The sequence below is a fragment of the Amblyomma maculatum genome, chromosome 1 (assembly GCF_055883805.1).
Source record: "Amblyomma maculatum isolate TAMU_Amacu chromosome 1, ASM5588380v1, whole genome shotgun sequence".
Taxonomy (NCBI): Eukaryota; Metazoa; Arthropoda; class Arachnida; order Ixodida; family Ixodidae; genus Amblyomma; species Amblyomma maculatum.
The window spans coordinates 177744971-177889149 of NC_139344.1; the positions used below are offsets into that span (position 1 = coordinate 177744971).

At 46.7% G+C, this 144179-nt stretch overlaps 2 protein-coding genes across 4 annotated transcripts; both read left to right on the forward strand.

The window, feature by feature from the left end:
• Nucleotides 1–1106: 1106 nt before the first annotated feature.
• Nucleotides 1107–93988, forward strand: Abl (tyrosine-protein kinase Abl). Of its 3 annotated transcripts, none has more exons than XM_084589652.1 (11): nt 1107–1475; nt 22933–23175; nt 26126–26424; nt 29560–29917; nt 50975–51201; nt 66081–66216; nt 69730–69882; nt 70916–71005; nt 81371–81490; nt 86832–87271; nt 91483–93988. In XM_084589652.1, the coding sequence occupies exons 1-11, from the start codon at nt 1322–1324 to the stop codon at nt 93406–93408; spliced, it is 4146 nt and encodes a 1381-aa protein (XP_084445778.1). In that variant the 5' UTR covers nt 1107–1321; the 3' UTR covers nt 93409–93988. The 3 variants fall into 3 exon arrangements, with proteins under 3 accessions (XP_084445778.1, XP_084445780.1, XP_084445779.1); XM_084589654.1 differs by having other exon boundaries at nt 22956–23175; nt 91483–93987; XM_084589653.1 differs by having other exon boundaries at nt 22975–23175; nt 91483–93983.
• A 29489-nt stretch (nt 93989–123477) lies between these two features.
• Nucleotides 123478–124185, forward strand: LOC146204981 (uncharacterized). The gene has a single exon (XM_084605756.1). The coding sequence runs from the start codon at nt 123478–123480 to the stop codon at nt 124183–124185; it is 708 nt and encodes a 235-aa protein (XP_084461882.1).
• The last annotated feature ends 19994 nt before the right edge of the window (nt 124186–144179 follow it).

Below are 144179 nucleotides of genomic sequence, written 5' to 3' on the forward strand. Positions count from 1 at the left end.
GAGTGAGTGACTCTCTTGGGATATAGGTCGTTCACACCTACGAGATTTACTCTTGAGGCTCATACGGCACGCCGATAGTGCATACATGAGACGTCCTGGCTCTGTCTTGAGCAGCGGTATTGGTAATAGCACCGCCGCGCCAGTTCTTTTTGTCCTTTCGATCGAGCGGTCATTCTCAGACTTTCGCTGGCAGTGCGTGCGAACGGGTTAAAATGCCTGAACGGGTTAAAATGCCTGAAGGATGAGCAGGGGATGAACAACGCAAGAAAGTGCCTCGTGACGTGGACAAACGGCAATGCAAACGAACCAACTCCGCGGTATCAATCAATCAATCAATCAATCAATCAATCAATCAATCAATCAATCAATCAATCAATCAATCAATCTTCTTTGTAATATATTGCGTGCTTCACTCGATTCAAATAACAACAGACCACAAGTGCCAACGCTCCATGAAAAAAAAGCACATTACTTTATATTCATTGTTTGACCATCATTGCAGTGTCGTTGAAATCTCGTTTTCTAGCACTTATATGCGTTACTTGGGTTCCTTCTTGAGGTAAATTCGTAGATATGACTTGCGCAGGCAAATTTATTTCACACGCACGCACGCACGCACGCACGCACGCACGCACGCACGCACGCACACACACACACACACACACACACACACACACACACACACACACACACACACACACACACACACACACACACACACACACACACACGCACGCACGCACGCACGCACGCACGCACAAAATGTGTGTGTATTGGCATTACGTTTTCGAAACTGCTACACAAGAATGCGGTACCGATATTTTGTGTCATAATAACGTCATTAAGCTCATTATCTCATCATGATAAATTCAAGAACTGTCCCTCACGCACGCGCGAACACGCGAGTCAAGATCGCCGCTCTGAGGAAGAAAGTGACGACCACGCGGACAACAAAATAATGTGGAAATTGTGTGGCCTCAGCTTCGACGCGGGGCGCAGGCCCGGCGTCGAGGCCACGTACCGTGGTCGAGGCCATGCTAGCCATGCGGCGCCCGCACGCGCATGGCCCCATCCCATGCTGCATCTCTCCCAACGAGAGCGGTGCCCTTCTCCTCCGGCGATCGGGTCGAGGGTATGCATTCCTGCAGCGGAGCAGCCATCGTAGACATGGCGGCCGACGACTCCGTCGGCGATTGAATGACTGCGGGTCTGCTCGTTGGGTCGCGTTGACTGTTCCGGCCGCCCCGCACGATGAAGATGTAGCTGGCCAGGATCCGCCAGGACTGGGCGGAGTCGTCACCCCCGCAACCGACGTCGGGCTATGGGGGCGCAGCATGGCAAGGAAAACCGTGGAAGCGCGTCATCCGTTGGAAGTAGTAGTCACGGGAACAAGCTGACAAAACATGGCCAGAAACAAAAGGCGAAGGACATCAGGCTTTCCTCTGTGTCGGCGAACATATTCACCGAGCACAGCGGTATGTGTTTTCCTCCCAGACCGCGTAGAAGCGTTTGTGCATGAACGAGTTCGGGTGTTTTCGTGGATGAAGCTTAGGCCTAGCCGTTTGACGGATAGATGTTTTTCCGTCATCTCGGGCCGTAGACACATTCAGAGGCGTCTTGGTCCTTGCTACTCGCATGAGTGGTTGGAAAACATATATCAAGGCTGTTGTGTTCGCCTATGGCTGTGAATATTGGCCATATGCGGATATGCCGAATTTTGCGATCGACAACAAATGTTCTTGACTATCCGGCACGCTCCGGCATGTCAGTGATGTCGCCGGCAGCATGTATTGGAGTGGGTTTGATGTTTTGACCGCATTATTTCAACTGAAAACGATTCTGTGGTGTTGAGGTATTCTAAGTTAAGACGTCTTGGGCTTCGATGTTTTTTTCCTTCGTGTGAAATCTGATCCGTATTGACCTTTTCTCTGTTATCTCATTGCGAGGAACATTTGTGAAAGTTGGGAGCGACCTTCCGTTAACAACAACTGTAAGCCGCAAAAAAACACCATTAACCAAATAACATCACTTGCTTCCTTGTCTGCCCCGGACTGTCGCGGATGCCGACGTGAGCAAAGTGATATGACCTCCACATAATGGTGTTTCTTTGGTATGTCGCTGTCGCCTCCTCCAAGGTCCGGTTACAAAAAACGACGGCACGAAATCATGTCACTGGAAACACGCGTTGAGTGATGCCGACGTTTGATTGCGCTATCCCCAGCTCTGCAGTCCACTGCACGCAAATTTTATTTAGGTGTGTGTATTCAAATTTTCGCGACGCAGTGGGTTGGTAATAAATGGGTTGCAGTACATAAGGTGGTGTAGTTGTCGTCTTGTCCAAGGATATTGTAATATGACCTGCAGTTCTGTTGCATGACATTGCAAAGGGTGTAGATGAAAAAAACATTGAATCTCTAAGCTTATAAACAAGTGGAATGGTTTTTGTGTTCATGCAAGGTGCTGCAGGCGTACTAAGTTGCTGATGGTGATGTGGTTTATCACACTAGTCTTAGTTGAGTGCAACAGTAAGGTTTTATAATATCTTGGCCTGTGTAAACCTTACTGAAATGCACTCAGTCAGTAAAATATGATTGCTAATTGGACAGACTTTCAGACATTGATATAATGGTTGAAGGCACCTTCAATAAAGCTGTGCAAAACTTCAGGTGCACTAACCTATTTGTGGGCCACACGTGCACTGGGTATGTGCTGATCAGTTTGTCTGGCCTCGTGTGTACTTACATGCAGTGCCCACGTGCATGTTTGACTTCACTTCTAAATGGTGTTGACACATTGTTAAAGCCTTTGGAAATCAGTCTTACTGCAGGAAAGAAGGTCCAAAGAATAAATGGCCAGCATGTGTTGTTTTCTTAAAGCTTGTTACTGGGCTGTGTAGTCCATTTCATTGCAAAATAGAAATAAAGGGTAAGTTTTCTTGACATAGCTACTCAACTATAACGTCAAGTAATGTTTTCAGTCTGGTATATGAGCAGCATGCAGTCACCTCGCAGCATTTTTTTTTTTTTTTAAGACGCTTGCTTTTTAATTTTTGCTCTAAATATAATGGATGTATGTGGTTTGTTTCGTGTCATTTTTCAGTAATTTCCAAGCTGCCCCATACCACTTTCCAGTGCTTAATTGCTTGCTGCAGAGTGCACTCAAATAATATAATGGGGTTAGCCTCTATTTATGCTTTCTTTGCACATTGGAATCCTGTTAATTTTAGCTCACTTAATTTGAACTTCTTTCTTATTTGATATTACAACTTAGACCAAATTTTAGAAGGCTCCTTACCTCAGTGAGGATGCCTTAAGAGCAGTGCACCCTTCTTTAGTCAATTTTAAATACACCCTAAATAAGGAGCGTTTGAAAATTCACCAAAGGAGGGTGCGGCACTCTTAAGGCATCCTCACTTAGGTAAGTAGCCTTCTGAAATTGGCGCTCAGTCCCTTTAATGTCTAGAATATTAGAAAGGTGTTTTTTTTTTTTGCAGTTTAATCAAATTTTTGCTGCTCTTCGAGTTCAGATTAGTAATAGTCATCAGGAAAAGCAATGTTTCTAGTTTTGGCATAGTTATATTTAACATGTAGTGCTTTTATTAAATTATCCTTTGTCATATATAAATGTGAATAGTCCCATTATTTTAAACTGAAAGAGGTAAATATGGCTTTTAGTGAAATATATTTTTAATGCAGATGAGCGCTTGTGTGTGTGTGTGTGTGTGTGTGTGTGTGTGTGTGTGTGTGTGTGTGTGTGTGTGTGTGTGTGTGTGTGTGTGTGTGTGTGTGTGTGTGCGCGTGTGCGTGCGTGCGTGTGTGCGAGCGTGTGTGTGTGTGTGTGTGTGTGTGTGTGTGTGTGTGCATTTTTTTTTAGCAAGTATTGAATGGTTGAAGAAACATGTACCTTCATTATTTCATGAGGATTGGTACACGTGGTTTGTTGTGGGGAAACATTCCTTTTCCTCTGGCAGGTACTTCATACAACTTAGATTTGTAGAATGACTTGGAACTGGTGTATTATGTTAATTACCTACGGCAAATCAGAAACCTTGCAGGTAGTGCTAAAGATATTGCATTTAACTTGTTTCATCGGGAAGTGATGTAATTCGCATATTTTAGTTTTTACCGTGCTTAAAAGTCCAAATTTAACATCCATGGCTGAGTCATTGGTTGTGAGGTTGCAAGAACAATCTCTTGTCACACGGTAAATATAATGTAATTTCTAGTGATTCACAAATTGTAAATAATGTTTATGGTTGAACGAGTTTAGGGAGCTTTGCACCTATTTTGGCACCAAACATCATCTCAGCAGTATTTATAGTGAACTAAATGTGTTAAGTAAAGTAGTGCAAACAAATTTAATGCCTTCAGCGATTTATTTGCAGAACATAGTTTTTTTTGTGCCAAAAGTACATGCCATGAAATATGCCAGCAGTTAACCTTGTTCCCATGCTTGACCCTGAAGCCGTGTTGCCATTACTTCTCTATGTACTGCAGACTACGCTACTGTTTGCTGTGAATCGATGCACTTCTTGTCTAGTATTGGTGTGGTTTTTGATAAATATTGGCTGTTTTCTTTTCATGCAGTTTTCTTAGCTCTTGCTTCCGTTGCTCGGCTGATGACTAGTAACATTTTGTTTACATTGCGGACCTCTACAGGGCCTGTTCATTTTCATCTTGAATTCCTTTCAAAAACATTTAGAGGTGCAGCTTTTAGGCGTCCATTCCTGGATGGCGCATCATAGTTGGCATAACGTGCCAACTGCCAGCCGTGGCAGGTAGCAGCAGAGTGAAATGCCACCTGCCATGGCTAGAAGGTGGCACAGTGGAGAGGTAGGAAACCCCTCCCCACATTCAAGGGGAGGAAAGAGAGTGAGAGGCTCTAGCTGGCTTAGTGGTTTGGGCACTGTGACAAGATAGAAGGAATGTACACCCAAAATGGGGCTGCTACGGGTGGCTACCATGAAAGGTGGTTATGATAAGGAATGAAGAATGCGCGATCTGAGGGTGGTGCTACAGGAGACCAAAGGGAGGCTACCTTGAACGTTATGATGAGAGTGCAGTAGTTCACTTCACAGAAGGGCAAGGGTGAAAGGCAGATGAAGGGGATGTTCCTGAAGAGAGGAGGGCAGCGGTAGTTGTGGGAAAGGTTGAGGTGGAGCAGGATTTGGAGGTGGCAGTGGGCTTGAAAAATCATGTTAGTTGGCTAATCATACGGATGGCAAGCATGGGGGTAGTGCAGATTGTTACCTGAGTTGGCAGCTGCCAAATGGGAATATGAGATTGGAATCGAACCTGGTACTTTTGGGCCTTGAGTGAGACATGCAGCACTAGGCCACGTAGGGATGTTCAGACAGTTGGTTAAAGCAGTGCTTTATATCTGTCAGGTGGTCTTTCACGTAATGTGGTAGCTTATGACTATGCTACTTATGTTTTAAATGATGTGTGAGATAATGGAGACATAAGTGAATGGTGATTGAGCAAATAGTAGCAGAGCGCATGAACACATGTATTGACATAAAAGGGAAGCCAGAGATGCGAGCCATGGATGCAGTCGTTATATCCTTTGTAGTAGAGCTTATGGAGTGTGCAATTGTCTGTGGTGAAATATATGTGCACAGATGAGAAACATGCCCACATGCTGCTTGAGTCGACGAAATATGACAGCGGGGCCTGTTTGTAACAATTAAGAACTGGGAAAGGATTGAGTGCCAGTTGAAAGATGGTTATGTGGGAAAATGACTAGGCTTTAATTGCACTGATATATGAACACCTCTCAAATTTTCTACCTCAACATATCACAGAACTAAAATAACAAAAATGGTTATCGTCAGCAAATGTTTGTCCCCAGTACTTGGCTTTTTCACAATTGTAACCTCTTAATGTGGCATTCAAAATGCTCTGTAACCGTGACATTTACAATAAGAACTTTATTATCATGCACACTTTTTTCCTCTTGTGGTACTCCTCTCATTGTCACTGCTACTATTTACAAAATGCTTTTTTAATGCGACAAATATTAAAGGCCCTGTTCTTCGTAAAACCTGGCACTGTTGTTGTGAGCAAGAAATCATGAGCATTCTTCTGGCAAATAGTAGTTTGCAGGTGGCTGGGTGCTGGTTGGTCTGTTGTGCAACGTCAAGAGGCCACATGACATGACCGAGTTGACAGGCGCTGCCAAATTGGATCCCGAATCGGGCATGCTATTCCTAAGCCATGCTTTTCTTCGTACTGCTTGGTTCAAGCAGGGCTTTATATATCTTTGTTGGGTGGTCTTTTATATAATATGGTATCTCATGTGTGAGATGAAAAGTGCATAAATTAAGGGAGTAGCAAAGTGCATGTATGCAAGCAAGGATCTGTTATGGGATCTGGCAGATGGGAGCCATCAATGCTGTCGTGTCATACCTTAAATGCTTCAAGCTTTAGTCCTCCCCCCCCCCCCCCCCCCTCGCTGACGTCAATTTTTTTTTTATATATATATATTATAGCACCCAGCAAATCGCATTGAGTTAATTCTGTTGTGCAGTGTAGCCTCAGGCTTTGTTCCACACCACCACCAAGTTAGGGCAGTACTGTGCAAAAGGCGTGATCCTCTTTTATAGATGGCTATAGCTCGAACACTCAAATAAGATTCTTTAAAGGAAGTAGTGAGTTAAGGGCTGCATGTGCAACAATTTCGTTTTCCAATTGAGCTAGCAGGTATAAATTCTCAGTCAGCGAGGTGGAAAACATATGGATTAACCTCTGCATGTTTATGTCAAATTTAAATGCACTGAGCCATATTCCAGCGGTAAATTTTAATGCGAATTCTTCACAGGGCAAATCAGAAAACCAGGTGGTGTGTGGGAAGCCTTGACCGTTGACCTCCTAGAAAAGAAACAAAAATTCGTTGGAGCAGGATTTCACCAAGGAATTTCTCGTGGGACGCCAGTATGGTGCTGCACGACTATCACCGCAGCCGATCACCATGTGTTCAACTGGTGCTCTCTCGTGCAATACATTGCACGTTGTCGTCTTCCATCTGTGTGCACTGGATCCAGACATACTGCTGCGTTAAGCAGTCCCAAAATTCCATAGTACACTACCACTAAAGTCTCAATCACCGATTTCACCAATCTTTGCCTGAAGCCTGACCTCGAAACCTTAGCCTTGAACCAAAAGCGAAATAAAATGACAAGCTTTCACCCATACTTTGCATTTGGCCAACATAGTTAAATTGGCTTCAAGCTTCTTTTAGTTTGTGCTTGGCGAGGTTACGCTGCCTATTTCACTGGTTTCTGGCTGCACCTGAAAATGAAGGAAATGCTGACATTATTATTGCTTGTGCTCATCCTATTCATGTCATACCAACTTCCTAAGTGGACTGAACTCACTTTTCCAAAAGCAAGTTCGCTAAAGTTAGCATGATACTGCTGTCCCAATGTCTGACACAGAAGTGCATAATAAAACTGAAGTGCTTGATGCTCATTCTTCACAAGAGCATAATTCTGGTGAGGCTGAACAGACTAAGATGTCACTGCTGTTTATAAAGGAAGGTTGCCTACCCATTCATTTTCCATTCGATGCATTTTAAGGTTTCCTCTTTTGAAAATTTAGTTTTCTTTTTTACGTTGCTGCTGACCACTTTTGTCAGTACTCAAGTGGGATGCGTTATACATGCATCAACTAATTGTACAATATTTCAAATTCTCATTTACACCTCAAGGAGTATTGTAGTTTGCATTAGCGAAATTGGCAAATTGTTTAGGATTCATATGCAGCTTTTGAACTCATGATACCCGTGATATTTCAAGAGGTACAACACACTTCGCGTGTTGTGGGTTTTTAAAGTAAAAAAAAAAAAAGGATGACCCCTGCAATAAAATGATGTTCACGTGACCTCCATTGGAGTGTAGAGTACAAATGATGCCGTGAGTCAGTTTAGGGACTAACTTTATATAAACAGTAATCAAGTTAAATAGTGGCAGGAGAGAAAGCTTTATTGTGAAGAAGGGTAGAGAGGTAGGTAATCATTGGTGTCATTTTGACAGCATAAATTGCTTTCTTTTTTTTGTGGTTGCTTGTTGCCTGTAGGAAATCATGTGAGAGCTTTTGAAATGCGTTCTGACAGTAGTTGAGGTGGACCAGCAAGCAGTGGGTATTGCTAGGGATCCTGTGTGGTAAAAGTTCAGCTTTCACGTGTAGTTTGGAAGCCTTTCACGAAACCGTCAACAGTGAATCCCTTAATCTTCAGTAATGCTTAAGTTAATTTGCTATAAAACAATGAGTTATAAAGAAATTTATGTTCGCAGAATAGCATGTGTAGGTAGAGGATAGTCTATAAATGCAATAAAACTACCGCTTTGAGCCTTTTTTATCATTTTATTGCATGATTCCAAATAGAATAATTGGGATTTGGCGGTCCTGAAACCTTTAGGCTCAACAATAATGAGATGGCAGCGTCATGTTTGTTGTCTGTGTTTCTTTGGGGTGGTCGTTTTCTTTGCTGCTTTTTATAAGGAGGTTAGGCACAACAATTTTGTGACAATTCTATTTTTGTTGAAATGCTTTGAGGCAGAGATGAGTGCCACACTTAGCAAATATGCTAGCATGAGATAATGCAGAGCTTACACTTCTGCATTTTTTTTTTTTTTGGACAGTGAGCTAGTGTGTGTGCCATTCTTGAGATGTGGTGTGTCATTGTCATGACGGCCACACTTTCTGGTTTCAGATGTGCCTGCTTTAAGGAGAGTGTGAACAATTTACATCCTGTATTCCAAAAGGGGCTGATCTCTTCTTGCTTCAGACTGAGAACAGTGCTGTTTATACAGCAGCCATGCATTTACAATGCAAACCTTAATGACTTGAAAAACAATAAAACTGTGTATGTAACAGCACTTGCCACGAATATTGCAGTGACAGAGCTCTACCAATATGTCACTCCGATCCACACCACCCATGAATTGGCTATGTTGCTCGAGCACCCTCATTTCCCCTTAATCGATCTGCTTGTAGCTTACGGGGGTCTCGGTTCTGGCAGTCTTGAAGCCATAGGTAGCGTAAGAGGGTTCTAGCACAGCTTTCGCCCTCGCTCTTGATCACGTTCTATGTGACACTGGCGGTAACAAAGAACGTTCCACGTCCGCCGCTATGGTTGAGGGTGGCGCTAGTGAACACTCTCAAGGTTCATATACAGACAACTTAAATACCCAAGCAAGTAGCAGGGGGGACAACGGCCGATGTAGCTCAGTTGGAAGAGCACCGGACGCGATATTCGGAGGTCGTGGGTTTGGTTCCTACCATCGGCGCGTTGTTTTTTCTTCTACTTTGTGTTTAATTATCTTTCCCCTAAAACAGATTACATTACTAATTTCTGTGATTATCCAATTAAACATTACAAAAAAAAAAAGACATAAAGTACCATCCCCAACGCTTTCCTTGGCCTCGCCGACTGTTGGCTTCTTGCCTTCATGTATTATAACGAGCACCCTCATTTCCCCTTAATCGATCTGCTTGTTGCTGTCCAGACACGCAAGTGCAACCAGTAGAACTGTCATGAGCTTTGCCAGTTGGCTGCATTCCTACATATGGGGAAACTCGGTGGACAGGCTTGTCATGTCATATTACTGCATAAACATTGTTCTCAGGCTCAGTCTTCATGTTGAACCAGCCTCCGCCTTCCCTTTTAGTTATTGTTCCCTTTGAAGAAGCAACAAGGTGGCCGATTGGTGCGCATTTCTTTCTACAGGATTAATTACGGCGCTTTTTAGTGCACATATAAGGCCAAGACCAGTTGTTGAATGCTACTTCGAATCCTCTGTTATTTGCCAGCAAGTTGGCCATTTTCACTACAATGTCACCACTGATGCCAAGCTCGGATGGTTCCGATAGCTCTCTTCTCTGCGTAAATTTTGTATATCTAAATGGTGGCACTCGGTCTCGCAAAAACTTTGATACCCCATTTATGAGTCTTCTTCCCAGCCTATTGCTTCCGTTCACACATACCTTTGAAAAGAATTATCGTTTCATCCACCACACGAAGTTGTTTTTGTTCTACTTTAGGCATTTTTTCAAACACCCTTGTGAGCAGCATTTTTAGCTTGGGTAGGATCGGTGCATGGATGCTGTTCTCATTTACGTGGAACAGAAATCGCCTGCTAAGGCAATTTCTTGGTATGGATGGATGGAAACAACTTTATCTAAAAAAAAAAAAAAAAAAAAAAAAAAAAAAAAAAAAAAAAGTCTTACAGGGTGGACTACAGGATGTCTGGAGCTACTAGTCCAGGAGTCCACGGGCTTTTGCTTCACATAGAGCACGATCTACCAGCCATTTCTGACCGGCGGGTTGAGCTGTCCGCAAAGCAGCCTCTCAGGAAGAAAAGGTGGGATGGGGGGCACTGCCTGGGGGGAAGGACATTCCCACAGGTAGTGGAAAAGTGAGGATTTGGGCTCGCCACAGGTGTCGCAGTGAGGGGGCAAGCCAGGGTGAAGGCATGAGAGACGGTAGGGGGAAATGAAACAATTCGTCTGCAATTGTCGCCATGTAGCACTGGATAAGGGTGGCAAGGTGCTGTGGGGTGGTGGCAGTGTCATGCGCTTGTGTTTGTAGAATGTGGTGATTTGGTGGTATGTAGAAAGGACCGATGCGGCCTCTTGCGCGGAGTTGGGTGCCTGATTATCCGGGGCTCGGGTAGAAAGTTCTCGAGCCAGCGCATGAACGCGCTCATTACCGGGGATCGAGGCATGCCCTGGGATCCACGTTAGATTAACCGTTCGGTCGAGAGAGGTGGCGGTGGTAAGAATATGATGCGCGGCCGGTGTCGCCACGCCTTTTAGGTAGTGGCGGTATGCCGCCTGAGAATCTGTACAAATTTCGGTAATGTCTTTGTCAATGGCTGAATGGGCAAGCGCGAGTGCGATGGCGGCTTCTTCCGCTTCTGCAGGCGAATTAGTTCGGATAGTGGCGGCGGCCCTCACTCTGCCATCTTCATAGGCAGCGAGTGCAGTGAAAAATCCTACTTTAGAATTCCCTGCCGCGTCGACATAGAGGATATCAGAGCGGTTGCGGTATCTTTTTGGTGTAATTAGCTGGCTCTAACTTTCCGCCTTCCCTGATAAAGGCAAGCACCCATGTTGCATGGTAGGGGCTTCTGGTATATGTGATCCTGCATGCCCGGAGAGATCATGAAAGGTGTAGCACTTGCTGGTGTGGCGATGGGTGGATTGAGACGGAGTTGTCGCAGTAGGCATTGTCCTCCGTTCGACTCAGGCGGACTAATTGGTTGGTGCGTTGAGCTTCTATTAATTTGTTCACAGTATTGTGAGTACCAGTGGCCAACAGACGTTCTGTGCTAACCGTCCGTGGAAGACATAGGGCGGAGGTTACAGCCATGCGTATTAGGATGTCCGCCTGCTCTGTTTGGCGCTGAGTGAGTATATGATATGGGAGGAGGTATGTGATTCGGCTAATGATTAATGCATTGGTCATATTGAGGGTTTCGCGTTCCGACAGCCCATGGTTGCGCGCAGCCACACGCCTGATTAGTCCAGCAACCTGCTTGGTCTGTCTTTGCAAGAGTTGAAGGGTGGCGGTTGCATCAAGTGCGTTGTTAATGAGAAGGCCGAGAAGCTTCATCTGAGACACAATGGGCAATGGGTTTCCGTACATGTGAAGTTCAATGGGGGGATCTCCGGGTATGGGTTTAAGCTGCATTAGTTCCGATTTAGTTGGGGAGCATCGGAGGCCTGTGTTTTCTAGATAGGTGGTGGTGATGTCTATGGCAGACTGCAAGATATCCTGGGCTGTTCCAAGGGATCCGCCTGTTGTCCAGAGGGTTATATCATCTGCATATAAGGCTGTGTGGAGCTCTGGGATAGCAGCAAGGACCTTTGCTAATGGCGCTAGGGCCACATTAAAAAGTAGCGGTGATAGGACAGCCCCTTGAGGTGTTCCGCGGTTAGGCAGGGGGAAAGGCTGGGAGGCAGTATCCCCAAGGTAAAGTTGTGCCGTGCGTCCCTGAAGAAAGGCCCGAACATACTGCCATATGCGCGTGCCGCAGCCCGTGGTGGCTAATGTCGTCAGGATATGGTCATGGCTTATCGTGTCGAATGCCTTGTGAATATCCAGGGCCAGTATGGCGCGCGTAAGGCTGTACGGCGCTTAGTGTGTAAGAGAGACTCTTTAAGGGCGAGAAGTACGTCTTGTGCCGAGAGGTTTGGGCGGAATCCAAATTGAACATGGGAGAGAAAGCCTGTTGCTTCTAGGAACGGTTGCAGACGATTGAGAATGACATGCTCGAAGAGCTTGCCGACACAACTCGTTAAGGATATAGGGCGCAGGTTTTGAAGAGTGAGGGATTTGCCCGGTTTGGGTATAAATCGCATGCTTGCGTGGGTCCAGGTTGATGGGAGCGTCCCAGCGTGCCAGTGGTTAATAAAGAGTTCTGTGAGTTCCTGGAGAGAGACTTCGTCCAGATTGAGTAATGCCTTGTACGTTATGCCGTCCGGTCCTGGCGCCTTGGAGCGGCGAATCTTAGAGTGCTCGGCGAACTTCACTTAACTTGATGTCAGCATCAAGTTCGAAGTTAGGCAGAGGTGGATTTAGTGGATCTGCTGACTGAAGGGATATGGGTATATAGGTGTCCCATAGTTGACCAATTACGTCGGTGCCTTTTTGGAGTTCTAGCTGTATCAGACGTTGTGTGTTTACTTGTGTCTGTGCTTTAGTGGTTGTTGGATCTAAAAGAGCGCGTAGGAGGGCCCACGTGCGTTTAGTTCTTAATGTACCCTTGAGGTCGTTACAAAAGGTTGCCCAGTTTGCACGGGCTAAGGCGTTGGCGCATTCTTCTGCCTCACGAGTGATAGCGGCTATGCGGAGTCTCAATTTACGATTGTGTCGCTGGTGACGCCAGCGTTTGAGAAGTCCCTGTCGGGCCTCCCATAAATGAGCCAGGTGCGGATCAACCTGCGGTGCAGTAGGAGTATTTTTAATGCGTTTGCTGTTCACCCGGATGGCCTCCACCAGGCGGTCTGTCCATTCGGTGACAGTAGGTACTTCGATAGAGTCGGCTGCCAAGTATGAGCGCAATTTATCCCAATCAGTGAGAAGGTGTGTGCGAGGGCTGAAAATCTTGGAATCGTAAGCAATAGTAGTGGACACTGGGAAGTGGTCATTCCCAAGGCTGTCTTGTAGCACCATATGAGATTTAACAATTAAATTTGGTGAGGCCCATGTGAGGTCCGGCGTGGTATCACGAGTGACACTTGTGCCGATGCGAGTGGGTACAGTGGGGTTTGTGATCAGGCCGAGGTTATGATCAGCCATTGCGGTAGATATTAGGTTACCTTTGGGTGCGTCTGAGGTGTATCCCCATTGCGTGTGGCGTGCATTAAAGTCCCCCACCACAAGGAGTTGTGAGGTGTGAAAGGAGCCCAGGATTCCCCGAATAGATCTGCCTTTATCTTTAGGGTTGCTGTATATGTTAATAATTGTGAGGCTGCTTGTTTGCCCGCTTGAGCTGAGCTCTATCGCGATATATTGAGTGTCTTTACTGTCGGGCGGGCTTGTCGGTGTGCGGTCTAGCACCGGCATGGATGCGAGTGTGAGGATTGCCGTACGTGACGTAAGGGCTGCCGTCCGATAACCACGGATATGAATGCGATTTGTTTCCGTCTCTTGCAGAGCGATGACATGCGGGGGATTAGGGGACTTTGCGATATATGCTGCTAGTTGCGCTTGTTTTCTGCGTATGCTGCGGCAGTTCCATTGCCAAATTATTGTTTCTGTTTGCGTAGTGGATTGGCGTCGCTGCCGACGTTTTCGCGTGCTATTGTTCTGTGCCATGTTGCTGAGCTGCAGACGCTGAATGAGAGCAGGCTTCGGGTTGAACTACGCGCTGCTTGCGAGGCAATTCCTGATGGGGTACAAGTTCGAAAAGCTTGTTGATGCCGGCTTCATGTTTGTCCAAGCGTGTGTTGATCGTGGTTTCTATCCTCTCGGTCATGGATTGTATGAGCTGTGCCTGGGCTTGTATGAGCTGTTTCTGCATCGCTCCGATCTGTTCGGCAGCTATGGTGTTGATTATACTAGTAACTTCTGACCGAAATTCGGCGGAACGTATATATTGTTTAACTGCCTCTTGAGGTGTAATGGGAAGAATGGGAGGGTTAGGGGTTGGATGGGGTGAAGTAGCACAGGCTGCTTGGACGGACAACTCACCTTTTTTAGCAGGGCCGGCTCCTTTCTCGGGTGTGGCTTGCCGCGCCGACAGCGCCTCCTGGGTCTCCGTGATGCGAGCTGAGGACTCACTGGCTTTTGACGTAGATGCCTCAGACTCGGGGTCTCGAACGCCAGATACTATGTCACGAACGCCGGATGAGAGACCATGGACGCTAGCTTCTTTACTGCGAACGCTGGACGCGGGGTCATTGTCTGGCCTGGCAGACACGGGGCGCATCTTGAAACGGCGCTTGCATTGCGGAGCGCCAGTTTGATGGTTTTCTTTACAAATAACGCAGGAGGGCTTACAGTCGTGGTCCATGGCTGAATTATTTGCTCCACATCGCGGGCACAGCGAAAGGCCTGTACCGGGGCAGACGTCCGGACGATGGCCGAGCTTGCGACAAAGGTTGCAGGCTTCAACCTTGCGTCTGAAGGGAACACAGCGGGTTACACATCCTTGATAAAGTATGTAATAGGGGACTCTGATGCCACGGAATGTGATCAGAACAGACTCGGTAGAGCCCATACGCCGACCCATAATGATGGTATCGTGCCGGTCAAAGTCAAGAAGACTAGAAGTGATTTCCTCTGCGGAATGGTCCAAGGGAATTCCGTGGATGATGCCTCTGCACGAATTCAGGGGATCAGCGACGTGCGTGGCAATGTCGTAGGTAGTATTGGTAAACTGGAGGGCTTTAATCTTGTGATAAGCTTCAGTATGATGCATGTTAGGCGTGCTGATAAGGAGGGTGTTATTCACGGGATTAGGTCGAAATATATCAGTACTTGCTTCAGCACTTAAGATTTTCGAGGCTTGCAGAACGGCTTGGCGAAGAGCGTGAGCAGGAATCTTGGAGCAGTCAAGGCCCCCGCAAAGACTAATAATAACCTTGTAGTCGCTGGCTGGTAATGGCGGTGGGCGAGGCGTGCGCCTGCGAGGCACTTGCGAGGTAGTTTCCTTCATCTCCGACTGGAGGGTGATGGATCTCTTGAGTGAAGGATTTCTTGAGTTTCGGGTGCATCTGTCGTGCGCTACATGCCAGCTGCTGTCGGTGGCTTCTTCCGGGGAGATGTCCTCTCCATCGACCGTGTATGCGTTGAGCATAGTGGGAGGGTAGGCCTAGGACACTAGGCCTAGCAAGGGTGTCGGGGCCGAAGTCCCAATATCGGCCTGATTCCAGGGGAACGGCGCACAGTAACCAGATGATGGTGGTCCAGGGTAGTCTTGAGACACTCACGATGATCTCAAAAAATCTGGAAGTGCTTTAGAGAACTACTCATTTCTTGGTATCATGTCCACTACAATTCTAAGGCGTATAATGCAGCTCTAGTAATTTTTACAGGAGGGCATTTTGAGGATTCCTGAAATAGCGCGAATACCAATAAACTGTTCCACCTTTCTTTAGCTGCAATTTTCATGCAGTTTCCAGTTGTCTGCACAGAATAGACGTTTGTCAGAAATTTGAAGCTCTTAAAAGCAAGGGTAAACTGCTTCCTTTGGTGGAGGCTCAAATGCTATAAGTACAGTCTCAACGGCAGCATGTCATAGTGTCTCCACACTTGTTTTGTTTTTTTATGACCTCTTTGGCTGACTGTCTGCTTACACTGAAGTACTGTTCAGACCTTTGCCATCCTCGCTCTTTTTGATTTTTTATCGATATTGCATGCAGCTTCAGGGCTATAATATTCTGCTTATTCTTTTCGTGTTCGAGCTATTAGTGCTTATTCATTACTTGAATCAGTATCGACATCCAAGGCATCACCTTGTGGAATGTGAGCATAACCCTAGGCTATGTCTTTTCCCATAAAAGCTGCATGATGTGCTGGTTGTAGCAGGGGTGCAACAGCTGCGTCACTTGCACCATTTTGATGCAGCTGCATATTTCTGCGCCAAGCTGTGCCATAGGCGCAAAATTTTTAAATTGTCACACCGCTCCGAAATGCCCCGACTAGCTGTGAAAGTTTGCCATACTCAAGGACAACTTTCTGTGGCTGTGATATGGCCATCGCGACGTTTTAGACACTTGAGCGCGCGTCACTGGCCTTTTATTTTTATTTTGAGATTCATCTTTTAATTTATTTTGAGATGCATCCACATGCTTCTTCCGCTATTGGAGTACGCTGAACCATTGCAGTTTGAGGATGCCTCACCGCACGGGTAACGATCTGTGCAGTGAAGCATCTCCATAAAACAAGGGGGACCGTTTGTAACGGGGCACCACTGCTACTGCGTTGCACTGCGACAAGGGCCATGGTGGTACTTGTGATTTTGGAGCAATGCTTCTACACTGTGTTTTAAGAGCTGCATGCTTTTAATGAATGCATCTAGTTTTTTTATGCGGCCCTTGGAAGTTTCATGTACAGCAAGGTTAGTTTTATGCTGTCTCGTCGATGGGCTCACCTTCCCGTTGTCAGGTAGTGTACAAGGTGCATCGGTTATGGCTTCTGTGTTCGGATAATATAACGAGGTGGTAGTACATGTGAAATTCTTTTTGGCCATCAGCAGGTCAGAAGATGCACAGCATTAAATTTTGAATTCCATAAAGCCACACTGTATAGAGCCCAAACTTCCAAAATTAACATTTATGGATACTGGAACATGCAAATACTACAGTCTGCTCTGTGCACGAAATATATAACTTAGTATCCTGAGTCATCACCCACCTCCCCTTGATCAAAATATCAGTCAAAACTACCGATTCATTGCCAGCCCCTAGAAAGAGTACATCACGGGCTGAAGACATGCTCTGTTGTCAGTTTTCTTTGCTTACGACTTGCTTTCTTATCTGCTTTCAGCATTTTGCCTTTTGGTCACAGTTTTTTTTTTGTCTTTTTTTTTTTCGTGTTTGGTTTTGAATTAACTTTTTTTTTTTAATTACTGCTCTCCTTTTTGGGCACAGGCTGGTCGCAGTCACAGCTTTGAATCTGGCGCTTCTGGAACTGCCCTCGCACGGCACAAGCTGTGGATTTCACAGGCAGTAAAACAGTGTTTTAAGAGTTGCGAACTTCCGCGATTGTGAAACCACGCTAGATGCAAAATAAATATGAAATGCATATTCTCTAGCTTGTCCCTTTTTTTTTTTTTTTGGCCCCCGAAGTTGGGAAAATTAACCTCGGTTTTATGGCTCACATTCTTCTTTGGTGTAATACCATGCCTTTTGGTCATCATCACCCGGATTATACCCACTGCAGGGCGGAGGCCTCTCCCATTTTCTTCCAATTAACCCTGTCCTGTGCTAGCTGCATCCACTTGACCCCTGTGAATTTCTTAACCTCATTCACCCACCTAATTTTTTGCCGGCACGTGCTACACTTACCTTCTTTTGGAATCAAATTAGTAACTCTTAGAGACCATCGATTGTCCTCTTTTCACGCTACATGCCCTGCCCATGCCCATTTCTTCTTAATTTCAACTAGAATGTCAATAACTTGAGTTCTTTCTCTGACCTACTCTGCACGCTTCCTATCTCTTAACGTTAAACCTACCATTTTTCATTCCATAGCCCTCTGCATTGCCCTCAACTTAAGTAGACCCCTTTTCGTTAACCTTCATGTTTCAACCCCTAGGTGAGTACCAGTAGGATGCAACTGTAGTATGCAACTGTTATACACTTTTCTCTTGAGGGATACCAGTAAGCTGCTAGTTATAATGGTTGAGTACCTTCCAAGTGTGCATTGCGGTACAGAGTGCCTATTTACAAAAATAGATACACGCCAGATTCTTAAAAAAAAATATGCCAAGCGCTCGTATTGGTGGCGCTTGCTATATTTCCTTTGGATCACATTCACACAGTCCAATATTCACATCTCCATATTGTGGCTCCAAAATTTGAATTCATGCTGCAAAGTGTTTTCTTTCTTTTTTTCCTGTGAGCTGCTCTAAATATAGATTTTGCTGCTCCAAAAATTGCTACAAATTCTATTTCAGCTGTTGCACCCCTATTGTAGCCATCTGTTGGTAAGAAGCAGCGTTTCTTAATCAACACAGCAGAAAAACTGCAGTATTCATGCACCACAAGTAACCATGGCATGCCCACCTTCAACTGGGTGCGGTGAGCACACCAGAATGACCTAAGTGGCTGTGGGGAACTGTGTGCAGTGAGAAGATAGTTTTGTTTTTGAAGAAATTTTTTGTTTTTTTTTGGTATGGCTCCACCACGCCGCAAGGCGGTGCGGCCCAATAAAAATGGGACAGCCATCATCACCAATCATCAGTCTACGACAGTCTCCTGCGCGCTCCAACTAGAAAGTTCGATTTGAACTAACAGCATGGAGCTTACCAATGCACTTTCACGTGCTTCAAGCATAATATAATAGTTTGTCTTATCTTACCTGTACAGGGCAAAGACATGACTGGTGTCACACAGTGACAATTGCGATGTGCACACACTTTCTAAACACCCCACTTTAAACAGCAACACTAGTCGGTTGGACAGGTGGTTGCTAGAATATGTACAAAAATGGTTAGACATATTTACAGCAAGAAAGAATATTTTTTCCCCTCCAGAATGGTGTTCGCTAGTGTCCAAGGTTCATGATTCCAGTTGAAATCACTGGGTCTGAGTGGGTTAATATCACCACCCACAGAGAGCTTTTTTATTTACTCTACGAAATTGCACTGCACCACTGTGCACTTATTTGCATGCGCTGAACTCTCTCGGGAGGGTTGAATAGGGCTTGGCCGGGCTCCCAATCATAGAGTGTGCACAACTTTTTGTGAAAGCACAGATGATATCATGCACTAGGCATCTCGAGTGCGCTGCAGTAAGGGTTTTCCTGCATCCTTTTCGCACAAAAGTGTCAAGTGTCCTCTCTGGACATCGATCCCCCTCTCAACCATGTGCTCTCACCGTGAATGGAGCTCTGCTAAGCATTAACGACGGAACTGAGTGGCCGCCTGTGGGCTGTTGAGTTTCGACATTTACGTCTCCTAGTTTGACAGCACTGGCGCAAATGTTTAGGTATCTGCTTCAAGATTTTCACCATGCTATCGCCTCTTGTGCATTAGGTCTTGCTGCTGTCCTTGACACAGTCTCAGTGGAAGTGGGGCTTAACTCCTGGTCAAACATTTGTAGTGTTTGAGTTGCCTGCTGTTTCTTGGTGCAGACAATGCAAACATGGTGCTAGCAAGGCAGTGATAAAACGAGATGAGATCACTGAGTACAGCAAGCTCTCGTATTTAGCCTTCAAGGGACCGGAAAAATGTTCAAATTAAGTGAAAGCTTAAATTATTGAATGGGCCTGTAAAACTGTTTGCATCCCAGTAATTTTATTTAATGAACACCTATATGATGCTTTTTTGCATTTGAGGTGAAACCCATATGAGAACGACGGTTATTCTCAGTGTCTTCTAGTACTTTGCTCACACTGTTAAGAGTGCTGAAGGAGTGCTCCAAAGTCGTAAAGGCCTCCACTACCCGTTTCGCAATGCAACGAAATAGCAGTGCTGCCTCCACAGAACAGCCTCATCATGTTTTAAGGATGCTTCATCACACAGTTCATGCGGTGAAGCGTGCAATGCAATGAAATTGCTTGTGTCCAATGCCCAGTTTCATTGATTTCACTGTACTGGAAATAGCATGTGGATTCATGCAAGGAATATATACGTAGGCGTTTCAATAGTGTTACGCCATTCTAAATGTAAAATAAAACAGTGACTCGCCAAGCAGCGGCCAAACGCCACGACTGGCCGACGTGTGCATTTCATAGCTGCAGGATGGTGTGCAGTAAAGCGACACCGAAACTATGCGACTGAGCTATGCTTTAGTAGTGGAGGGAAATTTTTCATTGTAATTATGCCTGCCATAGTGTGCACAAAGTTCTTGTGCACCACTTTTTTCATGCACCTGAGGTTCAGGGGGGTCTATTTTGGTGATCGTTCGCTGTACGGTTTGTACCTCAACGCGATCCGAATTAACCAGAGCAAGCCTGCCCATTGTTGAATTAACGAGTGTCTGCCATCATAGACCTACATGGGCGTTGGCCAGGCCTGTCCCTAGTTCAAATTTCCAAATTAATGGGGGGGTCAAGTTAACGAGATTTTACTGTATTAGGTCACTAGATCAACTCCTTGCTCAGTTTGAGCTAGCACAATTTTTGGAGACGCAAAGAAGGTACACGCCCAAAACTTACTTTTGCTATGAAAGTATTAGCCATTCAAGTCACCAGTTCGAGCAGCAGAAGAAACTTCAGCATTTCCGGATTCATAATGCAGGAGTGCTGCACATGCCTTAGGCCTACATCAGTTGATAACTTAGTTTTGAAGTGTAACCTAAAGCGGTAATTGTATGTACTGATGCACCTCTATACATTCAACAAATTTTTTCATCTTGAACTTCAGAGCTCAATATTTAAAGGTCCTAAATAAACTCACCATGAAATTATTTTTTTTGTGTCATCGCTTGAACTGCCATTATAGCAGGTCAGGCTGAGCCAGGTTGAAGCTCTTTCAGTGTCAGGTTGGGCCAGATCTCCTGTGAATAGTATAGGGCTGAGGCTAGGTACGGGCTTAGAACTTCAGCCCGTGCGCACCTTTAGGGCTGAATGGCTTGCAGAAATACCACTCATTTGCATCTTCTGACTTCTGTGAACGGGATCTGGTCCACATTTCTCTTGAAGGCATGCTGCTCGTTAGAAAATTGCCATTTTATATTCATACAAAGCGCTGCTGATGTTTCATTTTGATCATCTAGGCCTTGAACAAAGAAGCTCTCTGCTCTATTTTCATTGTTTGCTCATGCTGGCATGAAAACTCTAGTATGAGATATGTTTATTTTTCTGCCAGTTCAGATATGCATATACGCTGCCTGCGGTCAATTTGGTTAATGTACTGCAAATTCGGATTAAGGAAGGCGAGTTTGTTTCCATCTTAGTTCCCTTCTGAGTCACATACAGTGTGTTCTTTTGCTGGAGGTTATTTCAATGAATAAAACTACAGAAGCCAATGAGATACTCCACAAGTGTCACTTTACAGGCGAAGTGCAGGTATTGCAAGCATTCTCGCATATTTTTATATTCTCTGCAACCATATATGCGTTCAAAATATACTGCAGAGTATATGTTTTTAGTGCAGCAGCAATATTACCAGCATTCCGAGCAAACTCTTGATACTTGTCTGAAGCCTATTTTGCCTTGAGAAATAAAAAAAAAAGTACAAACTTTGCTGTTGGTGGACTCCGAACCAAGGCCGAGCCAAACAGATAATCTTTGCTGGCTACTGCGTTGTACCACTCAGTAGCCGGTTTCTTCACATGCTGTATTCAGATGTTGTCGTCTTCATCTTCTCTGACAAAATTGCACTGAAGACTGCAATGTATGGTATTCATTTTGAATGCGCAGCAGCATATATATATATTGTCAACATACCCTGTTCTCTTCATATATCATATGTAATTTTCCCATATTTTGGGACCAATCTCTGCTAAGGTACAACTGTGATGCTTCTTGTGCTTAATGTATGTGCCGAGCGGCAGATTCGAGCCACCGTTGTTTGTCACACGCTTGGGATTCGCAACAGAGCAAGGCTTGTTTTGTAGTTCCTCTGAATGAAATGGTCCTTATAATGAAATTAAACCGGCCAGCTTTGTCTTTAGGGCTGCGGGCACATTTGGATCCATATTCTTCGGTGCTTAGCATATTTCTGAAATGTATATAATATTGGCCCTTACCCTGCACTGCACTAATGTTACAACCTTAAGGAAAATGGTACCTTTGCACCCCCTCCCCTTCACTAGCTGGCCTGTGTGGCTTTGAGCACAGGCGACTGCAGAGAGCGACAGCATTGTCAGCACATCCTCCATGTAACGTGTAGCACCCACACAACTGCGGCAGGTGCGCCCGAGTAGGCAGAAGGCTGGGTTAAGTTTGTGGGTTTGAAGATGAACTGCAAGAATAAAAAGTATCAGTGGCTCAAAGGTGATGGAAACTAGTATTGTGCAAGAAAATGTTCACCATATGCAGCATAGTATGAGACACACATTTTTAGTCCGACACTGAGCTGCTGGCGATATTTTTGCCTACCCTTATTTATGCTACCTTTTATGCATAGCCATATTACTTGTTACAGAATAGCTTCGAGTTATAATGCTTGCTGGTGTAGAGCAATTGAGGGTGTTTAATGTCATAATTAGTGTCTGTTAAAAAAACAAAAAACACCGATATTGGTATGTGGTTTTAGATGCTGCATAAAAGCCCAGTACTGCGTATAGTTTGACAGTAAGGATTAATAGTAGTATATTTTGGTTTGGTTTCTTCTCAGGAAATCTTCACTTTTTGATGGTTTTATGTTTTGCTACTGAAAGTGGTTGGAAGTAAAAACAGTGTTGACGAAATCCTGTCTAGAATATGGTACTTGTATCAGTCCTCTGTTAATCAGTGTATAATAAAATCTGTGCTATGTTTTATATTGTGGTCTCCGGAGAATAAAGATAAAGTTAGCATGGTGTGTAAGAAATGTGGTTTGTCAACAAGCAGAAACTGTGGCATGTATTTCCAGGTTCTGCTAACACTGGAAAGTAGAATAGAAATGCAGTAGTGGTAGTTTTTATTTTTTTTTTCTTGCATTTAGTATCTCTGGTAATTATTAAGGACCGTTGAAGCCATGGGTAAAGAGGGGTACAAAAACTGTGTCTATGCATTTGTATTGCTATGTATTTTGAAGCACTTGAATCCACTGTCTTTCTGCTATAACATCTTTCATGGCCTGTTGTTGCTTGTGGCTGTGGTCTTAAGGCCCGAGTTTGCAATGCACACAGGTGTACGTTGTGTCTGCAGAGGCCCTGTTGCAGAGCCGTCCCTTGCCGGAAATTCCGGATGGAGATGACCCTGGGTCATTTCGGGGGTTTCTGGCTGAGGGAGCCTCACGCTGGATGTCCAAAGAAAACTTGCTGGCCCAAGAGGATGCTGACCCACACCTCTTTGTGGCTTTGTACGACTTTCAGTCAGGTGGTGAAAACCAGCTTTCCCTCAAAAAAGGTGTGTCTTTCATGCTGCGTTTATTTTGAAGTTTCACTTCTGCAGTTGCCCTGCAATAATTTTCTCTTGCATTTTAAGAACAAGTGATTAATGCATTGGTAATGTGGTGTTGTCGGGTCCTTTTCTCTTGCAAGGTTTAATATTTCTTGGCATCTTCAGAGGTGAATATAGTACGTAATTGTCAGCCAGGTCAGTTTCATTGTTTCATCTAACAGGTGCAGCAGATAATCAGTCGGAAGGTTAGTCCAAACTTCCAATTAATTCCAACTGCAACTTTGCCTGACTCTGAGTGTTAAAACGGCTGCAATTAGTTTAGTGTCATACAATTCAAGCTGACTTTTTGTCTCCTTTGAATATTGACAGCTTACTGTAGTTATTTGAAAGAAAGCAATAGAAACATCATTGGGTGTCATGATGAAGAAACAGTTACGGAACTTAAAGTGGTGAACTTGTTTTAAAGGTCGGAGGTCATGCAGCAGGACGTAAACTGCAGAGCACACAGTGCTTCCATATGATGGAAGTATTGCAGGTAAAACTAAATAACCATGCCAGTTGTTTTACTTTTTATGTTCTTTCTATGACGTAGATAGGTAAGAGTGATATTGTGAAGTTAGCATTGCCAACTTTTCAAGTTGTCACCTGAAGGTCTTGGTGCGTGCGTGTACACGTATGCATGCATACGTGCATTTTGCACATTGCTTAGCAAATTTTCAGATCCTGAAAAATGGCCCAAATAGTCGAACAGCACAAAAAATTCTTAAACTTTAAAAAAAAGAAACTACTTTTCTCTGAAAAATGGGCTTCAAAAATTCCGAATGCTACCTTTTCCCCACATTCCATTTGCATGCTATTAATTAAATTGTATTTGAGGTAGGGTCATGTAATTAGCTGACTGTGTTGTGGCCACAGGTCATGCTGCGACATGCTGTATGTGCACCATGCACTGTGAGAACAGAGCCCGTTTCCCTGGGCAGTGACGGTCCTGAGGACCAAATGGGAATCCACAGGAAGAAGCGAGCGGAAGCCAGCACAGCCAACTGTACCGTGAGGGGCGTGGGGGCATCATCTATACATATTTTTTAGTGTGATTGTGTGCTTTGGGCGGCACAGGCTTCCACGCTCTTCTTTCTGTGTAGGACGTCTCAGTGGCTACGAAGATCTTGCTGTTTACTTGAGTAGCAATGGTGAGGAACAAATAACCAAGGCTATCCAAGCCTGTCTGTCCGATTTTATTTCTTTTAAATCCTGTATGGTGCCTATCATGGTGGCAAAGGGCAAGGTGGTTTTGACAGCGATGCCAACTCGTGTCTATGTTATCGAAAAAGTGAACTTTCAGGGGAAAAAAAACGATGCCCAAAGTATGGCTGGTTTAGTATTTTAGGACTTCACAGAGTCTGAAATATCGAAAACATTGGGCGTCAGAATTATTGGAGTCTGAGAAATCAACCGTATATGGCTCATATTTCTTTGTGTTGAAACTGCACATCTAAGAGAAGTACTGGCCAATGCCAGATTCACTTCTATTTTTTTCTCTTTTGTGAAATACAGTCGAACCCGAATATTTCAAATTTTGGTTATATAAAACTGACGGAATATCCCCTTGAAAATACCATGTAAAAGTATAGGAAAGCTGCGTCATATATCGAACTCAAATTTCACCGGTGTTCCGACATATCGAACACCGCACTACACACTGGAAGGTGCGCCTCCCTAAAGACAATCACATACCTTCGGCCGTATGCCGCGTGGCATTTTCAAGCCATGTGCAGAAGGAATGGGAGAGAACAGTGCGGCGACGGTCTAGAGCAATGCCGCGTCCTTTCCCCAAAGGCGCACATATCTGAAGTGATCGTTTGCCGTGCTCCAGCACATGGCGTTTGCAAGCCATGTGCGTGATGGAACCAGAGGGAACCGATTTGGTAATGGCTGGTATGGAGCAGACGCAGCCAATGTAGCCGTGGTGTTCGGGAAAAAGGAAACAACGCGATAGAGCAAAGTGCAAGGGTGTGTTCATTCTTCTGCCGAGCTTTCTCTCCCCTTCCTCTCTCTTTCCTGGTCTTCGTCCACAGCAGCACACACTACGCATCCATCGATAAGCCAGCTCAGTACATAGTAGACAGAACGTCGGATACTTTCTCCAGTGTGTGTTGTGAACCCTTTGTGCACGGTGGGTGACGTGTGACGCATGTATTGTGTCGTGCTGAATGTGCGGCGCATCTTAAGCTATGGCGGTTGCGGACATTAAGAAGCGGCAGATTTATTTTTTTTTTTTGCAAGTCTTATTCTTGTCGTTATGCTGAACGTGCCGCGTAGCGTAAGCTATGGCGGCTGTGAACGTTAAGAAGCGGCAGATTTCTTTTTTTCTTTTTCTTCCTTTTTTTTTTTCTTTTTTTTTTTTGTGAGAGTCATTCATCCTTGTCATCGTGCTGAACAAGCGGAGTAGCGTAAGCTATGGCGGCTATGAACGTAAGAAGCGGCAGATTAGTTCTTTTTTTTTTTTTGCGAGTCTTCCATGCTTGTCATCGTGCTGAACGTGTGGCGTAGCGCTGCGAACATTAAGAAGCGGCCGATTTTTTTTTACAAGAGTTGTCCATCCTTGCATCTGTGAATCAACGAAAGCACATGGCCAGCTGCGATCATGAAACAGGCTTTTTGCATTGTTCACTTCAAACGGCATTTGCAGCTATCACGCTTTCCAATGTTTTTGTGGCCGTGGACTCTGCCCGCCCCAAGCGCGGCGTGATAAATCGAACCAGGCTTGTTTAATCAATTTTCACAATCGCAAATGACTTCTCAAGCAGATTTCTGTATATCGAATTATCACCACATCGAACTATTTCGCGATCCCCTCAGAGTTTGATATATCCGGGTTCGACTCTATGTGCGTTATCATAGTTTTTGTGAAGTTACTGTTCATGTCACGACAATCAAGTCTTTGCTGGCGTTGCAGGAGAGCAGGTGAAAGTGGTGTCATACAACAGGACTGGCGAGTGGTGTGAGGCGCAGGGTCGTTCAGGGCAGGTGGGCTGGGTGCCTTCCAACTATGTGACACCCGTCAACAGCCTAGAGAAGCATTCCTGGTACCATGGACCCATTGCACGTAATGCAGCTGAGTATCTGCTGAGCAGTGGCATCAATGGAAGTTTTTTGGTACGTGAGTCTGAGTCCAGCCCTGGCCAGCGCTCCATTTCCTTGCGGTGTGAGGGGCGTGTCTACCACTACCGCATCAACGAAGACTCTGAAGGCAAGGTGTGTTGAGGAGCTTTTACTATACCGTGTATTGTGAATGTGGTAATAGCAGGGCATTACGAGCTCTACATCCAAATGATAACTGCCTGGATGAGGCCGAGGAGGCCTGGATAAGTAGGCACGCAGGTGAGCAGTCCAGATCCTACTACACGAGTGAGACCATTCTTTTCACTCCGCCTAATGTGCCTGAATTTTCAGAGCACTGGCTGTGATGCCGCTCCAAACACAGTGCTCACAGTGGCTCATAGCCTGCTTAGCTGCACGTTTAGTTTTTCACGACTGCAGCCCTCGTGGTTGGCACTGTTTCGTTTCCCTGTGCCCTGGTCGTGGATGCGTGGGCTAGTTTCGATGCTCATAGTTCTCCCATGGTGTTCCTTCTCGTCTTCTTTGGCCGAAGATATATGATCTTTAGATTTAAGTTGTAAAAGGAGAAGTGGTCACTGGGAAACAACTGCAACAGTGCACGCGAGACACGGCATTGCTGTGCTCTGCTGCATAAGCCTACGGCAGTGTGAGCCAAAGTGGCTGCGCTGTATCTTGGTGGCCATCAATGCATTTGCTTTGACTTAACATTGTGGCATGCATGCTTTTTCCATGCACTCGATATTGGTTGTTTTAAGGAAACGGTGAGGTAACTAATGTGGCAGGTCCGAGTAAGTTTAATGAGTGAGTGCTGTTGCATATGCTGCAGTGTTTTTGGCCGCAAATTCAGATGAATAGGAGTTTCTCAATTTCAGAGTGTTTGGGAGTTTTAATGCAAGTAGTGAAACTGCAGTAAAAATCAAATTGAATAGTTAATATTATTTGCAAGCTTCTCAAACTTTTGAATATTTGCAGAGCCCTAAAGATTGCCCTTTACAGTGGAAGTTTTGTTTTTGTTTGATTAATTAGAATTGAGATGTTAGTTAAGGAGCACTAGTATTAATAGCCTGGGTAATTTTAGTTGTATGCTCACTGCACAAAACAAGGCAGGAAAACTTGTGGCTATGTAGTATGTAGTTGGGGCTATGTGGCTGCCAATTGATTGCCAGCAGCTCTAAGAAATTTTGATGCATGAAGCCCCGTGTGATATGCAGTGCATATATTACTTACTGTATTTACGCATATATAATGCGAGATGGGTGGAGGCCAACCTGCAAAAATAAAAAAAATGAAACATTTTATACCGTAATCTTTTCCTGTTAAAATAAAGTTCAGCTGAGCGCTCGGAAAAAAATATAAGGAAGGCATGCAAAAAAAGTATGGAAGTAGCTCCCACCGATATTAATTGTACCAGAGGCAGCACTCTTTTTTTACATGATTATAAGTCTACTTGAATTTATGTCGACCCCCCCCCCCCCCCTTCCATCGCATACCCAGAAAATAAAAAAAGCATGCCAGTGGATGATTTTCACAAGGGAAATTTAACCCATTTAGCAGCTTTCAACTTGTGGCCCACTGTGCAGTTGTTTCTTTGGCATAAATTATGGCCGCCCTCTTGAATGCTGCAGTTAACGAGTGCTGAATGCATATGGCTGGCCGTGAAGTCGAATGTGCGAACGCCGGGCAGCACTAAAGAATTAATAATTAGTGTCGGCTCTTCCATCAACACCTCTTGGAAATGCCACCATATCACGTGACCCGAAGTGACTAACGTGCAAAAAAAAAGAGCGTCTCTGTGATTGGAATAGTGGCCCTTCCAGGAAATATTAACACTTCCGTAGGTATGGTGTGTGCTGCACAGTAAAGGGGGAAAAAAAGGAAAATTATTCCTGGGAAGTGCACACAATAACTGAATATTGCGCTTAGAGCCGTATGCAAACAAACTCACCTTCTTGTCCCAGGTACATTGTTTATCTTGCTCTTTTTGGCAGTGCCATGCTTCGGTTTCAATTGTAAGTCGACCCCCCCACTTCGGATCTTGAAACCTTAAAAGGGACTTCCACTTAAAATTGCATAAATACTGTAACATGCATAACATCTTTGATTGCAGCAAGCCCTCAGACATGTTAACGCACGCAGTCGCCCGCATAGCAGTGGTTTCTGTGCTGCCACCACTGCTGTATTTTTTGTGCTGTGCTCATTTTCCTTTTTTTCCGTTCTCTACTTAACATGCCCTCTCTTCCTTTTTCCCACGGACTGCACTCTTTCATTGCCACCCTCTTCTTGATGCGTGCACACTATGCACCTCGAATGCCATCATAAAGCTGGCTTCTTTCCTAGCAGCTTACAAGCCTGGTGGTGAAGCATGCTGTAAATATCTTGAGCACTGAGAAAGTAAAAGAAGAAAAGCGGTATTCATGCCTTGGTTCTGGATATAATTTTAGTTGCTTCTGAAATAGATCATTTAAGGAAGAAAACCTGTTTTGTATTCTTTGCCATAGAGCCAAATGCTGTGCACCATTACCATCACCACGTGTTTAGTTTTTGACGAGAGCCCCTGTGAACTTGGCAGAGCGCCACAACACTTTGCCCTTCCCAGGAGAGCTGCGGCTTTTGTGGTGCACGTCCGGCTTCATCGCGTATGCTTAAAAAGGTGGCTGACACTCAAGCATCAGAGAGGAGCGGTGTAGTTTAAACCAGAGCACCATGAAGCATCCTTTACACTAAAATGCTATAGAGAAAGCATGACCCAAGTGATTTGGTGAGCTCTAGGCCGAGAGCGAAAATACCTGACCCCTTCACACCACAGTTAATGTTTAAATATTAGCAATGCACACTTAAAAATTTTTCCTACGAGTTTTTTTAACCTTTCCTAAAAAATGCACGTCAAACCTTCAGAGCTGGTGTTCAGAATGTTTGCTTTATCTTGTGGCAATTGGCCTGCACCGTATACTATCACAGACTCATCAGATCATGATAACATTAAAAAGCTTTTCGAAGTGAACAATGCCAAACACTGTTAACACAATTGGGGTTGACCTTTTGTTGACAACGGATGGACGGACGTTTGGACGGGTCGATAGGCAGATGTTCGTAAAATTCACTCTCATAAAACTTTGTCAATTTGTTTTTTGCTCGCATTATGAAACCTTCCCAAAATTGCTGTCAACATTTTTTTTTTTTTAATATTTGTTCATAATGAAATTTAATTTGGTTATCACCAATGTGTTTTGCTGAATTCTTGCCAAAGACTACGCTTTCCTTGTGATGCAGGTGTATGTCACTTCGGACTGGCGATTCAACACCTTGGCTGAGTTGGTGCACCATCATTCACTCCATGCTGATGGCCTTATCACTCAGCTGCTCTACCCGGCACCAAAGCGCAACAAGCCAGCTGTGTTTGCGCTCAGTCCAGAGCCAGATGAGTGGGAGATTGACAGAACAGATATAGTCATGAAGCACAGGCTAGGTGGTGGCCAGTACGGGGATGTGTACGAAGCTCTCTGGAAGCGCTACAACCTCACAGTGGCGGTTAAGACACTCAAGGAGGACACCATGGCTCTCAAGGACTTTCTGGAAGAAGCGGCCATCATGAAAGAAATGAAGCATCCCAATCTTGTCCAGTTGATTGGTAAGAACAGTAGCCACTTGCGGGACATGTGCGGCTTTGTGTGCTGGGCTGTAAAAACTGTACCATTTCTTTGTATCGCTATGTCTGTCCCTGTAAGAGAGTACATAGTAAAGTCAATCTGACAAACAAAAATTTTACTACAGTCAAACACATTTTTAACGGCCGCATTTTTAATGAACGTTCGGTTATTACAAATGAGGGTGGAGCTACCGTCTCAATATGTATTACGGCAATGGCGCTTCATCTCAGATAAAACGAACAACCGCGGCCGCACAACTCTGTTAGAGTGAACGCGAAGGCGCAGTAAAATCGACCTTGCTGTCAAAAAATTTGCCCTTACCGCTGGCGCAACAGGCGCGGCGACCCCCCTCCCCTTCCCCCTCGTTCCTTCACTCTCCAGCCCACCTCACCATTTCGAGGAAAAAAGAAAAAAAGAACAGGCGCTCCAAAAAGCAATAAAAATGGAGCACTCGAATTAGAACGCAGGCATACCAGGCGCCGATGCGCGCTTCGGCGTTGTCACGTGGTATGGCGAGATTTTAATAATAATAATAGTAATGCCTTTATCTTCCATTACAAGGATGAGGGAGGCAGACAGAAAAAGCTAGGATTCTAGCTTGACAGGCTCTCACCTCCCCAACAAAAAATACATAATTTACAGAAAAAGAAAGGGAGACAGTATAACAGCATACCAGAACAGCTTTAAAGAAATAAAAGAAAAAAAAGACAAAATGAAGCCAGCAGTACCACAAAAGGAATATAGCAAGCATGGACAAAAATTCAGTTTTAACGCAACTGCAACACTGTAACGCATAAAAATTAAACATAAAGACAAAAGTTGCACCCAGCGACATATATTTGAAACAAAGTTTCGCGGCTCTTTTTGTTTAACGCGCTCAACAATCATGTTGTGGCTTTGGCAGAGGTTAAGGGGGATGTGGGTCTTAAAATAATTTTTATTATTTATCCAATCTGAATGAAACTTTTCAGTCTTGATCAGTTTTTCATGCTCATTTCAAATCTGTGCTTGGATTTTTGATAGCTACATTGGTTCAGGGACTGCAGTAGATTTTAAAAATAATCAAATGGTACTTCTTTCGGGGCATTTTGGCAATTTTGCCTTGCCAAACACAAAAAATAGTTGCATAGACTCAATGCCAGACATGCTCTAGGGGGTGATGCTATCTTTATTAATTTGAAAGCAAGTTATAGGTAATGGAAACAAACCAACTCTTACTACATACACTTTTCTCTAATTAGCTCTCATTACCATGCTAATTTGCAATTAGCACAATTGCATCAGTGCAATATGAATAGCATCACCCCCTAGGTCTTTTTAGTATGATTACAATGATAACCTAATTTGTCAGTGTCACTTAAAAACAACATAGGAAAAAGCCCCGTAAGGCTGAGTGCAGTGCCCAAAAATACCAAAATGAGAAAAATGCATTTGAAGTTTCAGACAGCTTTAACTTTTTCTAGAATACAGCTACAGTAATGTGAATGACATCAGTGTGTAGCTCTGCTCTTCAAGAGAAAGTCTGTACTAAATGTGTGACAGTACCTTACCCTCAAAATGGCAAAAGCTTGTCATAAAGCTATGCACTACTCCTATAATCAGCGTGAGAAACTAATTTATCCCTTCACATGCTTGTTCCAGTGCCCTATAAGTTAAAGAAATACTTAAATTTGTGCAATAACATGGTATCACCACATTAATAAACTTTGACAAGGTTTAAGGCGAAAACACAGTGGCATATATTTCTCAAATTGACCTAATAAACTAGTCACTGTCCCATAATGAAACTTTGCTGTGCAGCAGATGCACAGCCGCACGCAGAGTCCTTTGCTGGAGCAATAACTTCTATTCGCACTCCATTGCATACTGCTGCGCGAAATTTCTTGTCCACCGCACTTATCACGCACTCTGCGAAAAAAAAAGAAAAAAAAAAAAGACCGAGATCGTTCACGGAAGTGTCGTGGCTGAGGAACGCGGACAACGGCGCGGTCAGGAATCCTTGTCAGAAGTGATGCGATGAAAAAGCTGCGAACGGCGGCGTCAATGGAGTTGATCAGTATCAACTGAACAGTTCAGTACAACATATTCATGCTGTCTTGAAGGTGTCTGGAAGCGCTCGGTGACGATTCTATGCCGCCGCACACCCCGCATCGGACGCAACATGCGACCCTGGCAGCGCGCAGTCGTCGTCATTCTTCAGCAACGCGTTCCCCGGACGCTCTTTTTTTTTTTTAATTTTTTTTTTATTATTCTCCTGACTCGCGTAGGTCCAAAAGATCAGTGCCAACTGCGAGCGCAATTGATATGATAGTAAGTGCACGAAAGGAACGTGCTCAGCGGCTGCCGCGGTGGCGAACTAAAGAAAAAAAGAAAATGGCGCCAGTCGTGGTGACCAATGGGAAGCGCGAGCGCGCGCTAGCCAATCAGCGGCTAAGAACGGCTTTCGGAAAGCCTGCGATGGCAGTTGTTCGGCTTGGGTGATGCCATTTTGACATGCCGCGAAATTCGCACAAAGAAACAAGCTTCAAAACAAGCCCAAGATGGCGGCGATCGGCCGGCTGCTTCGCCCGCGGCCCGCGCGGGAATTGAACAAATTTTTGCTTTTTCTGGGCCATTTCGCGGCTTTCATGGCGCTTTAAAAGTCAGTTTTATTGTATATTTTTTAGGACAGGTGCTTGAAGGTACAAACATTTCGAAAATGCGTTTTTCTCAAAAATGATTTTTTGTCCATTTTTTACTATTCTAACGCCCGTATTCACAAACGCGTCTCGACTCGACGCTCCACCTCCATTCCTTGGAGCGGAGAATACAGCCGCTACTCCACTCCAAGTCCGATTCCGATTCATGAACGCCCCTCAGCGTTTACTCCGACAAGTTCTTCTCGAGAATTCCTCCTCCACTAGGAGCAGCGCAAGTGGCATATGGGGACGAGATTAAGATGAATTTTTGGCCCGAAAACTGCTTGCTGAACTGTGCAATATGCTCAGTTTTTCATATCAAGTCTTCTAAACAACTTTCACAAACGACATCGACGTTAACAGCATAGTGTAACTTGTTTTGTGGGCTGAATGCAAAGGGCAGCTGTGAAAAATGGCCAAAAATGTTTTTGCATCTGGCAACAGTCGCTGCTGGTGGGCTTCGAGAAATGGTGTGAATACTTAGATTTGTTTTTTGGTACGAGATCTACGCTCGGCCTTTGCCGCTTTGCCTTTTTGTTATTGTCAGGCTTTGACAGACCTTCTTGTTTTTATTGCCAGGCTGTGACAGACTTTTTTTATTGCCGGGCTTTGACAGGCGTTAAAATACCATTGCAGGAAAAAAAAATACAAGCCGCAAACTCCTACGAGCATGACTCTGGCCTGCACGGAGGCAAGTTAAACATGCGTGCTGCTTTGCAGCACATTGAAGCTCATGCACACTGAATTCGACTCTCCAGAAGAAAATGCCGCGTGTGGTTTCTAAACAAGTAGGGAGCCCTTCTTTCCATAGGACGAGCACACCAACGCGCTCCCTCGACAGCGCCACGCCTGCCGCGCGTCCGAAGATGTACTACGTACCCTTGGGCGACGGGCAAGCCATTGATGCGCGGGGTGCAGCACAGATGTCCGCACAGTCCCACCGCGCCTCCGGTGCTTGCCAGCTTACTGCATACAACACGCTGTTCCCCCACAAGTTCGGCGCCATCTGCGGAAGCGCGTGGGGTGAGCCACGGAGAGTGTGCCACTGCCGCTTGACTCCTGCCGCGGGTGAGCTCACCATTTACGGTCAAATTGCGCCTCAACTCTGCACTCGGTGGGCTCCGAAAAGGTGTGTCCATTTATCCAGTGATGACTTGAAATGTGCCCGCACCACTCAAGCGCAATGCAATGATGCGACAATCAAACAGCACAGACGTCGGTGGCTGATCACGGTTATCCATGTTCGGCGTGAGCGGCAGGGACGGATGGAGGCTAGCAATGGCTGCATTCGTAAAACGATAGCTGGCCAGAAGTCCCGGGTCACTGTCACTCTCAGCTGATGCTTTAGAGAAAGGTTCGGTGCATCCTTGTCGTATCTTCTTTCATGAAAAGTTTAGTTATACCGGTAGAAAGAATTCCATACAGCGAGCGGGCGATGCGATGTCGGCCATGTTTACAAGCGGAGTGGCGGTCGAGGAGCGGCCAAGGTAGTGTCGTCGCAGACTCGAGATTCTCGAGAAAACTCAAGTTTTCTTTGCCGCTGAAGGAGCGATTCGAGTGAAGATTGCTTTCTGAAACGAAAAACAAGCCTCGAGGGCCGTTTGGAGTAGAAGTTCGAGTGAAGGTGTGTTTGTGAATACGGCGGTAAGACCCGTGCCCCCCCCTTAAGAAAGTGGGGTAGACTATGCCTAATCATCTGTTTACCATAACGTGTTTTGTATGAATGAATGTGCCATATATCATTGCTCCTCGTTTTGTACGATGGAGATTGCCCAGGTGATCACGTGGCATGCGGCGATTCACCACTCAGTGCTCCGCCTTATGTGCTGCTACCGTGAGCGGGCAGCGCACAGTTCATGCATTACTCCTTTGTATAGTTGTTACCCTCTTGGTGCACATGGTTCACGCTGCTCTCGTCGCTGCATCTTAAGAGTTTTGTGGACAATCGGATGCTTTCGTCAACAGATTTCGAGGGCTGAAAATTCGCCGAGTGTGATGGCAGACTGTGGTTTGGGTTCAACATTGGCTGCGAAAACAAAAGCTGTTGACGTCTCAACTAAGAAAGCTATTCATATTGAACTTGGTCAAGGAGTGAAGAACTGCAACTTGGTAAAAAAATAGTCTGTCAAAGTCTACCATTTCGACAATTGCCAAAGACGAGGACAAGATTTTAAGTGCACGCATAAATGCTCACCCAATGACGAGAAAGCGCCTTCGAAAAGCGACATACGCGAATGTTGAAGATGCATTGCTTAAATGGTTTGTTGATGCGTGGTCCCGCAACATTCCCGTCAGTGGTCCGCTGATACTTTCCAAGGCAAGAGACTTTGCTTCCTTATTGAACTTGCCCGATTTCAGCGCGGGCAATGGCTGGCTGCACCGGTTTAGAGCTTGCCATGGAATAGTTGACCATCGCCGGCAAAACAGCCTCAACGAACATCGAAGATATCTATGCGTGGCTGTCTGAGAACATTCCAACGATAGCAAGCTACACTCAGCGAAATGCGTACATTGAAGATGAAACTGCACTGTTTTATCAGATGCTGCCGTCAAAAATCTATGCTTTTAAAGGAAACACTTGTGCTGGCGGAAAGCACAGTAAGCTTTGCGTGATTGTCCTGTTGTGCATGAACATGGATGGCAATGACAGGCGGCTGCCATTTGTCATAGAGAAGTCTCGCAAGGCGCGTTGCTTAGGAACTTATGTTCCTGTCCGCTACAGACACAACAGAAAGGCTTGGATGACGCGCAAATTTTTGCCGAGTGGCTGGTTGAATTTGACCTTGACAAGACGAAGGGAAACAGGAGGGTCCTAATTGTGCTCGCGAACTGCTCGGTGCACTACGTGCAGCCTTCCCTGACTGTGGTGACCACACTTTTTCTGCCACCGAATGTGACATGCAAGATTCAGCCACTGGACATGGGCATCATTCACACGCTACAGAAAGTGACAGGCTGCCATTGGCTGCAGTCGTGACAGCCACTACTTCACAGACACACTTCTGGTAGCTGCAAAAGTCATCTGCTTGAGTACTGCATGCGTTAACCCCTGAGCTTGGCGCTTCTGTTCATGACGTTAACCGAGAAGGTGGTGGCGTCTGACTAAAAATGCACGTCTGTGCCCGAGTGTGAAAAGCGCACGAGCTGGTCCGATTCAACACCATACCGATTGCACATTTCTGCTGCAGCTCATATTTTAGGAGCAGCACATAAAATAGGCGCCGTCAACCTTCGTATACCAACCAACTGTGCAGCAACAGCGTACTGTAATCCCGTCTCGTCTTTGCAGCATCAATCATTTGTGCGGCGTGTTGCTAATTAAATGGAACGTGTGTCAAAAAAGGTGCTCTCAGCTGCATCGTGAAAGTACACAAATTTGCACTGGTTAAGTGCAACACCGGATGCCGCCAGGTTACCGCAAAGATGCCGTCCGCGAGCGCTGTGGCCGACGGCACTCCGGCTGTGCGCTGCTCCCTGGTTGTCGCTAGGTCTTGTTTGTTTGGCATCGAAGCCATGGCAGACGGTGTTTTGGAATTGGCCGCTTCGCTGCCTCTCTAGCGTAGCTGCTCGTGTGATACTGTGTGTAATTCTTGCGTGTAGCTGCGGAAATTGATGACAACCTACGCTGCCAAACTGCATGTGCCAAGCTGCTTTGCTGATGTTTTGCGCCATCGATTCTGGCTCGGACGATGCATACACAAGATAAAATACGCGTGCACGTTACGCAGTGGCACTTCCTAAACGATGTGCGAAAGGACTTTAAAAAAAAAAAAAAATCTACACTACCCTTTTGTTAATCTCAATTCTTAAGATTTGCTGGCGAGTAATTTGTGCTCACCTGTAATCCGATATCCAAACTTCTGTAGCGTTCTCTTGAATTTTACGCCAATGATATGTGTATATTTCATTAGTTGTGCACCACAAGAGATGCCTCTCGCCGACCATCATGAAAGCGGTCGTTGTGGCTAAAAAAGACGGCGGCGTGTTTGCACGCGTGCAACTCGCACGCTCGTCTGCCATCATCTATGCAGAGTTGTTGCTATCGCATCAACTTCGCGAAGAGACTGGTCGCTGTCGATCAAACCGCAGAAGACTGTACCATAGCTACAGACACGGGAGACTGACCGGCAGTGCGAGAGAAGAAAAAGGGGTCTTGTAGAAAGCCATACTTGGCAGGAGTGCATGCTAATTTACGCCTAATGGGACAGGGATATGAAAGGATATGCTTCCCTGCTGCGGCTACCGGTGTGGACAGCAGCCTGCCCACCTGCAGGCATGCGCTTGCGAATGACCCGGTCACGAACGACCTGGGTCGTTCGGGCTGCTGTCGCACACAATTGCGAGAGGTCAAGAAACTGCAGAAGCAGGCGGCCAAGGAAGACACGAGACAAGGTTGAAAGCTCTGCAAGCGCAGGCGGGAAGGAAAAGGCAAATACCGATTAATCCGTGAGCGACGTTTGGGAAAACAGGCACTACAATCGAAGTCTGCGAACCGAGCGTCACCCGATGGCGTTTCATGGACGGGGTGGAGTTCCCGAGTGTTGAGTTGAGGGGGGAATGGAGGAGCGCCATTTTTAATCGTCAATATCTCCAGTGTCAATGAAACTAGCTGAAAAATTCCTATTGAAAGGGGGTTTTTACTGTGCTTTAACAGGGATAATAGCCCTGTCGAAGTTTCACGGCGAACCACACAAGAACACAGCCAGTCTCAGTCTCCACAAGCGAGCACGAGCAGCGCAGCGGCACTTCGTCGTCCTTATCCTCGTCTTCGTGATATTCTCACCTACTTAGTCCTCGTCTTCGTATATCCTCGTGTAGTTCACTACAATTTCCCCCGGAGCGAGGAGGAGCCATCCTGGCGACCTATGGTGAGGGTAAGAGGAGCGGATCGTAGTAGGTTTTGAGGCGGCTCACGTGCACAGTTTCGCGGCCGCGATGACGCATGTCCGAAGAGGTAGTGAGTGGCTCCACGATGTAATTCACAGGGGAGGTTTGACGGACAATGCGGTAGGGGCCGTGATACTCGGTTCGAAATTTTGATGACAATCCCGGTGGGGTGCCGGGAACCCAAAGCCAAACAAGGGATCCTGCAGGAAAAACGTGTGGCGTCTGATCTTTGTCGCGGTGATGCTTTTGGCGGCCTTGAGATTCCGATGTAAAACACCGGGCCAACTGGCGACATTCCTCCGCATGTTTGGCAACGTCTGAAAGGAGAGTACACTCGGAGGAGTCGGGACGATATGGTAAAATAGTGTCCATCGTGGACGACGCCTCACGCCCATAAAGGAGGAAGAAAGGGCTAAATCCAGTAGTTGACTGCGTGGCGGTGTTATAAGCGTATGTCACGAAAGGAAGGACAGCGTCCCAGTTAGTCTGATCGGCGGCAACGTACATCGTCAGCATATTTCCGAGAGTGCGATTGAAGCGCTCAGTCAACCCGTTTGTTTGAGGGTGGTAGGCTGTTGTGGTCCGGTGTATGATGCGACATTCGGCTAGTAGAGATTCAACGACGTTGGAAAGGAAGACGCGTCCTCGGTCACTCAGCAGCTCTCGCGGCGCGCCGTGGCGAAGAACAAAATAATGTAGCAAGAACAGGGCAACTTCATGGGCAGTAGCGGCGGGTAAAGCGGCGGTCTCGGCATACCGGGTGAGGTGGTCGATGCCGACGATAATCCACCGGTTCCCAGAAACCGTGTAGGGAAGTGGCCCGTAAAGGCCAACGCCAATGCGGTCAAAAGGGCGGGCCGGGCATGGAAGTGGTTGTAAGGGGCCAGAAGCACGAGGTGTGGATGACTTTCGGCGCTGACAGGCGATGCAGGAGCGGACGTATTTGCGAATATACCCGTACATGCCGCGCCAATAGTAGCGTTGAGAGATCCTTTGAAACGTCTTCACTACACCAGGATGGGCACACTGAGGGTCAGCATGGAAAGAGGTGCAAATTTCATGTCGTAAATGGCGGGGAATGACGAGAAGCCACCGTCGACCATCAGTCATATAATTGCGGCGGTAGAGAAGACCGTCTCGTAGGGCAAAGTGTGGTGCTTGACGGCGTAAAGCCCGAGAAGGCGCAGCAGCGTTAGGAGAAGCGGACACGATCTCGATAAGAGATGCGAGCCACGGGTCTTTTCGCTGCTCCACAGGCATGTCAGCGATGGTTAGAGAGGAGAGGACGGGATCAGCCGCCGTAGAGCAAGCAGGTTCGTTGGAGACGGGAGAACGAGATAGTGCGTCGGCGTCCATGTGTTTACGGCCAGAGCGATATATAACGCGGATGTCAAATTCCTGTAGGCGGAGAGCCCATCGTGCGAGGCGGCCGGACGGGTCTTTAAGAGAGGACAGCCAACATAACGCGTGGTGGTCCGTGACGACGTCAAACTGGCGACCGTAAAGGTAGGGTCGGAATTTTGTTAATGCCCACACAATTGCCAAACACTCCTTTTCTGTAACTGAGTAGTTGCGTTCAGCTTTAGAGAGGATACGACTCGCGTACGCGACGACGTATTCGTGAAAACCGTTTTTGCGTTGTGCCAAGACAGCTCCGAGGCCAACGCCACTCGCATCAGTATGGACCTCGGTGGGTGCTGTCGGGTCGTAGTGGCGAAGGATTGGTGGCGAAGTCAAAAGACGGCGCAATGCGTTGAACGCTTCGTCGCACTCGACCGACCACGCAGTTAAGTCACTGTTTCCTCCGAGTAGTTTCGTCAGGGGTGCAATTATCGAAGCAAAATTCTGCACGAAGCGCCGAAAATAGGAGCATAGACCTATGAAGCTTCGAAGTTGCTTGAGAGAAACCGGCTTAGGAAACTCCGCCACTGCGCGCAGCTTGGCCGGATCAGGGCGAACACCTTCCTTAGAGACGATGTGCCCCAAAATAGTCAACTCCCTGGCACCGAAGTGACACTTCTTGAGATTCAGCTGCAGGCCGGCGTCAGTAAGGCAAACCAAAACTTCCCGCAAGTGCTCTAGGTGCGTAGCGAAGTCGGTGGAAAAGACAACAATGTCGTCCAAGTAGCAGAGGCAGATGTGCCACTTGAACTTCCGCAAGATGTTATCCATCATCCTCTCGAATGTGGCGGGCGCATTGCACAGACCGAAGGGCATCACATTAAATTCATAGAGGCCATCCGGCGTCACAAATGCGGTCTTCTCTCTGTCACAGGCGGCCATTGGTACTTGCCAGTAACCTGAACGTAAATCAAGAGATGAAAAGTACTCGGCACCTTGGAGGCAATCAAGAGCGTCGTCTATACGCGGAAGGGGGTAATTGTCCTTGTGGGTAATTTTGTTGAGGCGCCGGTAATCAATACAAAAGCGAAACGAGCCATCTTTCTTTTTCACTAGCACCACTGGTGAGGACCAGGGGCTTTGTGATGGACGAATTACACCACGTTGTAGCATGTCCTCAACTTGTTCATTGATCACGCGACGCTCTGCCGCTGACACACGATAGGGGCGCTGTCGAAAAGGCAAGTTAGAGCCGGTCTGAATGTAATGCGCGACTGTTGAAGTGCGGCCGAGAGGTGTGTGGGCGGCGTCGAAAGCAAAGCGAAATGTCTGTAAAAGGGCCACGAGCTGAGTCCGGTAGGTGGAAGGAAGAGCGTCATCGATGGCGGTTCGGAAGAAGTCGTCTGGCAACGAATCAGGCGTCGGATCGGACTGCAGAGCATCAATGTAGTTACTGCGGTAGGTCTCGGAGGCATCCAGGTCAGAGAGAAGGTGGACTGGTTGAATGGAACCGGGAGATTCCCCACGTAGCAGAGTAATCAGGCGTGGGGACGGATTGTAGATGAGTAGCTTCGTGAAGCCACCGTGAACATCGAGAACAGCAGATGGCAGCGGCAGGTGCTTGCGGTGGATGAAGGATGCAGACGATGTAAATAAAACACTAACGTCTGACGCGGCAGGACACGAAAGAGGCACAAGGGCACAAGCCTCTGGTGCTACGTCGACATCTTCAGCGATGGTCAGCTTTTGAGGACACACTGAACGGTTGTCGTCGGGCAGTGCGTCGCACAGTGCAGAAAATTCTACTTCAGCTCGGGCGCAATCGATCACGGCGTTATTTTTAGACAAGAAGTCCCATCCGAGGATCACGTCATGAGAACAAGATGACAAAACTACGAACTCGACACTGTACAAAATACCTTCAATGACGACACGCGCTGTACATGCTGCTAAAGGTGCAATCATCTCTTCACTGGCAGTGCGGAGCGACAAACCGTTAAATGACGTCGTAACTTTTCGTAATCGTCGGCAGAGTTGCTCATGAATCACTGACACTGCAGCACCCGTATTGACCAGCGCATATACGGACAGACCATCGATAGAAATCATTATAATGTTCGTGGGTGGAATATGAGGCCTTGAGCTTTTCGCAGAGTACGCAGTTCTTGCCTCAGGAACCGCGGAGCTTAGTTTCCCTCGTCAGCAGGTGGTGGTCGCCGGCGCATTGGTGACAGTGACCGGCGACGCGGAGAAGGAGAACGACGCGTTGTATATGAACGCTGTTCTGGGGCATACGCAGGCGGAGAGTGGGCAGAACGAAGCAGCGGTGGCGAGTAATCAGAAGACGCAGGCTCGGCCATGCGACGACGACATCGGCGGGCCACATGTCCAGCGAAACCACAGTAGTAGCAAATAGGACGATTGTCCGAAGTACGCCAAGGGTTGTAATAGCGCGCAGTGGGCGGATGAAGCGGGGCCGTTTGAGAAAACGGTGCAGGGCGTAGAACAGGCTGCATGGGTTGTGACGGCTCAGGCGGTGGCCGCGCAGCCACAGCCGCGTAGGTCAAAGGGGCTGGAACAGCAGGTTGACTATACTGGACTGGTGCTTCGACGTATGTCGAAGGAGCAACAGAAGGAGCTTCAGGAAGCGTGGGGAGTGCTTCCGCAACTTGTTGGCGGATGACTTGCTGCAGCTTTGGCACTAAAGGAGTGGGAGCGTCAGGACGTTGGCGAACGAGGGATAGTTGACGGGCAACTTCTTCTTGAACGAACTGCTGTATTTGTGGCAGCAAGGTGGACTGGTCTGCTTCAGGTGTTAAAGCTGCAAGCGGCGCGGGGTTTGAGAGCGAAGAGCGAGTGATGTTACGGCGCTTGCGTAATTCATCAAAGTTGTGGCATGCGTTGATAACGTCGACGACGGTGGCTGGATTTTTAGCCAGAAGCATCTGGAACGCGTCATCATCAATGCCTTGCATAATGTGATCTATCTTGGTGCTCTCTGACATTGAAGCGTCCACGCGCTTGCAGAGGTCTACGACATCTTCAATATAGCTGGTAAAATTCTCACCAGGAAGCTGTGCACGGCCGCGCAGGCGTTGCTCAGCGCGCAATTTGCGCACTGCAGGCCGGCCGAAAATATCGGCAAAACTAGCTTTGAAAGTAGACCACGATGTGATATCGGCCTCGTGGTTGCGGAACCATAGGTTTGCAACGTCCGTTAGGTAGAAAATGGCGTTATTGAGTTTTTGGTTGTCGTCCCAGTGGTTGTGAATACTGACCCGCTCATATGAGGCCAGCCAGTCTTCCACGTCATGGTCGCCGGTTCCGCTGAAGATTGGAGGATCACGCTGGCGCAAAGCTCCAGCGCAGAACACCGCGGATGAGGGGCCGGTTGGACTGGGGGTAGTAGCGTCGGTCATTGCTTGTGTCGGGAGTGTGCGGCTGCGGAGCTCCAGGGCAGCAGGAGCTTTACTTGTGAATGAATTTACTTGTGAGGGAGTATCTATCTCTCGACTGTTTTGCATTACCTCATTTTAGGCATTATGCCCGTCTGTGTCGTCTGCTAGCCAGCAGTGTTTACGTGCATACGTAAGACGTCTTGATGGCTTTTGCTTGTCTCGTGGTTTGGTGCACTCTGTATTTACTCGTGTGGTGTGCCTCTTACGAAGGAATTTTTAAATTAAAGTAATAATTGTCATATCGATTATGTCATGTTGGATCATGGCATCTTCCGTCACTCTTCGGAATTTAAGGTTCTTTGTCCCGTAAAGTCTCACAAAGTCATGATGGTGTTAGGGGTTACGTCAAAGGCAAATGAGAATGCAACTGCCCAGTGATTGTGTATTCTAGTCAGTTATGTTTGGGATTTGACAAGACACTAACACATGAGGCTTGAAGGCTGCTGCCAAACAAGGTGCAGCTAGAACAGGCCATTTCGTGCATGGTCAAATTGTTTCAAGCCTCTTCTCACTATGTCAATCGGATTTGAAACGAGCGGTTTTTGTTTGTTTTTTTTCAGATGTGTAGAGCCCAGGGGGTTTGCTCCTGAGCCACATCATATGGCTCGTAATGAATTCCCAGTGTTCCATGTTTACTGAAGGTGAAAAGATTTCTTGTTTTACCTTCTGAAATGGGAACTACTTCCACGAATGCTAAAGTAGTGCCACTACACAGCTTAGAAGCAGATTCCCTGGGCTCTATAGTTTTGACAATGACTGTGCATGTAATGTGTATCCTTTTTTTTTGCTGTTAAACTTGAAGGCTGCTGCCATCACATTGTAGCAGTGAGTAAATTGGGGCTTGGAGAGCTGGGAAATGTTTGGTTTTCGCATACATGACCAGCACTTAAATGTTACTGCAAAAATTTCCTCATCAACCTAGATACTACATCATTGTGAACATAGTAACATTGCTATTTTGCTAACTATTGATCCGCTGTTTCTGACCAGTAGAAATTAGGAACATGAGCGGCATTTGCCAGGTGTTAAGCCACGTTCAGACTACATGCGCAACGCACGTATCGTTCTTAAGGATCGTAAGCGTAAGCGCAAAAAACGTAACGTGTCTGTTCAGACTGCTGTCGTATTGAGCGTAAAATGCACAACGTACGCACCCAGCATGGGCGTAAATGTCGGAGGACCCGCGACTTTAACGACTAGCACAGATACGTCTTTTACGCGCGACCAATGCACACAGCCGTTTCGGTTTTCCCTTTCCGGTCACGGGGCTTCCGGTCCTTCCAGATTCCGCGCTCAAACCACTAGTAGGCGACATCATCCAACGCTCCTACTCTGCTGCAGTGTCTCGGCTCGCCAGTGTTATTGGTGTTGTGTCGGTGATTGTGTCTGTCTGCTGCTTGATCATATGCAGTGCGGAATCTTCGCTGTGGAATTATCAGCTTGCCATAAAAAAAGTTCGGCAGAGGCCGGCTCTCTACTACGAGTAGCTGATATCGCACAGAGAGAAGTGCAAAACGATGCCTGGCTGCAAATTGCCAGTGCGCTGAGTCACAGTAGTAAGTGGTTTATCAATCCGTTTTTTTCATGTGCGAACAAGCTCGCAACAAGCAAATGTTTCCTCTAGTTTAGAAAAGTGAGGTTATGGAGACGGGGGATGCCCGCTTCATCCCCGTGCATTCTCGCAGCCCATCGGCTCCGTTGACAAGTGAGGAAACAGTCGGCCTGCAGTGAAAGGCCGATGCGGAGCGACGTTGCGGTTAGGCCACAGAACGGAGCTGGTGCGGACTCGTCGAAGTTTGAAAGAAGCTCACCCTAAAAGAGATAAAACAAACAGCATTTTCTGAGGGGGGACGAGGTTCCGCGGACGTTTCCGTGTCTGCCGCTCGCCCCGGCTTATTGTTTGGAGTCAGTAGTACGGCCTTCGAGTCACCGCCCCAGCCCGTCTCCAAGATCGCTCCGGGGCACTGGTAAAATCTCAAGCAGGGATGCAGGCGGACCGTACACCTGTTTTGGTGCGAGAGAGTGCGATCACGGGGCACCGAGCAGGAGTGCGCGGTACGTCGACAATGAGAGCGGGCGCGTGAAGAAATGTGCAAAGAAGCTTGAGAACTGTGTGCAAACGTGCATGTGCGAAACGAAGTGTATTTGTAATCGAGTGGTTAATTGTTAATATACCCATTGTTCTTTTTCGTATTTTATTTGTGTGTCCAGTCTTTCCTTTCACATCTCATTTTGAGCTTGAAGAGCCCAGACCTCCACTATCAGCTGCTCACTAACCAGCGCCATGTTGAGAGCGGTGATTGGCCAGTCGTAAAGAACATATTTTACCAAACGGCCCAGTGTGAACATGCGCGGTTGCAAGCTACGTAAACGGGAGTTCCAGCCGCTGTGCGCACTGCGATAAATATGATACTTATGACGGATGCGCATGTAGTCTGAACGCGGCTTTAGTCTGTGGAGTGGAATATAATAGCATAGGATATCATATGTGCGAAGTTATCTGGCTTCCCTCTTTGCATGGTGGTGATTACTAAGCGATGAGTTACAAATCTTGACGGTTGCTTGAATACAAAGTCAATCCATTTCTTTCAAAACAGTGTAATAACTTCAAAGGTCTTATTTCCAGTACCGGCTTTGCAAATATAATCTTAAGATTATGTTGGCATTATGACAGAAGTCACTCTCCAACAACTAAAGTGCTAAAGAAATCACCATTATCATCATCATCAGCCTGACTATGCCCACTGCTCGGCGAAGGCCTCTCCCATATTTCTCCAATTAGCCTTGTTCTGTGCTAGCTGCATCCACTTGATCCCTGCGAACTTCTTGACCTCATCTGCCCACCTAACTTTCTGCCTCCCCCTGCTACGCTTTCCTTCCCTTGAAATCCAGTTTGTTACCCTAAGCGACTATCGGTTATCCTCTCTATGCACTACATGTCCTGCCCATGCCCATTTCTTCTTCTTAATTTCCACTAGAATGTCAGTAACTTGAGTTATTTCTCTGACCCACTCTGCACGCTTCCTATCTCCTAATGTTACCCCTATCATTTTTCGTCATAGCCCTCTGGGTTGTCCTCAACTTAAGTAGAACCCTCTTGGTTAGCCTCCACATTTCAGCCCCATAGGGGGCTGAAACGTGCAGGGGCTGGAGGCTAAGGGCTGAAACGTGGAGGCTATGGGGCTGAAAGAAATTATTTCCTTACAACTTCATGCCCAAGCCTAACCGCACTCGTGCATTGTAATTTGCAATGTCTTTGCAATGACTTATTCAGACGTTGTACTTCAGCATAACTTTTTTTATTGCAGAAGCTCCCTAATTTTTGTCAATGTGTAATACTCCTGTCACATGGACAAATGTGGCATCATTTTGAAAAAGTGGTGCTCTCTTTTAGAGCGTAGTGTCGTGCGGTAAACTTCATTGACATTGGCTGTAAAATTTGGCGGACTCACGCTGCTTAACTGAAAATTCTTTTCACACTATACTAAACGATAACAGTCTGCTTTCTTTCATGGTAAAAATGTCTGTACAATGCCGCAAGGGCCTTACTTTTCAGAGTAGGGCTGGCCGCATGTAGCCAGAGCAGATGCACATTAGTTTGTGACATACGTGTCAAACAGTATACATGCTAGTGCTGCATATACTCCACCTAATCCTAGACCTATGGTTGCTACCGAACCAGACCATGTCTCCTCTCCCGAAGCAGGTGAGCGCTTAAAGTACACCCTTTGTCGAGAGTTAGGAGCCCAATGGGATTGCTTCTGGCCCACACTGTATGGATTGTAATGGAACCTGAGTGTTGTAATTTCTTAAGGTGAGATTATTGGCCCTGTCTCACCTCCCCTCCTATGGATGGGTATTTCACCAACGCTGCAAAATTCCCACTACATGTGGCTTAGGAGCAAGCCACCTGGGCTCTAAACTTTTTATCAGAGGGTGTGCATGCGTGTCTGCGTGGGCCTAGAAAATGCTACCACTGTGCCGACTATATTGTCCCTTAGGTCCTCGAGGCTTTGCCTTATGAACTTGGAGGAGGAGGGGGAAACACGTGCATTATACTTTGCTAAAAAAAAGTGCATTCTGAATGGAACTTTCATTTCCAGTGTAGCACTGTGTCTTCATGATAAAAGTTAATGAGGCAAAATACACTTCTTGGAAATGGCACTAAATTTGCCGGTCTGACATTTGTGTAACTGCAGCATTTCTGTGGAGGCAGGCAGCAGGGCTTATACGAGTGAAATGGGAAACAAAAAACAAAACTGCCGCAATGCAAGTGCAATGCAATAAAAATATTGGTTCCATGAGTGTGGCGCAAGGTAAATGCATGCAAAACCATGTGAGCAGGTCACAAAACAGGTTATGTGGCTGCATGCCATTCCCCTGCTTTCCTTTCATGTAGCGCATACCTGCCAACTCTTCCGAATTTTCCGTAAAATGTACGAATTTTGACCAGTCTTCCGATTTTACGAATCTTGCGGGAAATTTTACGCGAAATGTTTTATTTTCGGAAAAAAAAAAAGTGCGGACATCTATTAACATCATGGCCTCCGAGATAACACCACATGCGCGGAAGGGTAATCTCGGAGGCCATGTTAACACTATTATAGTACCTTTGGTGGCCACGAGAGGGCAACACATATTTGTGATATCATCATCAGCCGCTGCAAAGTGACTTCTATCGTCTACTCGGGGTAACACGAATCCATATCCAAAACTCGATACCGCCTCCGCCAGGCTAGTGGCTGTTCCTTTGTTCACGTGTTTGGACAACTTTGGTGTTGGCCTCTTTTTTTGCGTGATCTGCGGCTGCGTCCGACTCAGTGTGACTCTGAAGTTTTAGTAGTAGCGGTTTCGCAGTGCAATGGCGGGCTCAAAGCCGCGACAGTACTTCCAAGTATTTTTGAAGTCGTACGCGGCAGAATTTCCGTGCTTCGTGCCGTCTAAGAAAGGAGAGAAGTTCGGATTTTGCACCACGTGGTGCCTGTGATGTTAACATTTCACATGGTGGCAAGTCCGACATAAAGATCCACATAAAGATTCGAAAAAGCACCAAGGATACGTGCGAGCCGCAGACAGCCAGCCGAGCCTGACAAGTTTTGTTCGCAGTGACAGCGACCTCAGTGTGATTCGTGCAGAATGCCATTTCACCGCGTTTTTAGTTGAACACAACATTCCGCTCAGTGTCAGTGATCACGCTGGACCACTTTTCCGGAAAATGTTCCCCAAGTGCGAGGAAGCCAAAATCTATGCCTGTGGACGGACGAAGACGACGGCAATTGTTCGTGAAATGGCCACGAAAGCAGAGACTCCTTTGCTGGATGCCCTAAAAAAGCAGGTATTTTCGATTGCTGTGGACGGAAGTAACAATAGGGATACGCAGCTTTACCCTATTGTTGCGACATACTTCGTTAAAGATACCAGTAGAGTTGAAAGCCGCCTCCTTTGCCTCGGTACAATCCTAGGGGAAGCGACGGGTCAGAAAATTGGAAATCTGATTCTGAACGAAATGAAGTCCCAAAGTTTGCCTCTTGAAAACCTGTTGGCATTATCTTCAGACAATGCCCATGTCATGATTGGCAAAAAAAAACGGCGTTTCGACTGTATTGAGGGAGGCCCAACCAGCTTTGATCGGGGTTGGTTGCCCATGCCACCTCATCAACTTGGCCGCCCAAAAAGGAGCTGCATGTCTTCCTGTAAAGGTTGATGAGGCCTTGGTTGTCATTTTTTTTTTTTTACTTGGAGAAAAGCTCAAAGCGGAAAGATCGACTGAAAGACTTTCAAAGATTGCACAACGTCGACGTCAGGAAGATGCTGAAGCATTCATCGACACGTTGGCTGTCTTTGGGGAAGTGTTTGAAGAGGCTGCTGGACCAGTGGAAACCACTACTTAGCTTTTTCTTGAATGAAACAAAACAGTGCAATAAGCAGAGCTTGTTTTTGGAGTCTTACCAGATTCCCAAGACTTCTCTACAAATCGCCAAGAACCCTGCGCCGGCCTCAAGTACTGCTGCACACCTTCCCAAGGCTGCTGCAGGTGTTGGAAAAAAACACCGACTGTGATGGCACCTGTAGGCAGCGAACGCGATGGTTAGATGGCATCCTCGAGGCACTGCAGATGAAGTTATGTGATGTTGGAAAGATTGTGAGAGACCGGAGAGCGTGGCGTGACATGGTCCATAGGGTCACGAAGAGTCGGACATGACTGAACTGAACTGTGACGGGCCTTCACTAAAAAGAAAAGGAGTTCATTCTGCACCACAAGCAAAGAAACTGAAACTTCAATGCGAGGCATCTGCACAAGCTAGCCACGTGACCCGTGAAGAGCGCCTATTTCTTTTTTGTCGTCGGAGCTAAGCAGGGCATGCTGTATTTTTCTCCAAAATGTTATACCCCTTTTTGAGAAGACAAACTGCCTACTTCAGTCACAGGCTCCTCAGATTCATGTGCTCAGGGCCTCTTGAACCGCCTTCTCGAGGATCTCTTGACTTGATTTGTGCGGCCAGGTGTTCTCAAGGGATGCCATTCATTGCCTGAAGATGCCTATGGAGCTGTAGAGAATCAAAAAGATGATAAAGACATCGTCATTGGCATGACAACCTCCTCTGTAGTTGAGACGCTGACCTCAAATGAGAAAGAGCAGTTCTTCTCGGCTGTACGTCTCTACTTCACTGCAGCATGTGATTATATTCGCCACAAGTTCCCGCTGGAAGACGTCAGCCTGAAGATGGCTGAAGTTGCCCAAGTGCAGGCTCTAGAAACTGCTTCATTCAGCAGTTTACTTCATTTCATTATGGCGTTTCCTGCTATTCTGCCCCAGCAGAGTGCGGAAACAAGAGAAGAAACAATTGATGCACTCGAAGTGGAGTTTGCCAACATATAAGCTTACCAGATTCCAGCAGACATACTGAATGAGCCAAGGTGCGACATGCAGTGGTCGCAATTGGGAAGCATTCGAGATGTCAACGGATCGCCCAGATTCCGCAGAATCTCAATGGCTATGCTGTACATACTCTCCATTCCCCACAGTAACGCTGAAGTGAGAGAATATTCAGCTCTGTCAACAAAACTCAGAGTTTCGCTCATCTGTTTCCGAGAAAACTCTAGAAAGCCTGCTGATGGTGAAAGGACACCAGAGTGGCACCTGCTTTGAGCAAGCCTACACAGAGAAGTTTTTGAAGCAGGCGAAGTCAGCAACTGCAAAAGCGTTGCAAAAATAAATCGTGAAACAATGGAATTTTCGCTCATTACTCTACGGGACACGGATTTTGCTTGTGGGTGAGTGAGCAAGGGTGTCGCTAAAGATAAATTCTTCTTCAGGTTGACGGGTATGATGTTGCGTTTGTGAGTGCTATGCTGTTGTGTGCAAAAACCAGAGCATTTTAAGATTTATATCACTCAACCATTGCAAAATGCTTTTTCTTTTTTTTGTCAGAAAATTTCATGTAAACTTAGAAATGAATGGCCAGTGTGCATGTTTTGCTGCTGATCTACACTAGCTGAGCAATAGTGCCGCCACTTGTAGATGAAACTCACGGGGAATAGCAAAGCTCTACTGTACACGGTTCTTAACCCTAGGTAGAAAGTCATGACATCTATAGGCTCTTTATTGAGTCGTTACTTATTGCAGCGTGTGGACTGCAAAGTTTGGTACACCTTGCTACATTTACCAGAGTGTGATAATGTGTGCCTAGCCTGTGCTGAAAAGTAGTTTTCATTTCTCATTTGCTTTATTCTGATAGTCCAGATTTTAGATATATACAATAATGACACAGAGAATAATGACAAAGAGATCCAGTGGGATGTGATCTTGTGGAAGAATATGGTTTAACATGTTCTTTCACTTATACATCAAATTTTTGTATTGACTTGGAATTTAGAAGCCTGAGTAGGGACTTTTTTTTTTTTTTTCATGCAGACCAAAAGTTTGAAAAGTTCGTTGAAATGTGCACTTCATATGTCAACTGTTTATTGTGCAGACTTCTACGAGTGAAAGTTGCATTGGTAGTGATGATTTGTTGATTCTGAATGCTACAGCCAAATACTGCACTGTTTTAGAGGCAAGGTGGGGATTGGAAATGAACTTTTTCTGGCATAAAGCAGTGAGATTGGCCCTACTCTTTGAGAGGTGAACTGAATGATTAAATAAAAAAATTTCACCTAAATACTGTATTTATGATATCAATAATTCTTTATGCTTCATTACTATACTAAACTTGCAGGAAGCCTAGAGTAGCAAAACAACATAGTAAGAAGTTTCAGCTGAAGGAATTGTTCATGCTGTGGCATTCTCCAAATATGTTTAGCAGCCTGATTTCCTTCTACACTGGATGCTTGCATAATGCACTCTTTGTCGCCATGTTAAGTAAAGAAGGATATTGCAATTCATAAATGTAGGGCAGTCATTGCATTAAGAATTTATCATTAAACGGAATGCAAAAACCCTCGTAAAAATCCGTCAAATCATTCTCATTCTAAGCTCTCTGCAAGCTTGGTAGTTTGTTCAAGAAACACTTCTGAGAAAACAAGCACTAATGTTGAACAAGCAATGGATGCCCATCAAAATGCCCCAGAACTGTAATGCTTGATGTCATTTTACTAAGGGGTCTTCTTGTATCCTTGTTCCTTAGTTTTTTCGGCCGTCCATGCCCATGAAATTTGCCTGTTTCTTCTGCAGGTGTGTGTACACGAGAGCCGCCCTTCTATATCATAACTGAGTTCATGGCCCATGGAAATCTCTTGGAGTACCTACGCAACTGCTCACGAGAGGAGATCACAGCTGTAGTGCTCATGTACATGGCTACTCAGATTGCTTCCGCCATGTCTTACCTGGAAGCACGCAGCTTCATTCACCGGGATTTGGCAGCTCGAAACTGCCTTGTAGGAGACTGTCACCTTGTCAAAGTAAGTGTCCCATACAGTAGAATGCCACTATAGTAAACTCTGATATAGTAAAGTGAAACTTAGTCCCAGTTGGTCTTCCATAGGTGACTTCACATGTTTCTTTTTTTTTTATAGTAAAGACATTTCTAATAAAACCTGGTTATAGTAAAGTGCATCTGGCCACGGCGACATACTTCCCATGAAACCACTTCAGGAGGCGTGCACTAAAATCGCGAAGCACATATTTTTTTATTTTTCATAGAGAAATAACAATATAACTGCCTTTTCAAAATGGCTTAACTACCAGTCTCGCAAACTTTGAGGAGAAGCCAGCATTGCAGTGGCCTTGGAGCCTTGAGGCAAAGCTTGTAGTGTGAAGAGGAAAAAAGAAAGCAAAAGCTGGCTGTGAATGGGGAAAGAAGGCGGCATGGTCTGTTGAGAAAGTAAAAAGTAAAAGTGCAGTGAGAAGTAGGGAAGTGAATTTCGCAGCAGTAGGCAGCTTGAAGCACGAAGAAGAGGCAGCAGTGTGTCGGCACGTCATATGCAAAATTTCTGTGCGTAACTGTTGTACATTTCTGAACTATTCGCTCCTAAATGACGAAGCTAGCGAAATATAACGCCATGCTCATGCAAAGCTTTGGTTTTTGCATGAAACCTAACTCTCATTGTATTCGTAGCCATGTATTCATGCCAAAGCGGTACTTTAACAAGGTGTAAACAAAATCAAAAGCGTGATAGCATAAAATTTAATTACTGCAAAAAAAAAAAAAAGTTGCAGAAAAAGGGGATAAGAGAAGGATAGAAGGTATATCATAGTGCCTTCCCTTATTAAAGGGGTGATGGCATGGTCGTTCGATGCATTGCCGTCTTATACTTCCGTGAATAATATACAAGTCTATGATTCGACTCGTAAAGTTTTAGTGCCTAGCTTGCGGCGCATATTACAAAAAAAAAAAAAAAAAGCAATTGAAATTGGAATAGGGAAACTCCTTCGAGCATTTAGAAATGCTCGTGTGATGTCGCAAGAGAATAAGCGGCCGAGCGTCGTCTGCAATACAGGCTGCTATATCAAAGGACACGTCTCTTTTTCTTTTGCGGACAATTGACACAGTGGTCATCAATCATGCAGAAGTGCTTGATGAAGATGTTACTGCACAAAAGCGGTATAAAGTAAGTTATATTTTCTTCAGCACAGGGCATGATCACTGTCAACGGGCTGCATGGTTAGGTTCCTTAGCTTTACACCGGCAATGATGCCAGTACGACGAAGGGTTGCCTATCGCCGTAGTGTGAGGTTTTCGGCCTTGTGACGACGATGGAACTGATCAGCAGATGGTTGCCTGATCTGTTTTTGTCAGATCGGAGGCTGAGCGAGAACTTCACACCCGATGAGTTTACAGCCTGAACATCTGCACTCGGTAGCTTAATCATGTTAGAAAAAGGAAAACAAGCAGCTACACTTTATATGTTCCCCCTTCTCATCAGCAATGACCTTCGGCGCTGAACTGCCGGCCCGTTCCACGACGAGTAAGCCTAGCATGAGTACGCGGGATTCCGGTCTACAGTTTCGGCTATTACGGAGCGCGCATTTACAAGCTTTAGCGGTTGCATGTGACCATCAAGTGTAGTTCTGGCAGTAGTGACCCCAAATCGACGACTGCTTACATCATAAAACGCTGCACATTGAGTGGGAAGCGTCGATGTGACCCTGTCTGGCGAGCAATACTGAGGGCAGCCAGAAGCAGTCGGCGCCGATTGTGAATACTCAACGTAGGCAGGGGATGTAGTATCTACGGCACTTCTTACAGCGCTGTTGTAGTTTGTAAACAAATAAAGGGGCAACTGATGTAGAGAGAAGTGGATGATTTTGGCATTGCTAGCTCAGCTTGCATTTTATGCTGCGCGAATAATAAGCGGCATACATACAGTCATATACAACAGCTATATAAACAAACATGCTGGGAGCGCAGTCGCGAATCGGCGCATTCCTGCGAGAGTTTAATGCTCACACATTAAATACCGTATTTACTTGCATAATTTGCGCCCTTATTACCCTGATTTATAAAAAAAAACTATAAAAAAAAAGCCATAGGATCCATTCTTGATCTATTTTTTGTAAGTGGGGCTCTTTGCAATATCATAACCTGTGATGTCACAAATGGGATATCTGATCACAAGGCTGTACTTCTTAGCTTGTCAAATGTGTACCCAGATAGCCAGACTAATGTGCATTTCTTTCCCAATTTTTCGCGTGCTGATGATGAGTCTATTCTGGATGTACTTGATTTATGTTTTGATAGTTTTAGAAACAGCACTGCTAGCGTGAATGACCTATGGCTGTCGTTTAAAAATATTGTCTCCGACTGTATTGACCGTTTTGTTTCCAAAATTGCAAAAAAATTTGTTTACCGTAACCCATGGATCTCTCGGGAGACGTTACGCTTACAGCGAAGACTTAAAAGGTTAAAAAAGAAATCAAATAGAAACTTATCATTAAAACCAATCGTCGAAGAAATTTCCGAACAACTTAAGCAGAAAATAATTTGCGACAAAGAAAAATATTACGGAACGTTCCTGCCTTCGTTCATTAGAACGTCTCCTGAGAGGTTCTGGCGCCAAATCACGTCAAAGTCTTCCTCCACGAATGAATTTATTGTAGACAGCAAATGTGTACGTGATGAGATGGTGATTTGTTCTGCGTTCAACAAATTCTTCCAATCGGTATTCACACAAGAAAATGGTTGTGTCCCCAATTTTTCGGTATCGCTACCTGCCATGACTGCTGTTGTCATTTCAGAGACCGGTGTTTTTAATTTGCTCCTGGATCTTGACGTGAAAAAATCTTCAGGCCCTGATAAGATACCAAATACATTTTTGAAATGCTATGCAGAGTGGTGCGCGAAATACTTGTCCATTGTATACACTAGATCTTTATGTGATGGTTCTTTACCGGATGACTGGCGGACAGCCGAGATTAAACCTTTGCACAAAACCGGCAAAAAAAGCACACATTGAGAATTATCGGCCTATATCCATGACGTCCACATCATGTAAAATTTTAGAACACATAATTCGTAAACATATATTAGGTTTCTTGGAAGAGCACAAAGTACCTACAAATGTTCAACATGGTTTCAGGTGTGGGTTTTCTACAATTACACAATTAGTTGAGACAGTACACGATTTCGCTCAATCGATTAATCAGGGAAAACAAACCGATGTGATATTCATGGATTTTCGCAAAGCATTTGACAAGGTGTCGCATAACAAACTAATTCATAAACTAAGCTATTACAGTCGACGACCGGTTTTTCGGACTTTCAACGGACCACGAAAATGTCAGAAAAATCGGGCAGTTCGAAAAAACAAATGCGCACTAAAAAAGCTCCATTTATTGCCTATTATTCACTTTGAGGCCGGAAAAAGTCATGAATGCTTTTCTGCACCAGGCTCAGATTCCATGCTAACAGGTCCACCTGAATTTCGCTTGAATCAGCTCAGCTTGCGTCCTCTGCGCTGCTGCAGGTGAGTCATCATCGTCCTCGCTCTCAGACTCCACAAGCACTTGGCGAATAATTCCTGTATCTATGAGCCCAGAGCACAGTTCCAACTGGTGGTCCACGTCTATGAACTTTGAAAACGAGACGGCCGATGGGATTTCGACACCAGCAGGGCGAAGGTTGTGAATGAACTGCTCACTGCCTGACAACTGCTCGACGATGCTCTCCTCGTCCAAGGCAGCCGACTCGTCATTCAGCACAAATCCCGCGTCGCGGAAGCAATTGCGCAGCGTTGTTGGTGCTACAGACTTCCACGCATCGGCGAGGATACAGTGAAATCTCGATACAACGAACTTCGCGGGACCCCGCAAAAAAGATCGTTATATTGAAATATCGTAATAACGAAATAATCGGAAATCAAAGGTAATAAATGCGCCACAGAAAACTTTCATACCTTTAAAAAGGGTTCTCGCGTGACGGCCCAGACAATCATCAAACAGTAACACAATGAGCAGTTTTCTTGGTTGTTTATTTAAAGAAATCGGTAATTTTCTTCTGGCGACTGTGGCACATGCTTCCCAGGACAAACGCTTCGATGTCGTCGACTTTCTTGTGGACAGCTTCGGGCACTTCGTTGCAGCGTGCGATGAAAGCGCGAAGCTTGCCGATTGAGGCCAATACATCTGAAGTGGATACAGGTTCGTCCGCATCGTCCGTACGCGACGATTCTGTGTCGTCGTCGTCCAGGTCTTCTTCTTCATCATTTTCGCGCACGCTGGTGATGATGTCGTCTACGGTGAGCTCGGCTGACGTCAAAGCTTCGCTGTCACACTCCACGTAGTCTTCGAACGTCACCGATCGGTCGACGGACAGCTTCTCGGTGACCTCGTTCCACAAGGCACTGCTATCGTCTAGCAGGTCATCACTTTCTTCGCAGTCTTCTGCGCGTGCCGATTTGACTAGTCCTGCTTTCCGCCAGCAGTTTTGAACAGTGGACGCCTTAAGATTCCACCACGCTCCAGTGAGCATTTCTGCGGCTTGGCGAACGTTAACTGTAGTCGGGAGCCCGAGCCGGATATTAATAAGCAGCCGCTGCACCAAGCGCTTGCGAAATTCTCCCTTCACACTTTTAATAATCCCTTGGTCTAAGGGTTGGAGCAATGCAGTGTTGTTGGGAGGCAAGAACTCCAAGCGCACATTTGTCAGGCGCACGTTGACGATGTGTGTGGAACAATTGTCCACGATCAAAAGTATTTTCTTGCCATCCCTCCTCATCTGGTCGTCCAGTTTGGTAAGCCAATCCGAAAACAACTCTCGCGTCATCCATGCTCGCTTATTCGCCCTGTACTCACATGGCAAGGATGTGACATTCTTCAGGCAGCGAGGACTGGCGTACTTCCCTATGACAAGGGGCTTCAGTTTTTTTGTGCCCAGTGCGTTGCAGCAAAACAGGACGGACGCCCGGACACGGGATTTCTTCCCGCCCCTGCACTTTTCGCCTTTGAAATTCATTGTTTTATCGGGCAGAAGCTGGTAGAAACAGGCCGTTTCGTCGGCGTTAAAAATGTCCTCCTCGGAGTAAGACTCCGCGATCTCCTGAAAGCGGTCGTCGCGCCAGGAGATTGCGCAGTCTTTGTCTGCAGCTGCTTCCTCGCCGGAAATCACTTGCCATGTAATTCCAGATCGTTGGCGAAAACGAAACAGCCAGCCGGAACTCGCTTCAAATCCGGTGATTTCGAAGGCAAAGGCGAATGAACGAGCTTTTTCCTGAAGCATCGGGCCAGTCACCGGAATGTTCTGAAGCCTAGCCTCCTTGAACCAAGCGAGGACAGCTTCGTCCACTTTTTCATAATTCCCCAGTCGCAAACGTTTCCTTGCGGGATCAAGATGGGACTGACGATGAAGCTTGGTGATCTTCTCCCGATCCTTCAAAATGGTCGCGACGGTTGAAGGCGCAATGCCGCGCTCCTTGCACACGTTGACCTGCTTTTTGCCGGCGTCCAGTTCGTGAAGAATTTCGACCTTTTCCTTTAACGAAAACTGTCGTCGCTTGTTTTTAACGCCGGCGCCAGCAGAACTCATAGTCAAGCACTTTGACTTAACACCACGTAAAACTAACTCCGCGTCTTCGAGAAGCTCGGACAAAAACGTGGCAGCTGGCGAGGCTTCGTCCGCGTCACCACTCAAACACAACAAAACACAAAATGGCCGAAGCCGAAGTCTCGTTTGCAGTCCCGAAGAAAGTTTTTGAGAAATTTAATTTTGAGAAAGTTCGTAATAACGAGGTGCGTTTCTACGAGAGAGCAAATAAATTACGTACGTAATTTTGAAATATTCGGAATACTGAAATTCGTAGTAGTGAAATATATTTACATAGGAAATGCAGGTGTTTTGGCGGGAATTTTTGAAATATTCGTAAATTTGAAAAAATCGTTAATGTGACGTTCGTAGTAACAAGAGTTTACTGTACTAAGTGCTCCAAGGAAATCGACAGAGTAGGTTTTTCCACTGTCGAGGCACACCACAACCACCAAACACTGAATCACAACACCGACTCCGTTGAGTGCCTTCTCGCTGTCGCGTTGCACGAAAAGAAAAAAAAAAAAATCTTATAAAATCCGGAAACAGAACTGAAGCCGATTCAATAAAATGCGAGCCACAGTAGCGACAGAACGTAGTTCTCGCATCAGCATGACCACGGCTAGGCCTACACGGCAAACACACAGGGGAACAGGCAGTAGAAGCGATCACGCTTAAAAAGAAAAAGAAAAGAAAAGAAAAAAAAAAGCACTCCGGCAGTGACATTGTCCCAGAAACGGAAGCTGCTAGGCAAATATTATAGCCTCTATCCAGCGTGTTTAGCTAAGGAGCGGCACACAAGGCCGGCACCGGTTTCGAGGCTATCGAAGGAAAAAGTAAACAAACAAGATGGCGGCGACACCGCTCAAAATGTGTGGTAGTTGGCCCGGCTGACGCTTGGAATGTCCAAAAAATCGAATAGCCCTCATTTGAATGTCCGAAATTTTGAGCAGCGTAATACATTGACTTTATAAGGCATGTCCTGGGGCCGGGAAAAAGTCAGAATAATCAAGCATGTCCGAAAAATTAGGTGTCCGAAAAATCGGTTGTCGACTGTATATAAAAAACGACCAGATACTTACATGGATCACAGCCTACCTTTCAAACAGATGTCAATTTGTCACCCTAAACCATACTTCTTCCAACAGTGCCCAGGTTGTGTCCGGCGTCCCCCAGGGATCTGTTTTGGGACCACTTTTATTTTTGTTATTTATTAATGATACTGTGTCTCGCCTTTCAATCCGCGTGAAGCTTTACGCAGATGATTGTATATTGTACAAAGATGTTTCTTCAGTTGATGACCAGGTGTGTTTGAATAATGATCTAGAAAAGGTGATTGCATGGTGCAACGATTGGCAGATGTGTATTAATTGTGAGAAAACCGTTTTCATGAGAATTACACACAAGAAAAGTCCTCTTCATTTTGTGTATGGTACTAACAACGCATCATTACTGGAGGTAACAGAATATAAATATTTGGGCTTATGAATTACTAACAACCTTTCATGGACAAAACACATAGATACGGTTGTAGCTAATTCTCTGCGCAAACTTTTTTTCTTGAGGCGCTCACTGAAGTCATCTCCGCCCAGTGTCCGCCTATTAGCTTACAACTCCCTCATCCGTCCACTGTTAGAATATGCCGTAAATATATGGGACCCTTTCACCTTAACTAACATTCATAAACTTGAGCGCATACAGCACAAGGTCGTTAGGTTTGTATTTAATTCATATGGTGTGCGTCTGTCAGCGAGCTTGTGAAGCGTAGTGGATTACCTTCTGTGACTGAGCGCAATCGTATCTGCCGATTAAAGTTTCTTTTCCAGCTCGTAAAAGGTCATAATACAGTCGAACCCGGTTATATCGAATTTTGGTTATATCGAACTCACGGAATATCCCCTTGAAAATCCCATGTAAAAGTACAGGAAAGCCGCGTCATATATCGAACTTAATTTCACCTGTCGTTCGATATATCGAACCCCACACCACGCACTTGAAAGTGTGCCTTCCCCAAAGACGATCGCATCACCCTTGGCCGTTCGCCGCGTTACGTTTTCAAGCCATGCTCAGAAGGAATGAGAAGGAGCAGTTTGGCAACGGTTGGTCTGGGCAGCGCCGCGCCCATTCCCCAAAGGCGCGCGCATCTGCAGTTACCGTTTCCCGCGCGCCAACACATGACGTTTACAAGCCATGTGCGTGGGTATGCCCATTCTTTTGCCGAGCTATCTCTCTCCTTCAGCACACGCTACACATGCGTCAAGCCAGCTCAGTCCGTTTTCAGACAGACGTCGGACACTTTCTCCAGTGTGTGTTGTGAACACTGCGCGCGGCGGCTGACGTCGCTATGGCGCCTGCGGACGTTAAAAAGCGGCAGCTTTCTTCTTCTTCTTCTTTTTATTTTATTTTATTTATTTATTTATTTTTTTAAGAGTCATCCTTTCTTATCGTTGTGCTATTCGGACGTTAAGCGGCGGCAGTTTTTTTTTTTTTTTTTTTTTTTTTTTTTTTGCGGGAGTCGTTTATTCTGCATGTATGAACCAACGAAAGCACGCTGTCAGCTGCTGCGATCATGATGCCACCCCAAGCGCGTGGCTTGTGCAATCAAGCCATCACCGACACTCTGCCAAGTTCGCTCCCTGCCACCGCAGGAGCTATCAAAAGATAAACGCCCCCCATGTTATCGCTGGCAGCATCTTGGCACGCTGCCAAGAAATGAGCTGTGGATGAGACCACCGAAACGGAGTGACGTGTGCCATTGACATGCAAGCGAAAACGCGCGAATTTCTGCCGCGGTGACACAGAACCCTTGTTTTGAGCTGCCGCGGTGGCTGGAGCGGCGAGAGGGACGCAGTTCCAACAAGTTTGAAATTTTTCGCCCTGTCGCTGCCGCTCGTTGCTGAGATAGCTCAATCGCTTGCATTTGAGCGAGCTGGCCTTTATGCATTTTTTTTTTTTTTAATTCTCGGGTGCAAAAGTGGAGGGTAAGTTCATTATGCGAGTGGGTTGATTACGCGACAAATACAGTATCATTTTTTCGCATCGTAAGTGCCGTCACAAGCTGATTTCTGTATATCGAATTATCGATATATCGAACTATTTCGCGATCCCCTTCGAGTTCGATATATCCAGGTTCTATTAACACTTCCAATTATATTACTTACTCTTCAGGTTATAATACGAGACAAAGGCATGCACTAACAATAACCCCTGTGAACGCGCAAAATAACTGTTTTAAATATTCTTTTTTTCCGAGGACAATTACAGAATGGAATAAACTTAATAGCGAGACTGTAACTCAGAGTTCTTTACTAATGTTTGAAAAGTGCCTGCAAATTTTATCAATTTGAGTGCGTTTATATGCTTGTATTTCTTTTTGGTTTTCCCACCCTGCTATGATCTGTACCAGATCGCAGTATCTATAAATAAATAAATAAACCGCATATTTTGCTCACCTCATTGCGCTAAAACGCCAGCATGCGCGCGGGAACACACAAGCAGACCACATCGATGCTGTCGATGCGGCGCACTGCCAAGGCCAAGCCAAAGCAATCCCAGCCAAAGCGAAGCCATGGCGCAATAGTGCTCGTTGTGTGTCTGGCGCTTTCATTTTTTTGTTGTTGGTGGCTCGGCCTTGTGCGTAGTGGTTTGACGTATGGTTGTTCGGTTGCAATGGGCTACCACAACTATCCGGTGAAATTTAAACTCCAATTGATTGAATTTGCCGAAGAAAATAGAAATCGTGCCGCTGCCAGGCAGTACAAGTTTAATGAAAGCCACGTGCGGTACTGGGGAAAGCAGAAGGCAGAGCTAATAAATGCAAGCTCGGGAAGGAGAGCATTTCAAGGACCTAAGAAAGGTAAATTCCCCACCGTTGAAGAACTCGTGCATTATGTTCGCGAGCATCGGGCCTCCGGGATCACAATGTCGTGCGAGATGCTGCAGTTCCAGGCGAGGAAAATTGCACGTGAGGAAGGGATCCCAGCTGAGACATTCAAAGCAAGCAGGGGTGGGTGACCTGTTTTATGAGACGCCACCACCTGTCTCTGAGACTGAGGACAACTCTCTGCCAGCGTTTGCCCATAGACTACCAAGAGAAAGTGGTGGCATTTCACCGTTCCGTGATAGTGCTGCGCATGACGGAAGGTTTCATTATTTCCCAGATCGGGAACGCTAACGAGACGCCGCTGACATTCGACATGCCACCCAACATCACTGTGAGCGAAAGGGAAGTTCCGTCTGTTGCCATAAAAACAACCGGCAGCGAAAAGCAACGGCGCATTGTAATGCTAGCAGTGACCGCCGACGGTCGCAAACTACCACCCTTCGTCATATTTAAATGGAAGACGATGCTGAAATTGAAAGTTAAAGGGCGTATCCATGTTCGTGTCCATGAAAAAGGGTGGATAAATGAGGCACGAATGTTCGACTGGCTGAACACTGGGGGGGAAGCAACCAGGCGCTCTTTTGCGGCTGCCATCGATGTTGGTCCTTGATAGCTTCAAGGGCCATCTCATCGACAGTGTCAAACAGAAGTTGAAGGAGATGAAGACCAACCTGGCTGTCATCCCAGGCAGCCTAACATCAGTCCTGCAGCCGTTTGGTGTCTCCATTAACAAGCCGTTTAAAGACAACGTGCGGAAGTTGTACGTCGGGGAGATGGCCAGCAGAGAACACGGTCTCACTCCAAAAGAGTGAAGAGGCCTCCTTTGGAGCTGGTCTGTGAATGGATACTGGCAGCGTGGTCTCTCCCAACATTGTGGAGCACAGCTTCAAAAAAACGACTGTCAAACGCGCTCGACGGAACCGAGGATGACGCTATTTGGGACACCAGCGACGATGGTGACAACGGCCGCGATGATGTCGGCCATGTCTCGGAATCCAGTTTTTCCAGCAGCAGCTCCGACTAGACAAAGTATGTGCACTTAATAAAGGAAAGTATTTTGCTTTTATATGATGCCTCATTTTTTTATATATATTGCGCGTTATATCCTTTTTGCGGGTGAGTTTTTAAGGCATGGTCGTGAAATTTTCGCATAATTTGCACACCCCCTTTTTGAAGCCTTAATTTATAGAAAAAAAAGTGCGCAAATTATGAGAGTAAATGCGGTACTAAATGGTGTATACCGTATTCATGCGAATCTAAGATGGCCGCAAATATAGGGGGACCCCTTCAAATAACAATGACATTGAGGGAAAAAATGTTTAAACTCCTTTATTGCAACAAACGAGTGCAATGACCATTACCTACTGTCACTGCTGCTGCTGGCCTCATTGTCGCTATCTTCCCACAACATATGATCCTCCGTGTCGTTGAGGTTGTTGGAAATCCTGCATTTCTTGAATGCGTGGACGATCATTTCATCCGGAATGTCGCGCAAGTGTTCAGGATCCACCGCGCGAGCTCAGACAACGAATGCTCGCTTCAACCTTCCTGTAGGCGTCAGTGCGGGTCCCCCTTGCTCCGTCCACCCACAGTAATATTTACAAATATTGTCCTTCAGAGGCTCGTTCAGACAGACATCTAAAGGTTGCAGCTGAGAGGCCATCCCAGGATCATCCCTCCTGGGATGACGATAAGGTTGCACCGGTTGTCAGCTATTAAAGCCTTGCTAGCGTCGGGCCAGCATCGAATGTGGCCTCGCCAGCGCTCCTGGACAATGGAACCAAATGGTGCGGTGCCAGTCGTTGAACATGTCTGCAGTCATCCACCCCTTTTCATTACAGTGGATGATGACACCATCAGGAAAGTCTTCTTTTTTCGGCAATGTCTTCCGGTTGAAGATTATGTATGGGGGGAAGCCTTCTACCATCCACAGTACAAGCTAATATTATGGTCACCCGTTGCTTCTTATTTTGGCTGTCCAAACTTTCACGTCTTTAGAGCCAACTTTTTGGACAATGTAGTTGACCAGCATGTTAAAATGTATCAGTGTTTGATCAGCGTTGCCTGTTTGTCCCAGGCTGTAGCAGTGTTGGCAGCGCAGCCCGATGACGTAACGCTGAAATGAAACTAGTACCCCTGTCAAGCGCGCAAGTTAAGTGCACTTACGGAGAGTGTCACTCGCTATAAGTACACTTTGCCCAATCTAAACGCCGCAAATGGAGTGCACTCTGAAAAAAGTACACTTTGATTGAAGTATGTTGTGGGGAACATGCCTTCTTGCCGAGTGCGTAGCCTTGTCGCCAGCGATTTCATTGGTACAAAATGTAATGCATAAAAAAGGACACAGAGGTTCATTTTAGCTATTTAACAGCGCTTAATAAAATTATTCGGTTCTAGTGGCGTCGGACCATGGTCGGGCGCTGCGTCGTCGCACGTCGCCACATTGGTCTGTGTAGGCTAGGGAGCCATCTCGGCCGATTTTGACTTGAAATATTCTTGAAATACACTTATAATGCTGTTATAATTTTCATTTACGTTGGCAAAAAATAGGCTGTGTTTGTTTTTATTTAAATTCAGTGCACAACAATCAGTTTTGGAATATTTTTTTCTTTTTAATGTACTCTCGATGACTGATTTTTCGGACATGCTTGATTATTCGGACTTTTTCCCGGCCCCAGGACATACCTTATAAAGTCAATGTATTACGCGGCTCAAAATTTCGGACACTCTAGGGAGGGCCATTATTTTCGGACATTCCAATTGTCAGCCGGGCCAACTGCCACACATTTTAAACGGTGTCGCCGCCATCTTGTTTATTTACTTTTTCTTAACTGCCAGGTCTCCCGAATTATCCGGGAGACTCCCGAATCTTGATGCTTTTGTACGATTGTACGACCAAAACAGAAATCTCCCGGAAACGCTCCCACGTTTGGCCAAATCCTTTTTTTAGTCTGGCCACATTGCTCCAAGGCTATCTTCCACTTGACACCGATTGACATCGTGATCAGTGAAAGGTTTTAAAAGCATAGTGGGCCAAGCGCAGTAGTTAAAACTGCCAGAACTACTTTCACTTTGCTGTTTGAGACGGTAGCGCCGCCACCGCTTGGGGCGGTTCAGGTGTGGCACTAAGGTCGGGTTTTGTCTAAAGTTCCGGTGGCTTAATTTCTTCCTATAATGTTTCTACACTAACACCGGCTTTTGCTTAGGCAACTTTCGTGTTTACTTGTATTCTTTGTTGCCTTCGGCAGCTCAGTTGCATGGTCTAGTGCAGTTTCCAAGAGGCGTGCGTTGTGTGTTGTTTAGTGCCGCTAACGTAGTCTTCGGCCATGGCGCTAAGCGCAAGAAATATCTTCAGGTCTTCCTAAGGCAATATACTGCTGAGTTTGGATGTATTGTGCAGTCTCGGAAAAGCGAACATCATGCGTTTTGCACAGTTTAATTGTGACACCAGCATCTCGCATGGTGGCAGAACGGACTTGGCTACGCACATTTCGCCGAAGAAGCACTCAAGCAACCTTCAGTGCCAAGACAAGCAACAGCATCTCCAAGATTTCTTCGGTGCACAAGACAGCGATGTCATACATGCGGAGTGCTTGTTTACCGATTTCTTGTTGGAGCATAACGTCCTGCTGAGCGCCTCTGAGCACGTGGGACCTCTGTTGCGCAAAATGTTCCCAAAGTCTGACGTTGCGAAGCGCTACGCATGTTCTAGAACCAAGACGACAGCTATTGTCGGTGAAATGGCGCGTCATACACAAGAGAGCACGGTGAGTGCCCTGAAAAAGAGTGTGTTTTCAGTTGCCGTGGATGGCAGTAACGACAGCCAAGCACAGCTGTACCTGATTGTGGTTACGTATTTTGTTGAAGAATTTCTTGCGATAGCAAACTTCTCGGTAGTACTCAAAAGAATTTCTGAAAAGGGCAGCATCTGCCACATCGAAGATTCCCCAACAGTGAGCAGTGATGTGGCACGTCAGTGGTTTTCAAACAAAAACCACCCAATTCCCACTCTTTTGAATTAAATAAAAACAACTCATTCAATATAACCGCCTAGTAACTCCGTGGTCATGCTGATGCGAGAACTACGTTTTTTCACTACTGTGGCTCGCATTTGATTGAATCAGCTCCAGTTGTTCAAGAAGTTGTTTCCGGACTTTATAAGGCGTTTTCTTTTTGTTTTGTTTTGTTTTTTCTTCGCGTGCAACGCGGCAGCGAGAAGGCACTCAACGGAGTCGGTGTTGTGATCCAGTAATTGGTGGTGGTGGTGTGCCTCGACAGTGGGAAAACCTACTCTGTCGATTTGCTTGGAGCACTTAGCATGCTCGCCAATGCGTGGAAGTCGATGGCACCCATAACGCTGCGCAAATGCTTCCGCCACACGGGATTAGTGCTGAATGACGAGTTGGCTGCCTTAGACGAGGAGAGCGTCGTCGAGCAGCTGTCAGGCAGTGAGCAGCTCACTGACGACCTTCTCACTGCAGGTGTCGAAATTCCATCGACCGTCTCATTTTCAGAGTTCACAGACGTAGACCACGAGTTGGAACTGTGCGCTGGGCTCACAGATGCAGAAATTATTCGCCAAGTGCTTGCAGAGTCTGAGCGACGAGGACGATGACTCACCTGCAGCAGCGCAGCCGACGCAAGCTGGGCGTAACGAACTTTCATGTAGCGAATTCCTCGATAATACGACGTTTTTCAATTCCCCAATGCCGCCCCCATTGAAGTGCATGTATTTGAAAACTCCATGTAACGAACATATGACGGTGGTTGACCTTGATATAACGAACTCGTGGTGCCGACTGTCTCTTAGCTAGTGCGAGTCACTAGAAATTTGGCACAACCCCGCAAGTTTCAGGACAATAAAACACGAACTGAAGTGAAAGGAACATCTACTATAGCAAAGAGCGACCGCGGTTGATATAGCGCTTCGTGTTTCAGCACCAACGCCGCATCTCCTTGGCAGACGCAACAGTCTCCGCTGCTTTTGCTTTCGGAACATGACACTACAATAGTTGATAATTAAAAGCGGCCATAAATAACAAAAAAAAAAAAATACTCTGAGCGAGCAGCGCGCATTCATTGCCGCCACGCTGTTGCTCGTGGGCCAGCGCGCGTCTGTTGCGGGGACAGCAGAGCGCGCCGGCAACGCGAGGCAGAGTCAGTTTCCTGGAGCAACAGTGGTGGGCTAGCGCGCCCGCGGCGGAGCCAACGCGTGGTCTCAAGGTTGTTTCCCTTACATCAATTCTTAATCTGGTTTTCGTTCTATGCTGTCCTTTTGGGTCTTCATGCAAAAACTGTATGTAACAGTAACCTGGATGTACCGAAAAATCGCGGACATTTTACAATTTCGATATAACCAGGTTTAACTGTAATCGCAGTTTCACTATAGTGCTGGAAAAAAACAAATTTCATTCCTTCATTGCCTTTTGCATTTTCAGGTTGCAGATTTTGGCCTTGCTCGACTGATGAGGGATGACACATACACAGCTCATGCTGGAGCCAAATTTCCTATCAAGTGGACTGCCCCTGAAGGCCTTGCCTACAACAAATTTTCCACGAAGTCAGATGTATGGGGTAAGCTGATGCTGCTGAGCGGCTTTGTAGGGAGCTTATTCCTATTTGCTGGGACAGAAATGTGCTTTCTCAAGTGTGTGACACCTTCAGAATCAGTTGTCTGCTTGTGGCTACATTTGGATGGTGTCAATGTAGGCATCGTGAAGTGATGGTGATATCTCGAGAGCTCTCAGCCAAGCCGCCAGCCCAGTGTCCAGCATGAAACATCAAAACATTGAATGTGCAATCCCCCAATTGGCACAAATGAATAAAAACATTTTGCTCTCACCAGGTTCATAGGTATGGCATACAGTAAAACCTCGTTTATCCGGATCTCATTAACTCAGAAATTCGGTTAACTCTGGACTCACTGCGCGGTCCTGGCACGACTGTGTATAATTCAGAGGCGGCAAACGCTCATTATCTTGGAGGCATTTACCTGCATGGCGGTTAACTTGGAGAACTCCAATGAGGGCTACCGACCTTCCTGCGTTAACGTGCAATATTGCACAGATGTGCATCCACAGCAGGCGGGCCACGGGAAACCAACATGAAGCGAGCCAGTCTGCGCGCTGCTCAGCAAAAACGCAAAACAGCAACAAAAAAAACCCCAAAAACTTAAAGGGACACTAAAGAGAAAACTGAAGTGGGCTTGCATCGATAGAATGCCAATTCCTGATTACAAAAAATCCACTCTTACTGAAAACAGAGCTGTTATAAGGTAGTAAAGAGGAAGAACAGAAATACAGGTATCGTTGCCACAGCCGAAACTCGCAACTACAAATCACGTGACGCGCTAGGGATCACGGAGGCTGACAAATGCGAATTACGTTGCCCGTTTGAATGCGGTCGTAGCTTTTGTCTCGAATATAATAACACGCTTTTATCATACGTAAACGACGGCGAAAAGACAACGTAAATGTTGCAAGGCAAATACAAAAATGTACTTGGAGGCGCCACAGGTGCCCACTTCAGTTTTGGTTATGTTTCGGCTCGGGCATTTCGTGCGCACTCGGATAGTTTGTTTGGACCTGCAGAGCCTGAATTACGAGCTTGGAGCAGCAGATACGCCTGGCTCGTTCCCATTTGAGCATTCGGAGGTGCGAGCGAGCGAAATTCGTTGCCGCTGACACGCTCCTTCGTTCACACTTATGCGCCAACATATCGCCGCTTCGACTGCGAGCTCCCGTTAACCCTGACCGGACCACTCGACTGCAGCTACGTACGCCACGAAAAGCATACATATGCTAAGTACCGAAGGAAAAACGCATTATCATTCAATTGTTCACTAAATCATGGCACATCTGACCAACATACTGCGTCAACAAGACCTTCAACGTGCTATTTGCAGGCATCGTAAACCAAAGGAGCATACTTGCCGCTCATTGCAAGGAGAGCGTCGATATATTGCGTCCGTCAGCCGGCGAAAAAAAGGGCCTCGGGTAAAAACTAAAAATAACGAAGCACCCGAAATACATTACAAAAGGTAAAAAAAAAAAATCGATTTGCAAAAAAAAAAAAAAAAAACCCAGTAGCGGTGAGATTCGAACTCGCCACTGCCTGCTCCGTAACGTTCGGCACTAACCGCTCGGCTACGCCGCGCCCCAGGAACTCCGGAAATATTTCAGCATTTTACGTCATGGCCCCATTTACAATAAAATGTTTCTGCTGCCGGTCGTCTAAAGATTACAACTTCTTGACCATCGGAGCATGCTGCCTGCTCTCACGACTTGCAACTGATGTTCTGGATGCCTATGCGCACTATATTGTGCACTAGATCCATTTTAACATGTGGTATTTCACAGCGCTGGCAAATTTAGTGGCGCCGGCTCTTCGGTCATGCTCTGCTACCGTGGACGTAATTTTCGCTGAACACGGAGCTGTAGCACAAACCTTGAAGGAAAGAAGTGCGACGAAGCTTCATAACTGACAAGCGCAGCAGTGAGGACACTATTTTGCTGGTAACTAAATCTTATTTGTATGTAAACATGTCTGGAAGCGTTGCGATGACCGAGGGCTCAGTTTGTTTATACACAGTGCAAGAAGGAGCGCAAAAGCTGGACAAACATGTAAAGTATTGTGCATTACAAGCGCTCTGTTTTTTTTTTTCTTCCTTTATGTGCCCATCGCTCGGTAAATTACTCTCTTCATCGTTTTATTTATTTCGGCTGTGGCCGTCGTTGCGAGTACGCTGTTCTCCCAACGCCGCGGGCCGCGCCGACTCGCTAGCTATCACGGAGTCTCCGCTTACGTCATAGTGTGCGTCACTCAACTCCGACTATGTAGTCAGAGGGAACAGTTTGAATTCGACCGGCAGGAACAAGAAAAAACCTCAACTTCTTATCGCAATATCTCAGCAATTATTCGATTTTTTGCAGCCGGATATGCGGCGACAGTGTCACCAAATGTAGTTTATTAGATTTTTATAGCATCTTCAGATGTCTTTAGTGTCCCTTTAAGGGCAAGAAATATGATGATGATGATAGCGGATCATGTGAGCAGTGGCAAGATGGCACCGATGACCGCGCGCTTGAAAGGGAGCAGCCACATCATCGTTGTCAGGGCGGCGAGCATGGACGTCGAGACTGACTGTCATGGCTGTCACTGCTGTCCGCGTGGCTGCACTGGCTGCATGCCTGATTTCTTTGTCGCGATTGTTTGTGGTGCGATGGTGCTAGCGCGCGAATCATACAAATAAGTGCCCGTTGCTCTGTTCAACTGTGTTTGGGGCGTGTTGCCGCTGCCGTTGCGCTCCACAACGATGGCGACCGCCACTCCATTGAACCGACGACGATGTCGCAGTCGCTGGCATGCTCACCGATGACTACATATTATCAGAAGTTCTTGATGAAGACAGAAATTGTTCCTACGATGAAAGTTATGAGCAGCCGCTGACACGATGTCCCACTCTGCAAGAGACCGCCGAGGCTCTCACTGGAGGAATTTTGTGTTGGATGACGCAACAGTGAGCGTGCGCACCACCACTGCGCAAATTTCAATGAAGAAACAAACAAAAATAACACAGCTTTTCATGAAATAAAGCTATGTGTATGCCCAGTAACTTTTTTTGTTGTTGTTTTCATGGTAAATTCGATAATCCAGAATTTGGTTACCTCGGACATTTTTGCTGGTCCCTTGCAATCTGGATTAACAAGGTTGCTGTATATGGTGCAGGTTTGGGCTCCATTTTCTTTAACAGTCCTCAAAATAAAATAATGCATGCTGCAGTGCGCCTTATCTGACTCTTGTTCGAATTGTTCTAAGTGTTCAAAAAGTTCCGTGCATATTTTATTCTGTTCGAATGGATAGTTATGAAGATACCCTGTTTGTTTCATTCAAGCGATTGAATAGGAAGATATTCGAATCACTGTTCAAAATTGTTGAATATTGGTCTTTTGTCTTCACTTGAACTTCTAAATTGTTCATTATTGATTTGACAGGTGTGCATAAATCTACTTTCAAGTATCTTAAGGACCTGAGGTTAATTATAATGCTCTAATAGTTAATGCTGTGTGTCCTGTTGTGATGTTGCAGCATTTGGCATCCTGCTGTGGGAAATTGCTACTTACGGGATGTCCCCTTACCCTGGTGTGGACCTAACTGATGTCTACCACATGCTGGAGTCTGGTTATAGAATGGAGTGCCCGCCTGGTTGCCCTGCTAGAGTGTACGAGCTCATGCGTCAGTGTAAGTCATGTTTAATGGTAACTGTACGAAGTGGTTTTGCCTGGAGTAGAATAAGAGAGATTTAGCTTACCGCGATCCGCCACCGTGACTCTCTACCGCGCGTGGGCGGGGCGCTCAAGCTGATTGGTCCCAACGCGGCAGGTCTGTGTGCCGACATCCAGTATGTGGTGCCATCTATCGGCGTCAAGGGGGGTCTGGGCATGCACAGTGGAACGCTCGGTGGCGGATCACGGTAAGCTAAAACTCTCTAATGTTGCTATTGTCGTCTGGGTGTCACGTCATGATGGGAAGCTCCCGTGCTTTTTTCGCTGGCCATAGAATGTGTTACTCATGTAAGGTTAAGCTGTAAGGACCCTAAATAGGTGATTTTCAAAACGTGCTGCGTGACAGTGCTTTAGTGTGCATGAGAAGGAAGCTTGAGGCGTGAATATAATCTGAACAAACCAGAAAAGCAGCATTTACTTTTTTCAGTTCACTGTGAAATGTGCTGGGCAAAGTTTGATGTTCCACAGCAGTCAGGTATGCAAAAATGCCTCTGTACTGAACTGAAACTAGTTCACATTAATGGACTCCATGTTGTTGAAAGCTGTTCCAACCCACTCAGCTACAACGTGCCCAAGAGTTTATAGTACTGCTTTGGCACGCAAGAATTCATTTATCATTGGTGGCAGGTTTTTTTGTTTTTTTTATGAAGAACTGCCATGTTGTGACCACCGTTTCTTGAGCTGGAAAGGTACTAATTTTGCTCTTTTGTTGGTAATGTGTTACTTATGTGATTTTGTGTTAATTTCCTGACTGATATGAAAAAGAGGTGTTAATTTCAGTTGGTATGGTATTCAGCAGGCTTAGTGCCCCTGAGCATTCTGCTGTCTTTTCGTGTGACCGTCCTTCGGGGCTTTTCCTAGTTAGTTCATTTCATCTGTATAACTTTTAAAAAAAATGCAGTGCTCCTGTTTGCATAATTTGTGGCATTCCTTTGGATTGCTGGTGTGCATATTAGTTTGCAGTGAATATTTTGGTTTGCTTTTTGCAGGCTGGCAGTGGGAGACCACAGACCGTCCAACATTCCAGGAAATACACAACACATTAGAGAACATGTTCCAGAATTCGAGCATTACTGAAGGTGGGTGTAGCATCTTGGTTCTAACAGTGAGGGATGGCACATTGATATTAGCACGGTACTGGAATGCATCCCATACATTTGCTGTTCATCTGCAACTGAAGCCTTGGGCGGCCACTACTAATGGCTCAATTTTTCAGACAGTTGCTCTCACAGGGACACTGCTGCTAGTAGCTATGTGCTTCCATTTCATTCACCTCAATTTGAGCAATCACTTACTCTAAAAGCGTAGAGACACCCTGCCATGGTGGCGCTGTGGTTACGGGCGCTTGACTACTAAGACCCTTGTCAAGCGTGCAAGTTAAGTGCACTTGTGGGACTTCCGAGTGCTTCGAGTCACACTTTTGAGATAAGCGCTGCTAAACGGGAAAACAGAGCACTCGCAGTAAAAAAAATGGTGACGGACAAACAGCTAATTTGTTAAAGTTGTACATTAAAAAGAAAAAAAAATATTCTAAAAATTTATTGTTGTGCATTTAATCTAAATAAAAAGAAACATGGCCTATTTTTGCCAACGTAAACAAAAATTATAAAAGTGTATTTTAAAAACATTTCTAGTCAAGACTGGCTAAGACGGCTTCCTAGCCTACACAGACCAACATGGCGATGTGTGACGACGCAGGGTCTGACGATGGCCTGATGCCACTAGAACCCGAATAATTTTATTAAGCACTGTTAAATAGCTAAAGTGAACCTCTGTGTCCTTTTTTTTAGGCTCTACATTTTGTACCAATGAAATAGCTGGCTATAAAGCTACGCACTCGGCCATAAAGTGCGTTCCCCATAACATACTTCAATCAAAGTGTACTTTTCTGCGAGTGCACTCCACTTGCGGCATTTAGATTGGGCAAAGTGTACTTACAGCAAGTGACACTCGTAAATGCACTTGACAGGGGTATAAGTCAAGGTACCGGGATTTGATCCTGAGCACAGTGGCTACGTTTTTATCGAGGTGAAATGCAAGACGCCCATGTGCTGTGCAATATGAGTGCATATTAAAGAACCTCGGATAGTCGAAAATTTTCTGGAGCCCTTTATTACGGCATTTCTCATAGCTTGATGTGCATTGGTAATGTCCATAGACCACAATCTGCACCTAAAAACGTAGAGACATCACGGTGATGTTGTGGAGATAGATAAACAAGAGTGCATGTGTATTGAAAAATGTCATTCTGACACTACTCTCTATCCCACCTAGCTATTTATCATTTACTTTTTTAAAGCAGTGATTGCTCAAAGGAATATACTGAATTGAGCAGCACTCGGCCAGTATCTTTTCAGTCAGGTTAAAGAGTTGAGGCACCAAATTATGGGGAGATCACTTGTTTAATGGCTAGTATTACAGTCAAATCTCATTACTACAAACACCACAATAGCGAATTTTTAAAAATCCCCAACAGATTTTCTATGTTTTCAATGTAAAAATATTTCAGAATTACGAATTTCAATATAACGTATATTTCAGAATAACGTGCATATTTTATTTTTTCTTCTATAATCTAGGAACATCAGTATTATGAATGTGGCTAAAATTAACAGCACCGCAGCTCGCAACTCTTGCGTGAAACAGAAACCGCTGTTTCTGTGTGTGGCCCGTGGCTGTAGCTATCATTATCAGCATATCTAGTGCCAATTCCTAGCGCCACCACAAAGCTGTGGTTTAATACGCAGTAGACAGCATGCCTAGCCATGTTGTGTATCGTTTGCTGATCGGTCGTTTGTGCCATTTGCGCGTGTGGGGAGGTATATATTTTTGTCGCAGGTTATCCTATTGTGAAATTTGTGCGAGCTCTGACGACTGCGGCCAGCGAAGGTGCCAAGAAGATAGGAAAGCAGCTTTTGCTGCAAGAAATCAACAGGGGAAAAGCAGATCAGCCTCTGCAGGCAGCTAGCATTGCCCCATCAACCACCGCGATCGTTTTGAAAGACCGAGACAAGATTTTCAAACTATTTCAGGGAACACTGGTGATGAGATCATATCGAACTCTGATGTTTTTTTGCGCATGGACAAAGTCCATACTTTCACAGTCAGTGCAGTCACGCACCAGATGGGGGGAGGGGGGGGGGGGGGAGGTGTTGCACAAAGTGGAAGGTGTATGTACTGTAGTGTAGTGTGTGGTTCTGTGTGCTGCACGTGGCAGAAGAAAATAGCTGACTTCTTCACATAAATCAGCTTTGAAGTTAGTGTAACATTTTTATTTGAGATTTTCCTTGTCTACACACGCACCTACTGCCAAGGCACCTCATTTTCGTGCCTAGGTTTGACCAATGGCTTATAATCGTATATTTTTAATTACAATGATATTTCAAAATAACGACCATTTTTTTGCAGTCCTGATTGATTTGTTATATCAAAATTTGACTGTACCAGTAACTGCGGCTTCTCTGTGACTTCCTCACAATTGCAGAATCTCGTAAGGTCGAACTACTGTGGATGTCATGTTTAGAAATGTGGCCTCATCCTTAGGAAGCGTATTTTCTATAAATCAGGAATGAAGGGGCCATGTTTTTTTAACAGTAGTGATTAACCTCATTTAAAACTGGCACAAGTGTTTTCAGTTAGGCACGTCCTGCTGTGCTGTAACTGCAATGAATTTACAGTCCAGTTATAAATATTATTGCGAGAGCAATACTAAGTTTGGTAGAACTGTCCTTCACAGTAGCCCGTCGCGCCGCTGGACCTTGAGCCACTGCCGCGCTTTACATATGGCGCACCTTCGCCATGGCAACGCCGTTGCCATAGCAACGCGATGATGTCCGCAGTTATTCCGCGGGGAGTGGGGGGGGGGGGGGGGGGGGGGAATGTGTGCTTTACGGGGAGGGGAGAGGAGGTGATGCTTTTGGATATAAGCGCGCTTCACCTCAGTGGAATTAGCCTTCGATGCCATGACATTTGAATTTACGTTACCTTTATGTCACGGGCAAGAGCTACCTACTCTGGTCGCTCCTTTGATATGGAAGGTTGATATCAGATTTGCCTGCCAGAACCATTTGCATTCTCATTACCCCTACGACATGCAGGCACGTCCATACGGCTTGGTTGAACCGTGACTTTATATGTGGGCTGGTAGCTTATGCTCTTGCGTCATACGCTTAAAGGATGAGCTTAAGTGTCCCCAGCAATGTAGTATCTTACACTGATAGGGCGTGGTAGGGGAATAATGTAGCAAGCAAATGAAGCTTCTACCGTTGCTTTCGCAATTCAACTAGGGTTTAGCCAGAGCTAAACCACAACTAATTTTTTTATTTGGGAAACTGTATGCATATCTTTTGGGAAAGTGAAATGGCAAAAATAAATACAGTTGAACCAGGATATATCAAACGTGAAGGGGATCACGAAATAGTTCGATATATTGAAAATTTCGATATACAGAGATAGGCTTGAGACGCCGCTTGTGATCGTGAAAAATGATACCTTAATATTCACATAATCAACCCACTCGCATAATGTACCCACCCTCCGCTTTTGCTTCCGAGAATTTGAAAAAGAAAAGCGTTATCTGTTGGCATGTCCCTCCGTTTCGGCTGTCGCATCCACAGCTCATTTATTGGCAGCGCACCAAGATGCTTGCGCAGCGATAATGTCATGGCGTGATTATCTTTTGACTGTACCAGCTTGTGTGTTAACTGTATGGAGTATACCGTATATTGCCGATTATAAGTCGACCCCCCAACTCGCGACCCCCTTTGGGCAAAAAAAAAGTTAGACTCCGAATTTAGGTCGACGCTGCCGCACCCTGCATTCCTAGCTCGCCCAAAAAGTATTTCAGAAGGCCGAGTCATAAAGAAAATTTATTCGTTCATGAGAAATCTGTTGTCGCTTGTGAGGACACAGTCGCGATCATCATCTTATGAGCCACTGCTGCCGCTGGTCGTCGGAAGCAGTGCCGAAATGCCGCACGTGGAGAACGCCGCAGAGACCATGTCTGTTTTTAGTCCATACCAGGCATCGTTGACCCATTGAGCCACTTCGCCCAAAGAAGCTCACTTCAGCCTTCCTGTTGGTGTCTTTGGGTTTTCTTGCTGGAGCCACTCGTTGTAGAATGCACCGATGCGGTCTTTGAATGGCTTGTTCAGCGCCACATTCAGTGGCTGAAGAATAGGTGTCAATCCGCCCGGAATGATGACCAGGTCGCATCCCGCGTCCGCTACCGCTTTTTTCACACGGTCGGTTATGTGGCCGTGGAATGAGTCCAGGATGAGCATGCTCCGGAGTTTCAGCAGTGCCCCCGGACGCCTGCACCACACGAGACGAAACCATTCGAAGACCATTTCATCATTAAAAAATTCCTTCTCATTCACCCGCACGGTGACTTTTGGCGGGAACTTTTCCTTCGTCGGGATTGTTTTCCTCTCGAACAGAAGAGAAGGAATGGCGGCAACTTGTGCCCGTCTGCCATACAGCATAACATGACCGTGAAACGGTTGTGCATGTTGCCCGTTGTCAGCAGGCGGACCTGGTGCTCCCCTTTTGCGGACACGGTCCTATTGCTAGGCATACCAAACCAGACTGGAGTCTAATCACCGTTGCCTATTTGACCAAGCAGGAATGAATGTGTGACCCACAGGTCATTCACGTAGGGCAGAAAGGCGCTCCGTTTTTCTTCATAGGCTTCGGGCAACTGTTGGCATACGGTCGTTCGGCGCCTCAGGCTTAGGCCATTCCTTTTCATGAAATTCGTCACCCACTTCTTAGACACTTTAAGGGGGGACACTGGTTTTAAAACTATTTTCCTTATTTACCAATCAAAATTGATGCAACTTGGTGCGTTTGTGTAGTTTTTTGTGCAGATTCCAAAACTGCAATTATTTCTTTTGTGATCCAATTACAGTCGAAACCGGATATATCGAACTCGAAGGGGATCGCGAAATAGTTCGATATATCGATAATTCGATATACAGAAATTGGCTTGTGACGGCACTTACGATGCGAAAAAACGATACCGTATTTGTCGCATAATCAACCCATTCGCGTAATGAACGCACCCTCCACTTTTGCACCCGAGAATTTGAAAAAAAAAAAAAATGCATAAAGGCCAGCTCGCTCACATGCAAGCGATTGAGCGATCTCAGCGAGGAGCATCAGCGAGAGCAAAAAATTTCTAACTTGTTGGAACTGCGTCCCTCTCGCCGCTCGAGCCACCGCGGTAGCTCAAAACAAGGTTTCTGTGCCGCCGCGGCAGAAATCGCTAGCGTTTTCGCTTGCATGTCGATGGCGCGCGTCACTCCGTTTCGGTAGTCTCATCCACAGCTCATTTCTTGGCAGCGTGCCAAGATGCTGCCCAGCGTTTCTTTTTATTGCTCCTGCGCTGGCGGGGAGCGAACTTGGCAGAGTGCCGTGATGGCTTGATTGCACAAGCCACGCCGCGCTTGGGGTGGGCGTCATGATCGCAGCAGCTGACCGCGTGCTTTCGTTGATTCATACATGCAGGATAAACGACTCCCGCAAAAAAAAATATATATATATAAACTGCCGCCGCTTAACGTCCGAACAGCACAACGATAAGAAAGGATGACTCTCAAAAAAAAAAAAAGAGAGAGAGAGCTGCCGCTTCTTAACGTCCGCAGGCGCCATAGCCACGTCAGCCAGCCGCCGCCGCGCGCAGAGGGTTCGCAACACACGCTGGAGAAAGCGTCCGACGTCTCTCTGAAAACAGGCTGAGCTAGCTGGGCGCATGTGTAGCGCGTGCTGAAGGAGAGAGATAGCTCGGCAAAAGAATGGGCACACCCACGCACATGGCTTGCAATGGCGCACGGGAAACGATAACTGCAGATGCGCGCGCCTTTGGGGAATGGGCGCTGCGCTGCCCAGACCAGCCGACGCCTCTGTTGCTTCTCATTCTTTCCGCGCATGGCTTGAAAACGTCACGCGGCAAACGGCCAAGGATGATGCAATCGTCTTTGGGGAAGGCACAGTTTCCAGTGCGTGGTGCGGAGTTCGATATATCGAACGACCGGTGAAATTAAGTTCGATATATGACGCGGCTTTTCTATACTTTTACATGGGATTTTCAAGGGGATATTTCAAGAGTTCGATATAACCAAAATTCAATATATCCGGGTTCGATATAACCGGGTTCGACTGTATTCCACGAGATAATTACATCAATTAGTCTAATTCTTACAAGAACAAATACAAAATGACCACTGAAGAAAAACCTCAAATGAACACATTGCTGGACACTTAAAAGAATGATGAACACAATGTTGCAAGCAGTTTTTTGATTAAGCAATTATTTCTTGTTTTATTGCATAACAAAGTTCAAAGGTCAAAATATAGCATATGATGGTCACAAAAAAAAGCCATTTTAAAAATTTTGAACAAGAAATTAAAAAATCTACTTGCAACATTGTGTGCTCCACATATTTGGCTTTATGCTGAAAAAAAATTATTACTCTATCTGCAATAGGTGCCGAGATATTAAGGCCGCAAAACTGCAAGTGGTCGACAATGCATGTTTTGTGAAAAGAGCAGAAAAGAAACAGGGGATTATTTAACAGACATTCACTGGTGTAATGCACACATTTACAATTTGAAATGGCTAGAAACCTCCAGGAATGTAGTCTCTTTGCTTTCCAATGTCCAAGTGTCGCCTCTTTCATTTTGATTTGCAGTTGCAGCACATTCATTTGTCACTTTTTCGGCTGCGCGAGTCACATGCAGGCAGCGGCTTTTTTTTTTTTTTTTTCTTTTACGTACGTGGTTTTGCTATGTACTTGCATCAAGACCGCGGTGAGGAACGTTTATTGCGGAAAAGAAATGTAATTTGGAGCTGTTTGCTGCTTCCCAGTGCTCTGCATTGCACTGGCAAGTGCATTCACTAAGGACTATGAACGAGGTCCGATCGGCGCAAACGCGCGGCGAGCTCTACGAAGACGACGTGTCCCGCAGTTTACGCATTGGAGAATAAGTTTGACGGCGATTTCTTATCCTCGTTCACTTTTTTAAATGCCAATATCGCCGCCGTATGTTTTACGCTTCGTCAATCTCGGTAAACTGTGTAGATCTGACGATCGCGATATCGCCTCGCCAAGCGGACAGCCCGCCGCGCTGCCGACATCGTCACGAAAGCAATCCGTGTACCACTTCGTTGCCGGAGTTGGCGCGAGTTAAAGCTTTTTCCGTTTTGAGCTTATCTTTCTCCTCATCTGCGTCCTGCGATATCACTGTCGCGGCGGGTGCGACCGCTGGCAGCAGCAGTCTCCCGTGCCGGGGAACACGCTAGGCCTACTTCAGGCTCGTGCACACGATCGTTCAGCGCACGACTTTCGTCGGCCTGAGCGCGCACAGCCGGGGGAGGGCATCACTTGAGATTATTATTCAACTATTTTTTTTTCACTTTTTTCACAAATTCTGGCCATGAACGCACCTCGCGGTTCGGAACCAAGCGCAGCCGGCGTCACGTCTCCGCCGTCTCTCCGCGGCTCGGGCGCGCCAAGCAGACGCCGTCAGCCAGCTCCACCAATGCGGTGACGCCTTATCGTCACGTGCACCCCAAAAGCCAATGGGATTGCAAATGCCGCGTTTTCTTTCTTGCTATTTTTTATGCGACCAATGGGCGAATTTAAACGGCAGAGGCGGCAATTTGAAGACTAAAGACGGCTCTTTCGAATGAGACCAAGATGGCTACGGTGCCGCGCACAAAATGGGAGCTATGCCTCGCGGAAAATGGTTGTTTCTGGGGTCGTTTTCGGCCCAAATTTGGGCGACATCGATTATATAAATTGGCATTGTGACTAAAATACCGACCCTAGAGATGAAAAACTTAGCAGATAGGTAGATAAAGAGCTACTGATTTCGCAAATCACATTTTCTAAAAAGTGATTTTTTCGCGATTTTTTGGTCCGAAAGGCCCGTGTCCCCCCCTTAAACTCGGTACGCGGGATGCACATCTCCTCCGCAACAGCACGTGCCTTTGTTTCAATGTCACTGTAGCAAACACTCAGGCTCTTGCTTTTCTGGTCGTGAACCCAATCTCGAACCGCCTCCTCAACGGCAGGGTATTGTCCGGACTTCGGCCCACGAAAGGAACGGCTTGTAGCAGCACACGCAAAAAGCTTACTTCTTCATTTTCTCCAGCCTCTCACGCACTTTTCTGAGACGTCGAACTTCTGCCCTGCATCGACATTGTTTTCCGACTCGGCGCAAAGGATGACTTGCCGCTTGAAAGCAGCGCTGTACTGTTGCTGAGGTTGTGGGGGCATCTTGCAAGGCGTCCGTCAAGTGACAAACCACATACACCGCTGTTAGCTGTCACGTCGGCTGGAGTCCAGGCAGTCGACGAGAAGAAATGGCGGAAGACGCACAACGTTGCACAGCACGCGAGAATGTGCCTTGGAAAATGCTTCTCGGCTCATGTGAATGGTCACGTGTGGCCGTTTTGAATTGGATTGGATTTATAGCTGTACCATTTGTATCAAACATTGCCAGCCCGCCCGGCTTTGGCCGTTTTTTCGTGGAACGCCCACGGTTTGTCGATAACAAGTTGCTATCGTATTAAAGCAAGTCTTTGGTGCATATCTCAATTAAATTCATGTTTTGTTTTTTTTTAAAGCAGATCTACTTTCGCATTGCGTGTGGCAACTTTTATGAAATTACGAGCGCACGTGGCGTGATATTATCCGTGACTCGGTCGAAATTACTTTTGACCCCGCATATAAGCAGACTTTAAGACTCCGCATATACGTCGACCCCCCAACTTTTGGAAGGACATTTAAAAAAAATAAGGTCGACTTATACGCGGCAATATACGGTACTTTTGATGTTAGCTCCTGTGGTGGCGGGGAGCGAACTTGACAGAGTGCTCGTAATGGCTTGATTGCACAAGTCTGGTTCGATTTATTACGCCGCGATTGGGACAGGCGGAGTTCGCTGCCACAGAATCATTGGAAAGTGTGATAGCTGCGAATGCCGTTTGAAGTGAACAGTGCTAAAAGCCGGTGTCATGGTCGCAGCTGACCGCGTGCTTTCATTGATTCATAGATGCAAGAATGGGCGACTTTGGAAAAAAAAAAAAATATCTGCAGCTTCTTATAGTCCGCAGCCACCAGCTTACGCTACTCCATATGTTCAGCATGATGACAAAAGTGGACGACTCTCAAAAAAAAAAAGAAACTGCCGTTTCATAATGTCCACAGCCACCATAGCTTACGCTGTGCCGCACGTTCAGCACGATAAGGACGGACGACGCTCTTAAAAAAAAAAAGACCTACCACTTAACGTCTGCAGCCGCCACCAGCTTACACTGCACCACACTAAAGTGATTCTAGCCCACTTTAGCTGCACATTCAGCACGACGACACAAGACATGCATTGCATGTCACCCGCTGCGCACAAAGGGTTCACAGCACACACTGGAGAACGCGTCCGACGTTCTATTATCTACCACGGGCTGAGCTGGCTTGTCGGCGCATGCGGAGTGCATGCTGCTGCAAGCGAAGACCGTGAAAGAGAGAGGAAGGAGAGAGAAAGCTCGTCAGAAGAGTGGGCACACCCTTGCGCTTCACTCTATCACATTATTTCCCCTCTCAAACACCACAGCTGCATTGGCTGCATCTGCTCCGTATCGGCCGTTGCCAAACCTTCCTTCGCGCACATGGCTTGCAAACATCACGTGCTCACTGCGCACTTTTGCAGCGCTCCCGCCATTTTCGTTGCTGTTTGGAAGCCATTTCTTATGCCAGCATTTGCAAATAGTGTAGCCTCATTAGTGTTTTGCATGTTGCAGTCCCATTCCATGTTAGTTTCAGCCTTAATATCATGTGAGTGTCATGCCTTGTCTCCCTCCTGGTGTTGCAGTTCGCGAGCTGTCACATTGCATCTGTGGAGTAGGAAAAAAAAAAACTTGGCAGGTGAAATTAAAATGTCATTTATAAGCGAGGGTGATGATCAAAATTTGAAGATAACTTGTTTTTTGTTAATAAATGTCTTCTACACATGATGCCCATTAAGAAAGAGGTCAGCTTGATAGGAAAGATAAGGATGTCAACCAGCTCAGTGAAAAATGTTCCTTATTCCCGATTGTCTTATGCAGCGCTACAGCAAGAAAGAAATATACAATTAAAGATAACTGTCTGTAGTCTCTTCTGGTAAAAGGGTGGCCTCAGGTTAATTGAAGGGCCAACCACTGCCCACTTGGTGGAGATAAGTCAGCTTCATTTGGATGAAATAGCATTTCTGTATGCTGTATTGTTGATTTTTATTTTGTGGTAGGTTTTTGAAGCTTGGCGCCGATTTTTCCTTCAAGATTTCTTGCTCAAGCATGAGGCTTTTGTGATGATTGTCCTGTGATCATCCGTTCTCGTATCCAAGCCTGCTATCAAATTCTTGTGGGTGACTTCTGTTTTGCATTGTTTTTGTCTTTGTAGAAGTGGAGAGACAACTTGAAAAGCAGTCACCAGCCATGGCTTACAAAAAACATCCCGGGAGCTCGCCGACCATTGGCACCATGACTGATGATGATCAAGAGAACAGAGCACCTGACACAAGTAAGTTTGCTGTATATGTGACTATCTACCTGAAGGCAATAAGCATCATGAAGCACTTGCCACTGGCTTATTTATTGTATTAGCACTTCGCTTTGAGGCCATGGTACACAGTGTGACGGTATTGAATCCCAGCTGTGATTTTTGCAGTTCAACAGAAGTGAAGTGCAAAAATGCTCGCATACTGTGTGATGTCTGTGAATGTTAACAGGGAATGCTAAGTGCTTGTGCTATTTTGTATTCTCTTTTTGCAAAAGCTGTACAGTTTTTAATAGCCATATGGCTGTGCTTGGGCAGAAGCAATTCGTAGTACTTTTCTTTTATTAGTGTGTAAGGAACTGCCTATATCTCGAACGTTTTTTAGTCACCTGATTTGCGATGCAAATAGATGATTTCTTGTTGAGTATTGTTTCTGAAAATATGGCTGTTATTTTGACTGACAGAAGTTTAAGGTTTCATTGACTATTTTAGTAATTACTTTCACACATGCCTTGTAAGCAAGGGATAGTAAGCCAATCGGTCAATAATTTTGTAAATTGTATTCCCCCTTTCAAATGAACTATCTCTGGGTGCATTATCATTTGTCTTGCAGCAAAAAAGGTAAAACAGGTTTATGGCTAGGGAAATTAAAAACTTTCTTGCCTCTTCATTCGAACTCATAAGGTCCACATTATGGAGGTCTGGTTGTGGCTAATTTGGAGTAGCAGTAGCAGTGTAACATAGCCTGTGGGTTCTGCACCAATCATTTGGTGTCTACACATGCAGTTTACTTGCGAAATCGGCCAATAATGGCAATGCCAGTAGATTGTTTTTCGATCTTTACTAGCTCATAAAAACTCTTGTCTTTATAAAAGTGATCTCCTCTTTGCTGTTAGAATTCCATAGTCTACCGATGCAGGCCAACATCCTCATTTTGTCCTCAGCGTCCCTTTAAGGGGGGACACCCCTCTTAAAACTTTTTTCCTTATTTATGGGTGGATCTGACTGAAACTTGCACCATTAATGTACTTTTGCATGCTGATTTCAAATATCTGATTAGTTTTCTTGTAGATGAAATAGCTTTCAAAATATTACCTAATTCATGTTCTTCGTTTGGAGGTGAGTTAATTACTAAACACTTTATGGCATGAGGAGAATAGCCCTGCCAGAGTGATCTAGAAGGATCATAGAGTGCCGCTAGTCATGAATTAACGTGGTAGAAGAATTTGAACCAAAGTTACAATAAGTCAAACTTTTATAAATAAAAGCCCAGGTTGGCACCTAAGATTGATAATTAATTCTGTAAATGTTGCCGCATAATAACTGTACATATTTTTGTCCTACGGCACTGTCGAAGGTTTTCTCTTTCTAACAAGACAAGAATGAGAGCTATAGCACAAATAGACTAAGAGATATCTCTCCTCCAAAATTGCAGCACCCTCAAAATTGCAGTTTTGAGAAAACGAGGAAAAACACTTCACAGCATGTAGGTGTAAATTATGTCAATGATTGATATGTCAACAAGATCAGAAACAGGTGGAAAGTGATCTGAAGCGAAAATTAATGGCCTATGCCAATTTGAGCCAAAGTTACGCAATAGGAAACGCTTGAAAGGAAAATTCCATTTGGGTACCGAAGACAACATAACCTTCTCAGCAAATTTTCTTTTGTCGTCACTGCATTTACCTTGGTTTCATGAGACTCGCAGGATTTCCTTTCTAGAAAAAAATTTTTTAAAGCAATAGCAAGAACAGGACCAGAGATATTGATCTTTAAAAAATGCAACACTACCAAAATTGGGGGATTGTCGGAAGCACTCAAGCCTCACGGCATTTAATCAGGAAGGGCAACCTCAAAGACCTCATGCTATTAAAATGCACCAGGAGCATAGTCGGGGTGCATGCTGTCGCGGTGTTTTCTTTTTTCTGTTTTAGCAACGCCAAGCGAAGCCGCCCGCTTCTTTGCAGAACGTACGCTACGGTGCAAGTCCTTTTCTTCAGCTCTCCTGGACCCAGTTGCTGTCACATTTGTACTGCATTCTTGCAGAATTGCTGCTGCTGTATGCTTGCAGCCGGCATTGAAGCGCAGCACAGCTTCTGCTGTGGCTGCTTCCACAGCAAACAGTGATGAGTGCCGCTCTTTGTGGATCAAGGTCCAGATGACCGAGTGGAAGCTTTCGTTCGAGTTCTGGGTCTTCCCCCGAATGCACCTCTGCAGCAGGCTCTTCTCTGATAAACGACTATAAACAGGCAAAAGAGCATCAGCCACATCTCTTGGCAGACTGTAATTGTGCTTTGGTGCAGGCTCCTCTTTTGCCTTTGCAGCGTTGTGGCGGCACCATGACTTCTCACCGGTAGGACACAAACTGTGTTTGGGGCAGTCATCAGTAGATGTGATGTGGTAATATGTCGCCATCACAGCTCGCTGCATGGCATCCACATCACCTACATTTGATCGAAGCGCTCGGCCATAATATATTGCCAGCTTGTCAACTAGATCAGCTGTCAGCCTTCCTCTGCCGCCAAGACTTTGCTTCCCTGCACCCTTGTGTCTCTGCAAGAGGTTGCGCAAAGCTGCTCCCATACGCTTGTGCACGTGATTTATGCAGTCCTCTTTGACTATTTCAATGTAGCCATAGATTGCAGCATCTTTAAGAGCACTGAACGTGCGACTGTCCCCATCGCATAGCATGGTTGTGTAGCGCATGTTGTGGCGCTGCAGAGATCTTTCAAACAGAATTTTGCCAGCCTCTACTTCCATTTGACCAGCCTTGGAGTTGGTGTTTTTTTGGCACTGGTGGCGTGATTTCCAAAGTTCGTAGCCGTCAGTGTTTGGCTTGGGACCAATTTCGCAGCCCAGACAAAAGTTTGACAACACCACATAATCAAGCACGTAACCAGTGAAGAGTTCCACCACGGCACCGACGCCTATATGTGATGAGTGTCCGCGCGTCATCCATGTGCCGTCGTAGCACACGGCAATGTTCCCCCTATGCCCAAAACACAAGTCATCGTAGACCTTCGCCACTGCCTGCGCGGCTTGTGTCATAGCGGTCGTGGCGGCTCGGGTAGCAGCGGGTTGCAGTGTGTTCTTCAGATGCCGTTGAAACGTCTTGTTGTGCATCCCGCGCCGCGACAACCCCATCGCCGAAAAGATATCGTTCATTGCTGTCTGGCCGTTACCGGTCGACAGCATTGCTCGACTAGCCAGAATATTCAGCTCAAAAGGATTGCACCTTTTCTCGCCGTCAACCCTCCGCGAGTTCCACTCGGCCGCAATCTCACCGCAGTTGTCGCACAGCACGATCAGTTTTACGGCGAGGCCATAGCTCCGGTCGCTGGTAATTAAACGCACGCATCCACGACACGTTTTGCACCGCACGGCATCCAGAAGGATATTCACAATGCTGAGGTCAATTACCGCATAGGAGGCTGTTCCGTCCGCATCTGACTCTGCGGACGCACCACTTGCATCGGCGAACAGCGCGGTCTTTCGTGCCGTCGCCGGCGTCGATACCAGTCTATCAAGCGTAGCCTGCTCACGGGCACTCACTTGAGTTATGTCACTGTTAGTGACAGGCGCGGTATCAATACGTACACGACTGCAGTCGGCACGAAGAACGGCGCCGTTGTCCAGCGGAATCGGAGAAGCGTCGCCGCCCGCAACGTGATCGTCACACAATCCCGCAGCACTGGCACTTGCTTCTTGCACAGTATGCAACGAAGTCGCATTCTTAACGCGTTTCTTTGGTTGCTTTCGCCCGAACTTGTGCAAAGAGCGGTACTTCTTCGCGCCTGGCATGACTCTCGCGTTGCACTAGCGTGGTCGGCAGAAAGACAAAATGGCGTCACTGGGAGTCCGCATTTCAGGGCTAGCTTGCCGGAACCAACCAAACGACGCCATTTTGATCACGTGCCTTAACCGGCCAATAGTAGCGCGCGCTGCATGCTATCTTTTTGTTTGTTTTTTATGGGGAAGGCGGAGCGCACAGGGTTGCTTTCCGAAAGAAAAAATAAGCCGAAAGCGCGCGCTTTCGAACGAGACCAAAATCGCCGCGGTGGAGCGCGTAGTTCTCATGCGCCGGGCGATCGAAATTGGGTGTCGTTTGTCCACAATTTAAAGGGCAGTGGGTGTGGTACTGCATTTTTTAATCGCTATAACTTCATAAATACGCGGGGTATAAGGATGAAAATTTGCGTGCAGATGCGGAATGGTGCGAGGAATACGAAAATGAAAAAATTGAAAATCCGATTTTCAGGCCGATTTTCGGTGCCAAAGAGCCGTGTCCCCCCTTAATCCATGGAGGGGCAGCAAGAAATGGACGAGGAACAAAAAGCCTCGGAGCCAACCTGTGCCAGTGCGTCTTGTACAGCATTACCTGCATGCTGTCTCACGGCATACTTTCATTTTTATATCTTCTGTTTGCCATGCTTGCTTCACTGCTGTGATGGAACTCCATCGACAGTAGGAACGAAATTGGCGCTGCCTGAGCACAGAGTGCCGCCACAGTTGGAATGCACCAAAAGCTATGGAACACAGCAGTGGAGAGACTATGGGACTGTATAGGACCTTCTTTGGTTGGCGTGCCATCACCAAGCCATGCGCATACTGAACATATTGCAAGTTGCATGCAGCCTATGCAGTATGTAGTTGAACCCAGTCTAGCCAAGCTAGGACAAGCTGGTGTCACATATCAGAATGGTGCCAAAAGTCAAAACTGGCGGTAGTGGTACAGAGGGGCAGCATTGGTGCAAGTGACCCCACAATGTGGACGGGCTTGGATGCTTTTCTGCATGCACCACAGCCTGTACAGCAGTGATGAAATCTCAGCAATTTGTACCAGCATTAAGCTAATGAACTTAGCAGGACAATTCTGAATTGTGCATTGCGCATTGGCAAATTTAGTGTTTGTTGGCCCTTCTATGGCCTAATTGAGCAATGAGTGGGTGACCGTAAACAATCTCAGTCAGCTGGATCGGAGTGGCTAAACCCCTGCTGGGGCCATATTGCGCAACAATCTCATTACAAAAACTATCACAAGTCTGCCACACACATCAATTAATTAGCCCCACTTCTGTTGGTCGATTCTGACCGGTGAACATGTCAACCAATTGGAGTGAGGGCTAATTGACAAGTTTGTGACAGCTTTTGTGATGTAACCATTGCATAATTTGGCCCCTGCCCACTGTAAAGAGGCCCTTGTTTCCGCTACAGTGCCCTTCAGTATAAGCACAACTACAGGTGTAATGTTTTGCTTGTATTGAAGTGCGTGTTTTTCTTTTTCTTTTTTCTTTGTATGACACTGTTTTTCTTTTAAGGCAACCTGTTTTTTAGTGATTTTGAAAAAAATAACTTGCATACACAGGCAGCCAGGCAGTGGTACCAACTAAGCCAAGCCAAGGCCTCCTGCAAGTCAAAGCAAGCACGGTACAACTGCGCCGGCCAGGTCCTCGCAGTAAACAAGCTCCAGTTCCTCCAAAACGCACCAGTTCCTTCCGTGACAGCACCTATCAGGACCGCAACCCAGATGATGAAGATTGTGAAGAAGAAGAACTTAATAATGGCGGCTTGGAGCGAGTGTTCGAAACAGCTGGTGACTGCAGCGGCCCTGAAGCAAAACAGTCAACACCGGACACAGAAGAATCTGAACTTCATTCAACAGCCAGTGTGCCAGATGTGTCACAGCAGCTGCTCAACTCTAAACCGCAGAAGCTGAGGAAAGCACGCACATACCCCCCCAACTTGCAGCCCCAGAGGACAGGAAAAGATGCGTCTGTTGCACTTTCCACTAAGCAGGCCAAGAAGGTAAACCATTGTGCTCTGGGGATTTTTCATTTCTAATAATTTGATGACTGCAGGAAGTGCTCAGCTTGCCTTAAACCTGCATAATGTGGACCCACATATAACGCAAAGTATAATTAGGAGATGGCAAAATTGGAAAAATGTTATCATGCATGCGTATTCCTGGTGGGGAAAATTCATCAAACATATTTGTTTGCACTACATTTTTACTTGACTCTGGGACTTAATACACCCTCTTGAGGCTAGTTAGCACCGCAAAGCCTCATATTACATGTGGGCATTTATGGTAGATGGACTTTTGACACATCTAAAGCGACTAAAGCAAATCAAAATGTGAAATTTTGTTCGAACACCCACAGAACTTTGCTACTGTCATGATTGCCGTCAACAAAGAAGCAGTAGATGTTTAAAGGGCCCATAAAAACTATTTACTGGAATTGTGAAATGTGTACTAGCAATAGGTATCCGATCAGTCTTCTCTGCAATGCAAAAATTTTTGAGACGGCTTAATTAGCACTGAACATATGGGAGATCAAAAATGATGCTCCTCCTCTCTCCCATCAACTCAACCCATGCCGGCAGTCAAAAAAAAAAGAAAAAAGAGGAGGAAAACAAGTGGCGACGGCGCACCACCACGCCCCATCCCGCTCACCTAACTTGAGAGCGTACAATGAGCGGGCGCGCCCAGCAGCCCCACTGACATCAGTGGGGAGGCTTGCATGCTGAGATGTGTCATCCAAATTGGCTGCGAGCGGTCGCCAGGAGTACTTTTTCAAATTTATTTGTAAATTATCGGCTCCACGTAAAGCTTTCAAATCTGTCTCCAATACTCACAAAGACCACTTGCTTTGCTTGATTAGAATCTTACCCCAAGTAACATTTCAGGTGCCCTTTATTGATAAAATGATGCTATAGAAGAAGCTTGACACCTGTTGTACACATCAATGCTTTTTGCAAAATTTAATTTGGGTGATTGCCAGAGCCTTTTTGCTGTTTGCTGACAGTGCTTGCCCTAAGGTTCTTTGCAGACTGCACGGCAACCTGTAGAGTACCAAGAAGTTTGATGAATAATGTGGAGTTTAAAGGAATATTCACGTTCAGATCCCCGGCACAGAGGGATGTGCTGGTTGACGCGTTCAGGAAATTCTTCCTCTCCCGCGCTGTATTCACATGGGCAACCAGGAGCTGAAAGGGGCATCATTGTTCCCATTTTAGCCAACGGATCATATGGTATGCTACCGAAGGCATCACAAAGTGCATGGGCTATAAACTTGCTAGATGTGAAAAAAGCAATGATCAGGCCACAGATATTAAAAAAATATATATATATTGTTACGTGGCGGCTAGCGATGACAACAAGAGAACAGAGGACAGAGAGAAGATGCTCGATGGTCATGAGATGACGTTCAATGAATCTGTGTGCGGGCCTAGCGTGCGCACGCTCCTGCCCAAGCCACTGTCCTCTTCTTCCTCCTTCGTCCGTAACAATATACCGTATACACGCGTCTAATGGCCGCACTTTTTTTTTTCGAGATTGGGGTGAAAATCAGGGGGTGCGGCGATTACATGAGAAAAAAAGACAGCGAAAAAAATTATTTGCGGTGGTACCTGCCTTTATTATTGTCAAAAAACTCCTCGTCCTCCTCCGCTAAACTCTTCTGGATTTCAGGCTCGTCCCGTGTCCAAAACATCACTCCTCGTCGTCGTCCTCCTCCGAACTCATCAGGACTTCAGGCTCGTCCTTGTCCCAGATGAGGTCATCCTCCGTACCGTCCAACCTGTTTGATATCCCTGTCATCTTGAAACTTTTTTCCACAGTCTCGAACGAAACCGTGGCCCACGCTTCGAGTATCCAGTGGCAAACAGTCACAAGCGATGCCCGTTCGGTTAGAGTCTTCTGGTGGACGGCCATTGCCATCCATTCACTATACGCACGGCGAAATCCACACTTAAAAGGGCGGTTTACGGAGACGTCCAGCGGCTGAAGCATGCCGTTCATGTCTCCAGGTATGACGGCCAAGTCCGTGTTAGATGCGCAGAGGTGTTGCCGCACGCTCTCTGTCAGGTGCCCCTTGAAGCTGTCTAGGACGATTAGAGAACGCGTCGCAAGATTAGCCCCTTGTTGCTTCTCCCAAACACACTTCAACCAGTCTGTCACCAGCTCATCCGTCATCCATCCTTTGTCCTGCGCACGAACAAAGATGCCATCAGGGAATTTCTCCGCAGGTAGACGTTTCCGCTTAAAAACTATGTAAGGCGGTAGTTTTCGTCCATCCGCTGTGATGCAAAGCATGACCGTGCATCGCTACCTTCCGCTCCCCGCTGTAAGCACACGCACACTCTTCTTCCCCTTCACCTCGACTGTCACATTCTGGGGTGCGCCAAACCAAACCGGGGTTTGATCGGCGTTATCAATCTGAGAGAGAAGGTGCTCATGTTCTCTGCGCTTGTTGATAACAAACTTGTGGAACTGCAGAAGCTTTTCACCATACTCCTCGGGTAGACGTTGACACATCGTCGTGCTACGGCGAATGGACAGGTTTTCTCGCTTCATGAAGCGCGAAATCCACCCATTGCTGGCTTTAAACACGGTAGCCGCAATCCCCTTGCTGCGTGCAATGTCTAGCGCTTTCATGCGCAGCATCTCAGTCGAAACAGCAAAGCCGTTGTGCCGCGTCTCCGTCACGTACTCGAGAAGTGAGTCTTCAACTTTTGGAAACATGCTCTGCTTCCCTCGGAAAGTGCGCCTCTGAACATTTGTTTTCCTGAGGGCATCTTCTTGGGAGCACCATCGCCGTACACATTTTTCGTCAACGCCGAACTTTCATCCAGCCGCTCTTTTTCCTTCTTCTTTCGCGTAATGAATCACTTTCAGCTTAAAGTGAGTGGTATAACTAACATATTTTCCCATCGAGGAAAAAGAAAACCTTCAGCTCACGAGCGCAGAACAGATCAGGGCAGCGATGCGTTCCGATTGCGAGATTGCACGTGATATGCTTCGGGCGATCGAGGAAATGGCTGTAAAACGGAGGAGCGAACAGACTTGGATTGGATTGGATTGGATTTGCTGGCCTCACCCTTTGTAACGGGCGGGCATCACTGCGGCTAGGAGCGCCCCTTTGTAACGGAGGTGGTGGCCGCTGCCCCCATACTCGACTTTTTTTTTTCCTCAAATATTTTGTTCTTAATTCTTATTGGCAATTCTACTTCTAACCTTACGCTTCATTTTGGCTTTCACTTGATTTTGCCCCACCTGGCGCCAGTAACCACAAAACGTTCCGTATTTCTTGCACCGCACAGTAGACGGCACTGCCCAACTTCCTGAAACTCATGGTGCGGCTTTTACTCGGGAAATTTTTTAAAGGTTTTTTTTTCTCAATTTTATTTCTAAAGTTCGGGGTGCGGCCATTACACACGTGTATACGGTATAAATGAACCTTAAAGATGGAGGGCATCATTTGTGCTGGTCTGACAAACAATAGTCATTTTTGCCACCAAAGCAAGAAAGCTGTGGCTCCATGCGGCCTTTCTTAGTTAGGTGTGATGTGTGGGGCTCTGTGCACATGAATCATTGTTTTGGGGGGGGGGTTGTCTGCGGGAATTCTGCATAAAGCTCTACATTTTTAAGCATACTGAGTGCTTCGCTTCCTAGTAAGGTGCACCTTTATACCTGCTTTTTTCACAAGCTGAATTTCTGCTCTATGACATTAAAGGAAAAACCAAGTTTCAATGCAAGAATTACCTGGTAGATTTGGACCAGGAAGCATTAGTGTAGTATTGGGACCCTCTCAGCGTGTCAACGAGAACTGTTCGGAAACACGTCCCATTTGCACTGCAACGCATATTGGAAATTTCTTCAGCTGTGGCTGTAAAACTTTGTCACACCAGGAAGACAATTTCAGCTCGCTTCTCTCATCCATGTGGTATTGCTGTGTGTACAGCCATGGAAACAGGAGACACCTTGCACTGGCAAGCTGTTAGTGTGTTTGGCAGTAAGGGTTTGGAATGAATTACTGCTTTGTGGCTGCTTTCTTGCTGTTCTTTTGTATATGGCTCTCACCAGTGAGTCACAAGCCTTAAATGTGCTGCAGTAATTGGGTATATTTGCCATGGAAAGTTGTTTGCTGTGCAGTGCTGATGGAACATGGAAGAGGGCTTGTGTTAATTTCTAAACTGCACAGCGTATACTTAATAACGTATTTTATTTAATGCAGGTTCAGGTGGCAGCCCTTGAAGTACAGAATGTCAAACGTGCCATCAATAGATATGGGACATTGCCCAAGGGGGCTCGAATTGGTGCCTACCTGGAGTCTCTAAGGCAACATGGACTGCATACTGGGACATCATACCAGGAACCTGTTGTAGAAGATGGACATGTCCACTACCAGTCTGGAAATGTGCTTCCTGTAGGTCCAGGGGCTCGGATGGCTGTAGGGGCTGATTATGGGCATGCTCGTTGTAAGGTTGGAGAGGCCACACCTCCACATGCTATTTTGCAACGTCAAAAGTCTGACTTGACTCACACCAAAGTGAGTGATGCCTTTGAAACTGGCTCAATTCCTGAGATGAGGAGGCCCGGGCCTAAGCAAGGCCCATCACCCAGGCTAGCAAGGCACCACAGGTTTGATGGCAAGTCCACTACACCTGGGCGGGATGTGCCCAGTGATAGCTTACAAGATGCAGTAAGTGAAAGTGAAGCCCAACTGGGAGTTTCACAAAAGAGGGAGTCATTTGAATCTCTTGCCCTGCAGTCACAGGAGGGCAAGGCAGTGCCAGCAACTGTGTCACCGGTTGCATTTTTTGGATCATCTGTTGTGCGTAGAACTCTCAAGCGGCGACCAAAAGACCGACCACCTAGCCCTCCAAAGCACCCTCTCGTAAAAAGTGGCTCTGTGGATGACCAGCTTAGTCGTCACTCAGGAAACTCCAATGCTGCGACCAAGGCAGCGTCAGACAGTAATCAGAGCCCTGTGATGCCCGAGGCACCTGATGGTAGTCCTATTTCATACAGTGATGAGGGATTCCCACCTCCACCAGAATTCAGCAACCCAGATCAACAAACACTTGAGTGCCAGGATATTCACTCTTCACCATTGGCAGAAGCATCGACAAGGAACTCTGCTGCACAGGTGGTGTCAGAGTTGTTTGAGAACCTCAAGATGAAGGCCCGACGAAAGGCAGCCGAGACTGGAGAGGCGTGTGCTCAAACAACTGGAGATCCCTGTCGTGGAGTCAGCCCTCCTGAAAAGAATACTACCGATGTACTGGCCAAACCAGCCACCTCTCAGAAGAAAGCCCTAGCAGAAGAAGTAAAGAAACGTGAACCAGAGCGTCTGCAGTCGCCTACTCAGCCTTTGGACCCACCAGCACAAGGGGAAGAAGAGAAGCGGCAGAGTTCTGGAAGCATTAGCAGCCTAAAGAAGCTTTGGGAGAAAGAAACAGGTGGTGGCAAAGTGAGCCCCAAAATTGGCGCAAGGCGTCCAGAGTCATTACGTCTTTCCAAGAATGAAGGAGATAGTCGCAAAGCAAGCCCGCCATCACCACCGTCTGCAGTTGTGCCACCACGTACACCAGATGATGCCCCCGACTCCCAGCAGCAGCAGCAGCAATTTACGTCAAAGCCTGTAGTTCCAACAAAGCCTGCCCTCAAGACAGCCTCCAAGCTGCCTTCTAGCACCGCCAACAAATTTGCCAAGTCAGCATCGTCGTCATCAAGTGCACCCAGCCAGCCCAAGCCTCCGGTGGTGCCTCGCAACCAGTCCAGCACTTCCCCTCAGCCCAAAAAAGGGGCTCAGCGGGACGAGGACCGACTGGCTGACAGCAAGAGTTCCATTCTGGAGATATCGAGCGCGCTGGAGAGTGGCATTGTGGCACTGAAGGCTGCTGTGCCTGGCTCCCTGAGCAGCGTGAGCGTGATGCAGCTGTCAGACAAGGTGCAGCTCTTGTGTTCCTCCTGCAGCAGCTATGCCGAGAGTGTGCCGCCGCATGGCCGCTTCCGCTTCCGGGAGCTGCTGTCCCGCCTCGAGACGCAGGGCGACCAGCTGCGGACATGCTCCAGCAACAACAGCGCTGCCAGTGCCAAGCTGTTCACAGACCTGCACAACACAGTCAGGGATCTGGTGAATGTGGTGCAGCGGTGAGCGTTTGCTCCACACCTCTGTACATACTCTGTTTCACTGCAACTGTGATTACACTTCACGATGCTCCTTTGTTTTTTTCTAAATCATTCTAGTCCCTTTTAGAGACCACGTGTGTGAGGGTGCTCGCCTGCATTCAAGCTCATCACAAGAACCATTGTCAGACTCCCATGTTCGTCGGGTGAGGGAAGATTGCTGAATGTCCTTTGTAGTCCATGAGAGAGAGAAAAATAACTGTTCTGGTCTTTTATCATCGGGTAATTATAGTAACCGTAATGCTGATGGTATTTATATCACTTTTTAGGATGCTGCAACATTTTATTTTTTCTTACGAACTTGTCAGACCAAAGCCTTTGACTTCAATGCTTTTATCGAAATAGCTTGTCTGTCGTATTTTAATTGACTTTGAACCTTGATGAACTTAGTTCTGAGTGTGTGGTGATTGTGCAATTTTCTATGCATCTGTAAATTCTTTGAGTATGGTTACTGTAACAGAAGCAGAAGTGGTACCTTTTAAATTATTCAAATAAAACAGTAAAAAAAAAATTGTGTTTGTTGTAAGTGCCAATAGATTGGGCGTGAAACTGCTGATGTGGGCACCATTGCCAAGTCCTTATGCATATTTTGAACTGATGTTGCATGGGTCAGATCATGTTACTTGTTTTGTGACATGACATGTATTGCGTTATATGCCCATGCTTACTCCTTTTGGCAAAGTGTAGCAGCTGTCATGCTCCGTGAACATCTTCGCTATCTCCTGGTTGTATCAAAGCATTCTTAGTGAAGCTCAAGGTCACATCCAACGAAATCTTAGGAAAAAATCTCTCCTATGTGTTTTTTTTTACTATGTGCCGGAGTTTAACTCTGCCTAAACCGATGTGAAAGCACTGCTTGGCATAATTCTGCTTGGCAGTTTAACACTGAGAGACTGGTGCAGAGTTTGGAAAATATTAGTCCTGATTGCTTGGAGATATATGTCATCGATTCTAATACCTATAGAAAACTAGCCTCCAACCTGATGAGCAAATGGATTTTAAATGGGAAGCAGAATAGTGCTGCCACCCAATACACTGCACAAAGAACAGTTGTCACAATTTTGATACGGACAGGGGTGGAAGGGCAGCTCTATCTCCAAAACTGCTTTTCATGCTTCACCCTGCTCCAGAACACGTTGCATCAAAACTGCTCCAAACTGGCTGCCTTGATGTTTTACCGTCATATTTAGCAGACCACGGGTGTTTTCTGCACAGTGGACTATTGTATTGACTACAAAAAATGTGGTACGGTTTGATTCAGCAACCTGGATAAGGGCAACAGCCTGATGGCATGCTTAATTGCGTCTGACCAATGGGGGTCGCCATAGTGAAAACAGTGGAGCTGCCTGGGGCATCTCACCCTGAGCCTAATGCACATAACATTTTTTTTTAGTTAAAGAAGCGTGGAGCATAATAAATGCTTGGTCGCAAGTAAATTTAGTGAGCCTCCAGTTACTGTAGGGACTATAATTGCAAAATAATGGCAGATTTAAGCCTGCTTAAACCTGGTTAAAATGAGCAAAAGCGCAAGCCATGATGTGTTGCCTCCAAGATATTGGTTGGATGGATTACTGTCTCATAGAGCAGGGTACTTGCCTGGGCGAGATGAAGAGGGCGCCACTGCTGCACAGTGCAGCTAGTTTGCAAGACGATGTTGGACGATTGTGCTATGCTCTGAACCTTGGGATTAGTGCTTTCATACTAAAAAAATGCTCTCTACTCATGACGTAGCACTTCCTCCCAGCCCTTTGAATCACCGTTGTGGAGAGCAGGGTGCAAAGCAGACACTGTAAACTACCGTGAGCCATTAGGACACTTGTCCAGCTACAAAGAACTGCACTAGTTGTTCTAATGCTTTTGCTGTAAAAATAGGCAGGTACTTAACCAATAAACTCCTTTGTCAATAGCAGGCATGTCTAGCCTACATCAGACAGCATACTTTGCAGCATTATATAATAAATGTGATGCCACGGAAGTAGCAGTAAATTGGAAACATCCCTAAGGTTGTTGGAAAGCCATGCATGTCTTATTGCCAGCATGTTGAAATTGAGGAAAACCCAGCGTGCCTCAAATGAAAACGTGAGGATCCACTGGCATAAGGCATCGAAAGAGCTAAAGGAAAAAAAGGCCACCCTTCAGGGCCAGGGCCATTCGTTCTGCCAGAAGGCAAGACTGACTAGTGCTCAGAATCAAAGGACATGTGCAAGAGAATGACCTTGTATTCTCATTGATGTGAGCTCCAAACCGGCAGTGGTGCCTGAGTGCATCAATGTTGGATTCCATATTAGAATCCATGAAGTTAAAATAGGCAAAAGCTTTTTGTAGAACTTTGATGTTCAGCTAGGAGGGCACAAGCAAGCATTCCATTTTCTGCCATTCTTTTTCCGAATTGCTCAGGTCAGTTCTGGTATTTTAAACATCATGTAAGGTGTTTATTGGAGCACCAAGACCGTAGGCAACGTCCGCAAACCAAAGCGACGGGGGTAGCGTTCGAAACAACAGTGCAGTGCCAACAAGGCTCCGGTTCCACTTCGTCTACCTCTTCGGGTTGGCGCGCGAGCTGATGGCGATCGGGATTACTACAATACTCCCCGGCGTAAAAGGAGCCATCCTGGCGACTCGTGGTGAGGAAAGGGTAGGGGGATCATAATACGGCTTGAGGCGGTCGACATGTACAGTTTCTCGGCCGCGGCGGCGATGATCCGGAGATGGGTTCAAGGGCTATTACGTAATTGACAGGAGAAGATTGTTCGAGAATGCGGTAAGGTCCATGATAGCGCGATAGGAGTTTGGATGAGAGGCCGGGTGCAGAGGAAGGCACCCAGAGCCAAACGAGGGCACCTGAGGGATATGAAGGTGCTGGATTTGTAGAGTCCCGGTTATGCTTTTGTTGAGCCTGGTTCTCCGTTGTGAAGGAGCGCGCCAATTGTCGGCATTCTTCGGCAAATGTGTGCGCTTCAGACAGTAGAGTGGTCTCTGAAGCGCCGGGGTGGTAGGGCAGGATAGTACCCACGGTGGACGTGGGTTCACGACCATATAAAAGAAAGAAGGGGGAGAACCCAGTCGTAGTCTGCGTAGCCGTATTGTAGGCGTACGTTACGAAAGGCAGCACTTGGTCCCAATTAGAGTGAGCGCTATCAACGTACATGTCTAGCATGTCACTAAGAGTGCGATTAAATCGCTCAGTCATCCCGTTCGTTTGGGGGTGATACGCTGTGGTGCTCCGGTGAATGATCTGGCACTGTTTGAGGAGTGCTTCGACAGTGTCTGAAAGAAACGCACGTCCGCGGTCACTGATCAATTCTTACGGTGCGCCGTGACGAAGAACGAGGCGATGCAGAATGAACGAAGCAACATCCCGTGCGGTGGCAGACTGCAAGGACGATGTTTCCACGTAACGGGTTAGGTGGTCAACGGCTACGATGACCCAGCGGTTGTTAGCCGAAGTGGTCGGAAGCGGGCCATACAGATCGATACCGACACGGTCAAAAGGGCGGCTGGGGCAAGGCAATGGCTGCAACGGAGCGGCTGGCTGAGGGGGTGGATTCTTGCGACGTTGGCAGGCGGTACAGGATCGGATGTATTGACGAATGAAGCGGTACATGCCGCGCCAGTAATATCTCATACGCAGTCGAGAATAGGTTTTCATGACACCTGCATGGCCGCATTGGGGATCGGCGTGGAAAGAGGCGCAGATTTCAGCACGGAGATGTCGCGGAATCACGAGAAGCCACTTTTCGCCCTGTAGAATGGTAATTGCGGCGGTATAAAAGTCCATCACGAGTGGCGAAGTGGTGGGCCTGACGATGAAGTGCACGTGACGGAGACAGCTCTGCGGGCGTAGACAGGAATGTTAAGAGGGAGGATATCCATGGATCCTTCTGCTGCTCAGATTTCATATTGGTAATGTTGAGCGGCGACATATCGTAGGCACAAACGAAGCCAGCCGTCGAGTCGTTAGGAAGCGGTGAACGGGAAAGGGCATCAGCGTCGGTGTGCTTGCGTCCAGATCGATAGATGACGTGGATATCGTACTCCTGAAGACGTAACGCCCAGCGGGTGAGGCGGCCGGAGGGGTCTTTGAGGGAGGATAGCCAACAGAGCGCGTGTTGGTCGGTAACAACGTAGAATGAGCGACCGTAAATATAAGGACGAAACTTTGTAATGGCCCATATGATGGCCAGACACTCCTTTCCGGTCACAGAATAGTTCGATTCCGCTTTCGTGAGGATACGACTAGCGTACGCGACGACATATATTGGAATATCCAGGTTTCCGTTGAGCAAGAACAGCGCCCAGACCTACGCCGCTTGCATCAGTGTGTATTTCGGTCGAGCAGGCAGGGTCAAAATGGCGGAGTATAGGGGGAGAGACCAGTAGGCGGCGTAGTGTACTGAACGCAGCATCACAGGCTGGTGACCAAGAGGAGAGGTTCGGGCCTCCGGCGAGAAGTTGCGTTGAAGGGGCGATGATACTGGCGAAGTTGCGGATAAAAGGGCGGAAATACGAACATAGACCGACAAAAATGCGAAGTTCTTTCAAGGTTGTGGGCTTGGGGAAGTCTGCGACGGCACGAAGTTTGGTAGGATCCGGTAGAACGCCATCCTTGGATATGACATGACCAAGTATTGTGAGCTTGGTAGCGGCAAAGTGACATTTCTTCAAGTTGAGCTGTAGGCCGGCTTCAGTAAGGCACGTAAGGACACGCTGAAGGCGCAGAAGGTGGGAAGGGAAATCTTTCGAGAAAACGACAATTTGAGCCCACTGAGAATGTTATCCATCATTCTCTCGAAGGTGGCGGGGCCGTTGCACAGTCCGAACGGCATCACATTGAATTCATACAAGCCATCGGGATGATGGAGGCTGTTTTCGGGCGGTCAGCGGAAGCCATCGGTACTTGCCAATAGCCAGAGCGCAAATCTAGCGACGAAAAGAACTCCGCTCCTTGCAAACAATCTAGCTCGTCGTCAATTCGTGGTAGGGGGTAAACATTTTTGCGGGTTATCTTATTCAGACGCCGGTAGTCCACACAGAAGCGGATCGTGCCATCTTTCTTCGTCACCAACACTACGGGGGAGGCCCAAGGGCTATGAGATGGTCGTATGATGCCCCGTTGAAGCATATCGGCGACATTGTCACGAATGACGCGGCGCTCAGTGGGCGACACGCGATATGGTCGCTGCCGCAGGGGAGCATGAGGACCAGTGTCGATTGCATGAGAAACGGTCAAGGCGCGGCCCAAGGAAGGCTGGGACACGTCAAAAGATGCGCTGAAGGAGGGCGACTATTTGGTCCCGTTGGGCGGACGAAAGGTCGGTCGCGATAGCTCGATGAAGGGCGTCGACAGGAAGCTCATCACTCGTAGCAGCACAAGACGTCAGGGCAGCGACGTGAGGAAAAACGTCAGGTTCGGAGAACATGTAAGTGCGATAAGGGTCCAGCTCTTCAATGTAGCCGAGGCACTCCCCGCGAAGAACAACCGTCGGGCAGGGAAAAGGGTTGGAAGCATAGATGACACAGCTGCCATCAGAAATCGTTAGAATGGCGAAAGGAAGAAGGAGGCGGTTATGGTGGGCGGAGACGAGTTTGGGCGTAAAGAGAACAGGACTAGGGAGGGCAGATGTCGAAATAAGGGGAACGAGAACAGAAGAAAATGGAGGAATGTCGGTGTCTGCAGCTACAAGGAGTTTAGCAGGGCGCACAGGCGGGTCACACAGGGAAACATTACACACAGGGGAAAGCTCAACTTCAGCACGGGCACAATCAATCACAGCACTATGAGTCGACAGAAAGTCGTAGCCGAGGATGATGGTCGTGGGGGCAGGCGTAAAGCACCACCATCTAGACGAGATACGTAATGTCTGATGCAAACTCGTACCGTGCACACTGCCACAGGGGTGATGCGCTCTGAACTGGCCGTACGAAGCGAAAAGGCAAAAAGCGGCGTCGTGACCTTGCGAATTTTGCGACGAAGGGCATCACTAATTACGGAAACGGCAGCACCTGTATCCACCAGCTCAAGAACGGGAAAACCTTCTACGAACACTTCAATGACGTTGGCGGGAGAAGGCGGAGGACTTAACGTGTTCGTCAAACGCGCAGTTCTTGCCTCCGGAACTGCAGCATTTAGTTTTCCCCATGCGTAGAGCCCTGTCGCCGGAGCATCGGCGAGGCGAAGGCGAACGGCGTGTCGAGTACTGAGCCCGAGGTGGAGACGATCCAGAAGAGACGTTGCTCAATGGCGGCTCGGGATCGTAGTGGTACTGACGGACTGCGTTCTCAGGATGAAGCGGGCGCTGACGGCAAAGGCGAGCGACGTGACCCGGGAGCCCGCAAGCATATCAAATTGGGCGATTGTCGGCGGTTCGCCATGGGTTCGTAATGCGGCGTCGCGGTCGAGGGATCGGAGACTGAGGGGCCATGAAACGAGGTGGAGCATAAAATGTAGGGCCGTTCTGGTAAGACGATGTAGGAAGCGGACCGCGCGTTCCAGCGGTTACTTGAGCGTGAGTGGGGCTTGCACAGGAGCGATGGGAACACTAGAAGGCAGAGCTTCGGCGACTTTCTCCTCGATATCTTGGCGGATAGCCGGCGATATGGATGGCGCGTCGGCCGGCGCTAATTGCGAAGTGCAGACGGTCGGCTGAACTGGATGGAGGAGGGACAGCTGGCGTGGAACTTCTTCACGGATAAAGTCTTGGATATTCTGCATAAATTGAGACTGTTTCGCAGACGACGTAGCCAGTGCCAAGCCAGCAATGCCGGCAGGTGCGGCAGCCCGCCGCGTAGAAGCGCGTTGCTTTCGTAGCTCGTCAAACCTCTGGCACAGGGTTATAATGTCGGATACGGAAGTAGGGTCCCTGTCCGACATCATATAGTACGCATCATCAGTGAGACCTTTTAGAACGTGTGTGACTCTTTCGTGCTCGGGCATGGACGGATTGACCCGCTTGCAGAGGTCAACCACGTCCTCAATGTAGCTGTTAAACTTATCCTCGGGAAGTTGAAGCCGTGCACGGAGGCGTTGTTCGGCGCGGAGTTTGCGTACCGCAGGACGGCCGAAGACATACGCGAAGTTCTTCTTGAAGACAGACCACGTCGAAAGATCGGCTTCGTGGTTTCGAAACCACAGATTTGCCACGTCCGTGAGGTAGAAGAGGACGTTGCTCAGTTTTATGAAATCGTCGCAGCGGTTGTAAGTGCTGACGCGCTCGAAAGAGGCCAGTCAGTCGTCAACGTCATGGTCCTCGGTGCCACTGAAGAAAGGTGGGTCACGGGGGCGTTGTGCCCCGGGACAGAAGATGGTGGCAGGAGTGGCAAGGATGGGCGCCGATGGTTGGCTGGGAGCGTCCTGCATGGTTGTGACCGAAGGCGGTAGCGTGCGGTTCCGAAGTTCCAGGGTGAAATTTGCGAGGAGGACTGGGGCGACGATTGAGACACCTCCACCAAGTCATCATCATCATCATCATCAGCCTGATTATACCCACTGCAGGGCGAAGGCCTCTCCCATATTTCTCCAGTTAACCTGGTTCTGTTCTCCACCAAGTGTAAGGTGTTTATTGGAGCACCAAGACCGTAGGCAACGTCCGCAAACCAAAGCGACGGGGGTAGCGTTCGAAACAACAGTGCAGTGCCAACAAGACTCCGGCTCCACTTCGTCTACCTCCTCGGGTTGGCGCGCGAGCTGATGGCGATCGGGATTACTACAATCAGTACATATTTTTCTCCGTTTGTGCCATCTTATAGGTGTATGCATAGCAAAGCATTGATTGTTGGATAAAAAGGAATCGGATTGTGAGTTCTTATTTGTCAGGAATAAAACATGGGGCACTTATACCTCGGTCAGACGAGCAAGTTTAGTGTCACTTTCAACGAGCGCACTCGCGTTTAGTGTCATTCGCGTCGTGTCACACGATGAACTTTAATGACACTTGCTGCCGAACACACTTGGCGTGAAGAGAGTTTGGCGAACTCACTACACTTTGTCCGGCAGGCGAGTGTGTAGTCTCTACAGCAGGGCAGTGACATATCACTCATACATTTTTTGAGAATTACAATGTTTTGAAATGTTTATCGTAATTTCATGAGCGTTTCTATCAATAAACCAACACCGATCTGGGACGTAAGCACGATGCGGTGGCGCTTCTATCGCCAGCGTGGTCCGACTGGGGGTGAAAAATAGGCTTAGCGCCCATAGGAATACATGGAAGCGAAATATTCCAAAAGCAGTTTTCTAATTTCACGGGTCATCTGTAACGTCGTTATTCGGTACAGAGCAACCATGAACATCCTAGAACAGATCACGAAAGTATCAAATCTCATTAACGAGGCGAAGTATTTTTAAAACACCGCGAAACGTATGCGGGTGCGAGTTGGGAGGGCGACCCATAGAAACACATGTAAACACAACTTCATCATCATCATCATCATCAGCCTGATTATACCCACTGCAGGGCGAAGGCCTCTCCCATATTTCTCCACTTAACTCGGTTCTGTGCTAGCTGCATCCACTTGACCCCTGCGAACTTCTTAATCTCATCCGCCCACCTAACTTTCTGCCGCCCCCTGCTACGCTTTCCTTCCCTTGGAATCCAGTTTGTTACTCTCAGCGACCATCGGTTATCCTCTCTTCGCACTACATGTCCTGCCCATGTCCATTTCTTCTTCTTAATTTCCTCTAGAATGTCGGTAACTCGAGTTATTTCTCTGACCCACTCTGCACGCTTTCTATCTCTTAATGTTACCCCTACCATTTTGCGTTCCATAGCCCTCTGGGTTGTCCTCAACTTAAGTAGAACTCTTTTGGTTAGCCTCCACGTTTCAGCCCCGTAGGTGAGTACAGGTAAGATGCAACTGTTGTATACTTTCCTCTTGAGCGATACCGGTAAGCTGCTAGTCATAATCTGTGAGTGCTTGCCAAATGCGCTCCATCCCAATCTTATTCTTCTTGTTATTTCCTTTTCATGGTCCGGATCTGCGGTTACTATCTGTCCTAAGTAGACATATTCGCCTACTACTTCCAGTATTTCGCTACCTAATGTAAACTGCTGTTCCTTCCCGAGGCTGTTGAACATTTCCTTAGTCTTCTGTATATTGATTTTCAAGCCTACCTTTCTACTTTTTCTGTCTAGGTCATCAATCATTATTTGCAGTTCATCCCCCGAGTTGCTTAGCAAGGCAATGTCATCAGCAAATCGCAAATTGCTGAGGTATTCTCCATCTACCCTTATCCCTAACTGCTCCCATTCCAAGTCTCTGAATACTTCCTCTAAACAAGCTGTGAATAGTACTGGGGAGATTGTGTCTCCTTGCCTAACACCTTTCTTTATGGGAATTTTGTTACTTTCTTTATGCAGAACTATGGTTGCTGTGCAGCCACTATATATATCTTCCAGCACTTTCACGTACGGCTCGTCTACCCCCTGATTTCGCAATGCCTGGATCACCTCCGAGGTTTCAATTGAGTCAAATGCTTTTTCGTAATCAATGAATGCTATGTATAAGGGCTGGTTATATTCCGAGCACTTTTCTATCACCTGATTGATGGTATGGATATGATCGATAGTAGAGTACCGTTTCCGAAACCCTGCTTGATCCTTTGCTTGATTGCAGTCTATGTTGTCCTGATTCTATTAGTGATTACCTTAGTAAATACCTTATACGTAACAGACAGTAACCTGATTGGTCTGTAATTTTTAAGGTCCTTAGGGTCCCCTTTCTTGTGAATGAGGATAATGTTTGCATTCTTCCATGGTTCCGGTACCGTCGATGACACCAGGCACTGCGTATACAGGGTGGCCAGTTTTTCTAGCACGATATTCCCCCCGTCCTTCAGCAAATCTGTAGTTATCTGATCCTCTCCAGCTGATTTCCCCCTTTTCATAGTTTCTAGTGCTTTCTTGACCTCGTCCTTCGTCACTGGTGGAACGTCTGACTGTTTTTCCCTACCGCCAATCTCTTTACGGTCCTGACTACTTTGGCTACTGTAGAGATCTGTATAGAACTCCTCGGCTACTTTGACTATCTTGTCCATATTAGTGATGACTTTGCCCGCCTTGTCCCTTATCGCATACATCTGGTTTTTGCCTATGCCCAATTTCTTCTTTACCGCTTTAAGGCTTCCACCGTTCTTTACAGCATGCTCAATTTTCTCCATGTTATACTTCCTTATATCGGCCACCTTGCGCTTATTGATTAGCTTTGATATCTCGGCCAATTCGATCTGGTCTGTTGGATTGGAAGCTTTCATACTCTGGCGTTTCTTAAATCTTTCGTCTCCTTAGACAGCTTACCGGTATCCTCTTTAACTATCCTACCGCCTACTTCTACCGCGCACTCAGTAATGATATCTCTGAAATTATTGTTCCTTGCCTCTAGGGTAATGTCGCCATCCTCAGTTAGAGCTGAATACCTATTCTGTAGCGAGATCCTGAACTCTTCTGCCCCCCCCCCCCTCACCGCTAATTCGTTGATGGGTTTCTTTCTTACTAATCTATGGCGTTCCTTCTTCAGATTTAGGCTAATTCGGGACCTCACCATCCTGTGGTCACTGCCTCGCACTTTCCCGATTACCTCTACATCCTGCACAATGCCGGGGGTTGAACACATTATGAAGTCGATTTCATTTTTAGTCTCTCCGTTAGGACTTTTCCATGTCCATTTCCGGTTCTTCCGTTTGCTGAAGAAGGTATTCATGATTCGTAAGTTATTCCGCTCTGCAAACTCAACTAGTAACTCCCCCACTGCTATTCCTAGAACCAATGCCATAGTCACCTACTGCCTTGTCTCCTGCCTGTTTTTTCCCTACCTTGACATTGAAGTCGCCCATTAGTACAGTATACTGCGTCTCTACTTTTCGCATTGCCGATTCTACATCTTCATAGAAGCTTTCAACTGCCTGGTCATCGTAACTACATGTAGGTGCATAGGCCTGTACAACCTTCAGTTTATATCGCTTATTAAGCCTAATTACGATGCCTGCAACCCTCTCATTAATACTATAGAATTCATCTATATTACCCGCTACATACTTATTGACAAGGAAACCTACTCCTAGTTGTCGCCTCTCTGGTAAACCTCGATAACACAGTACATATGCCCATCCTTCAGTACAGTATATGCCTCATTCGGCTTCCTAACCTCAATAAGCCCTATGACATCCCATTTCATGCCCTCTAGTTCCTCTAACAGCACTGCTAAGCTAGCTTCACTAGCTAGGGTTCTAACGTTAAACGTTGCCAGGGTCATTTTCCAATGGCGGCCTGTCCAGCGGAGCCAGGCTTTCTTAGCACCCCCTGCTGCGTCACAGGTCTGACCGCCGCCGTGGTCAGTTGTTCCGCAGCCGCTGGTGACTGAGGGCCGGGGTTTTATGGAGCTTATCATAGGAGGTTGTGGCCAGTTACTGCACCAGGGTGGCCAACTCCTGTTCTGGTGAGGGAGTGCGTTGCCGGAGGTGTTCACCGGCATCAGGTCGCACCCCAAGCCTGTGTATGCAATTCCATCGACTCGCGGATTTTTTTTTTCTTTCATCCGGTGGAGAATTGCGCGGCACCCGGATTTGAACCCCGGTCCTCTTGCATGCGAGGACCGGGGTTACCGTAACAATTTATTCCGTTCAGCAGCGTTGAACCCTTCTCATTTTTTGGTGAACGTCTTGTATCACGCCCTGACATCATGTTGCAGGGCACACTACATTCCCTTGCAAGTACTGCAAGTCTGACGACTTGCGGGACAGTTCACAGCACGATAAACTGACCGCGCACAGTTGCAGACCGCAATGCACCACCGGCGCTGTCGCTAGCAGACGCTCCGGAGCTGGAGGCGGCCGCGGTGGGTATCGCCAGCTACGCTGTCGTCTGCTGCAATGCGCGAATCTCGTTCGGTTCATATTGTCGTATGGCGTTTGACAACTACTTTTTAAATATAATTCTGTCTAGCACGTATCACTGGAGCGACAGTATTATCAAGCTTATTTACCCTATGCGGCAGCATATCAGACTGTAAGCAAAACTGCGCGATTCGCTACACACAGCTTGGCTTTTTAGCGGTGATTCATAACACAGGTCATTCGGGGAGTTTTAAAAGTAGTCTGCCTCCGTAATGACGCACCATACTTTATCACACACTTCTTCAAAGCGCTGGTCAACGTTTAACGACCGGCCACCACTTCTGATGCTCTGTGAAATGAGAAAAATGTTCCGGTAAGTTGTGTTTACATGTATTTCTACGGGTCGCCCTCCCAACATGCACCACCATACGTTTCGCGGTATTTTAAAAATACTTCGCCTCGTTAATGAGATTTCATACTTTCGTCATCTGTTCTAGGATGTTCATAGTTGCTTTGTACTGAATAACGAGATCACAGGTACTCTGTGAAATGAGAAAACTGCTTAGAAATATTTCGGTTCCATGTATTCCTATGGGCGCTAACCCTATTTTTCACCCCCAATCGGCTGCGACGTCGCAAGCGCCCCCTTTGTTTGTAAACGGTGTTGGTCTATAGGCAAGAGATTTAAGCTGTCACCAACTGAAAACGATGCGTACACATGAATAGGTATACCCATAGAGTTCCTTACACTAACTAGAGGGAAAGCTGAGGGCGCTGCACTTCAGCCACCATGGGCGCGCTAAGAATCATGGGCCGGTGTGCTACTTGTTGCGGGACAGTCGGTTTTTCTCGGGTACGTGGAGTGGCGTTACTGCGATGTTTCTTTTTCGTCATCATCATCATTTGAAGGTGCGTACATAGACCGCGAAAGCCATAGTAGCGAAGGCTCAAAAGCAGACGTCGCCTATAAATGGTTTCTGTTTCCCGAAATGCCACTAAAAACTTCCTGAAGTGATTGCGCAACCATAAATATTTTTATAACGTTTTTTTATTTCAAAGTTTGCATATTAAGTGCGAAATATTGGTATTTGTGCTGCTCAAAACTAAGCCAATAGGAGAAAGAGCCATCGCTTATATTTGATAAATATCACACTGACATGCTGTTTCTCTCTCTCTTTACAATTTATAGTCACAATATTCAATCTTAGGGCATTATTTACGGTAGAACAACGTTTATCTTTGCATTAGTTTTGGCCAAAAGTTGTAGTTCTGCACTCGGTAGCTCACCGGCCCATGATGCTTTGAGCGCCCATGGTGGCTGAACTGGCCGTCTGGAAACTCCATGTAAACGCCCATAGACGGCAGCACAGCTTTCCCTCTAGGTAAGAGTAAGAAACTCTATGGGTATACCCTCGCTCTCAGTGCTTGCGCTAAGGCGAAGGCGTTCGTCTGCTGCTGCACTTCGATGGTATGCGGTATCACAAGCTGCATCAACGAAGTTGTAGTTATTTGTAACCCAATCTCTAGAAAGTCGTCACTTGACAGGCAGCATTTCGCTCAAGCGCCGGCCGGAGACACCCACCGCTTTTCCTCCCGCAAGTCGCCAGCGCCAAGCCAGCACCTTTACGGCGCTACCCCGCTATCACCGGCGTCAGAAAAGTGTGCGAGAATTTGTTTTTCCCGTAAATAATAAATCCTGGAGTAAAGCAATGTCAGTAATGAATCCTTCTTGGGGATCTTTGACCTATACCGAGTCGCTACAAACAAATTTCTGCTCACAACTTCATAGCCATCGTCGCCGGCGGCGCGGCGCAGCTCACCCTTGCAGTACACGTATACGCTAAGTCGTCGTCGATTTGAATTGCACCTGACTCTTATTATGAACAGACAGCAAGGTTGACAATAAGGCAGTGCCACGAGTGAGCCATATATCCTATTAAGCTGGCCATACGAAAGCGCCGCCCACTGATACTTCGATGCGAAACAAACTATAGGCCTAGCGACCACCACGGAGGAGCGCACGGCCAAACGCTACTTGCACCGCGCACTCTGCCGCTCACGGGCGCTCGTGGGCGGTACTACAGCGGAAAGCTAGTAGCATCCGGTGCTGTGAACGCTGCGAACTTCTCGCCTACTTTCGTGATGCTGCGTAAACCGGACCTTTTTCGACGTTGTGTACAACGGCAAGTAAACGCTGTGAAAACGTAACATGCCCGTGCGACATCGCGATGTTTTTTTAGTCAAATCCATGTACTCAAATGCACAGATAAATTGAATATTAGCTTGGGGCATTGTGCTTGCAATACAATTGAATTTTAAGGTATTTCTGTGAAAGCTAATTACTTTCCACATAGGGCTACAGTATCCGCATCGGCACTGCCGTCATTTCAAAATGACACTTGATTTTGCCGTGTGACGGTGTGACCAGTGTGACTGCGAGCACCGAAAGTGTCATTCTTCCTAAGTAAGTGCACTTCGTGAAAGTGTCACTAAACTTGCCCTCGTAACTGGGGTATTAAAGGTGTTTGACTTAGAAGAATGTTCCACAACATAATTAGAACTCTCCAAAACTCGTGTTTTGTTGCTCCAGAGCTACTCCAAAATTCTCGAGCCTGCTTCTATCCCTGTACGAAAGGGGTGACTATCTGGCGCCACATGGAGGTCCGGAAGTGATGCCGTACGAGCAAATTGCGTGCGAGAGACAAGGTGAAGGGGCCCTGGTATCTGTTATGTCTGCCGTCGTCCCATTCGCCACTTGGTGGCTCACCTGCTGGCGTCACAGTTTCTATGACAACCAGCTAGAGAAAAGCAAAATTTTTACCCGATTGTGACGAGCGTGTGAGGGCTGTCGTAATAGAAAGGTTCATGCGACCGCATGGACCATTTCGCTTCTCAGTATTAAAATGTTTCAGAGTACTGATTTCCTTCAAACGGGCTGCTGGCCTTGGAGTGAATGTGGCTGCCGTAGCATATATACTCCCGGGGCCAACGTGTATAAACTATGCCCGGGGCCCTATTGTAGTGCCTAGAATATATTGGCTAGTGTGCCGACTGAGGTATCCCGGGTGGCACTGCGAGCGATGAATGCCGGCGGCCGCCGCCAGGAGCGCTGCAAACTGGGTTGGAAAGGAATTATGGTGTCCGGGCTTACTTTCGGAAATGCGGTTTTGTGCCTAAAATCAGAGGTACAGTAGACATTAGAAATAAATCAGAGAACCGTTGGACGATTAGCACTAGGTGCCCACGGCAAAACCACAAATGAGGCGGTACAGGGAGATATGGGCTGAGCATATTTCGAAGTACGGGAAGCTCAGAGTAAAATATTATATGACGAACGCCTGAGGAAATTGGACAGTAACAGATGGGCAGCTAAAGTATTTAAATACCTGCACCTAAAAAGCGTTGACCCACAATGGAGGAAAAGAACTAGGAAACTAACTAGTAAGTATGCTAGTAACAAGGACGGAGAAATAAAGAGCATTAAGCAACAGGTGAAAAACACAGAAGGTAAAAATTAGATAAATTCGATGAAAAAAAAACAGTGTGGAATTATACCGAAAGTGGAAAATGCAGATCAGGAAGGAAGATTTCTTTGATAACTCAAGAGGCAGTGCCCTACTTTTTGAAGCTAGATCAGGCTGCCTTAGAACACGCAGCTACAAAAAGAAATTTAACAATGGAGATGACGCATGTGCTGTATGTGGAAACTCCAGTGAAACAATTGACCATATTATACTCGAATGTAACGGTATCCATGCGGAAGTTGATGCAGGCGCAGTCACTGTTCCTGAAGCTCTGGGGTTTAGATATGCCAGGGGCCGGGTGAATAAACCGGCGGTGGAAGCTAGAAAAAAACGACTGGAAGATTGGCGGCTTAAAAGCAGAGAAGTGACATAATGTTAGTAATGTAGAAACAAAAATTCAATAAATAGAATGATGGTATAGTTAGCCAATCTAAAACAATATATAAGATATAGGGAGAAAAATGAGCATGATAGCTACTGCTACCACCCCGTTTCAAAGGGGACGCTCCTATTTTCCATCCATTTCATCCATCCATCCATCGTGTGCAGGTGGGTGCATCTGCGTTCAATTCGCGCCGTGATATGCGCGCTCGGAGCAGCAAGAAGTAAACAATCACGTTGTATTTGGCGCGCTCTTACAAAAATGTTTCAGCGAGCTCGTTCACAGGGCACACATTTTGCGGTATCGTATGGAGATCGATTTGTTTGCGTATTCTAGCAGTTGGCTTTCATCGGCAAAAAACTCGACAGTAACCATCCAACATTTTTTTTTTTTTTTTTTCAGTTACTAAGCTCTCGAGAGCAAAAATATTTCAGAAAGTCCAAGCCCAAGAAAGTTTACGGCGGGTATGTTGGCGATGAAAACGTGCCTTATGCAATGCATTAGCGATTTACTGTTCACACTGTTCCAATATTGCAGAAAAAAAAAAAAAAACATGGATTTCGCCAATGCAGCAAATAAAGAAATAAAGATGCGCTGATTTTAGGAAAACAAGGCACGCAACCACCCGTCATTTAGATTTACTGGCATCGCTCTGCACGCATCTTGCGTTGTACGGTGCTCACGGGCCTGGTACTTGGGCCTGAACATGACATACCGCATTTTAAACAGTGTACGTGTGTCTTATACGAGTGAGGCAGGCAAATTTAGTGTCAAGCCCACGGAGAGGTTCGTGCTCTGACCTGCAGTACTTTAGAATGAATCGAGGTAGCCTGGTTCATTATATCGTACCTGACTCGAGGATTAACCAGATTAAATGCAGCACTGACCGCGTACTGCCCGGCGGGTTGCCGTAGACTGTGCAAACATCAACTCTGGCAAGACAACCATGGCACAAGTATTCCCCAAAAATGAGATTACGCCGACACTGTGCAGGAAACCTCACCGCACGGGAAGGCTGACGGCTCACGTGTAGAGCGCTGAGTGGATTGAGTTTGCCGAGCTCACAACAAGGCGAATGCTCCTTGCGGGAGATAATCTGATAGTGTTGGACTGTGAAATGACTAAATGATTTCCTGAGATCGAGGGAAGTATAAGGAATTTCTGATGTGTGTGGTGTTGATAAATGGTAAATTAGTAGTGTAATTATTTATTTTTCAATGACAATGAATTTCACCATGTGCCAGAACTTCTACACACTTGACAAAATTTAGGACTATCAGCGATTAATTTTCAGTAACGTTAAAGTGCAAGTTACAAATCAGTAGCTGAGAAGACATCGTAAAAACTGCGCTTGGTCGCTGCCATGTTCTGGCAAGGAAGTTTGAAGGCTGAAGATTTCTTTATCATTGTAATTATGGTTGAGCAGTGACTCAATCTTATGCGAAGCAAAGTATTAGGGTTACTTCCAAAACAGAGCTGGATATAAAACTATCCTAAAGGAAATGGAATTCACCTTATCATGCGACTATAAATATGTATCTATTCCCGAATTAAACACCAATGGTTAAGCCCGTATGAAGCTATTTTACTCTCCTTGCTAGAAACGAGTTTGTTCGGAAGACAGCACAGACGAAAAGAGATTCTAATGATTTTAATGGGCTACCAGTGTACATTGATCTATGTGTATTATGTAATATTTAGTGTAACAGGGTGCTGGGAAGATTTGTTCCTCAAACGTTTGAGCATTTCTCCAAATCGAAATGTGCTCACTAACATTGTTACAGATGCGCAGGAGCTTTCAACAGAAAGAAAAAAAAAAGAAAAATGCATATATGGATTGAACGCGCCATGCCAACATCGGCTATATGACGGATGATCTAGGGGCGTGCTTCGGTGTTTTCTCACAGCCGAGGAGCGCCTTTCGAAACGGCCTGGATTGAACCCCCCGATCTCGAAATCAGCAGTCGAGCGCCCTACCGTTGAGACACCGCGACAAAGGTTTAACAGTCAAAAAAAAAAAAAAAAGAAAAAAGAAAAAAGTACTCGGACAATTATATCGTGGATACAGAAGGCACAAAGTGGCTTGTTCAAACTGGACTTTGCTATGCAGCTGTCTGCGGTCGCATGCATCAGTAGCTGCGGTATTCCAAGCAGAAACGGCAATATGCGATATTTGAGCGTTTGCATTAAGTTGTATTGACGGCAGCAACCTGTTTTGCTTTGACACGGTGCCTAACGATAGCTATGCTTCATTTTAGATACCGCGTGTCAAAGAATCTCAAGCGCCGAAGACCGCAACTGACGCCATTTCCAGCATGACATACTTCAAATGACATACTTTATTTTAATGGAGCATGGGGTGATAGCCTGTTCATATTTCTTTTGCAAGAGGCAGAGAGGTAAGCAAAAGCGCACAGGAACCGCGAAACAAAGAAAAAGTACTCTTGCATACACGCCGCACGCGTGCACGTAAATCACTGCGGGCTGGCACGAGACGCGAACACGCATGCCTCCGAGGCTAGCTGCTCGAGTTCCCAGTGTGAGTCCTCTTCTGCAGAGCCTAGGCTTACCAAACAGGAACTAGAGCCTAGGCTTACCAAACAGGAACTAGGCGGAAACGTCTTGCCGAGGATAGTGGAAAACAGCGTAAAGAAAGATTGGAGAAACGAAGAATCGCTTGTAGGAGTCATTTTGTTAGCGGTAAACACACATGGACACAACGAACACCCGCTAGACCAACCAGTTTTTACTGTACACATACATGACGTATATATATATATATATATATATATATATATATATATATATATATATATATATATATATATATATATATATATATATATATATATACAGTACAGTTACAGTACACAGTTCAGTCGTTCAGTCGAGTCCGACTCTTCGTGACCCTATGGACCATGTCACGCCACGCTTTCCGGTCTCTCACTATCTTCCTAACATCACATAACTTCATCTGCAGTGCCTCGAGGATGCCATCTAACCATCACGTTCGCTGCCTACCCCTTCTCCGGCGACCCTCAACTTTTCCCAACATCAAATCTTTCTCCAGCGACTCCTCTCTTCTCATCAGATGACCAAAGTAGCTGAGCTTTAACTTTAGAATTTGACCCTCCAATGAGCAGTCAGCGTTTATGGTCGACAATATCGACTAATTTGACCTTCTGGCAGTCTAAGGAACTCTCAAGAGTCTTCGCCAGCACCACAATTCAAAAGCGTCAATTCTTCGGCGGTCAGCCTTTTTCACAGTCGAACTCTCGCATCCATACATCACAAATGGAAAGACCATAGCACGAGTTATACGGATCTTGGTCTCTGCTCTTTACTAGGCGGTCAAGGCTAACCATTGCTCTCTTTCCCAGAAGCAGGCGTCTCCTAATTTCATAGCTGCAGTCTCCTTCCGAGGTAATCTTGGAGCCCAAGAAGAGAAAATCTGTCACAGCTTCCACTTCTTGTCCCTTGATGCTCCAGGACTTGATAGGGCAAGACGCCATGATCTTTGTCTTTTTAATGTTCAGTTTAAGCCCAAACTTCTCACTCTCTTCTTGTACGCGCATCAGAAGTCTCTTGAGTTCCACTTCACTTTCTGCCATTAAAGTGGTATCATCCGCATATCTAAGGTTGTTGATACGTTTTCCAGCAATCTTCACTCCAGCTGAAGACTCGTCCAGACCGGCCTTCCTCATGATGCACTCTGCATATAGATTAAATAGGCAGTGCGACAGTATGCATCCTTGCCTCACTCCTTTCTCAATCGGAAACCAATCAGTAAGACCATGCCCAGTTTTGACTGTGGCCTCTTGCCCTTCATACAGGTTCCTGAGGAGACAGATGAGGTGAATTCGAACTCCCATCTCTTGGAGGGCTTGCCACAATCTGCTGTGATCTAAGCAGTCAAACGCTTTCGCATAATCAATAAAGCAGAAGTAGATGGGTTTCTGGAACTCTCTTGCTTTTTCCATGATCCAGCGAAGGTTGGCAATTTGGTCTCTAGTTCCTCTGCCCTTGCGAAACCCAGCTTGCACGTCCGGAAGCTCCCGATCCACATACTGCTGCAGCCTACCTTGGAGGATTTTCAACATCAACTTGCTAACATGCGAAATAAGCGCGATCGTGCGATAGTTGGAACAATCTTTGGCACTGCCTTTCTTTGGAATGGGGATGTAAACTGACCTCCTCCAATCCTGTGGCCACTGCAGGGTTGTCCAAATCTTCTGACATAATGTATGCAGAATGTTAACAGCGTCATGGTTGATTTTTTGAAGCAACTCAGCTGGAATGCCATCAGTTCCGCTAGCTTTGTTCTTAGCAAGGCTGGCTAAGGCCCATTCAACTTTACTCTTCAGGATGCCCGGCTCGAGATCAGTAATCACAACCGTCTTATGTTGGGTTTGCACATTCGGGTCCTTCTTGTACAGTTCGTCTGTGTATTCCTGCCATCTCTTCTTTATCTCTGAGGCTCCAGTGAGGTCCTTGCCTCGTTTGTCCTTTATCACGCCCAGCTTAGCACAGAAGCTTCCTTTGATATCTTTGATTGTCTTATACAGAGCTCTCGTGTTCCTTAATTGGCTGTTGTCCTCAACTGCTTGGCACTGTATGTTCAGAAAGGCATTCTTATCTCTTCTTGCTATTTTCTGAAAATCCGCATTGAGAACCTTGTATCTTTCTATTTCCCCCATAACGTTTGCCATCCTCCTTTCGTCAGCTATTTGCAAAGCCTCTTCAGATAACCAGTTTGCTTTCTTGCATTTCTTTTGATTTGGAACTACCTTAGTAGCAACTTCTTGTATTATATCACGAACATCAGTCCACATCTCTTCGGGCTCTCTGTCTTCTAGATCTAATTCTTGAAATCGATTCCTCACTTCCACAGCATATTCTAATGGAATTTGATCCAGATCATACCTGAAAGGCCTTCTAGTTTTCTGCGTTTTCCTGAATCGAAGCTTAATTTTGGCAACAAGAAGCTGATGATCGGTGCCACAATCGGCCCCAGGCCTTGTTTTTACTGCTTGCACAGCGCTTCTCCATCTCTGCCGGCAAAGAATATAATCGATCTGATTCCTGTACAGACCGTCCGGTGAAGTCCATGTGTACAGGCGCCTCTTGTGCTGTTGGAAATGAGTATTCGCTATGGTCAGGTTGTTTTCTTGACAAAACTCTACTAGCCTCTGCCCAGCTTCATTTGGCTCACCAAGACAGAACTTGCCTACATTTCCGGATATTTCTTTACTCCCGACCTTCGCATTCCAGTCTCCTATGAGAAAAACGCCGTCTGTGAGGGGGTGTGGTCTAAAAGGCATTGTAGGTCCGCATAAAATCTCTCAACGTCAGCTTCTTCAGCAGTAGTGGTCGGTGCACAGACTTGGATAACTGTAATGTTGAAAGGGTGACCTTGGCTCCGAAGTGAAATCATTCGGTCGTTTTTGGGGTTGTACCCTAGCACTGCTTTGCCCATTCTTCTGTTTACTATGAGAGCGACCCCATTCCTTCTCTTGGATTCGTGCCCACAATAAAAGACATAATGATCGCCGGAGTTAAATTTTCCCATTCCGGTCCACTTGAGCTCGCTGATACCCAAGATATCAATGTTCAATCTGTCCATTTCTCGCTTGACGACCTCCAGTTTACCTTGCGTCATAGATCTTACATTCCATGTTGCTATGTGATATATCTCCTTGCAACATCGGACTTTCCCGTCGCTTCCCGACACATCCACAACTGAGCGTCCTTTTGGCTTTAGTCCAGCCGCTTCATTCGTCCTCGAGCTACTAGGAATCGCCCTTTGTTCATCCCCAGTAACATGTGGGACGCCTTCCAACCTGGGGGGCTCATCTTCCGGCGCCATATCATTAATGGTATTGTGACTGGCCATAGGGTTTTCTCTCTTTCTATATATATATATATATATATATATATATATATATATATATATATATATATATATATATATATATATATATATATATATATAGCAATCAATTCTTTAACGAAGAATTGTCGATGTGGCTAGACGAGCCGCTTCTGCTTCTCGGTGTGACTCTGAGGCCAGCTGCTCAAGTACCTCCACAGAGTCCGGGCTTGCCAAGAAAGAACGTTGGACGTTTTGGAAGTGATCGCTACCGGGATGCCTAGTCGTAACGAAATGGAGCTAGTTCTCGTTACCGGAGACATTACAAAGATAAAGAAGACTCTTCCTTCATCCAAGCCGTTGAGGAACGCTGTCTTCTTGAACTGTACGTGCCCACTATAACCTCGGTCGACCACTCAATGGGGAAGACGCTTGGACTTGGTGCTCCAAAAATCTACACCAGATACAATATACAAAATTGACAAAGTAGAGACCAAGTCACGCTACTTTAGCGACCACAAGAGCGTATTCATTGGGATTAATAAACAAGCTACATAAGCTATACTTTGTCTGTTTACGTCGAGGAGTCGAAGCACAACCAAGCTACCACAAAGCTGATCATAAACGTAGCTTAGCAGCCGTTGCTTCCGCAACGCAACCATGGTTTAACCAGAGCTAAACCACAGCCAACTTTTTCTCTTTGTATCATTCTAACGGCTTGATCAAGTAAGGTGTGATCCGCCGGTACAGGCATAACAAGCATCAGACTGAGTTATAAGCTCAAGAATTTCGATCTATTTGGCTTTGTTTTGGATCCACAGAGCTAATAGAAGGAAACAGAGAAGGAACCACGCAACACATACCGGTGCTACATGAATTAGCGCCTGTCCGTGTTGCATCTTTCCTTCTTTGTCCCTGTTTGTTAGCGCTATGTATCCAAAACGATGCCGCCTACTGTGCCGACCGAGGGCGCCGAGGTGGCACCGGGAAAAATGACTGCCAGCGGCTGCCGGAAGGGGTTGGTGCTGACAGTTGGCGTGCAGTTTTTACAGCGGCTTTAGGAGTGTGCGTGTCTGCCAGGAAATCGTCCGAGGCGCTCTCAGTCGAATCGCAAGAGACTCCTTCGGCATGTCTGCGTCTTCCATATGCCCGCTTAATACCTTTATTCAGTCTTGACGTCGTGCAGCGTCAACAGGGGCCGTGAACAAGGACACATTTCCACTGCTGGAAAGAGATCCAAATTAAGCATTCCTGTTCATTGCAAGGCCACTTTACCTGGACATTCTTGCGCTGCGTCATTTTGATTAGTAATCACTGTCACAAATGAACGCACATCACACAAGACACACAACGGAGAAATGGCATGCACCAACGAAATTGCGCACTGATGCATACAGCGCGCCAGCTGCGCAAGCGATAATTTCTAATAGAAAGCGTCTGCTAAACGAGATCATCTGCTGAGGGCTGAGCCTGATATGGCCGTTTCTTTTAAAAGCGAAAAATCATAAAATTATAGATTTAATTACCACGGGAAAAATATAAAAATGAAATGTACAATGGATGAATGGAAACAACTTTAATTAAAAAAAAAAGTCTTCCAGGGTGGTCTCCTACTAGTCTAGGAGTCCACGGGCTTTGGCTTCACATAGAGCCCGATCGACCAGCCATTTCTGACCGGCGGGTTGAGCTGTCCGCAAAGCAGCCTCCCAGGAAGAAAAGGTGGGATGGGGGATGGGGGGCACTGCCTGGGGGGAAGGACATTCCCACAGGTAGTGGAAAAGTGAGGATATTGGCTCGCCACAGGTGTCGCAGTGAGGGGGCAAGCCAGGGTGAAGACATGAGAGACGGTAGGGGGAAATGAAACAGTTCGTCTGCAATTGTCGCCATGTAGCACTGGATAAGGGTGACAAGGTGCTGTGGGGTGGTGGCAGTGTCATGCGCTTGTGTTTGTAGAATGTGGTGATTTGGTGGTATGTAGAAAGGACCGATGCGGCCTCCTGCGCGGAGTTGGGTGCCTGATCATCTGGGGCTCGGGTAGAGAGTTCTCGAGCCAGCGCATGAACGCGCTCATTACCGGGGATCGAGGCATGCCCTGGGATCCACGTTAGATTAACCGTTCGGTCGACAGAGGTGGCGGTGGTAAGAATATGATGCGCGGCCGGTGTCGCCACGCCGTTTAGGTAGTGGCGGTATGCCGCCTGAGAATCTGTACAAATTTCGGCAATGGCTTCGTCAATGGCTGAATGGGCAAGCGCGAGTGCGATGGCGGCTCCTTCCGCTTCTGCAGGCGAATTAGTTCGAATAGTGGCGGCGGCCCCCACTCTGCCATCTTCGTAGGCAGCGACTGCAGTGAAAAATCCTACTTTAGAATTCCCTGCCGCGTCGACATAGAGGATATCAGAGCGGTTGCGGTATCTTTTGGTGTAATAGCTGGCTCTAACTTTCCGTCTTCCCTGATAAAGGCAAGCGCCCATGTTGCGTGGTAGGGGCTTCTGGTATATGTGATCCTGCGTGCCCGGAGCGATCATGAAAGGTGTAGCACTTGCTGGGGTGGCGATGGGTGGATTGAGACGGAGTTGTCGCAGTAGGCATCGTCCTGTTTCCGTGCGACTCAGGCGGACTAATTGGTTGGTGCGTTGAGCTTCTATTAATTCGTTCACTGTATTGTGAGTACCAGTGGCCAGCAGACGTTCTGTGCTAACCGTCCGTGGAAGACGTAGGGCGGAGGTTACGGCCATGCGTATTAGGATGTCCGCCTGCTCTGTTTGGCGCTGAGTGAGTATATGATATGGGAGGTGGTATGTGATTCGGCTAATGATTAACGCATTGGTCATATTTAGGGTTTCGCGTTCCGACAGCCCATGGTTGCGCGCAGCCACACGCCTGATTAGTCCAGCAACCTGCTTAGTCTGTCTTTGCAAGAGTTGAAGGGTGGCGGTTGCATCAAGTGCGTTGTTAATGAGAAGGCCGAGAATCTTCATCTGAGACACAATGGGCACTGGGTTTCCGTACATGTGAAGTTCAATGGGAGGATCACCGGGTAAGGGTTTAAGCTGCATTAGTTCCGATTTAGTTGGGGAGCTTCGGAGGCCTGTGTTTTCTAGATAGGTGGTGGTGATGTCTATGGCAGACTGCAAGATATCCTGGGCTGTTCCAAGGGATCCGCTTGTTGTCCAGAGGGTTATATCATCTGCATATAAGGCTGTGTGGAGCTCTGGGATAGCAGCAAGGGCCTTTGCTAATGGCGCTAGGGCCACGTTAAAAAGTAGCGGTGATAGGACCGCCCCTTTAGGTCTTCCGCGGTTAGGCAGGGGGAAAGGCTGGGAGGCTGTACGGCGCTTAGTGTGTAAGAGAGACTCTTTAAGGGCGAGAAGTACGAGAAGTACTAAGGGCGAGAGCCACTAATTAGGAAAATCGCCGGAGCCCATCAGAGACGCGTCCAAATGTACAACCTTGTATACATTGTGTGTTGATTTGCAATAAAGATGATGCCTCAGCACACTTACTGTGCGCAGCGCCCTCAATTGACGGCCGGTGGCAGTAATTGAAAATGGCGCTATCCCTTTCTATGGGGAACTGCGGCCGCACGGCATACAAGCCAGTATATTCTAGGCACCCTAGTCCTACTTCAGTCTGGCTTGTTCGGTATAGGTACAGTGCTCTAGAATTCTAGAGCACTATAGTATAGGGGGCTTGCATGAAGCGGTGCATGCTGGGTAATCCGCCATGTCGTTTTCGATGGTCCACCGAGAGTAATCACGCAGCCGTTCGTGCGCTGCCCTACGTGCGTGCAAGATGCCGGCAGATTCCCGAGGAACGTATGCGTCGATGCTGTGCCCGAAAAATCGGGCGCGCTATGAAGAAATGCAAAGCAGTACGGCAGTACGGCGCGGACCTGTCCAAACTACGCGCGGATGGCTGGCTGCACTATGCGTCTGGACCTGTGGCCGCCCGTCGACATTCATGATTTCAAGTTCTGGCGACTAGTTTGATACTTGCCCGCATTGGCGTCGATCTCGCGTCTGTCGGCCCGTGCGAGTCATTCGCGTCGGCGTCGCTAAGGCTTTGCCTTCTCGCAGTCGTGCAGACGTGCGTATTTTTGGAATCGTGAAGAACCCGCAGTCGGCCTGGGGGCGATCGCGCCAGAATCGTCTGCGCGCATTACGCAACCATGTAGACAAGGCTGTATGGCATTGCGGTGCTGCGTCGTGTGCTGCCAACGACATGGCGGATTATCCAGCATGCATCGGAGCTTTCACGAAACGACGCATGCTGGTTAATTCGCCATGTTGTCGTCGCTGGCATCATACGATGCAATTCAGCAGGGCTGTGCTGTGTATACAGCTTAGCAGTCATAGGAATATATGACAGCCAAAATTTAAATTCTACTTTCTGATTTCACAGTCTGCCTATGATGTCGCCCTTTGGTACAGGGAGACCATGAACAGCACATCACAAATTCTGGAAGCATTAAACATAATTTAAAATAACCTTTTTTTTTAATTAATGAAAAGACGCACGGGGATATGAGTCGGGACGGCGGCTCGTAGAAACACATGTAAGCAAAATTTATCGATATATATTTCTCGTTTCACAGAGCACCAATGAAGGCGGCCGATGGCTATAGAAGTTAGCGAGCGCTTTGAAGCATGACAGCGAAAAAATATGCGTACGCCATTTCGAATGCTAGCTCTATTTTAAGAAGACACACATATCCTCCGATGGGCGTTTCTCAAAATCACGCAAGCTTCTCAAGTAGTTCTACATGCTGGCGTGTGCATTATTTGCTTACTAACAATGTCGTTCAAACTATGCAGCTTATACTTCTCAAACGTCATAGCAAATGAATGAAAGAGATCGGCGCACTATCACTATATATACAGATGGTGGCGCAGACGACACGCTTCATTCGAGCGCATACGGCTCCGTCGTCAACGAGCGCCGCTTGTGTGCGGAAATATCTATATGAGGACTGTATTTTTTCAACCGGTTTATTTTTCCGTTCACTGGAGTAATACCTCTCCTAACATAGCTTTTAGTTACCAAGTGCTGCTTATTTAGGTTGTATCCTACAACTCTGACTCTACGTAAACAACTATTTTACTCCATTTCGCTACTTTGGGAATAATTGGCCAAATTAACTAGTTTTTTTTTACCGGAGTAAAATCACGCAATTCCTCCATATTTACTCTATTATTCACTAAATTGCCTAAAATGGCGGACTGGGCTTGTTTTAAATCCACATTGATGAAGGAAATACTTCCGCACACGGAGTTGAAGGGCTGGCGTCAACCATTTAAACTTCCTTTTGTGCTGATTCCTGTTTACAGCTCACCTGTGCGTGTAAACATTATGTAGATCTTCCGGTACGGCGTATACAGTTCGTTTCGTGTTGTGTGAAGACTAGCTTTATTTTTTAATTTCATTGGTTTACTTTTTGTTCAGCTGAGTAATATCCCGCGTAACAGCCTTAGTTACCAAGCGCTATTTTTCAGGTTGTATCCTAATATACACTGCTAAACTTTTCCCTCCATTTCAGGACTGTTGGAGTATTTGTCCAAATTAACTAGTTTATATCTGGAGTAAAAGCAGCAATTCCTCCATATTTACTTCATTACTAACTGAATGGGCTTAATGGCAGACTGTCCTTGTTTTAACTCCATATTGATGGAGTAAATGTTTGCGCACATGGCATTGAAGGTGTGGCGTCAACCATTTAAACTCCCCTTTGTGTTGACGCATGTTTAGAGTGCAGACGCTGGTGAAGCGTGCTGCCGCCGCTGCGTCATCGCTCCGCCGTTCCGGCGATTCTGTGGTGCTGGCAGTTTCTAAACATTACGAGAACTCGATGGGAGCCGGACCCCGCCGCGTTTGTCGTCACCTTCGTGCCGCTGCACCGTCATGTCGCCTGCGTCACCACTGGCATATCCACGCAATTGCGTTTGCCGTCTGTATCGTCGAGCTTGCACTGGCGTGCCCCGCTAGCTCCTTCCTATATGCGCAGCTCCCTATAAGACAACGCCTGTCATGTCTGTTTTCTTGTGCGTTCTGTGGATGACCGGTATGTGTTGTGAGCGCGGCGGCGGTATTTGGTTTCGCGACAGTGGCGACAGGCGACGCTTCGAGACTTGACGCGCCCCTATAGGCGCTGACACGTGCACGACGTCACGGCGGCGAGGGAATTTGCCAGCGACGTCGTCCGAAGCTAAGTGCGCTTTTATATTTATTGTTTAGCTTTGAAAGCGTATTCTCCTGCATGCGTTAAAGCACTAATTTCAAATCATAGGACCAGGGAAAGCGAAGGTAACCGATTTTCCCTAGGTAGGTGGGCGGGCTGCCTATAGGCAACCTGCAGTGGCCAGGCGGCGCTAGTGGAGCGCAGCGTTCAGCGCCGCCAACGGCGGCGCCGAGTAATCCGAGTAGGCAGGCGCGGTCGGGTTGCGTTCGCGTTGTACGACTGGAAGCATCTCGGCTCTCATTTTCTGCGGTTTTAAGGCAATTGAATGTCTTCAGAGCTACTTCCGAAAACCAATACTGACGAAAGGACACCTCCTGTTCGAGAATGCTCATGTTTAAAACGTGAACGGTGTCGACGTCACCGCGAAGTGCGCGCCGCTCGCGACGGAACACCCGCGCGCACAGCTTTGAATTTCGCGTTTTTTTTTTAACGAAATTTATTCTCTCAAGGCATCAGTCGGATATGTGATGATGAAGTAAGAAATAATTAAATGAATGAAAAATGTTGTAAACGTGGCTTTTCATTTACCTACTGCGTTCACACCTCCCAAACATTGAAAGTGCAGAGAGAACCTGAGGAGAGATTGAGCGCCGTTTTTTCTTTTTTTGTTCTTGCTGTTTGATTACAGCAGCATAATAATTAACAACAACTGGCGTGCAATTTTTACCTCCGTACCTCAATCTTGGGGAAAGCCGGAGGGTAATGCTGGCACTCAACGGCAAAGCTTTCGTAAAGGAGGTCGTTAAGAGTTAGAATTTTTTACTGTTGCTACTAATGATGAAATAGTCTATCGTCTGGGACAAGAGACTCTTGAGTAGCTTGAGCAGTCGGTGAAAGAAATATTTGGCGCGGAACGATAGAACAAAGTTCTATTCTCAGCGTACACAGTATCACGGGCCTCTACACTCCGCCACTTCGACTTTTTCAGCACCTTAAGAATTAATTTACAGATAAATATGCTTATTGGAATCTGTAATTGAAAGTTTTGAAGATATTTTGGCTTTGTGGTTCCAAATAGACACCGCATTAGAAATCCGGTTCACAGATCGACGAACATTTTTTTTTTTATTTCGCCTCCGTTGAAATGCAGCTGGAATACGATGCTGCGGCTGCGCGGCTTTCTTGCTTTTCTGGACGTATGTCACTCGATCTTGCACAGCATATACCAGTACACGCCAAATTTTACAGCGCGGAGCGCGTAAGTGTGCCCGAACCAGCGTACGACTCCCCGAGTGAGAAGTTTATACCGTTTCTTCCGCTCACGGGCAATCGTCTTATTTTAGCTTCTTGCCGTCTGTACACGAATGGCCCCATAACAAAACGAATTTTAGTTATATTACTCTCTCGCAGCCAATATCTCCTTCTCTCGTCATTCTCCCCAGGTTCTCCCAGCAAGCGGTACGCTTAGGTTTCCTTCGTGATTGTGCCAGTCTTTCTCGCCGCCCTTGCGCTTATTTTTATTCTTGTTCACATCCGTAGTAGTCGAAGCATCGCATGAGACCACTAAAGTCACTAAATGAGTAAATCACACTCACTGGGATAACAAAACGCGAACGCAGAAGGAACACAGCGGCCGCAACATATACGGCGTCAGCTTCTGCGCCGACTCAGTATTAGATCCCGTCGGCCGCCAGGTGGCGCCACATGTCTCAGCAAACTCCATTGCAGGTTGCCTATGGGTCGTAAAGTTAAGGAAGACATTGGGGGCGAGGAGCTGGTGCAATGTGACGAGTGCAGGCGCTGGTGCTACATGGATGAAACTGGTTTTGAAAGCTTAGATGACGCGGGGGAGACTAGTTTCTCGTGCAAGTTGTGCGTTAGGTTTAAGGAGACCATTCTGAGGCTGGAGGGTGAATGGGCCGTAAAGATTCAGGAGCTCGGGAGGGACCTGAAGGTTGAGAGGGAGAAAAGGATGGCGCTGGAGGCACAGGCAGTAGAGCTGGTTAGGATGGAAGGGGCAAAGACCGACCAGCTAGAGGAGATATGGGGTCTCAGCTCAGGGAAGAACAAAAAAAGCGAGCCGAGCTGGAAGGTCAGGTGAAGGAGCTTATGGCGCGGGCAGCTAAAGACCCCGGGTCGGAGCAAAGTCAGGGGGTGGATGAGACCAACGTGAAGTCCCCTCAGGATAAGGAGATGGAAAGAAGGCGGGCAGAGAAAATCACCCGGTGGCGGTAGAGTCGCAAGAGGCGGCTACACGATGCTACAGCGAAGTAGCAAAACAGTTCGCGGGAGGGCTAGCGACAAGCCCGAATCGCGCGAGAAAGGTGACACGCCGCTACGACAAGAGAACCAACGAGAGCGAACCGGGCGGCAGTTGGCGCAAGCTGGAGATGAAAGGTTAGATCGTAGGAGAGTCCTGGTGGTGGGGGACTCAAATGTAGCAAGGTTTGAGGAGGCTGTCCTAGCAACAGTGAAGGGTGACAGGCGTTTGAAGGTGGAGGCCCAATCGGGGAAAGGTATGGTTGAAGCGATGACCAAAGCCCAGGAGGTGGTAGGGAACAACAAGGATCTAGAAACCCTGGTCATCATCCATGCTGGACTCAATGATGTCTTGAAGGGGACGAGCCGGAATCTCGGGAGGCAGTTAGAAGTAGGTATAAATAACATAAAGGAGGCCTCTGAGAAAGTACACGTGACTGTATGCACAATCCCGGAAGTAGAAGGGCAGTCCAGCAGAACAGAGGGGAGAGTAGTCGAGGCCAACCGGGTCATTAGGAGCCTAAGCCGACGACTTGGGTACACCACAATGGAGGTTAACAGGGATGTGTACGAGGTCGGCCTCCACCCGTTTGCACGAGAAGGCATCCACTACAGCCGGGCCACCGGTAGGAGGGTAGGAGGCAGGATAGGCCGTCAGGCAACAGCTTTTTTAGGAGGGCCCAGGGCCCTGAAGCCACCAGTGTAAACAAAGGCGACCAAGAGGACGAACATAGACTAAGGAAGCATAGAAGCCATAGGAGAAGCAACAGGCATAAGCGCAAGAGCCAGATTAATTCAGACTTAGGGTATATTAACATGCAAGGAGGCAGGAATAGGCTAAAATGGGAGGAAATAGAAGAGCAGCTTAGGCAGGAGAAGTTGATGGTTTATAGATTTGTGGAGACGCATCTTCGGGACATGGAGCAACCACCCTGTAATCCTGATTATGCATGGGAATACTGCAACAGAACAGAGGGCAGCAGAAAGGGAGGGGGAATTGGGGCATTCATCCATAAAAGTACAAATTGGCAAAGAGTCAAACAGGAATGTAAGGAACATTTATGGCTAAAAGGAAAAGTGGCAGGGGAGCAAACACTCCTTGGCTTTGTATACCTGTGGACAGCAGCAACTGCCAAAGAGGAAAACAAAAAAATGGTAGAATGTATAGCAGGTGACATTAATGAGCTAGGAAAAGGATGCGAAATAATTATAGTAGGGGACATGAATGCTCATATAGAAGATATAGATGGATACACAGACTCGACAGGTACCATGCTGCTGGATATGTGCGAAAGACACGACTTAGTTGTCTGTAACAGTACTGAGAAGTGTGACGGGGTCATAACGTGGGAGGTAGGGAGTCTGCATTCGACAATAGATTATGTGATAATGTCACACAGGATGTACGATAGGCTAAGGGTCATGAACATAGATGAACATGGTGCCAGGAGTCTAGGCAGCGATCATAAACGTATCAAGATGAGTTTTGGAATAAAAAGTAATTTAGGAATGAAACATGATGACCAGCCAGATGGGATCTTTTACTCGGAGCAGCAAATAGAAACAGCAAGCACCCAAATTGAATCAGTAATCTCTAAGGATAATAAAGCAGAGTGGACATACACAAAGTTAATGGGACTGTTTGGGCTATAGTTGGCTAAGGTGCGAGTCAGGAAAAAAAGGACAAGACGAAAACCAAAGAGCTGGTGGGATGGGGAGGTGAAGAAGGCCATAGAGAAACGTCAGGAAGCCTCCAGGGAACACAGATTTTCTAAGCATAGGGGAGGCCCAGAAGCAGACGTTGAGAGAAAATGGGATAAATACATAAAATGTAGAAGGGAGGCATCCTACTTAATCAATGAGAAAATTAGAAGACAAGGGTCCCAGTCAGAAGTAAACAAAAGGGATAAAAATGCAGCTAAGAAATTCTGGCAACATCTGAATTCCCTTAGTAATAAGACTAGCCTAGAGCAGAGGTCTATTGTTACAGATCAAGGTATTCGGCTAGAAGGGGAAAAGGCAATAGGGCATATACGACTAACGATGTCAGAAAAGTTTAAAGAACAAAGAAATGTCGTAGGTGCCTTAGTAGAGGACGATAGACCGGTTAGTGCAATTGTTCCAATTGGACAAAGAGAGTGGGAAAGGGCTGAGAAGAGAGTACCAAGTAGCACATCAGCAGGCCCAGATGGTACTCCTATTAGGGTATTAAAGATGTTGGGCCCAAAGTCTAAGGAAACATTAACAGAGGTGGTGAGCAAAATGTTAATGGATGACAAGGTTCCTGATGAATGGAGACTGAGTAGAATGAGCATGATATATAAGGGAAAGGGGGACAAAGCTGACATAGGCAACTACCGTCCCATAACAGTAACATCAGTGGTCTACAGGGTGGTGATGCAGATTATAAAGGACAGACTGCAGGCATGGGTAGAGAGCAAGGGGGTGCTGGGAGAGCTGCAGAATGGCTTCCGGAAACAAAGGAGGTTAGAGGACAATCTGTTCTCATTGACACAGTGTATCGATGTAGCAGAAAAGGAACACAGACCCCTATGGCTAGCTTTTCTAGATATCAAAGGAGCCTATGACAGTATACTTCAAGAAGACTTATGGAGTATTCTGGATGTGTTAGGTGTGGAAAGCGGAGTAACCAATCTTTTAAAAGATATTTTTAAGGATAACCAGGTGCTAATAAAATGGGAAAAAAAGGTGTCGAAGCCTGTAGAGGTAAAGAAGGGGCTTAGACAAGGATGTCCCCTGTCACCTTTGCTGTTCATGCTGTACCTGCAAGGATTAGAGGCTAAACTAGAGGGGAGTGGACTCGGCTTCAACCTTTCTTTATTCAAGCAAGGAGAATTTATCCCACAGTCATTACCAGGACTAATGTATGCAGATGATATAGTACTGATGACTGACAACAGGGTAGATTTGTAGGAGTTGATGGATATCTGCGGTACAGAGGGAGATAAGTTAGGTCTGCAGTTTAGCAAGGAAAAATCGGAAGTCATGATTTTTAATGATAATGAGGTCGGCGAACATAGGATACAGGAGGACATGCTGGAAGTAGTGGATAAGTACAAGTATCTTGGGGTGTGGATAAATACTGGAGCTGAATACCTAACGGAGCATGAAAAATATGTGGCAGCTAAGGGAAGTAGAAACGCAGCCGTCATGAAAAACAGGGCGCTGTGGAATTACAATAGGTACGAAGTGGTGCGAGGGATTTGGAAAGGGGTGATGGTTCCTAGTCTGACTTTTGCCAATGCAGTCCTGTGCATGAGATCAGAGGTCCGAGCACGGTTGGAAATTAAGCAGCGCGGGGTGGGTAGGCTTGCTTTGGGAGCTCATGGGAATACGCCAAACCAGGGTGTGCAGGGTGACCTGGGATGGTCTTCTTTTGAGAGCAGGGAAGCTGGCAGCAAGATAGCGTTTGAGCAACGATTGAGAAAAATGGGAGAAAAGCGGTGGGCTAGGAAAGTCTTCAGCTACCTCTACATGAGGAATGTTGACACAAGATGGAGAAGGCGGACAAGAAAATTGGCAAGCAAATATTTGGACAGCAGTAGGGGGACCAGCCAGGAATTATCAATTAAGAAAAAGGTTAAGGAAACAGAGATAGGTCTGTGGAAAACAGGGATGGAGACTAAATCAGCATTAGAAATGTACCGAACTTTCAAGCAGGAAATAGCCAAAGAAAACATTTACGATAATTCTAGGGGCAGCCCATTGTTGTTCGAGGCTAGGACAGGAGTATTGCGGACTAAGACGTACCGAGTCAAGTACCAAGAGATAGACACGATGTGCAGGGTGTGTGGGAAGGATGAGGAAACGCCTGAACACTCAATAATTTCCTGTAAAGGGCTCCGCCTTATAGTTCAAGGCAATGGGCCAGATTTAGCCAAAGCATTGGGGTTTAAGGATAATGAAGGGAAAATAGACTTTAAAAGGGTAGAAATAACCAAGCGAAGGTTAGCTGATTAGTGGCTGAAAGGAAGGCAAGAATAGGTCTACACTATATATTACTATTCATGGCTAGGCGGCCTGTGGAGCCGCCGCCCGATTCAAAGGGTTCAGCCTTATCCATCCATCCATCCATCCATCCATCCATCCATCCATCCATCCATCCATCCATCCATCCATCCATCCATCCATCCATCCATCCATCCATCCATCCATCCATCCATCCATCCATCCATCCATCCATCCATCCATCCATCTATCCGTCCATCCGTCTATCCATCCATCCATCCATCCATCCATCCATCCATCCATCCATCCATCCATCCATCCATCCATCCATCCATCCATCCATCCATCCATCCATCAATCAATCAATCAATCAATCAATCAATCAATCCATCCATCCACCCATCCACCCACCCACCCACCCACCCACCTACCCACCCATCCATCCATCCATCCATCCATCCATCCATCCATCCATCCATCCATCCATCCATCCATCCATCCATCCATCCATCCATCCATCCATCCATCCATCCATCCATCCATCCATCCATCCATCCATCCATCCATTAGCATCGGCGGCAGAGGCTAGCAAGAGGCATTTGGAAGATTCGTGGCTAAATAGCAGGATGGGGACGCATTGGTGCTAAATCGGAATCAATCGAGGGTATTTAATAAAATGTACCAGGTCTAAGATTAAAGCAGTTAAAGCAGGAGAGTTGTCCAAATTAAAAAGCATGTTGAGCATAGTGATTACCGTCACCCCGTTTCAAAGGAGACGTTCTTAACTTCTATCCTTCCATTCATCCTTCTGCAAGGAGGATAGCGAGAAGAAGAAAGCGTGCGCAAACTCCGCGTCAGCGATCAAAGGGTAGCGGAGGGAGTGAGTCGCACATGCTGATGCCTTGTTATTCTTCTTCTTTTTGGAAGCGTCACCACAACTTTGTGTTCGTACCGACCAATATTCGATGCCCTCTTTGCCCTCAGCCGTGAGATTTCTCCGGGTCCTGTGGCTGTTGATTTAGTAATCTGCTGCTCGCTCATTTGTACTGCTTGTTTAGCGAAACATCCACGGATTCGCTAAATGCTACTCAAATTATGAGGGACCCCGTAGTGGAGGACTCCGGAAACTTCGACCACCTGGGTTTTTTTAACGTACTCTGGCATCGCACAGCACGCGGCGCCTTGCTTTTTGCCTCCATCTAAAGGAGGTCGCCGCTGCCGGTATTCGACCTCGCATCCTTGGATTAGGTAGTCGGGCACCCGAGAGCCACCACGGTGGGGCGAATGAATTGAGTTTTAGATTAGTTACGTACAAGTTATATGGGAACGTCCAGTGGTTAACCACGTGTACTAATGCCATACAGGTTAGAGGACGAAAATGCGCTAACAAAAATTTGGCTTCTGTAATTCCTAGAAGGTTCACTAAAGAAGGTTATGAAAATTTTCGTTTCGCTCTTTTGTTGTTTGGGGAGGGTGGTTCTGTGAATATATAGCTTCAGCAGCAGACAACATGAGTGCAGCTTAAGCCCACGCGGAAATAAAAATACCCCCTTAAGGTCTATTCACACTTGCGACTAGATGAGGTCGCGCGACTACCAGTCGCGCGACTAGAGGAGAGGAGCTATGTTCACACTTGCGACTGTCGCCTTCACGAAAAACGAGTTGGGAGTAGGAAAGCTGCAGGGCGCTGACAGCGAACGTCGGTAGCAGCCGCTTGCCAGACACTTCAGCTTTTTCAGGCGAGAACGCCGACGATGAATAGACGGTGTCGATATAAAATGTTGCGCCTGCGTGAAAAACCCATTTCTCAAAAGTTCATAGTACCGGATAGTCCGAATATCTCTCCAATCTCCTCCCAGGCCATATCCTTCTCCCTGCCTTTGAATTCCGGATGCCGTTTGTTGAAAAGGAAGGGGTATTCTTTAATTGCATCGAGAAGGTGCTCGATCGAGTACTCCGGGACCTCGCTGATTGGTGAAATGGTTTGCGACTAGTAGTCGCGCGACTAGAAATTCGAGCAGTGCCCGATCGGCCCGCGGCAGTCGCTTTTCGACCGATGCGACCATTTGCGACTGTCGCTTTTCGACCAAAACGGTCGCGCGACCGCTGCTAGTCGCAAGTGTGAACGGGCCTTTACTCTTTGCTTTCGTGAGACTCGACGTTACTACTCTGCGGTAGCCAATGACAATAGTTATAATCAGTCAAAACCGGCAAAATAATCTTAAATAATGTTTTTGGACACGAGGTAAAAAATTTCGATAAAAACCGCTACTTATTTGTGTCTAGGAGAACATATCACCTAAACAAGCCCGAAGCAAGTTGACTCTGTTCATAGGATCCCTTCGCGTATCACTCCTCCGACAGGAGAGGGGTAAGCCGCCACGGAATTGCTTGAAATGCACTCCCCGCGTTCGTTGACAGTTAACCTTGGCGGTAAGTTAAGTAAAACGAAAAAAGACGAAACACGGGATATTTAATCGATCTTTAATAGGTAAATCGGCCACACTGTGCCGGAGTTCCCGGGTTCGGCCCGACCACTGGCGGCTGCGTTTCGATGGAGGCGGAATGGGGAGGCATCCGATGTCAGTGGACGCTAAAGATCCCGATCGAAATTACTCCATAGCCCTCCACTACGGCATCTCTTTCTCTCTCTTCACTTTCACTCCCACCTTCCTTTCATTATGGCGCGGTTCAGGTGTCCACAGAATAAGTGTGACAGATACAGCACCTTTCCTTTCCTGTGAACTAATTGTTATTATTATTATTAACACAGGAGACTGTTAACATTGGCGGTAAGTTAAGAAAAAAAAAAAAAAGGCGGAACACGGGATGTTTAACCGATTTTGAAGGCCAATCGGCCACACAGGAGAATATTTCGAAGATTATAAGGATGCTCGGTGTAGGTCGAGTTCCCGCGTTAAAAGACCGGACTAAAAATTCTCTTCTTTGAGCAGACTGCTACGACCGCCTTCAATCTAAACGTAACCGCCTGCTTCTGGTTCGTAACGCTTAATAGGCGCTAATGTAAATAAAAGAAATTTCTAGCACAAATTTTATTATCTTCACTTTCGCACTACAACTGTTGATGCAGTGAGCAAGTGGAGTTTCGCCCCGCCGCGGTGGCTCAACGGTTAGGACACTCGACGGCTGATCCCGGGATAGCTGGTTCGATCCCAGCCGGGACGACCCCGTTTCAATGGAGGCGAAAGGCAAGGCGTTCGGACACTCATCGATGTGAGTGCCCGTAAAAGAACCATGGGTCATTGAGCCGACACTTACGGAGCTCTCTGCATACGGCGTCTCGCGTAGCCTGAGTCGCTTTGGTAATATATAATTCAACCAAGCTAAACCAAATGAAACAAAATAGTTTTAGCCGAGATGAAGGATAGACGGGTCAGCTGTCGTCACACAACTGTTACCTTCGCCCATTTGGTCCTCCAACCAATTGCCGCTGACCGAAATGGGCGCTTCCAAAATATGGGCCCAGGAGATGACTGCATATGCAAGGTACTACTTCAAATCATGCCCATTGGCATACTTCCAGCAGAGCTGGCAGACATATGCCTCCTCAGTCCATTGACAGCTGGCACTCTATGATAAGCATTTAGTGGTTGATGCACGGTGCGGCCGCAAGGAGCAGCACCAGAACTAGGGACGTTTTTCTATGGTTGCGCTTGACACGCGCTTACTATCGATGCATATATATATCCGCGTGTCTTGAACAACTCTTTCTAGGCAGAGGCAAGGCCCCTTTATAGCCCTGCGGTTCGCATTCCGTCTGTAGGAGCGCTAAAGAATGACACCTTCTTGTAGGACGATTAGCCGCGACTGCAGTATAACGTACAAAGCGCTTCACCCGGTGAGCGCATAATTGTGCTCTTGACGCAGCGAAATGTACAGAATATTCAATATAGCGGATCGAGGTACTAATCTGCTGGTGTAGTCTAAGAGAATGCGCGAGTCGGTACTGCACATCACCATAACCCTCTCAGCTTAGTTGCCGATCATGCAACTAGGGATTGATATTTGCGACAAAGTCACAAAAATGGCTCTTTGTCCGACGAGACAATACTGTTGGAACCTCCTGCGGTGTCGTATCCGAAGCTGCTCGAGCAGGCGACGTGTCTGCATTAGGAAAATAATTTGGGCAGTATAAGAAGCGGACCAAAACTTTATACTTTCTTATAATTATGCGTCTAAATAAGTAAAACAAGGCATATTTCAAAACTACAACGTTTCATAGCTGACGCTAGTCGCGAAATTTCAGCGCGCGTGCCGCTTCTCCATAGGAACGCCAGCAGAGCCGGTGGAAAGCAAATCCCTGCAAACAACGCGCTGCCACTAGCGGCGCACACCCAATGTGCACGCCCACCTCCGCCTCTCCGTCGTACGTCCCGCTATCTCGCCGCAGCGCAGGCACGCCGACGGAGCACTTCTTTCTTCCGCCGTGGCCTTGAACGCTTGAACGCGACGGCCCACATCCTTTGATCTGGGCGACTACGACCGGTAATGGAGAATTCAGGAGGGCATGTTTCACCTCTCGTTGTTCTCGGCGACACATGACTGCTTTACATCGCACATTCTGCGGCGCCTATACCATGCTAACGATGTTTAGGTCTCGTGGTCACGAGTCGCACACATCGATATAACTTGAAAATATATATCTACGTCTTTATTTCTGGCCCTTGGCGTGCTTTTTATTGGCTGAGATGAATCTTTGAAGAGACCAACTTCGCCTTTGTGCACATGTACTTAGAAAAACGAACTGAAGTTGGTAGCTTGTTTCAGTAGCTCTCATTTTTCGGGGAAGTTTGCATGATTGTTTTTATCCTCCCTGAAAATAGCCCCAGATACATCTGAAAAATCTCCCCATGTCACTCCCGCAGTGCAGTGGCCAGATTTATTTTTTTCTTATGACCAGTGATTTCCCACAGTCCCCCCTATTTTTCTGAAGGCACCCCTTTAATTCATAGCTATTTTTTTTTTTTTACACTTATGGCTACCAAACAAGTCTACCTCCGCCACTCCATCCGCAAGCTCTCGTACACTGAGGAGTGTGAGAGATCCCGCGCCTTTATTTTCCTATATACCAATTTAAAATAATTTATTGTGAGCGCAGTGCGCGAACTCTCACCTCTTTCATCTGTATAGATCCATCATCATCATCATCATCGCTCACCGCTGCTCGGAGCGTCGCGCGTGGTATGCCAGCTGGTTCGGAAAGGACAGACGTTCGTTCAAGTGCTACCTTACATTATTTACACTGTTGTTTGGTGACAAAGGCGTGGCTTTCAAACGTCCGTGGGAAGCGACCCCACCTTAGATTTGGCTACATGATGCAGCCAGTGATCAGAATGTGCATGCGGACAGTGACGTGGCGTGGGTATCGCCCCCTCCCCCCCCCCCCCTTCTCACTCTCCTCCCTTTTTTTCTCTTGTGATATTTGTGACTGACGGCTCGCTGCTTCCGTCTGAAGCTGCCGTCATATGGACGTCCGCTCCAATAAAATGGAAAATAGATCCTTTTGAAATACAGCCTCTAGCTGAGTTTATCAACTGCTTTACTGGTCGTCTGAATTTCAACCTGTAAGGTATCGCTAGGCACGCCCGGATTAGCGGCTACGTACTCAGTACCTCGTGGTACTTTGCTTGTAGCATGAATTGGTGCTAGCTGCGTGCAGACGAGAAGGCGCCGCGAATCACCGGATAAATCAGGGAAAGCCATTAGAGTGACGAGTGTCACCGGGCGGCTGACAGGCAATCGAGTCCCCAAAGGGGGAGGTTAAGCTGCTTTGTGCGTACCTGCTGTACGCTTTTCATACGAGCCGACATGACACCGCCGTCGCGGTTGAAACGTCCGTTCACAGACACGCCGCGTCCAGACGGGTGACATTCGGTGGAAGAGTGATGGGAAACGTTGAACAAAGGGGAAGACGTCCGCGGGAGGACCGATTGACCGAGCGTCTTTTCGTCGCGCCGCCGCTAAGCCGAGGTCACGCACTTCGCAAGTTCTAGGAAGAGCGGGGGCGCGAGACGGCGGCGGTCCGCTAACGACGCTGCTCATTTGCTTTGATAATCTTGACGCGAGAACGCGGCAAGGTGTACAGTAGAATGTGGGCAGCATGTGACGTTTTGTGTTTTTCTTTCTTTCGTTGTGGGGAAAGGGTTTCACTCACACTGATGAAGTTGCACGGGGCCACGAACCAATCATGTTGAAGTTCGTGGCGATTGGACGCAACTGAAATGTGGGCTGGACACGGAGGGCTTAAAACCAAGCCCGAGAGACCAGTCTGATGTTCTGAGCTATGGCTTGATGTATACATCTTCGGCTAGGCTGAGCTAGCCAGATCCATGTATATTTTGCCTAACCTTGCTGTAAATATTTTAATGTTTTGTATATAAATTTCAGTTAATCTCTTTGTAACTCTCAAGTGTCGTTATCCATATTTCGTCGTCTCTGATCACCGTCTTGGACGGGGTGCACTTGTGGTGCAATTTGCCACGTCTTCAAGTCCCCGAGAAGAACCTAATTTCGAGAAGAACGAAAATTCACTCAACCGTTATGGCACGACGCACAATCTCCTCTCCGCTTATATTGCTGGAATCCAATGTATAGTGCAGCAGGTGACGCACGATTGAGGTTTGTATTATGAACGAAAAAATTATGGTGGGAGTTTAAGCTTGACTTGGACCTAGTTATACGAGCCAAAGCTACGTTAAGCATGTTTTCGCGACGAAACGCGGTGGCTGAGTAGTGAGGGCTTTCCGGTACTTACCGGAGTTCCCAAGATCGAACTCTATCGGGGCGACCGCGTTTGGACGGAGGCGTCTTGTGGGCAGCTCGATATCAGCGGACGTTAAAGATCACCAGGTGGTCGAAATTATTTCGCAGCCCTCCACTACGGCATCTATTTCATACCAACCTTCTTCCCTTCCCTTACGTTCAGGTAAATACAGAAAGTATGACAGCTAGCGTGGCTTTCCTACAAACCACTTTACAATTTAAAGCACAGTTTTGCTTGGTTTAGCAATTGTTGTACGCGGTAGGACGGTTTCAGTTAAGGGGGCGCCCAAGCTCCGCCATCTTCTTTAACATCGCCTTTTCATTCCGCAAGTTTTATACTTTTATCAATAGATAATAATAATAATAATAATAATAATAATAATAATAATAATAATAATAATAATAATAATAATAATAATAATAATAATAATAATAATAATAATAATAATAATAATAATAATAATAATAATAATAATAATAATAATAATAAAGTGGTTCACAGGAAAGGAAAGGTGCAGTATCTGTCACTAGAATCGCGCCGTAAGGGAAGGGATTTTTATTTAAGTTGACGTTTGGGGAAAGGAAGGCGCTGTTTCTCACTTTTCGATGGACACTCTTAATCAGGTCATGGTCACGTCGAGTTTTCATTCCGCGGAATTTTACAATACATTTTTTTTTGTTAAGTTGATTTTGGGTGAAAGAAAGGCCTAGTATCTGTCTTTACTCAAGGTCATTCGGGCACAGTGAGTCTAAATCCGGAGTTGCACACCGAGTTGTAGCGTTTATGCTCTAAAATATTTTGATGACTGCTATATTACATGTCTTGCACGGGTTATCGAAGCGGCGAAAATTGTGCGAGTGTGCCTTAGGCAGCCTGGGTGCGCACGAGATGATTTAACTATATTACAGGACGTTGAGACCCGGCCTCCACTCTCTATACGCTTTCTTCCACATGCTAAAACCTTACCTCCTCCGTTAATTTTTGCTTCCACTGAACACGGAAAAAGACTTCCCTGCTTTACGTAGAAACATGAAGGCAATTTACTGCCGAGCAGTCTGCCTAATTTATTAAATGGAAACGTTGGGAAAAACAAAAAAGAACCGAAAACGAGAGAATCCGCGTACAGAATTGTCGTAGTACGGGCGCTAACCCACAGAACGAACTTTACAGCCTATGCTAAATTTAGACACAGGCGTGCAGAATACATTCTCACAGGCAGAAAGCAACGTAACAATTTTATCAGTGTTTCGCACGCTGCTCAGGCGCGGTTGCTGCCACTTGGATCCCTAATTCTGGGACCCTCATATTGGCGCCAGTGGTACTTACCCATTTATCCAATAGATATTTGTTTCTACCGCAGTGATGCCGCAACTAATTAATTAAGTTTTTTAGGTTAAACTGCTGCTAATATAGAAACTATACTATTGCTGCGTTGTTCGCCCAATATAATATACCCTGGGTAATGTGTTAGCGTGGAAAGCCTCATATTCAAGATTCGGAAGAAAAACAAAATGGACCAGTTATGGACGATTCATCCGTTTTCCGCTTTATTGCAAATGTCGTGACCTAATTATGCACGATGCCGCTAAAGCAGCGTCGTAGGTACTCAACATTCAGTATTCTAACGATCTACCCCTCTCCCCCAGTGCAGAGTAGCAAACCATGCAGTTCCTTTACCGGTTAACTTCCCTGCCTTTCCTCCTCGTCTTCCTCCTCCTCCTCGTAACGATTAACGCGCAAGCTCCTTCCAAGGTACGGCGAGACTCTCTACTCCATCAAACCACGCGTAGCAACGTCGCCAATTTGTTTATACGTCGGGCAAATAAAAAACACGAACATGCACTATGCTACTCGCCTAGCTCATTTTTACTTCCGCAATTTGAGCGTCGCTAATTCGACACAGTCGTCAGTATGTACGAGTAGGATGCCACTTTATGATGCCACCATCTGATATACGTATACATCTGCTGGAACAGAAGACCTAAAGCATGCCTTCGTGGCCTAGACGGTAGCGTGATTGGCGGGCGAACATGACGGTCGCGATATAGAATCCCGGCTGAAGTTCATCGAAATTTTACTTTGCTTCACATCGAATTCTTTTACAAAGTGAACTCGTTTCTGACATGCGCATGCCTTAATTCACGTCATCAGCCCCATTTTCAAATATATGCATCCATTTAACGCCGGAGTGACACATGTTTCTCGGCACATGAATTGTGCGCTGGAAGCTCTCTCACAGCATGTCCTCTACAACTTGTGCACAAGTCCTAACTGAAGTGAGTTGATAAATTGGTAGACATTTTGAAACTGCAGCGTTCGCGCCACTTGGCGACCTACGGCGCCATACATTCCCGCACATTGCATCGTCTCGCCCGGTTGACGCTAACCGCGGAGGATGCCATGTAGTGCTGTCGTTGGTTAGCCAGCGCCGCAGCGAGGAAAGCAGTGAGCTCGACCGTGAGACCGTGACGTGTCTTCCTTTGCACCCACTCCTCTGCTGTCTAGCGGTTACGCGGGAGCTAAGCGGAAAAAAAAAAAAAGTAACAACCGAACCGGGTTGGCCAGTGAGGCCTTCACGGGTGGTGCTTAGCATACAACTTAACGGTAATTACAACTTACTCTCAACTTATAAACCGGCTCAGGCCGATGTGCACGTTGAGAGGGAAAAGAAGCAGTTTTTAAACGCCACTCATTCGGTATTTTGCTTTTTTACCATGGGCAGCTGCTGCCTGTGAAAAATTTGTTATCAACTCAACTGTGTAAATATCACATACTGCAAACAGTTACAACTTCAGGATAAGTCGCTTTTTCGCCGCCTTTTAGGCACCCCTACAGAATATGCGTAACAGGAATATTGTAAAGATAAAATTTTGTATTCGGGGCGAGCTACAGATCTTCGGACGTCAAGTCGTATGTGACCACCAAAACAAATAAATTCTGACCAATAAAAACCCGACATGGAACAACCAATATTTCAGTGCAAAAAATAGGCACATGCGCTTTCTTCCTCCCAGTGGTATTACGTATTTTTAAAGCAGACAACTTTTCATTTCTTTTTTTCTCATTCAAACCGATGTAAAGAAAATATGCACTGCTCAGTATGCGGCACATATTTGCAACTGAAGGGCCGCTTAACAATGCTGGCGTCACGGACAGCAGCTGCCCATGGTAAAGGGACAGCTGCCGTCTGTGACGCTAGCAATGTCGTTCGAACACCAAAAAACGGGGTTTGCCGCTATTAAAAATGTAAAAAATGGAAGGGGAAAATATGCCTCGCAAAAAAAGTGGCGATTCAGTTGCAGATATGTGTTGCATACTCAGCAGCGCATATTTTCTTTGCAACGGTTGGAAGTAAGAAAACAAAACAAAAAAAAAGTCTGCTTTAAAAATACATACCACTGGGCGGAAGAAAGAGCGTGTGCCTGTTTTTTGCACTGAAGTAATTGCTTGGTTGTTTAAGTCCGGTTTTTATTGATCAGAACTGTTACGACCAAGCATCCGCAATTGCGCGCTCTATTGTTCGCCTGTGGGCATGGATAAGTTTTGTGAATATGTGGTGATGGTCCAATGGCTCTAAGTGAGCCTGTTTCCAGGAATCCTGTTTTGTAAGCATGTTTTGCTTTGTGGACAACCTGCAAATGCCAAATTGACCCTGTCAAGAGAACGTCTGGAAAAACACAAAGAAACGTCCCCCTGAGGGAAATAGCAGGAAGTGCTTTCTTTCTTTTGTTCACCCTTCCAGTCGAGAAGTGCTATCCTCCAGTGATGAATGCCTCCTATCCAAAGGAGACGACCGAGTGACATGTCCGCTGACGTGCAGGACAAGAAAGGAGCATGACTCATACGGCCATTAAGTGATTTCCCGGGAATGCAGGAAAGATTTGCAATTGTCGAAAAGGGACAATGTTGGGAGCCCTATGCGGCGCCACGTGCACTCGGGTTTCTGAGAAGTAAAACCCCTTGTCAGAACCAGCCTGTGGTTTCTTTGCTGAAGAATAGAAATGTACCTCCTCTCCTCGCCGTTCCCAAGCTTTTCCCGCCAACAAGTGATCACGCCCAACGAATGAATGCCGGACCAGTCAGTGCTTCAGACCATCAGTGCAGTGATGTGTTCGATTGGATGCCGATACCTGAGGGGCGTGCCCTGGATTTGGTTGGTCAACATCTTCAGAGAGGGGCTGGACATAGGGGGGTTTTAAGGACGCTGCAGAGCACGAAATGTCGCTCTGGGCCCTGGGTAAACGGCTCATCCAGTCGCTTCTCGCTATGAACTCTTAACGCTTGTCATTTTGCTGATGTACCCTTCTTCTTCATGTAAATATTCTTGTAAATACGTTTTCTCAAAGTGCCAGTAAACCTGCTTGTACATATTTTACCAACTTCGAAGATTCAGTCCTTCTTCAACCCGGAGTCTCTGCACGCTACCAAGTGAAGGCCGGGTCGCCATAGCCCCAGCGTCACGACAACTGGTGGCAGCGGTGGGATCTGAATCTACAAGCACAACGACTGGTGACCAGCGTTGGGATCTGAATCTACAAGCCACAACATCTGATGACTGGAGGTGGGATCTGGATCTACAAGCGACAACATCTGGTGATTCGAGGTGGATCAGAATCTATAAGCCACAACATCTGGTGATCGGAGGTGGCATCTCAAGCAACAAGCAGGAGCAACAATCGGTCAACAAGAGAGCAGCTCGGAACATCGATCGCATGTGTGGGTGAGTGCTTGGCTTTTCTTCTGATGTGGACCAGGTTCTAGAACAGGGTTAGATTTTAGAACTGGTAAAAAGTGTTGAAACGCCTTTAGGTTTGGTAGTTTGCACTGTTGTTTTGGAAGTAGCCGACACTCGGAGCGATCATGGACCTACAAAAGCTGCAGAAACCGGAACTGTTGCAATTGTGTGAGGAATTGGGAATTGATACAAGTGGTTTGGCACGAAAACCTTTGATTATAAAGGCAATCACAGATTTGGGAGCCGATGATGAGGAGCTCAGTGAAGCATGGAACCTCATCGCCCAAAAAAAGGAGGAGCAGCTCAGACAGCAGAAAGAGCGGGAAAAAGAGGAAAAGAGGCGTGAGCGTGAACTTGAGAGGGAAAAAGAGGAAAGGGAGCGCGAACGTGAGAGGGAAAGAGAGGAAAAGAAGCTAGACATTGAGCTCCGTAAATTAGAACTAGAGTTGAGCAAGAGGTCGGGCGATTGTCCCCAGCTAGCGGTACCTCGTCTCAACAAGGAGGCAGATTTCAAGATGTCAAAGTACATGCAGCCATATGTGATATCAGGGGATATCGGTCTGTATCTGGCTAACTTTGAGCGAACCTGCGAAAAACTGTTCTTCCAGCGAGACACTTGGTCTCAGAGATTATTGACGGTTCTGCCCTGCGAGGCAGCGGAGGTTGTCGCGCGGCTAAGCAAGGAGGACGCGGACAACTACGAGAAGGTCAAAGCTTGCCTTCTGAGAAAGTATAGGCTTAGCGCCGAGGCGTTCAGACAACGTTTTCGGAACGCTACTAAGTCCAGAGACGAGAGTTACCCTGAATTCCTATACAATTTAAGAGTTAATTTGGGCGAGTGGCTAAAGAGCACTGATTCCTACAGTGATAGGGACGCTGTAGTCGAGCGAATTCTTTTGGAGCAGTTTTATAGCTGCCTCCCAGAAAAAGAAAGAAATTGGTTACAGGACCGAGGCGACATTAAGTCGGCAACTGAAGCTGCCGAAGTCATTGAGGAGTACGCTTCGCGCCGACAATTCAGCAACCCAGCAGTGGATAGGCTCCGCAATCCCAAGTTGAGTGTAAATAACCGTCAGAAAAGGCACTTTGCTAGATTTGCAAACGAAGAAAGGAAGGCTTCTTCAGGCAAACGCCCTAGAAAGGACGGCAGTGAGAAAAGTGGGGAAGTGACCAACGCGCAGAACACAAAGATCAAGCTTGGGGCTAGGAAGCCGCTCACATGCTTTAGGTGTAATGAGCAGGGTCACATTGCCGTCAACTGCCGGAAAGAAAAGTTTGTTTTCTCGTATGTCAGTGACTGCGATGAAAATATGCAGCTTTTGGAACCTTACATGCATGACCTAGTAGTCAACGGGAAGCCTTGCAAGGTACTGCGCGATTCGGCCGCAACGATGGATGTTGTCCATCCGGTGTATGTGTCGCCTTCCGACTATACAGGACAGTGTGCGTGGATCCGCCAGGTAGTGGAGGAACAGAGTGTGTGCTTGCCAATCGCGAACGTGGTCATCGAGGGCCCTTTCGGCAAGTTGACAACCGAGGCTGCCGTTTCAGGAAAGCTTCCTAAGTGCTATCCGTATTTGTTCTCCAACAAATCGGATATGCTACTGCGAAAGAGGGGCATCCTTTTCGGAGACAGAGTTGTGCCAGCCTTAACACGTTCAAAGGCGCGAGAACTAGCTACACTGCTAATTCCAGAAAAATCCACCGTGGAGGAAACGACAGCTAAAACAGTGGTCGATGCGGAAGACAGTGGGTCAGAAAACTTTGAGAGCAAGGCATCTCAAATAAGTCAACTTGAAAGTGAGCTTGATGAGACACGGAATGAGGACGTCCTTGGGAGTAACCTCTTGCCGCCAGCGTCTAGTAATCTAACGAGACTTTTAAGTGAAAACCGAGAGGACTTAGCTATGGAGCAAACCGTGGTAAATCTAACGTTAAACCTTCCCGAGGAGATGGGGGATAACTTGATTTGCCTCAGCGGAAAAGGAAGCAACGCTCAGGAGCTTCTCAGAAAGACAGAGCAGAGAGGAGAACTAAAGAAATCCCAGCTGTCCGATCTGGGCGAGATAATAACAGAGTTTGAGGCCTGCTTCGTGGACAGGCCAGGCAGAACTGATTTGACTGAGCACGATATTGAGCTGACTTCAGACGTGCCAGTGCGATCAAGGTGCTACCGATTTTCTCCAAGGCAAAGAGAAATTCTGGATAGGGAAGTAACTCGCATGCTGGAATTGGGAGTAATAAAACCCTCGGAAAGCGATTATGCTTCGCCTATGATCTTAGTAGAAGCTCCAGGTAAAGACCCTAGGCCTGTGGTAGACTACCGAAAGCTAAATTCTCTCACCAGGGATCAAGTGTATCCTATTCCGAATATTGAGGAGAGAGTAGAACAGGTCAGTAGAGCGGCATATGTGACTACGCTGGACCTTACTCGAGGATACTGGCAAGTACCGCTCACTGAACGCGCCAGCAGATACGCGGCTTTCGTCACTCCGACGGGCAGCTACCAGCCAACAATGATGAGTTTCGGGCTCAAAAATGCTCCATTTTGTTTTTCCCGACTCATGGATAGGGTTTTAAAGGGGTGTGAAACATTCGCGGTGCCTTATTTAGATGACATTGCGGTTTTTTCCGACTCATGGGCGGACCATATGGTACATCTAAGAGCTGTACTGAGCCTTTTGCGTCAAGCTGGACTAACCATAAAGGCCGAGAAATGTTGCCTGGCAAGGGCGACCGTGGACTACTTGGGTCACAATGTAGGTCAAGGTTTCAGGAAACCCAGCGAGATTAAGATTTCTGCGGTAGCAGACTATCCGCGGCCGAGCACGAAGACGGAAATTCGAGCATTCCTAGGTCTGACTGGGTACTACAATCACTACATCCCTAACTATTCAGCTTTGGCTAGCCCTCTGACCGACGCTCTCCGCAAGACAGAACCGACAAATGTAGTCTGGGACGAACAAAAGGAAGCTTCCTTCGTAAACCTGAAGGCTGTGCTGATTAGCCGTCCGGTATTGCGAGCTCCAGACTATGACCGAGAATTCACGGTCCAGTGTGATGCCAGTGATCGAGGGCTAGGTGCTGTTCTCTCCCAGAGAGATGACGACGGTAATGAGCACCCCGTGCTCTACCTGAGCAGAAAACTGAGTTCTAGAGAGAGGGCTTATTGCGCGTCAGAGAAAGAGTGCGCTTGCATTGTATGGGCCATTCAAAAATTGCAGTGCTATCTTGGAGGGGCCAAATTCACCGTAGAGACGGACCATTGTCCCCTGGCTTGGCTACAAACTGCGACATCGAAGAACAGTCGCCTTCTTAGGTGGAGCTTGATTTTACAGCAGTACAATTTTGAAATAAGATACAAAAAGGGGAAGTTAAATGGGAATGCGGACGCGCTTAGCCGCTCTTTCTAAGCGGTCCGAGATGTTCCTCACCATGTATCGAAATTGATAATCAGGTTTTTTTTTTTTTTTCCGTGCGCTTGTATATGTGTGACTATGTAAAGCAGCACGTTTGGTTTTCTAGGCATACGTGGGTCCTGAACGTCTTGAGAGTGGGCTTTTCTCGAACAACAATGGCAGTTTTCTTTTAACCTGGTCTCTTCAGAAGGGAGCCGAGTGCTTGTTTAGACATGTGGTTGAGTTTCAGACAGCTCGAGCAATTTGGCCTACAACAATCAAGACAACGCGACAAGCAACAGCGAGCTTCAAGCGTTCACGTGCAGGCCATTAAGTCGTCTCTTCATGCAGCAGCTGGGACTGCTGCCCTCCGAGACTCTTCTGGCGGGGGAGGAGGCTGTTACGACCAAGCATCCGCAATTGCGCGCTCTATTGTTCGCCTGTGGGCATGGATAAGTTTTGTGAATATGTGGTGATGGTCCAATGGCTCTAAGTGAGCCTGTTTCCAGGAATCCTGTTTTGTAAGCATGTTTTGCTTTGTGGACAACCTGCAAATGCCAAATTGACCCTGTCAAGAGAACGTCTGGAAAAACACAAAGAAACGTCCCCCTGAGGGAAATAGCAGGAAGTGCTTTCTTTCTTTTGTTCACCCTTCCAGTCGAGAAGTGCTATCCTCCAGTGATGAATGCCTCCTATCCAAAGGAGACGACCGAGTGACATGTCCGCTGACGTGCAGGACAAGAAAGGAGCATGACTCATACGGCCATTAAGTGATTTCCCGGGAATGCAGGAAAGATTTGCAATTGTCGAAAAGGGACAATGTTGGGAGCCCTATGCGGCGCCACGTGCACTCGGGTTTCTGAGAAGTAAAACCCCTTGTCAGAACCAGCCTGTGGTTTCTTTGCTGAAGAATAGAAATGTACCTCCTCTCCTCGCCGTTCCCAAGCTTTTCCCGCCAACAAGTGATCACGCCCAACGAATGAATGCCGGACCAGTCAGTGCTTCAGACCATCAGTGCAGTGATGTGTTCGATTGGATGCCGATACCTGAGGGGCGTGCCCTGGATTTGGTTGGTCAACATCTTCAGAGAGGGGCTGGACATAGGGGGGTTTTAAGGACGCTGCAGAGCACGAAATGTCGCTCTGGGCCCTGGGTAAACGGCTCATCCAGTCGCTTCTCGCTATGAACTCTTAACGCTTGTCATTTTGCTGATGTACCCTTCTTCTTCATGTAAATATTCTTGTAAATACGTTTTCTCAAAGTGCCAGTAAACCTGCTTGTACATATTTTACCAACTTCGAAGATTCAGTCCTTCTTCAACCCGGAGTCTCTGCACGCTACCAAGTGAAGGCCGGGTCGCCATAGCCCCAGCATCACGACAAGAACTCGTTTGTTTTGAGGTCATATACGACTTGACATCCGAAGATCTGTAACTCGCCCCAAATGCAAAATTTTGCCTCTAAGATATTCCAGTTATACAAATTCTGTCGGGTACTTTAACGGTGGTAAAAAAGAGGCTTATCCTGTAGTTGTAACTGATTGCAGAATGTTACAATTACACAGTTGAATTGGTAACAGATTTTTGTTTTGGTTCTGATACGACGCAGTTGAGGAGACTTAACACTCGCTTACTCTAGCGGAAAACTGCGCAACGCAGAACGTTTTTCGCGCGCCGCTTTCCGCAGTAGCCGGATTTTCTCCCGCACGCCGCCTTGTTCGCCGTTCACCAGATGGGAATAGCCAATCGAAGCCGACCGTGTCGTCAGTCCACTGCGTGGGGCAGTCAATGGTTATTTCGCTGCAAAAACACGAGA

Excerpts from the sequence above, each read along its gene's own strand:
- Abl (XM_084589652.1), top strand. The coding sequence starts at position 1,322 with ATGGGGGCGCAGCATGGCAAGGAAAACCGTGGAAGCGCGTCATCCGTT. Across the intron at positions 66,217-69,729 it reads CACGAAGTCAGATGTATGGG|CATTTGGCATCCTGCTGTGG; the intron begins GTAAGCTGATGC and ends GTGATGTTGCAG. Across the intron at positions 69,883-70,915 it reads GTACGAGCTCATGCGTCAGT|GCTGGCAGTGGGAGACCACA; the intron begins GTAAGTCATGTT and ends TGCTTTTTGCAG.
- LOC146204981 (XM_084605756.1), top strand. The coding sequence starts at position 123,478 with ATGCTACAGCGAAGTAGCAAAACAGTTCGCGGGAGGGCTAGCGACAAG.